The sequence below is a fragment of the Pogoniulus pusillus genome, chromosome Z (assembly GCF_015220805.1).
Source record: "Pogoniulus pusillus isolate bPogPus1 chromosome Z, bPogPus1.pri, whole genome shotgun sequence".
NCBI classification, from domain to species: domain Eukaryota; kingdom Metazoa; phylum Chordata; class Aves; order Piciformes; family Lybiidae; genus Pogoniulus; species Pogoniulus pusillus.
Window position 1 is genome coordinate 56,085,079 of NC_087309.1, and position 132,627 is coordinate 56,217,705.

At 42.0% G+C, this 132,627-nt stretch overlaps 2 protein-coding genes across 2 annotated transcripts; one reads left to right on the forward strand and one right to left on the reverse strand.

Moving 5' to 3' along the window:
• Positions 1-5,948: 5,948 nt before the first annotated feature.
• Positions 5,949-60,381, reverse strand: BRD10 (bromodomain containing 10). Its single transcript, XM_064176732.1, has 8 exons — positions 59,178-60,381; positions 57,136-57,336; positions 46,665-48,094; positions 40,594-40,670; positions 34,313-34,402; positions 23,950-24,065; positions 12,192-12,379; positions 5,949-10,406 (listed from the first exon to the last, which is right to left on the reverse strand). The coding sequence occupies exons 1-8, from the start codon at positions 59,690-59,692 to the stop codon at positions 6,787-6,789; spliced, it is 6,237 nt and encodes a 2,078-aa protein (XP_064032802.1). The 5' UTR covers positions 59,693-60,381; the 3' UTR covers positions 5,949-6,786.
• A 13,548-nt stretch (positions 60,382-73,929) lies between these two features.
• LOC135193121 (uncharacterized) lies at positions 73,930-94,422 on the forward strand. The gene is made up of 8 exons (XM_064176615.1): positions 73,930-74,092; positions 75,245-75,277; positions 75,417-75,494; positions 75,906-76,028; positions 78,863-78,910; positions 81,204-81,292; positions 84,856-84,948; positions 92,684-94,422. Exons 1-8 carry the CDS (start codon positions 73,930-73,932, stop codon positions 92,864-92,866), a joined length of 810 nt encoding a protein of 269 aa, XP_064032685.1. The 3' UTR covers positions 92,867-94,422.
• Positions 94,423-132,627: the final 38,205 nt, after the last annotated feature.

Here is a 132,627-nt window from a genome sequence, read left to right on the forward strand (position 1 = left end):
GTTGTGGCCAAAGTGCAGCACCCTGCACTTGGAGCTATTGAATGCCATCCCATTGGACTCTGCCCATCTGTCCAGGCGGTCAAGGTCCCGCTGCAGAGCCCTTCTGCCTTCCAACTCAGTCACATCTGCCCCCAGCTTGGTGTCATCTGCAAACTTGCTGATGACTGACTCCATGCCCTCATCCAGATCATCTATGAAGATGTTAAAGAGGATGGGGCCCAGCACTGATCCCTGAGGGACACCACTAGTGACTGGCCGCCAGCTGGATGTGGCACCATTCACCACCACTCTCTGGGTCCGGCCCTCCAGCCAGTTCCTAACCCAGTACAGAGTGTTGCCATCCAAGCCACGGGCTGACAGCTTAACCAGCAGTTTGCTGTGGGGGACAGTGTCAAAGGCCTTGCTGAAGTCCAGATAGACCACATCCACAGGCCTCCCCACAGCCACCAAGTGGGTCACCTGATCTTCCAGGTTGCTAGAACTCTAGCTGTAACAGAAAACAGAGAATTGTGGCACACATCAATTAGGCTATGTACTGTTGGCAGTTATTGCTTACTTTGCCTTTTTTGTTGTTGTTGTTCCTGTTTACTTTCAAGATCTTTACATGAGAGTCCTGATATCTCACAGCAGGAGGCAGCTGAAACTGTACAAAATTGGTATAAATGAAAAGTAGTTATGGAAGAAAACTATCTTCATAAAACAGTTACTAGCTGCTGTTAGTGAAGAGTTCAATTCTTTGTCATTAAATAAGCCAACACAAAACTCATAAAACAAAAGAAGATTTAAATACATGGTAGATATACTTGTTTAACATAAACACCATGTATGGTGATAAATCATAGAATCATAGAATCAACCAGGTTGGAAGAGACCTTCAAGAGCATCCAGTCCAACCTAGCACCCAGCCTTAGCCAGTCAACTAGACCATGGCACTAAGTGCCTCATCCAGTCTCTTCTTGAACACCTCCAGGGACGGTGACTCCACCACCTCCCTGGGCAGCCCATTCCAATGCCAATCACTCTCTCTGGCAAGAACTTCCTCCTAACATCCAGCCTATACTTACCCCGGCACAACTTGAGACTGTGTCCCCTTGTTCTATTGCTGGTTGTCTGGGAGGAGAGACCAACCCCCACCTGGCTACAACCTCCCTTCAGGTAGACAGCAGTGAGGTCCCCCCTGAGCCTCCTCTTCTCTATGTTTTTAGAATGGCAACAAAAATATTTATACAAATTACTAATATTAGATATGTGTTGGAAGGTAATGAATATCTGGAATTGCTGTGAAATGATAGGTACTTACATTTGGAAATTTGAAGAGGTACTTTAAACTAAAAAGCTGTCTTAAATGTGCAATTTCCTATATACATAGCTTTGAGAAAGAAACACTGTGGACTTGTTTTTTGACAGGAAGAAAATACACATCAAAGTACACAAAATGCCAGCTTATAGTGAGTAAGAGGCAGAGATGCAGAGCACAATGGCTGCCTCTGTTTCGGTATTTTTATGTCTAGTTTTCAGAACAGGTAAGCTAAAGCTTGAGGGTAATGATCTCTATCATCTCTGTACTCTGAAACTACTGCCCTGGAGCACCATCCCTTCAAAAAACCACGTGGTGCTGTAGCTGAATGGATCTGATATACACATTCATTGTGCAGAAAAAGAAATGATTTCTGTAAACATTTATTACTATTAAGCAATGAGTGCTTAGATTCAAAACCACTTGATCTCATGCATTCTTCAGTAGTATCAGCATTAAATATGCTACTAGGCATTTCAAAAGCTTGTGAGGAAGTTCAAGACTAAGCAGAAACATTATTTTCAGAACTATGTAAGGCCAAATTGTTGGAACTGCTCAGCAGCCAGAGATGGAACTATTGAAGTTTGAAAATTGCAGATACCTAAAGGATAGATAACCCCTCTGTTAACACAGGGTCACCAAGACTTAGATTTATAATTTCTCTGGTATAGTCATGTAAGTACAGGTAGGATATAAAAGTCAGAGATCTCCTGCTCCTTCTTTTTTAACCCTCTTTGCAATCAGACTGCAATCAGATGCCTTTTATTACAACTGTAATTCTCAACAAACACAATCTTTGTGCTTCAGTTTCTCCCAAAAAATAAGCAAATGAGTAAGTTCAAGGACAATTTGAGCCCTTGCTCAGGATGCTGATGAAGAGAGATGGCTGCTTATAGCTGGAAAAGATGCTCTGCTTACTGCTAGTCAGAATTCAATGGCTTCCATCAAAGTAGTAGAAATAGTCTTTTCAAAGTCGATCAGTGGAACAGTATCTTAGCAACATCTCTGTAGCCATTATGAAACTCTGATCTAGATACAATGAACAACCTGAAAACCAGGCCTTTCGTTAGTATAATGTATTTTGGTAAGATTGGTACCTGTGTTTGCATTCATGGTTATGCTCCTGCTAGATCATCTACTTCTTGCTGAGGTTACAAGCTCAGTGCAGCCTTAGGAGACAGCAGTGTATTGCCATTCTACCAAACTAAAATGGAGCACATTCTGACGAGTGCAATCTCTGCTGGGCTAAGAGCCACAGGGTATATGTCACAGAGCTACGATAAAGAAAGTGCTAAAGCCTGCCTGCAGGAAGCACTCGATTTCTTAGCATCTCACTATTTCAGTGTAACAGGATGGGTGTATGCAGCTGGTTGCCAGGACAATCCAGTGATGTTCACTTCAGCAGTCTCTTTTGACTTAATACCTGCTGCAGCAGAGCATGTAGACAGATTATCTTGGTCTCAAGAACTGTATTGTTATGAACCATATTGCTTGTAATTTTTCAGTTAAAGGAAGCATTACCAGCATATTTTGATTCATGTACATCTAATATCGGTTAAATGTGCATTACTTGTCCATGCAATTATTGGATATCAGAAGAGTACATCCTCTTGCCTTTAAAATCAAAATTAGTATCACTTATGTTAAAGAAAATGTTAACAAATTCCTTTACGCTTCAGAGAAGTAGCATTTATTCATTTGTACTTTTCTGTTGACTGCTTATTAACCTGTGCAATAAAACTGATGGCTACTGTGTGTTCACACCACTTAAGAAATATTTTATTGCCTATTAGACCTGAAAAGTGCTTCAAAGTTTCCAGTGTTGTCTATCAGCCTATGTGCACTAAACTTTACATACTGTAACAAGGTAAAATATCAGCAGTATAAAGTAAAAGAACTATCTACAGTTACTACCTGGACATTCCATATTTGCTTACAGATAAACAGAGCCCTTGTACACTTTTTCTGGAGCTGACCCTCTGCGTTCTACATCCTTTCACAGTCATCCAATTTTAATTTTACTTCCTTTCCCTGGAAAATCCTCAGCTTTGTTTTTAATAAAGCAAAAGAGCTATTATTTCTTTTGCTGCAAAAGATCTAGCTCTTCAAGATATTTTTGCCCACATAGATTCCACTCTTGGGCCAATGCAAAAGAGCCACATTTTGGGGGAGTAGGAGTGTTCCCAAGTGCCTTGTGCTCATATGAATTATGAAGGACAGACCCTTGTCCATCTCGTTCCCATCCACCTTGAGCTCTTACTAAAATTTCCTCACCAAAAGCTAACCAGAGACTTAATAGGCTCTGTTTTACCAGGGGGAAAAAGGGGAGAATGTAGAATTCACTCTGATGACACCGTTGACCATCTAAGCTACAAGCCACAGTTACTGCTTTCTCTAGTTCTCCTGAAAATGCTTGCCATGTGGTAGTGATAAACCATACTCTTGCTGAACTTGCAAAGGCCAAAACCTGAACAATGCAGCAGATGTGCCTTCACATTTCCAAACCATTTCAGTACAGCCTCAATTACATGTTTAAACCACATGCTTTTCTGCTCCTTCCTCAAGAGGTACACCACATGAGTTCACATCAGGACAAGAAAGCATAATGGCCTAATATAAATACTTGAGTCTTTCACTAGTTTTGTGAGATCTTTTCAACTCATGCTAGCTTCCATTTCTAGACAGGAAAAGCAGATAGCTCTGCTGCACATTACACAACAAAGCAGCCTTCCTTCATCCTGGTGCTTTTTTTGAGTTTACCTTAACTTTGAGTTCACCTTACAAGAATCAGCTGGATTCTTGTAGCTGCCTTTTTGTTTTCTATGAAAAAGGCTTAATTTTTCAGTTTCTATCAGTTTCTCCTTCCCCATTTATCTTGGCAGAAGTATCTGATTTGTGTTTCTGCATACACATACACCCCAAGTAAGCCTTTACTGATACTCAGGTGCAAAACAGCTGCCCCTTTTAGACACTGTTTAGTGCTAGATTTGCTGTCTGCAGTTATATGCAGGAAGAACTTTAGACTTGTCATCTAGGAATCGTGTTCAGAAGAATCTTGGGACTGCTTCAGAATTCAGGGTGAAACAACAACATTGTGTACTAAGTGTGAATATTCCCAGAACATCAATGTCTTGCAGAATTGTACTTGCAAGAATTAAAAGGTATCAGATGCCTACCTTGTAACAAATTACTCCTCTTTACCTCCAGAAAACCCCTGAAATGTTTTGGTGTCGACACAGGTTTAAGAAGCCTGTCTTTCTTACATGCATAATCCCCTGGATACACAGTCCACATGCTCTGCACCTCCTGGATTTTTGGCCTCACCCACGGGAAGGACAGTAACATTTCACAGTCAGTTACTCATTCAAAGCTTCTGGGTTTTAGCAGTGCTCATGCTCCGACCACTTCTTAATCTGGAGAAGCAATTGTATGCTTTTTTTTGCCTTTTTTTTTTTTTTTCCCTTCTTTGCTTCTCTGAATTACTGATCTTGATTCTCTGGCTACAAAGTCTATTCTTCCGTGTTGCAGACAAGTCCAGACGGAGTACACAAAGTTCTCCTGCAGTTAGTGTTGGAGGCTGTGTATATGTACTGGGCGAAATTAACTCTTACTTGTTCTACCTCTTCTTCCCACTAAGCACTCTCTATTGGACTTCTCTGTTCTCTATAGCAAGAAAAAATTCCTAGTTCAAGGTGCAGTTCATATAAGGTCTGACTGTTTGCATTCTGTGTGCCAACCTAAGAAAACCACTTTCAAATACAGGCTGCTTTTTACAAAAGGTTGTGGTTTTGCATCCATTTCTTAGGCCACAAAAGGAGGAAAATATTTTAGGACAGTCCTCCCCCACTTTATGTGTTTATCAGGTTCTTCTAAGATCACCTTGTGGAAAAGCACTCTACAGACAAGAACAAGTAGAATACTGAGCAGGAAAATCGCAACCTACTGTAGTTTTAGTATTGGCATGTTGCTACCATGAATTGGCAAGGGCTTTTTTTTTTTTTCTGTAAAAAAAATGTAAGCAATTCCTTCTGCCCAGTAGTTAAAATTTAATGTAAGAGTAAAATGCCTGCTTCTTATACTGTATAAATTGATTTCATTAAAATTACAGTTCTAAAATAATTATCTTCCATAGCTTGGCTAGAAAAGCGCATTTCTTCATATGTTAAATCTCAAAAGATACCAAAACCCTTCTCTACTTATATGAACACTGCAGCGGGCACCTGTGAACTCTGCAAAAATAACACAAGGTTTTTGACAGATCAAGAGCTAAGGCAACGAATACTGAATACATACCTATAAAAAGGGAAGCTTTATGTAGTGTGTGAATTGTTTCCACTCAAAGCACTCATAAGACCTCTTCTAATGCTGTGTAACAGTTTAGCACAACCCTTCCAGAACAACCAATGAAAAAAGGTGAAGTGAAAAATACATATTTAGAAAGCATGACTGGTGAAAAAAAAAACAGGTAATGTGTTATGGCTAGAGATTAAAGAATGACCTTTATATGGTTACCAGACAGTGGAAATGTATCTGAGGCTGTGAAAAAGAGTAATAAACTGTTCAACAGATCTAAGAGCTTTATGACAAAATGTGATAGCTCTGAACAGCAGTAATTGTAACTTGGACTGGTGTCTAGGAAACCATTTCCAGCCTTATCATATCATTATTAAGAATAGGTAAACTAAAGGTTCTCCCACCCAGTATCAGAAGGATCAACAATATGGTCTTCAACTTCTGTCACATCCTGTGAAATGTAAGCCACAAAGAAGAGCAGGAGAGATTAAATAATTTCATACTATCGTATTCCAAAAGCTGAAATGCATCTGCAGGAAGCAGTCATACATAGTCATATTCTGCCACGGTGTTAGAGAGTTTTAAACTATGCCAATGCAAAGCAGTACAGCAACTTAAGTTTATTATATGCAGATTCTTCTGCATTGCTGCTAAACAGTACACTGGTCCAAAGTTACTAAAATACTTAAAAAAAACTATACATGATGTAAAGAAAACATAAATAAGACAGCACAGTTCTTTGTACATACAGTTTAGTATAGATTGTTAGGAATTAATGAGTATGTACAGTTCTAAACCATAGACTGCATTTTTGCAATGCATAAATTTATTTTTTCTTACAGAAACAAATAAAAAATAAATCTGACAAATAAAAAAAGATATAGGTACTGTCATAAACACACTGGAAAACAGTCCATATTGTAAGATGGAACATATGCAAGAGACTGGATTTCTCCAAACTGTTCGGTGAACTTGTTGGTCATTTCTGACCTTTTTACTGTAAAATCCTCTGAATATTTTTGATAAATATTTTTTTCTTCCTCCTGAGCCCCACAGGTAAACAGGAAAGAAATGCAATTTTAAATGACTTACAGTGAGTCAACTATGTGAAACAAGGTAATAAATTATTCAATAGTAAAAGCTTCCCAAGTCGGAAGAATGCCCCAGAATTTCAAAGTGTTTCTTTTGCAGTAAATTCAGGATGCAGCTTCGTCAGTTTTATTCAGACAGGACGACTGAGAATCAGAGAATACAGTGGTAGGATTTCTGCTTGTGGACACAACAGGAGGCAGTGATGAAGACAGACAAGAAACTTTTGATGCTGGGGTATTTATGGCATTCAAAATAGCTCCCTCTGGACTGACCAACAGTTTTTTGATTGAAGTGTCTAAGTGAAATGCTGAAGTGTTGCTTGGTAAATTAGAGTTTGGAGGATGAACAGCAGAAACTACAGAACATGTAGCTACATTAACAGATTTTCTCATTGAAGACACAGATGGTGTTGCTGCAGACTGAGGAGTACAAAAGCTAGCTGGAGTACTAAATACATGAGGTGTTGCGTGTACAATGGGTAGAGCATCTGCAGACCCCAAAGAGTTCACAATCTTTGTAGAGCTTTTCAAAGGATGTTTTGGTATTTGCCAACTTAATGAACTACTTGGTGCTAGGATGACTTTAGAGGTTATTGGATTAACAACTGGTACACCTGGAACCCCTTGCCTATGGTTAACAGTTAGAGGAGGAATTTGTTTTGTATTGCTAGAGAGAAGAAGAACATGGCTGCCAGATCCAAGCCCTTGTGGTGGAACAACAAAACGAGTACCATTAATCATTATCTGAGTTCCAGGTGCCAAAGGCATACAGGTGTTAATGACTATTTTCTGCTGTATGCAAGGTTCATTCAATTGACCTCCTGCCTTGCTTGTTACAGTTGATGAAGCTTCAGACACCTGAATGGTAGAAACACAAGAATAAGCATGACTTTGCTTCTCTATACTGGGAAGTACCTGATAGCATTGTAGGGAATTAAAACTGGGAAAACTACTGCCTTTACCTTTGTTTGGTGATGGAGGGGACCACACACTCTGAGGTCTAGGAACACCTGCATTAGTTGGCATACCAGCTGAAATTCCTGATGACTGAAACTGAAGCAGTGTGGGCAACTGGCTTTTTGGTACTGGAGGAGCTGGTATTGCTGCCAACTGAGTAACAGTATGTAGCACTTTTTGAGGGGTGGCTACAGATGCAGGCAAGCTAATGACTGGAAGCTGCAAAGCAGGTGATAAATTCTGAGATGCTATTGGTTGTGTTGTTGAAATCAGCAGAGATGAAGCAAGATGTCCTGCTTTCACAGTTGATATACCTACAGTATTGCCAGTATTTGATGTAGAAAGTTGATTACCCAGAATTGGCCTTATTCTTGACAGATCATTTCCACCAATTAAGACAGTGGGCCATGTCCCAGAAGTCCCACTTGATGCCACTGAAACAGATTCTACACATGCATTTGTTGTTGCTACTGTAAAAGAATTTCCCTTTTTTGACGCAACACATACAGATTCATTAACTGATGCATCACTGAGACTTACAAAGCTTGGAACAGAAACCAAAGCTGTACTACTTGTCAAAGACAAAGCCAAGCCCATAGTCTTTTTGTCTTCTCCCTTAGAAATGGGAGAACACATTTTATTAACTGGTAGAGCTTGATGCGAATTGCCTTTGCCATTTACAATGGTTTGACCTATATTTAGTCCAATTTTCACATCTTTGACTTGAGCAACAGTTGGTGATGAATTTATTCTTACTGGTGCTGCTACTGTAGATGGGATAAGAACCAACTGTGGTTGCTCTGTGGCACTAACAGAAGTTTTGCTTAGGGAAGAAGGAGGGTTACATTTTAGTGGCTCTGCAACTAGACTGGTGGTTGATGGGCCATTGGCAATTTGTGCATTAATGAAAACCAACTTCTGAGCATTAAGACCACTAGATGATGGACAGGGTATAACACTGACTCCTGAAGCACCACAGGGTGATAAAATAGGAGGACCTGTAACTAATGTAAGTTTCTGAACCTGTGTACCACTCATTGTATTTCCATTTATTACTGAATGAGACTTGGATGGTATAACTGGACATGTTTTAATTTTACTATCACCTTGTTGCTGCAGAGAGTTATTTGGAGTTGTGACACTGCTATTTTGTTCAATGCTAGTCACACTAACAGGACTGTCTGAAGTTGTGGACATCAAACTGCTAGCTAATGAAATGGAGGACAAAGAAGCTGAGGACACACAGCAGGAGTTCTCCATTACTTGACCCAAAGTGACCCCAACAGCAGGCTGCTGTAAAGTGAAATTTGTATTTTTTCCTATTGTCTGGGTAAAATCAACCGGCAAGGCTGGAATGTTAACAGAAGAAGCTGTTGAGGAGGCAAATCCAGAAACAGATGATTGCTCAGTATTTGGGTGAGCAGATGTGCCTGTTGCTACAGATGGAAGAGCAGAGCATGATAATGCTGTGGATTTTGGCACAAGAAAGGCCTGAAGCTGAGGTGTGTATGTGAAAACTGAACTAGAAGGTAAACTACTAGGTGAAATCTGGTCTGAGTTTGTTCGCACTTTAACGATTCCTGTGTTTCCACCTCGTGTTGTGACCAAAATAGACTGTGACTCTCTGACACACACTGTCTTCAGCTCCTGCCTAGTTTCAAAAGAGTCAGTTTGCTGTGATGCAAGATTATGACAGGTAGAAGCAGTGTTTGTAGACCCAGTTAATGCTGTTGTTGATATCAAAGACTGGCTAGCTGTGGAAGGAGTAGGTGAAGTCAAAGATATGGGGAATGTGGCTGTTGAAAGTGTAGTCTTGATTTTGCTAGTTTCAGTTTGGCTCATCTTCACTGTTGATAAGGTACCTGCTGAAGTTACAGCAGGCACTTGATGTGTAGTGTTTGTGGGACCAGTCACTTGTGACAAGTGAGTAACATTCTTGTTAAAAATTTTACTAGGTGACTGACTGGTGGTATTTGCAGGGCCTGTTATCAAAACAGGTGTTAAAGAAACACAGGCATTAGGTGTTTCTGATAAAGTTGTACAGAGCAGCTCAGATGAATTTTCTTGTGTTGACTGAATGTCCTTGGACACAATTTTACCTTCTTTCTGTTGAATAAGAAAATTCTTAGGTAAAATAAGAACTTGTTTCACTATTTTTTCTCCAGTTTTAGGGTCAGTCACAGGCTGCACATGAATTTTCACAGAGTTGTTGTGAAGGTCTATTGGTACACAGTGGCCATTTGGCATTTTGTATACCATTTGTAAAGGAGTCTTAGAACTGTTCTGGCAGGGCAAAGCTGATTTCACAAATGATGACTCGAAAGGTGATAAAACTGGCTTTTCAGAAGAAGACACATTTATGCCAGGGAGAGGCAACAGTTGATCTGTTAAGGTCACTTTGTTCCCAGTATTTTTGGCAAGCAGGGCCTGGATGGGTTTAGTCCCTTTCAGAAAGTTTGATACTGATGTTGCAGGATCCATCAAGGAAAACGACTCAAGAGCCGACTCTTCACATTGTTTCACCTCAGTCAAACAATTATGTGGTTGCAGACTACTTTCTGAACTCAGGACTACAGCCTCATTAGTGCTCAGTTTAGCTTTCTTCCTTGGTGAGAGGTCACCAGTACTTTGATCCAAACAACTGCTTTGTTTGCACTGTCGTTTAACACATTTGGGCGGCGTCTTCTGTATTTCCTTAGATGTTGATTCTTTTTTCAGAATTCTGTTTCTTCCTGCAGGTAAATTCATCTCTACTAGTTTCATTTCATCTGCAATGATATTAAAACAACAACTAGTTTACATGTTTACAAATTATACCTCTATATAGCAACTTTATAGTGTCTGGCTAAAGGCAAAAGGATAGTTTGCAAATGTAGGGATATGTGGAAGAAGAATTTCTGCTTCTTTAAAGGCATCTGGTCAAAGAGCTCTCAAAGCAAAAAGGGGATTAATAAGGAAGGTAGGAAGCCATAAACAAGAATATACAGGCACAGAACCCGGGGTATGGTGAGGAAAACCATACCTGGTCATTCATGCTAATTGATGAAGGCATGTGAGAGCATGAGAATGTTTATTCCAGAAGGAAAAAAAAAAAAATTAAAGGGGTGGCAAAGCCAGAAACAAACATGAATGTAACAAAATAAACATGGAAACAAGGACAAGAAACAACCTCACCAATAAATGGGTTATGAAGAAGCTGCAAGTGCCCTTTTCAGAAAAGATCAGCCTGAACTTTTGAATTGATATGACTAAAGCAGAGGAGGCCCTGGACACTGGGCAAAAAGGGTGGGGGAACCAGCAGAGCTATGCAACATATCAAGAAGCAATGTGCAGAGAGAGAGGGAGCTTCAAAGACAGAGCAGGAGGTCAGACCCTGTGTGCCTGGTGCCAGCTGCAGGGTGATTACATCCTCTCCACGCCCACTGTGCACAGAGGCAGTGTGTGTGTATTCACCAGAAAACTTCAAGATGGAGTAGCTGGTGAGCTGAGTGACTTCGGGTTTGGGGTAGCATATCAGGCAGACTTGTGAGTGTGGAGTGCCTGTGGTACAAGGGTACAAGTGCCACATGTGTCAAACTGAGCATCAAGCTGGACCAGCCAGCAAACACGAGGCGCATGACGTGGATAAGAGGGCCCCACAAGCAAATAGTGGTGATGGGTGGATAGAGGGGCACTGAGGTTTTGGCAGCGTAGAGATGCAGTATGGGGGCCTCTGAGAGTAAAAGCCAGGAGCTGCCCTGTGCCAGACACAGCTGGTTCCAAACCAGATTCACTGCAGGTCATGGCTGATCCCGCCAGCCAAGCTGCCTGATGGAAAATGTTGCATGGAGAAGTGTGGCAGAACAAGGAAAAAAATGTAAGAGAAAAACCTGCAGACACCAAGGTCAGTGAAGGAGGAGGGGAAAGAGGTGCAACCCATGGAGACTATGGTGAAGCAGGCTGACTTCCTTCCATGGAAGACAACGCTGGAGCTTGTGCGTACATTGCAGTTTGTTGAGGAATGCACTCCACAGGAGGTGAGAGACTCCACACTGGAGAGGGTCAAAAGTGTGAGCAGGGACAAAGTTTCATGAACTGACTTCAACCCTCAATCCTTATCCCACTATGCTGCTTGACAGAGGAGGAGATAGAATAATTGGGAAAGAAGTTGAGGCTAACAAAAAAAGGTGTGGATGGGTCAGGGAAGAGAAAGTGGTTTAATTTTTGTCTTTGTTTCTCACCATCCTGCTCTATTTTTAATTTGCAATAAATCAAGTTAATTTTCCCCAAGTTAGTCTGTTTGCCTTTGATAGTAACTAACTGGTAAGACATCTCCTTATCTGTATACCGGCTCGTGAGCTTTCCCATCTTATTTTGTCTTGTCTGAAACTGGTATTAAACCGAATTTTCATCACAGTCTGCCTTCTTCCAGTCTACATCTCTCAGACAGACACCACAAGCTATTTCAATTTTATCACCATAGTAGTTAAGGTACAAAGTATGATGGAAACTCACATGAAAAAAATCAACCTCCTGAATCACATGCAAGCTATCAAATTCCAGCAAATGCTTACCATTGCCTTGAAGTTCATTACCATGAACTTCCACATGTTCCGCAGACTCTGAAGATTTACCACATGCTACTGTAAAAGAATCTTTGCCAGAATCAACTTCACTTTCATCATTGTTCCACAATTCTCTGGTAAATTTATCATGGTCTGGATGTCTTTTAAAGTCATCATAGTCCTTCTTCAATCTAGACCTTAAAAATAACAAAACTATCTTTACAAAAGAATAAAAAGTTTGCATATATTTTTAAATCTGTATTTGCTGCTACACAAAAGATTGGTGTAAAACTGTCTGTGACCTTCAGAAAAAATCAGGGTAGCTAGTTCTGTCTGCAAGTCTCTAAACCCCAGAAAGTGCAAAGTGACAGTAATGTCCCTTCCTGCTACAAAAGTGAATTCTATGTCATTAAGTCTTCTAGCTACAGGCAAAAAGACTGAGTTAAATATGACCATCACTGCTTCCATCTTCCATTTCCTATTTCATCTGACATAGTAACAAATGTACCTGTGTGGACTTGAGTATTAATTGAAACAAGTCTATCCTTGTCTTTGAAGGCAAACACAACTAGAGAATTAAGTACATCTTGTTTTTCTTAAATGCCTTGTGTTTTCTCCTCAGCCATGGGACCATAATGTAACTTTCTCCATTAAGAAAACTTTCTGGGCCATTAGAACAGCCGTCACTGTCATTTCCACAGGCTCACATTCCCATATGATGTAAACATGTAGCTACTTTACTTATTTGCACACCAGTCAGAAACACATCCCCTTACCTTAACACTTCTAAACTGCTATACATTTTCATTCTCTCTCCTTCTAGATGATTGTTTAGGATGAGATCTAGGGTACATTTTAGCATACAGAGAACTATAATATTCAATTTGTGGTAACTAACACAGTATCCAGAAGGATTAGTTTGCAATTAGCACCTTGTGTGGGATAGAATCCACACTGCAGTCTAGACGTAACCCTGATGACAGCAAGAATAAGATCTTAAATTTGCCTATAGTGCACTAAACCAACAGCTGTTTGCACTGAGTGCAGTAATGATCAGCTACTACCTAAGGGATGAAGAAGGGTCAAACATGATGTCACAGCTGGCAGGCCTCACCAGCCAGGACACACTCCACCACCCCGAATGATGCAGCAGGGCATGCCTATGGGTGGTAACTGGGTTTGGCCAAGAGCCTAGGTCAACATGAAAGTTCCTGGTGCTAGATCAGATCTGAGATTAAGCTGGGAAGTCAATTCTGTGGTTCAGATCAGGGTAAGGTTCAGTGATGGCTGTAGTTGCGCTGGAAACTGGCATTCCTACATCAGAGACTTAAGGCTGCAAAATAGCCTGAAATGTGGATCCTGAGAATAATGAGCAGGTGGATGGTGTGGATGGAGGCCTAGGCGAGGCTGATCATGGTCAGTAAGACCTAATAGTTTACTCATAGCTTTGACACTCTTACTGAGAGAAGACAACCTTGAAATCTGTACGAAGATGTAGCACGGACAGTACTTCAACTCCGTCAGCAGGATTTTTGAACCTGAAGTCTAGATGCAGAAGAACTATAGAAGAACACTAGGGAACCACTACTGCACTGAATGGGAATTTCCTTTCTTCTGTGGAATATCGTCTGCAGGGTCAGTGAACAAGTGTGATCAGTGGGCAAAAGTAATAATTCTCTTTAAACTTTACTGCCATTCAAATGCTACTAAACATACTCTGTCGTAATTTTTAAAAGATCAGAGGACCTTCTGGAAGGGGAAATGAAGGGATTTTGATAGAATCATAGAATTTTCAGGGCTGGAAGGGACCTCAAGGATAATCTAGTTCTAACCCCCCTGCCATGTGCAGGGACACCTCACACTAGATCAAGATGCTCAGAGACCTATCTAGCCTGGCCTTAAAGAACTCCAAGGATTGGACTTCCACCAACTCCCTGGGCAGCCTGTTCCCATGTTTCATGACCCTTATGGTGATGAACTTCTTCCTAAAATCCAATCTGAATCTACCAACTTCTATTTTTGCTCCATTCCCCCTAGTTCTATCACTAGCCAACAGCTGAAAAAGTCCCTCATCAGCTCTCCTGTAAGCCCCACTTCAGACACTGGAAGGCCACAATAAGGTCTCCTCAGAGCCTTCTCTTCTCTAGACTGAACAGCCTCAACTCTCTCAGCCTGTCTTCATAGGAGAGGTGCTCTAGCCCTCTGATCATCCTCATTGCCATTCTCTGCTTATTTTCCAGTATGTCCATATATTTCTTGTAATAGAGGTTCCAGAACTAGACACAGTACACCAGGTGGGGGTCTCACTAGAGTGGAGTAGAAGGCCATACCTCAACCTGCTGGCCATACTTCTCTTGATGCTTTCTGGGCTGCAAGTGTAAACTGGTGGCTCATGCTGAGCTTCTCATCCACCATCCCCCCCGGCCAGAACCCTCTCCCAAGGGCTGCTCTTAGGCTAGACACTGCCCATGTTGATGACAAAGATGCTGAACAAGACTAGTCCTAGTACTGATCCCTGAGGGACTCCACTTGTCAGTGGCCTCCACTGGGACACTGACAGCCATTCTTTGAGTCCGGCCATCAAGACAGTTTTTAATTCACTGAGTTGCCCATCTGTCAAGCCCATGTTTTACCAGTTTGGAGATCAGGATATCATACAGCACAGTGTCAAAGGCTTTGCTGAGGTCCAGGCAGATGACGGCAGCTGCCCTCCCCTTGTCTATTGATGTTGTGACCTTTTCATAGAAGGCCACCAGGTTTGTCAGGCATGACTTGCCCTCAGTGAAGCCATGTTGGTTATACCAAATCACCTCTTCCATTATTCTTCTGCCTCACCAGTGCCTCCAGGTCTGCTCCATGATTTTACCGGGCACAAAGGTGAGACTGACTGGCCTATAGATCCCTGGATCTTTCTTCTTTCCCTTTTTTGAAAACAGGGGTTATGCTTCCCCCCTTCCAGTCAGTGGGGACTTCACTGAACTGCCATGACTCTTGGAATATAATAGAGAGTGATTTAACAACTTCATCTGCCATTTTCCTCAGTATCCCCATAGGTGTAATCTGTTGGGCCCCAAATACTTGAACATTTTTATGTTTATCAGATGGTCATGGACCTGATTTTTGCTCACAATGGGCAGTTCTTTCTTCCAGCCCCTGCCATTGCCATTATCTTCCATGACTGGAGCTCTTGCCAGTGAAGTGGGGGTATAGGCAGCACAGAATGATCAAGTATTGAGGAAAACAACCTTGAGGAAGTTGGCAGAGAAAGTGCAAAGTTAGCTGTGCGAGAGGACTAAGAGGAATGGCCAGTCAAGTTTGCTCCTAGGCCATGTGAACAGCACATACTCAACCTACGCAACCTATCAGAATTATAGACGTTGTATGCTGAACAATTAGAGCTCTGTATAAGCATCGCTTTTGGCCTGCATTAAAGATCCGGCTTATGCATCATGTTGGTGTTGTGTGTCGTTCCAGTCCCTGCATGATCAAGGGCACCCCGGCATCTGGTGACTCCAACGTGATACCTGACATGGGAGAGTTGGACACAGTTTGGCTAGAGAAGGCAGGGGATCCCACCGGCCAGCGAGGAGGTAAGCTGGGCTGCTCGAGAGTGGCAGGAGTGGATCTGCAAAGATGAACAGCAGGATGGTGCTTGCTGCATCGGCAATAGAAAAGGCTGAAGACTTTGTTGCAGCTCACACAGAAGCAGGAGGTGCCTCTAAAGGAGAGGGACTTGCTGTGGAGTCAAAGGAGGGGATATTTAAAAGATTTAAGCCAATGGTTCAGTGACGAGGTCTGGGAAAAACTAGGAAATTACTTATGGGAGGTTGTAATCATCGGGAGCATGGAGGCAAGGGAATTTGCTCTGATCTGGCGGGCTGTAAAGCTGATGCTGGAGGATGAGAAAGGGGAGATCCACGCCCAGTGAAGAAGAAGCAGTGGTGAAAGCTTCTCCAAAATTTTTTGTCTCTATGAGAGGTGTATCTTGTGAGAGCCAGATGTTAAAAGCTCTGCTTTGCCAGGCAGAGGAGCGATCACCTAGGATGTAATGGGAAAGGCCCTGAAGGATGAAAGAAGCCAGGGCTCCAAAGAGGCTGTAAAATGTGGGACTAGAACTTGGCCAAGTTGGTGTAAAAGTAACAGGATGGAGACAAATTCCCTTTAAGGAGAGGAAAGGAATGGGGAAAGATATGGGAAGCCAGCGTTTTGAAGCAGGCATGGGAGATAATCTGATAAAGACCTTTCTGTTTAACAACCAGAGGCTTGTGTTAGCAGCTGCTGCTAAGCCGAATGCTATAAGAGCACTAAATACTCAAATTACCATCCCCTGAGGCGTCTATGTCTCAAATTCGCCTGCCTAGAGAGATTAACTTTTCAGGCTACGGAGAATGGAGGACTCGAGAGAACAGAAGGAGCGAATCTGCCAGGTTGTTCAGCATTACTGAGGCCGGTTGTAAACCAAGAGGGAGAAGCTGATTTGGCAGTGAGAGCTGTCCTGCTTCATCCATGGAGGAGACACCCACCACGGCTCCCCCTGCCCGCCAGCGTGGCGAGGCCCAGTCCCCCTCCCTTTTTTCTTGCAGTTTATCTTTTTGTGGAGAAGTGGTGTCTTCACTCTTAAAGTGGCAGTGTTACATTTGTGGTAGTATTTTCTGAACTAAAATCCTGACAATGTTTTCAGCTTTTGATTGTAATAGATCTGAGTTTAAAAGTTATTGGATAAGATGTTAAATAGAATATTAGATAATAGAACATTATTATTGGAGTAAGTCTGGAGTAATTTAACAGGGTAATTGTGCTAAGGCTTAAGTAATTAAAATAGAGTATGCTAAGTGGTAGCTGAACATGATCAATGGTTAATATAATGGAATGTTGTGGTAATAAGTTGTTTGTAAGTGTATAAGTTAATGATTCTCTTTTATGATGACTAATTTAAGGCCTTTTTCTGGATACCATGGTATTTTCAAAGAGCTCTATGTAATGTAACATCTTCTTGGATTTCTTTGTTTTTCCTCAGTAATGATTCAGTGGTTTAATTTTTCTTTTAGTTACTAGATTTCTAGCATTAGTACAGTTAAAGCGAAGAGTTTATCATAGGGATATTATAGAATATTTCTTTTTTAGGGTTTTACCTCTATAGGATAAGGATCATGTCAAAAAAGGAGAGGTAACAGGGGAGGTTATTCTTTCCCTGTACTCAGCACTGGTCAGGCCACAACGTGAGTACTGTGCCCAGTTCTGGGCTCCTCAATTCAAGAGAGATGTTGAGGTGCTGGAATGTGCCCAGAAAAAGGCGACAACGCTGGTGAGGGGCCTGGAACACAAACCCTGTGAGGAGAGACTGAGGGAGCTGGGGCTGTTTAGCCTGGAGGAGGCTCAGGAAGGACCTCATTGCTGTACACAACTACCTGAAGAGAGGCTGTAGCCAGGCAGGAGTTGGTCTCTTCTCCCAGGCAACCAGCAACAGAACAAGGGGACACAGTCTCAAGTTGTGCCGGGGTAGGTCTAGGATGGATGTTAGGAGGAAGTTCTTGACAGAGGGAGTGATTTCCCATTGGAATGGGCTGCCCAGGGAGGTGGTTGAGTCACCGTCCCTGGAGATGTTCAAGAAAAGAGTGGATGAGGCACTTAGTGCCATGGTCTAGTTGACTGGATAGGGCTGGGTGCTAGGTTGGACTGGATGATCTTGGAGGTCTCTTCCAACTTGGTTGATTGTATGATTCTTCTTATGATACACTGGCAAAGTTAATATGGCAAAGATTATCAGATTCAGTTTTCACATAAACATTGAGATTTCACTTGCAGCATGCCAGATTGGGCACTGTTTTTCTATAGCGCATACATAAAACAACATCACACTTCAAAAACATGGCTTGCGATGGGCCACTGCAACTACTGAAAGGTACCATCATACTTATGCAGTTGTATGCTCAGATATTATACTTAGCACCCGCTTATGCTAATTTAACAGCAGTGCATTAAAAAAAAAAAGGGGGGGGGAGGGAAGAGAGAGAAGGAAAATTTGAAAATTCTCTAGTTAATATCACGCAGGGAAATTCACCCTAGGAAAGGCCAATAGATTTGCTAGCCTAAGGAATTAATGTGTTTGTATCTGTGTCTGTTGCTTCCAGGTCTTGTTATGTTCAGTCTGCTTTTAGCAGTGAGCAGAAATCTTGCTCAGATGGCTGTGCAGATACGTGGCATGAAATTGAAATGTATACTGAGATACTGTATACATTTGTTGTTAACCTTATTGACAAGAAGCATACTTATCATTGTTGGCCTATAAGCACAAATGAACAAAGGGACGCGTACATGCATGAGGTGGTAGCTGCATTTAGTTGTGAACAAGCTTTGATCACACTTGATGAATTGGGTATTTTCACAAGCTTTTAGCAATTCTGTGTTATGAACAGGCAACTGCAAAATAGAGCTACCAGCTGACCTTTGTTATTAGGGTTAGACCCACTCATTGGCAAAAGACAAGAACAGCTGTCTTTGTTGTTAGCAATGTTTAAGGTGGTGTGTTTGTTATCTTTTGCAAGGGCCTTGCAATGAATGAGAAACAATGCCTTCATTTTAAAACAAAAAGGGGAAATGTGGGAATGCAATGTGAGAAGGAATAATAACAAGCAAAATGGAGAATGCTGACCTTGGTTCCCACAGCTGCGGAACACCTTATCTGGGTGGGGAAGGATAGGTAAGTGGATATCTTGTTAATGAGAAAAACAAGGTGTGGTGTATGTAAAAGACTGGGTTGCCCTTGCCTAGATTATGCTTAATGTGTAGGTGTGAGCTCTATATGGATGGAGTCTGAACAAACAGTGAAAGTCTTCAGTGGAGTTTGCATTGGGTTGTGTGCAGTTCATGTGGCATCGCTCTGATCATGCTGGTCTGTGTGAGCTTTGCTCATGTTCTCCCACTGCAGCTACAGGCAGGTGCTACACACATTTAAAAAGAAAGGGGGAGATGTTGGGGTGTGGGCAGAGATGAATGATCTGAAGTAACCAAACATAAGGGTAACATTAGGACATAGAGGAGGATGTGAGATAAGGGAGTACAGTATTGAGGAAAACAACCTTGAGGAAGTTGGCAGAGAAAGTGCAAAGGTAGTTGTGCGAGAGGACTAAGAGGGATGGCCAATCAAGTTTGCTTCTAGGGTGTGTGAACAACACATACTCAACCTACACAACCTATCAGAATTATACATGTTGTATGCTGAACAATTAGAGCTCTGTATAAGCATTGTTTTTAGCCTGCAATAAAGTTTCGGCTTATGCATCATTTTCGTGTTCCATGTCATTCTGGTCCCTGCATGATCAAGGAAACCCCAGCAAAGACTGAGGTAAAGAAGTCATTGAGAACCCCAGCCTTCTCCATGTCACTTGTCATCAGTTCACTTGTTTCTTTCCTGAGGGGGCCCACACCCTCCCTAATCTTCTTTTTTGCCAGTAATGTACCTATAGAAATTTTTGCTGTTCCACTTGATCTCCCTGGCTAAATTTAACTCTAAGTGAGTTTTAGCCTTTCTAACCAGGTCTCATGCTGCTTGGCCTGCTTCCTTATATACCCCCTATTCTAGCTGTCCTTTCTTCCACTCATTGTAGACTTTCTTTTTGTTGCTGGTAAGCTGGGCCCAGACAGCGGTGGTCAATGGAGTCAGATCCACCTGGAGGCAAATCACAAGTGGTGCTAAACAAGGTTCAGTATTGGGACCAGTCCTGTTCAATTTCTTCATCAGTGAGTTGGATGAGGGGATCAAATGCACTCTCAGTAAGCTTTCATATGACATAAAATTAGGTGGAAGTGGGGATCTGCTTGAATGTAGGGAGCCTGGATAGGTTGGACTAATAGGTTGAGGTCAACTGTATGAGCTTCAACAAGGCCAAGTGCCAGGTCCTGCACATGGACCACAACAACTCTACGCAATGCTACAAGCATGGGGAAGAATGGATAGGGAGCTGTGTGGTGGAAAAGGACCTGAGGGTACTGATTGGCAGGAGGATGAGTATGAGTCAGCAGTGTGCCCAGGTGGCCAAGCAGGCCAATGGCATCCCAGCCTCTATTAGAAGCAGTGTGACCAGCAAAGGTCTCTGTACTCTCTCTGTACTCAGCATTGGCAAGGCCACACCTTGAGTACTATGTTCAGTTTTGGGCACTACCTTACAGCAAGGACATCGGGGCACTGGAATGGGTACAGAGAAGGGCTGCTAAGCTGGTGAAAGGCCTGGAGAACAAGTCCTGTGAGAAGTGGCTGAGGGAACTGAGGCTGTTCAGTCTACAGAAAAGGAGGCTGAGGGGAGACCTTCTTGCTCTCTACAATTACCTGAAAGAAGGTTGTAGAGAGGTAAGCACTTGTCACTTCTCACAAGTAACTAATAACAGAGCAATAGGGAATGGCCTCAAGCTGTACCAGTGAAGGTTCAGACTGGACATTAGGAAAAATTTCACAGAAAGGGTTGTCAGGCACTGGAATGAGCTGCCCATGGAGGTGGTTCAATTACCATCCCTGGATGTGTTTAAAAGCCACATAAATCTGGTGCTTAGGGACACAGTGTAGTGACAGACTTGGTGAAGGGGACAAAATGAATGGACTTGATGATCTCAGAGGTCTTTTCTGGCCTGCACGATTCTACGAAATGTTATAGCTGACAGAGACACTCTACAGACACTGCAACCACACGTAGACTGGCGGTGGTGGTGCTGTTTATACTAGCATAAGCATTTCTATTCAGCTGTGTTTTGTGATTGGTACTTAGCAGCTGCATAATGAGTCAGACACAGACATTGATCTAGTCTCCTTCCACTCCTCTTTCCTCCTCCAAAACTTGTAGTTTCTTAGCTGGAGCTGTTCCCTAATACTATGTATCTGTCCAAGCAGTTCTGTCAGAGAAGTAAGCTAGCACTGATGAATAAGCTAGGATTGCAGCCTAAAATATACATCCTGAGAAATATGTTCACCTCAGAAATCATTATCCGCTCTAAGTGCATGTTTCTCTAGCCACCAGCACACATACATACAAGACCTCAGCCACCGAGTTTCAGGACACTTCTACATGCTTTACGTGACAGTGCTACTTCTGTATGCCATAGCCGTGTTTAACAAACACGAACTAACACCACACACCAAACCATTCCACAGCAGAATTTACAAGAAAATAATGGAAACCCCATATACGGAAAACTCAAAATCTTTATAATAGTATTACTATCTGCCACATTTCCACAAGGAATCTGAACTTCTACAGACCAGAAGAAATGAACAGCTAAGAAAAATGGACAGAAACTTGAACAGAAAAAGGCAAAACTTGTACTTTAGTCCATTTTTAAAGCAAAATGTTAAACATTATCCTAAATTTCAAAACAGGATTTCAAAACATGCATGATACTCATAAAATGAGCTACTAAGGAACCAACTCTTAGTAGTTCTGTTTGCCCTCTTCCATGCTATAATGTTGAGATTTTAAAAATACAGTACCTTTCACACTTTTCAGAAGTAGTTCTGCATCACATACAGTGTAAGTTGCTTCCTTCATACACAACTTTATTTAATTTGGCTGAGCTAAAGTTAATTCTCCTCAAAACATCTTTCTAGTGCTTTGTTTTGCAGTCCTGTAGCTGGGTGTTGAGAACACACCAGTGTTTTGGCTACTGCTAAACAAGCACCTTGGCTGTGCTTTTCCAACATCTCCCCACCTCAAGAGTACACTGAGGGGTCGGCAAGATGTTGAGAGGGGACATAGTCGAGCCAGCTGACCCAAATTTGTAAAAGGGGTATTCCAAGCCACATGACATCAGCTCAGGTGTAAGAACAAAATGAAAGAAGGAAATGTGGGGATATTTATCAATGGCCTGTCCTTCACAGCAGCCGTTACATGTAGAGCCCTGCTTCCCGAGACTGACCAGTGCATGATAGTGTCAAGTAGAGAATAACATCTCTCTTAGCTTTTGCTTTCTGTGTGGCCTTTTGCTTGTGCTTATTATTACAACGGAGGGTTGTGCTGCCATTCAGTGAGACTTAGCCTGGAGAGTTGGGCAGGGAGAAACTGAATGAAATTCAATATGGGCAAATGTAGAGTCTTGCACCTGGGAAAGAACAACCCCATGGATCAGTATAGGTTAGGGAACAACCCACTAGACAGCAGTGAAGGGCAAAAGGACCTGGCAGTCCTAGTGGATTGAAGGTAGACCATGAGCCAGCAATGCGCCCTTGTGGCCAAGAAGGCCAATGCCATTCTGGGGTGGATTAGAAGGCTGTGTTTAGTAGGTAGAGAGAGGTTCTCCTCCCCCTCTACTCTGCTCTGGTGAGGTTGCATTTGGAATATTGTGTCCAATATAGTTCTGGGCCACTCAGTTCAAGAAAGGCAGGAAATTGTTCGAGAGGGTCCAGTGCAGAGCCACAAAGATAATGAAGGGAGTGGAACATGTTCCTTATGAGGACAGACTAAGGGAACTGGTGCTCTTTACTTTACAGAAGAGGAAACTGAGGGGTGACCTCATTAATGTTCATATATATGTAAAGGGCAAGTGCCAAGAAGATGGAGCCAGGCTCTTCTCAGTGATGCCAAATAACAGGACAAGGGACAAATGGGTGGAAGCTGAGGCATAGGAAGTTTCATGTAAACACGAAGAATTATTTTTCACTGTGAGGGTGGCAGAACACTGGAACAGGCTGCCCAAGAAGGTTGTGGAGCCTCCCACTCTGGAGATATTCAAAACTGGCCTGGATGCATTCCTGTGTGATCTGGTATAGGCGATCCTGACCTGGCAGGGGGGTTGGACTAGATGATCTTTCAAAGTCCTTTCCAACATAAAACATTCTGTGAATATGTGATTTTTAAACTGATTCTAACTTGTTACTGTCTTTTGTTATATTTTCTTCTCTCCCTTGCCCATCTAAGAAATGGAGTGAAAGAGCAGCTTTGGCAGGCATTTGAGCCCCATCCAGAGGCAAACTGCCATAGCTGCACATTTAAGCAGCTGCCTAATTTTATGTCTGATTTGACACAAGAGTTCAAGCTTCTAATAATGAATTCTTTTTTAAACATCTGTGTGGCAAAATTGAGGTATGATTATGGAAACAGCTGTATGGATAACAGACAACAATGGAAACAAACTTCAAGACAGAACGATGACACCAAGTCAATATCCAGTCTCTTCAGGAATTATAATCTGGGTAGTCATTTTCAGATAATTTAAGACTTGTACTTCCTCTTAAAAGTTTAAAATCAGTCATCATTTCTTTGATATTTATGTGACACACCCCATCCCAGATGCATTTCAAATTCACAAATGTTACAAAGACCTCAAAGCAATGTTTTAAAAATAATTTTGTGGAACAATGAAATGGTGTGACAAACCACCCTAGGAAGTCGAGGGGTTGGACTAGATGATCTTTTGAGGTCTTTGCCAGTGCCTAACACTCCGTGAAGTTCAGGCCTAATCTTCTACATGTAAAGAGCTTCAGAACCCCTTAATCAAATAGGCACCAATATGTATCCTATCATGATTATGATACAACTATTGGTAGACATGCTTAAAGATTCTAGAACATTTTAGAGGGAAAATGTGTTAGTAGTTTAAAGTCAGCTTTAGAGACAGAAGTCTGGAACGGATTTCTTTCAAATAAAGCACTGCCAGTGCCTTGTTTCTCACCTTGAAGTGGTTCAGTTTAATTTGAGAAGCCAACTTATTTAGTTTTTAAAAGGTGAATTTGTTCTGTTTTTCATCCTACACACTACTGTTAAAAAATAGGGAAGCAAATCACCTGTTTCTTTGAAACGCTTTCATTAGCTTTGGTTCCCATGGTAACAGTTCATTAAGCAATCGTATCAGCGTACCATGCAATTCCTTTACAGCTTGCTTCCGGTGGTACAATCTTCCCTGAAAACAAAAATGACATTTATTTATCACGGCATTAGACCTGGCTCTTGTAATATAGTATCAGTGCAACAATAATCTTGGTGTACATGGAAAAATAACTAGAAGAATATATTAGTAAAGTTTCGTATTTACATCTACCCTTAACACAATACTTCTACTGTTTTTTACATAGAGATAACATCCTTCTTAAAAAAATCAATACTGCAACAATACTCACTTTTTACAGGTAAAACTTTAAACTGAAACAGACTTCTCTGAACAAACACTTGTGTGTTTAAAATTACTTTAATGGGTAATACAGGCTTTTGAATGAAATGAACCATGTATGCATACTTTGAGATATATTTTTAAAAGGAAAATTTTATAATATCATTTAATGTGATAGAATTTACATTGTTCTGAAACAGAATTTACTACTATTCCAGTGTTCATGGGAAAAAGACAACAGCTTTTGTAATACATTTTTGTGTTTTATTCAAAGTTCTAGATATATTTTTTAATGAAGAAAAGTTTTTCAAATTAGTCATTTATGAAATAACAGATCACAGTAGACACCAGTTTTCCAACATAAAAGTTTTTTATGGCTTTAACTTGTATCTGTAATTGAAAATTAATTTCTTTTCCAAACTGATATATGTAATTCTATGTTCATGTTTTAATAAATCTGAAAAGGCTGAATTAGGACAAAAGACACTAGGAAACGACAACTACATACATACAGCACAGCCACAGGAGCCATAATGGTGCAAAACATCTCTCGACACTCTTTGATTCCTCTTGTATTTCTTTCCAAAACTTTATTCTCTAGTTTATTCCATAAAAGACTGAATAAGGTAATATATATGTAACAGCTACAGAAAAAAAATATAGTATACCCCTGTTAATTCTGCCACTTACTAATTCTGTATATGTAAATGAAGATTTTTTCTCTTGACTTGTCAAAGAGAGTGTATAACAGTAAAAAGACTATGGTTCTGCAAGAAAAAGACACAAGACTTGGGAACTTATTTACTTCATATACAGCTCTGGATAGAGGTCATATCCTTCACAGCATCCTATGGCCCTGCACACCAAATGTAGGATAGGAAAAAACTGGTTAAAGCTTGAAACAGCTGCCTTTCAGCAGTCTACAATAACAGGTTTTCCATGAACTTTGGAATAACCTCTTTCTACACATTACAGCAGATCTCTCCAGTGTACAGAAGTCAGGTTGAGCACCTGATTGAAAACCAGGTTATCTTTACTTTACAGTTTACATCACAAAACTAATAGCTACACCTTCATCCCTCAATTAACAGTACAAGAGTAAAGATTTTAAGAACTAAATTATGCTACATTACCATACAATGGCTAGCACTAAGCATGCAGACAAGCCAGTAAACTGAATTCTAATTTCTTTCATTTGTGGCTCATCATATTTGCACACACGACACACTGCAGCATAAAATCTGCCACAGACACACTGTAACGAATTGCATTTGTGCATACTACTATAGCCTACTATAGCCTTGGCATCACTTCCTAATGTTAGTAGTCCAAAAAGTTAACTGTTAACACATGAAAGAACATTACGTGCACAGATTTAACTTTTTTTTGGTAAGACATACAAAACACTTCAGACAGTTTAAAGTGAATAATATTATTAGTGGATTAAAGTGGCCAAGAATACTATCAGGACACAGAAATGCTGTACACAGAAATGTACATGCATTTAATACATAAAAGCACAGGATATGCAAAAATGTAGTACTAGAAAAAATACAAAAAACTACTACAAAGCACTGAGAAATAATTTCTGAGAATGACTTATTTTTAAATAAGGCTCAGATCTTGTATGAAGAAGAAGAAAAAAAAAAAAGAGTATTTATGTACCAGATAAAGATCAACCAACCAGTAAAATCTGAACTGATACCACTATCACACACTGAATAACCAGACCTAAGTAGAGACTTAGTAAAAGCAGACTTCAAGGCTTTAATGCTTCTACTAACACACTGAAGAAGAACAAATACAAATCACTCTGCTCCTCGTTGGAAAAATTCACAGAAAAATGAATCAATGACCTGCTCCCTTATTTTTTTTTTTTAATAATATCATATTCTAGATATAGTATCTGGAAAACTCCACATTTGCTTAAAAGTATCTTTAATCTAAATATTACAGCAATGTATTTTCTTAAGGTAATTATTTCACTGTATCTAAATTACTAATTTTTCTCTCAGGGATTTAGGAATTGGCATGAACATATTAGTGGGAATATACATGAATTTAAACCAGGAGAAGAATCTTCTTCTCTCAGAAATAGGACACAAAAGAAATCTGGGCCAAAAAAGACTGGGGGGAAATGAAAAAATCATTATATTTTACATTATTCTTGCTCCTTTGGGTTTTTTTCCTGTGCAAACATTTAAGATTTCTGTGAATCCCAAGTGTTAGACAAAATACCTGCTATTATTCTTTACATATTAAAATACTAAAAATCAAGGGACATTTAAAAATGTCTATAACGTTAAGACATGACATTACAAAATCTAACATCATCTTTCCTATGCAGTTTCATTCTCTCGCAAAGTCTTGCATTTTTGACAGAAAAAAAGTTACTGATAAAGCTATGACTTAACTCCTGCTGACAGCATTATAAAGCTGCCTGCTAATTTCTACATACAGCAAATTTGCCTTGACAAATGTCTGTACTGCAAACTATTCTGAGTAATAACAAATTATACAATGCAGAAGAACATCTAGAAAGTGAAGCTTAGGAGATTCAGGAGGGACCTTAACATGGTGTATTTTCACCAGAAACATGGTATTGGGAAAGGTTGTGCAGAGAAGCTGTTGAATCAACATTGTCTCTTTCTTCTATTTGGAACTCTGCTAGTTGGGTCACACAATACTGACAAGAGTCGTGCTTCAAGGTGAGGAGATCTTCAAATGTCCCTTTTATACACCGACTGCAGGGGTCCTTATGTTGAAAGACAAAAGCTTCTGCCTATGACCTGATATGTTATGAGATTCACAAATAAATGGAATGAAACAATCTACTGGCATAGAAGGAACTGACCACAGAAGAGCAGCCATAAATGTTCCACTCAAAGCAATCAAAATATAGATGTCCAGGAAATTCCATGAGGAGTGGTTTAGTGGAAAGTCAGTATTGGTACAAAGGAATCGCAATTGCAGGCCTCTATTTCAGTCTTGTCAACAATGGGTCTGTAAAAAAGGAGTTCTGGATATGTTTATGCCTTCTGGTGTTTATGAAATCCAGCAGAATTCTATTAGTAGATATGAACTAAAATTATTCAACTATATCAACCCAAGACAGTACTTCAGAGGCAAACCCATTCTTCACCACTGAAAAGCTTGCTTGTAATAGATATTTTAAGAATAGATGTAACGTAATAACAGAACAAAAGAGAAAAAATACCTAGAGAGAAGTATAAAATGCAACTTTTCAGCTGTGTTAAGTTGCAATTTTTTAAAAAATCAAACACAACAAAAATACATTTTAGAAATATGATGAATGTTTCTATATGAACACAGAGACATTCAGCACTTTCTCAACAGAAAACTTACCTTTTAAAGTAAGGTTTCTGAAATCCAGAGCAGCTAGGAAATGCTGACTCCACTCTCCACAATGCCCCAACATATACTATTCTGGTGTACTCATGGTGGAACCCCAAAGCAGACTGGAGCCAGGATATGGATATATGGGGTAAGGACTGAACTTCATAAGTGAGTTTTTGTTTTGTTTTAAATAAACACACACACACAACCACAATATTATGCAGTTTTATAAAATTTTCTTTAATCTTTACTTTATATCACAGGGACATAAAATAAAGAAAATAAGAAATCTTATAAAACAATGCAATATTGTTGAAAAAGGGTGGTGGTGGAGGGAGAAAACTTACCTTACCCTTAATAGGCCTGCTCCATTCTGCAGCGGGGTTCTGTGGTTTGTGTGACATCACCAGTCTAGTGTTTTCTAGTGATGTCACAAAGAGAGGGAGTTGGTGAACTGCAGCTGCTTTGGACATCAGATACCTAAAAGAAAAATCAATACTTTTTCAATTCAAAATGGATTGATATCGAATGGGCCATTTCACATACTTACTTCAATGGCAGTTTCGACCGAATAAGAATGCACGATGAGATTATGTATTCATATCATACAAATTCATCTATAATTGAAAGTGGGTTTATTCTGAAAATGCTTAGAGTTGTCTAAGTTCCTGAAACTTAGTACCTTGTAATTTACCTTTAACAAAATCATTCAAGAGCTACCCAACGATGTTTTTTAAGGATGTAACTGAATATAACAGGAAGAATGACTTGTAGCAAGTGACATATTTAATCAGTTTTACCTTTGAGACCTTAACAGCAGTTAGTGAAAAGGCATCTCATACTAGCCTTAAAACATTGGTTGGTTGTTTTTCATAAAATCCCAGAGCTTGCAGGTCCATGACCAAGGTATTTGATCATATCAAGCTATATCCTAAAATGGTATCCTATGCTATTTATTAAACACTGCAAACAAGTGAAGCAAAATAGAAAAGGAATATATTTTTGCTGCCAAGTGTCTTCATCTCCTGATGTATTTCACTGCTATGAAATTATTTTTCATTAATTTAGTCCTATGTTCTAATTTTCTTTAGGCAAAACTGCTACATGATTATCATTGCATTCATTAATCAATATGTTTCTTGTAAAGATAGGGAAAAAATCACAAAAACACAGCAGAAAGTTTATCATCAGCATGATCTTGGAACCTAACTTGGAACAGTGAATGACTAGTACTGAACAGTCACACTTCTCATTAAATGAATTTCTAGGTATTAACTTACTCTTCTGTAACTCATTAAGGAAATATTTACAAACAAAATAAACAAACAGCTGTATATTTTAAGCTAATGTGGATTTAACTCCCTTTCATATAGCTGAATTTTGCATCTTCCTAACTCTGGGTATACAAGTATTTCTCTATTCTTCAGCTAAAGCCTGGAACACAAGCCCTGTGAGGAGAGGCTGAGGGAGCTGGGGTTGTTTAGCCTGCAGAAGAGGAGGCTCAGGGATGACCTTATTGCTGTCTACAACTATCTGAATGGAGGCTGTAGCCAGGTGGAGGTTGGTCTCTTCTCACAGGCAACCAACAAGGGGACACAGTATCACAGTATCACTAAGGTTGGAAGAGTCCTCATAGATCATCAAGTCCAACCCTTTACCACAGGGCTCAAGGCTAGACCATGGCACCAGTCTCAAGTTGTGCCAGGGGAGGCATAGGCTGGATGTTAGAAGGAATATGTGATAGCTATGCACTTAACCCATTAGACCTGCAGGAAATTATTCAAATCCTACAGTGCTACCAAAATAAAATCTTGCATTTCAGTAAACAAGGAATTTTTTTTCTCTCCAAGACATAATATAATATGCATTAACATAACCAGGACATATTCTAGAATTAACTGTCTTTTTCAAAAGTTAATTTTAGAATAGACATTCTTACTGCAAATTCAGCTCACAATATACTTCTAAAAAAGTCCAACTTTTTTGTATCCTAAGATTACCCTCAGTCATGTCAGTTTCACACTACACAATGGCAAGACAGGATGTAAAAAAAAAGGGGGGAAAAATCAAGTTCTGCTACCACAGAATCAATCAGGTTGGAAGAGCCTCCAATATCATCCAGCCCTATCCAATCAACTAGACCATGGCACTAAGTGCCTCATCCAGGTCAAGAAATGGCTGAAGGGCCAGGCCCAGAGGGTGGTGGTGAATGGTGTCACATCCAGTTGGCAGCTGTCACTAGTGGTGTCCCCCAAGGATCAGTGCTGGGCTCAGTCCTGTTCAACATCTTTATTGATGATCTGGAGCAGGGGACTGTGTCCAGCATCAATAAGTTTGCAGATGACACCAGGCTAGAAGCAGGTGTTGATCTGCTGGAGGGTAGGAGAGCCCTGCAGAGGGACCTGGACAGGCTGGATGGGTGGGCAGAGGCCAATGGGAGGAGATTTAACAAGGCCAAGTGCAGGGTTCTGCACTTTGGACACAACAACCCCAAGCAGTGCTACAGGCTGGGGGCAGAGTGACTGGAGAGCAGCCAGGAAGAAAGGGACCTGGGGGTACTGGTAGATAGCAGGCTGAAGATGAGGCAGCAGAGTGCCCAGGTGGCCAGAAGAGCCAATGGCATCCTGGCCTGCATCAGGAACAGTGTGTCCAGTAGGACAAGGGAGGTTACTCTTCCCTAGTACTCAACACTGATCAGGCCACACCTTGAACACTGTGTCCAGTTCTGGGCTCCTCAAGTCAAGAGAGATGTTGAGGTGCTGGAACGTGTCCAGAGAAGGGTGACAAAGCTGGTGAGAGACCTGGAACACAAACCTTATGAGGAGAGGCTGAGGGAGCTGGGGTTGTTTAGCCTGGAGGAGGCTCAGGGGTGACCTCATTGCTGTCTACAACTACCTGAAGGGACTTTGTAGCCAGGTGGGGGTTGGTCTCTTCTCCCAGGCAACCAGCAATAGAACAAGGGGACACAGTCTCAAGCTGTGCCAGGGAACATATAGGCTGGATGTTAGGAGGAAGTTCTTCACAGAGAGAGTGATTTCCCATTGGAATGGGCTGCCCACGGAGGTGGTGGAGTCACCATCCCTGGGGGTGTTCAAGAAAAGACTGGATGAGGCACTTAGTGCCATGGTCCAGTTGATTGGACAGTTCTGGGTGCTAGGTTGGACTGGATGCTCTTGGAGGTCTCTTCCAACCTGGCTGATTCTATGACTTCAGACTTATGTCTAGTGACTGCTTGAAACTTCTCTATGTCCATTGTAACTACAAAATAAACATAATTTGTACTAGAATCTAATTCTTGTTACTCTAGATTCTGTGAGATTTTTATATTAATTCCATTTTTACTCTACTTTCTAGTCATGCTGCTTTAAATTGAAACATACCACTTCACAAGTCCTAATGAACAGATCAAAGCTGGCTGGCATCCTAGCTGAGATATTCCTTGGAAAGTTATCCTCCATTCTTTCACTAGACAGTATATAGAACATTAGAATCAAATCCCTCAAGACCTCTTTCTGCACTCCCTGCTTTCTGATTTCCAGTCAAGTGCTCAAACAGTAAACTAACTTACTTTCTCTCCTCTCCCTCTTGAAATATAGTGGGTGTCAAGTAAAGTCCAGTAGCTGAAGGGATACTTTTTACAACACCTCTGTCTGTAGTATTATGTACCACTTAACCTGCCACAAAATGACACTTTTCCTGTCAAATGCAGTCCCATTTTCTTTTGCCCCTAGATGCTCTCTCCTGACCTTAAATATGCCTTTTTAATTGTGGCAGAACACAAGTACAGGTATTTGTGAAACTGCATGGTAAAGTGCACTAACTGACTGTGCAGCTGAACAAAGATTTTTCTATACCCTCTCTCATGGGGTGCCACAGAAAAGAAAAGCTGCCAAAAATACAGGGAGTAGTAAATATTTATCTGGCAGCAGATTTTGCTTATGTCAGTTAAAAGCATATGTGAAATCACAGCCTTGCTTCAGAATTGTGGCTAGAGTTCAAGAGTAAAGCAGTTCAGGATGAGGTAATACGGAGTTCACGTTCTGTATAAAATTAAAGAGCTGAAAGAAAACTTCATTTTCCTCTTTGAAAACTTAGGGCAAACTGGCACTGAGGCAAATATCATTGTTGAAAGTAACTCACTAGTAATCAAGCAGAAGTGAAATACTTCTACATGGAAAAGTATTACACATAGGTAATTCAAAAGGCAATGTAGGTATGCAAAAGAACAGAGCAAACTGCTTTAATCAACCAGACATGAGAATTCTTTTCAACAGATTTATTACTTCATTGTTGTAGAAAAAAACTGGTAGTAATGCCTACACTTATAACTACCCATAGCTTTCCATTATAAAACTCTTGTTTAACTTGCAAAACAAAACTTGTTTGGTCTAAAAATCCTTCATGTAATTTACTCTTTCAAGCTCCTGTTTTAGCAAGTGCCATATACAGGCAGTTCAACTACCTTCAAAAAAGGGCAGGAAAACAGTAAGTTTAAGCATGTTAAAGAAGTCTTAGAGCTCAGCTTTTTAATTACAGCCTATAGAACTTCCAAGTTCTGGAGAAGGAACTATTTTTAAGTACTCTAGAATGGTCCCTCAGAGCAAAAAAAAAAAAGGCAGTTAGGACTAAGAAAAACACTGTATTTGAAGTTTTAATTAGACAAGTTGTATTTCTACTATGTGTTAACACTTAAAATGAGCTATAAAGCCTGCCTCTAAGTAGCACGTGCTGACAACTATTACACTGGAATTGCCAAGGACAGGTTACTATGGCTTCACTTAGGTCATTACTGCAAACAAACAATCAAGGGAGTCACAATGAAGTAGCAAGAATGCCACCATCATCAGGTCAAAACAAAAAAGAAGTCTATGAACAGCACCAAAATAAATGGCATCATTAAACCAGTCTTTCATACTAGGTCAACTTTCCATCATTTAATTAGAACAATTTTTTACTTTAAATAGACTAGGCATTTCAGAAGAACTGACAAAATCTGTTCTAGATGCTTCTGAAAATTCCACTGCCATTTGTAACAGAGCTGAAGAATGAAAATCTGCACTTCCTCTGGTGACTTCCTTTGTAAAATCAAACCTCATTTTAAAAAATTAAGTTTTCTGACTATTCATTTAACATCTTTGCATTTTTATTTTTTAAGTGAACATGAACTTTGCCTGGCAATTATTCTTTTAAAATAAATATTCACTGTACTGTTTTCTTATCATCACTTCTTCAGCTATTAACCCTAGCCTTATTTCTCTGTATGAAATAATCTAACACAAGTGTTCAGAGACCCAGGATCATAATCTGCTAAATCTAAACAAGCATACACAAAGATTGTCCTTACCTGACAGCTTCTGAGTGCTGAAATGAGTCGTATCTTAACTCTCCTATACTTAACTGTTTGAGGTTTTTTAAGACTGTGAGACTAGAACTAAACATAGCATTCCTGCTGAAGTCATGTAACTTATTTACATAATGACATTATCAGGTTTCAGTTCAAAGAGCAATTATGACATCTTCAAGGGTAGACAAATGCTGAATAAGTCTTGTTGATATGGTTTTACTAGCAGACTAGTCTCAGCTATTCTAAGATCATTGATATGCTGATGTGTACTCCATTTTTTTCCCTTTTTCTTCCATTGTTGACATAGCCTTTATAATAACTTCTTGACAATCTTATAATAAAACTCATTTGCAATGTAGCAGCTAAAAATAATTTTAAGTTATGTCTGGTTTTATTCCTTTGGATATTTTAACAATTATTATGCTGTGTCTCCATCAAAAATTTCTCTTTCACATTTGCATTCATATTACCTCTCATCTACCATGTGTCTCCCTCATATCTCAATCATTTAAAGATAAACTGTTTCTGCATGAGACTGAAGATATTTGCAGACATCAGCAGCCTACATTTTAAGGTATACGAAAATCCACATTTTAGACAACTACTGCTTACAGAAATGCAAACAGAAGGTCTAATAAACAGAACTGAAATAAGAGTTGGTTATAGAGGATCGTTTAAAACGAGTACTATTCATGTACTTAAAACCATACACTATCTTGATGAGAACCACTACCTCCTACAAAACCCCAAGCAACCATGCCAGATTCTCTCATCAAAATTTTGATATTTTCAGCTGCACAGACTGAGTGATCCATTGTACATCTGTAAAATCTGTACCTCTATCTAGCATCAAAAGCCAGACAGCATGTTTTCCTGTGTAACCTATTTGAATAAAAATTAAACAAAACCAATTTAGTAACTTACTTGAAAACAAAAGGAGGCAGGAATCCTAATTAGTAATTTAAGAGTCAGTTTACACATGTGATCAGCAACGCATCGGCAGATATAAGAACTGTATCCTGTAATTGCTTGTTGGGTAAGAATTTGTACTCAGGAAGAATGGTCACACGTTTAATAAAAACTACCTACTCTTTCCAAGCTATCACCACTACTCACATTTTATTTTGGCAGTGAGAAGTGTTAACACAGTCACTGAAGTTACTTATCATAAAGCCATTGTGAACAGAGCATCATATATATGAAAAATTAAGTTTACATTCTCCAGATTATAAGGCTTCATGCATTACCAAACAGGCATCAAATCTTCAGTTGACAAGCCTCAGTAAACAACTGGCACTGTCTCATACCCAAAGAAGAGAAAGCTTTTAATGTCACATACCGATTTTTTTTTAATGTCCTCCAGATCTTTGAGTTCATTCTCAATCTTTGTGATTAATTCCCTGAGTTCATCAAGATTAGTGCAAATAAGCTAAAAAACAAACAAACAAAAATACTTGGTATCATGGAACTTGCAGAATGACAAGTAAAATCTAAAAAAGCATGTTATAACATAGTGTGGCCATTTGATTTTTATTCTTTACAGTATTTTTAAATATGAGAAAAAACAGGACTTTTTAAAAGGAAGAAAATCTAGTTAAAAAACACTTCACTCTTCAGACATGAACTGTGTCTTTGACTGTAAGCTTCCATTTTAAAATGTAGGTATTTTCTTAAAACTTCTGTGGAAGGCAGCTACCACATTTATCCCAAGCACAGTAATAAGTTGGAACAGGTTTGAGTACCAAACATCAACCTAGTGAATTGAAGCATGCTAACTTTGGACAATGCGGTGGTTACAACATGATGACACTTGCTACAACTTCTTCCTCAATATTTAATTTACATAGAGTATTCATGAAAGAGAAAATGTCAAATCTATCTGTTTTTAAAAAGTAATATATTCTTATTCCTGTCTTCAGAAAATAGCTTTCTACCTTTTTCCTCTGAGAATATGGATGCTGTTAGTTGGAAAAAACATCAAACAAAAGTAATATGTATAATCTGTAATCTGTATAATTGCATTTAGTGCAATTAAAGACTTAATGAACTGGAAATTTGTAAGGTGTTAGGTTCTTTCAGGTTTTCATCTGTTAAGACTCGCTTCTTCCTGAACATCATTAGGTGGAAAAGTTTTTATCGCTACTGAGTACATGTTGAAATAATTAAAAAAAAATCTAATCTGAACAACAACAACAAAAAACCCCAACAGCAACCAAAACAACAAAACAAAAAAAACCCATATTATTTTATTTCAATTTCACATTAAGTGTAAGTAGATTTGCAGCAAGTTCATCATAAAACTCCTTTCGTTTCCCCATTAAAACACAGAACTGACACCTTTAGCAAAATACATATTTCAGAATCCTGTAACTCATACATGCAATTCTTTTCATAGCATTTGCATACATCTGAGAGCATTGGGGAACTGGAATGAGTCAAACTGAAGTTCAGTGTTCATATTTATCAAGTTTAAACCAGCAAATTAATAAGGAAATTGGCACTGTTTTGCAGTAGATGATGTATGTAAAGTCAATTTGAAAAAAGGTTCTCTCTTCACTCACAAAATAGCATTACTTACTATGTGCAACTCCTACTAGATTCAACTTGTATATCTGTCCTGCACTTAATTTCCAAATACACATGATGGGAACTGAAAGCCAAATACTGGCTGTTCTCTTCCCAAATGATCTGCAAGACTTCTATTATACTGTATTATTATATAAAACTATCCAAGTTTGTCACATTAAGCCCTTGACAAAAGTCAATAAGGCATGGATAAAGCAATGATATTCCATTATTTGCCTATATACCTCACAATTCAGTTTTTGAATGTTACTACCACATTTTATTTTCTCCTATACAACACATTTAATTCAGTGGACTATGAATCAAAGATTAAGCAGAACTATGAAGCAAACACAGATAGTCTTTATTTGCTAGAAGTGGGTGACTTTCTGTCTAGGAACTCACTTCTAGAAATGGAAGAGTTTGTAAAGAGGAGCATGATTTCACTGTTCTTAGTTGAATGCTGTCCTCGGAATACCAAACTCTATCTTTGACTCTGCTATAAAAATTTCCTATATGTCTTTAGACAATTCATGCAGCTGAATTTCTCATATGTCTGGTCCTGTTTCTCAGGAGCCCACTTTGCAAACTCATTAGCATGCATCAGTCCAAATTATGCCATTGGGAAGAACAATGCCAAGATATAAAGTTTAGCTGCCTTGGGGCTGAAGATGACAGGGAAAACAAATCAATTCTTTTAAGTCCAAATTTTCATCAGAAGAGGTGTACATTTGATGCTAATATCTGTGTGTCAGCTACTCATTGGTAAAATAAGGAAGGCAACAGCAGCTCAGCATAGAGGATTCAATGTAAAAATGAGTTTAGTATTTCAAATACTCCAATACTTCATTGAAAGCCATTATGAAAAGGTTCAATATAATTTACTATTTCTTTATTCACAGTATGGAATCCAGATATTTCTCATAACGAGATGATGACATGTTTCAGTTTTCTGTGCTTAGTTTGCTAATTGTCTGAAAATTCCATTTTCTGCAAACAACACTGTCTTTCTGTGTTACGGTGTGTTTTAACAGCTAACATGACAGGGAAAAAAAAACCAAAAAGACCCTTACCAAAGTGTTAATGCTACAATCTATCTGCTGTCACATTCCAATAGCTCACCTATAGTGCTACATACTGCTCTTAAGAATGTGTCTTAAGATCATCTATAATGAGAAAAAGAATCTGAAAAGTGTTTCCTTCATGACTTAACAAAAGCAGTGAAAATACAATTAGTCTAGTCACTGTTCTCTAGAACACTACATGGTGGTTTACAGATTCATAATGTAAGTATTTCCACTAACGTCCAAGTCATGTAATTAAATACATGCTAACAACAACAACAACATATTCTCACATCAGGCATAGTGCTTACTAGATATGGGCTTAATTTTCACAGGCAATAAGCATCTTACTATTCCACCTATCTATGGTTGTTTTTTTAAAGACTGTTGTTATAATGACAAATACAAACCGAGTGTACTCCTCCAGATCACTGATGCTCTCTCCTAGACCCCTTAACTACAGCCAATTCTTTAGCACAATATGGCTGATGCTTAACTTCAGTTTATGTATAATGATCCTAAGCTCTACTTTGATTTCCTATGAACCTGATTTTCATTGCTGATAGACCCTAACTTATATAAATATGAAACTATTAAGAAAAGGTTAGATGGAAAAGCTAAAGTTAGCCTAGATCCTTAATATGTGCTGCTTTTTACCTTGTATAGTACATGTTCAAGAAAAGCATGGATGAGGTACTTAGTGCCATGGTCTAGTTGTTTGGATAGGGCTGGGTGATATATTGGACTGGATGATCTTGGAGGTCTCTTCCAGCCTTGTTCATTCTATGATTCTATGTAGGTCTACATAGCTACATCCATATATATGAGGGGAAAGGATGAAAGACAGAGACAAAGCACGTGTTACCAAAACTAAATGTACTTTGTAATGGGAAAAGAAACCCCCAAAAAACCACATTAGGGTCCTGTCTGTAGATCAATATAATTACTGTGATTTCTTTAAAACATTAAGGAGCAACAGCAAGGATAATACTGGAACACAGGATTTCTTTTTGAAGGAAGTAGTCAACAGTCAATTAACACATGATCTATCAAGCTGTAAACACATCAATAACTTTTGAAGCATTGAAAATAGGACATGGTTATTTTGTCTTTTTATTTGGTAAAGAGAATTTAATTTACAGCTACTTTAGTTTTGGTGGGTATTTTCTGTTTTGTTTGATTGGTTATACTGTGTTCGGTTTCTTTAAAACAATCTTCAGATAAGACATTAATACAAGGTCTGAAATCATACACAAGGCAGGAGTGATGTTCACTTTACTGTTTCGTCCATGATATTCAAGCTATGATAGCGAGTAGAGAAAAAAATCTGTGCAATATGTTTTGTGATTCTGTGCTTTGCTCAAAAAGTGGTTTAAATATGGTATTATAAATGTTGAGATTAAGAAGCAAAACTACCTCTGATTTTTTTCTCCCAATAGTTTATTTTAATGTATAATTTGGGTCAGCAGACATATTAAAATATTTGTTATTAATAATGTTATCATCTTTAATGCCAAGTTATGATTTTTAGGTAAAAGAGATACAATTCTGTACAAGATCTAATGAAAATAAAGTGCCTTATGGCCTTTTTTATTTAAGCATTCTTAGGCTACAGACACAAACTACATCTTACAACTTTTATTTACTTTCTTTCTGAAAAAATGATTTTTATATATGAATACCAATATTCTTATGGTTATGCCCTCCCTCGCATACTTCACAGGGTCTGTATACACTCAAGCTGTCTTAGAAAAGATTTTAAAGGTATACTTTCACCTTCAAACAGTTACTTAATTCCATCAAGACTGGCTATCTATGAATGTCAAGGACAGTATCTTGAAGCATACATTACTAGGCTTGTCCCAGGTTAGGGTGGAACCCTCCCCTGGTAGAGTAAACTCACTACAACATGGATTTTTGGAAAGTCAGGAAAAATGTAATTGTATTTCTTACAGTTTAAACTAAATACAACAGTATAAGGAGAACAAACTACTACAGAAAAATATAATAACCTTAAGGTTATTAAGGAAGATGGAGAAGGGGTCAAGTGACGGCAAAGCAGCACAAGCAGCAGCAGCCAAAACAGCAGTGAGGGATGACAGCATCAGGCACAGCAGAAGCAGCAAGGGGCAGGTACAAGCTGTGCTTCCAGACATCAAGCTCTTGATGCTCCAATGAAATTACATTAACTTATCCATTGTTGCCATTATACGGCCTATACCTAGAATGTTCACCTCCCCACTCAAAGCTTCCACTTCTAAGTTTCTCTGTTCTGAATTTTTTTTACATCTGAGCTAGAAATCTAGCTCAAATGGCCACAAGGCTCTACAAATCCCAGAAGTATTCCAAATACGAATGTTTTAATATTTTTGAATACTTCTATGGTCTTACCAGTCCTCCCTGTCCTCTTGAAAAAGGCATATTAAATTGTTTGAAGTTTCCTAGGAAGATTAAACTGCTCATACCAATTCACACATTCAAAGATTGCTATGTAATGCCTTGATGGGGGTTGGAAGGGACCCCCAAAGGTCATCTTGTTCAACCCCCCTGCAATAGAGACACCTCTGACTATATCAGACTGCACAGGGCACATCTCGAATGTCTCCAAGGGCCTCAACCACATCCCTTTGCAACCCATTGCAGTATTTTGTCACTCTCATTGTAAAGAACTTCTGCCTTACATCCAACCTAAATCAACACTGCTGCAGCTTAGAACCATTGCACTCGACCTGTCACCACAAGCCGTTCCAAACAGTCCTTCCCCAGCCTTCCTGTAGGTCCCCTTCAGATACCGAAATATAATCATAAAGGTCTCCATGAAGCCTTCTGCTCCCCAAGCTGAACAGACCAAATTCTTTCAGGCTACCTTCACCAGAGAAGTGCTCCAGCACTCTGATCATATTTGTGGCCCTTAGCTTCACCTAAAAATCATGTAAAGCCTAGCTTTGATTAAAAGAGCCAGAATGTTTTCTTATTACATTTCTCATTTTACATGGTAAATTTAATGATATGTAAAAGTACATTTTATATTGATTACATGTTGGGTTAAGTTTTAGATAGTCTGCTAAACAGACTACTTAAATACAGTACCTTATACTGTAAAGATTTCTAAACTAAGTGTGTGGCATGCAGGTATTTTTGAAGTTGCTAATAAACATTTTAGCCACTACAACTGGAATACAGACAAAAGTCATTGTACACTTAAATATCAATCTTTCCTCAATATTGACTGTTAGTAACCAATTTTCTCACCAGAAATTCTACTAAGTTCATCTGAAACACATCATCATTAGGGAATAAAAAGATACAGTGCAAAGATTTTACAAAGCAGTCATGATTTAGAATGGGTCTGTTGCTCAGAATAACACAGTTGCTTTGTGGGGAGAAGAAGAAAAAAAGGCATAGCCAAAGGAGAACTTTAATCCAAGCTAGCATAGACACACATATTTTGACTTAGAACTGAAGTACCTTAATATTTCTATAACAGTTCCACAAAACCACATTATCATAATTATTACTCTTTTCTTAGTGCTCTCTGGTCTAAAGGTCGCATGCAAGTAAGAGGTAACAGCTGTAAACAAGGTGAGCACACATGAAGCTACACATGTGTTGCACTTCCTTCAGTAAATCAAGATAGATTTCAGTTCAATGACCACAGTGCATACCTTGTACTTTTATACCATAAATTCTATCAACCTTAATAATTCTATGAACAACTCCTAGTTTTTACAGGTATTGTCCTGTAGCAGATTTATCCAGAGTCTCAAACTGTGAAACAGTGTGTAAGGTGCACATAGTAAAAAATGTTAAAACATTCTCTACGAAGAAAATGTGAATTTAAGTTTTAAAAAAACCCTATCAGATTAAACTTTTTGATTAGAAGAAGAAAATTAATCTTTGAATAGGATTTCCAAGGTCTCTATCAGAAACCAAAGGATTTTTTACAGATATTCAGACTTCAAGTGTTTAAAATAAAAACTGAAATAGTTACCTGAAATTCTGGTATAGTAGACTTTGTGACATTTTTCCTCTTCTCTGTGATTGCTTTTTTAGATACAGATTTTTTTCCTTAGAGTAAAAGAGAAAAGCTTCATAATGCTGTTTGTTGTATTTCGTTAGTAAAACCAAATTACATACAGACTTGAAAGTTAAGTTGTAACTAAGAGATGGCTGACAGCTAGTCATATAAACATATCGAATCAGAACTAGACTCTGCAAAAGCAAACACGAAACAAGTATCTGTATAGGGCAGTCCTTTCAGAGGGAAGGATATCAACCAACCAATTAAATACAAGAAAGAACAAACTCATGATAACACCCAAAGCATACCACCTAAAAACTTAAGTCATAACAGAAATACATCATTGTTCTAAGAGAAGTGAAAACCAGAACTTACACCACAAACATATGAAATACAGCATTTGCCTGTATGATTTGCTCTGACACTGTAAAATGAACCACACGTTAGGGTCTGGGACCTCTGTATCTTACAGTAAAAAAAAACCTCAAAGTACAGGTAATATTTAGAAAACCTTGACTTAACATTTTTAAGTCAATTAAATCAGATTACTGATGGGGTTTTTTTTGTATGTAGCAAAATCTAACATTTTAGAAGCAGCAAGCACTTTTCTATAATGCCTTCCTCATCCAACTGCATTACAGGAGAACATGGAAGTAACTAAAAACTTCCTTAAAGGTAAGTCAAGTGTTTTACTGGCTACAATGCCAGGGTTCACAAGTCTCACATACTACTCAAATCAAGCAGAAATGTCACCAAACTATATATGCAACATAATGAAGTTTTCTATATGATTATTTCTGGAAAAATGAAACAAGCTCACTTTTGACCTGCTCATTCAGACCAAAACCAACACTTCTAAAATTACCTATTTGCTCACATTTGGGAGTTCTAAACAGTAATTAATTTTTTTTTACCTTTTTTTTTTTAAAAAAAAAAGTCTTATCAAACATGAGGGATTGGAGTTTGTTGTCAAACAATCATTACAGATACCTTGTAATAACATAAATATCAAATCTATCTGTGCTTATATTAGTTAAAATATTAGCAGGAATTGCATTTATTTTTTTCCTAATAGATGCTTCCTTGTGTGTGCAAATGCATACATAACATATACACACACCTACTCACAGATACCTAGGTATTCTTATTTTCACTTGATTACACAGTCCTAATTTCAGTTTATTACACTGTTTCCTGAATATTTTAACTGAATCTGACAAAAAACACACTTAAGAGAGAGGGGCCTGAAGGATTTAGATTTGAAACTCCACATAAACTCAAACCACATAAAAATCAGTAAATTAACCAGTATTTGAAACTCTGCATAATAAATATATAACAAAATTCAAAGAGTCCTCATCTATCAAAACAGCCAACAAAAAAGATAGCAGTTCTTTTACGTACTTTATGAATCCAAATACAGTGAAAACCTAATTGCTACTTCTGAGAACAGTGCCGTTAATTTAAAGAAATAAAGCAGACATATAATATAAGCTTTCTTAACAAATAACTCAAATCCAAGTCTGGTCATATAGTGGCTCCTTGACATAGCCCTGTAAAACAATGTTATCTGGCAGGAACATGAAAGGACAAAAACAATGAGGCAGGTGGACTGCCTTGCTTCTTTACAAAAAGAAAGATCTGAATATGATTTAAATGAAAATCTTAATTTTATTCATATTAATATTTAATTAGTAGTAAATGTTTTCAGTCTATTTTCCATCAAATATTTTCTATAATATTTTAAGCATCAGGTTCTGTATGATGCATTGTATGTGAAAAATTAAAAGAGTTAACAGAAGTATGCTCTCTTCTTCTCCAGTATATCCTTCAAAAAGAGGGAAAACATATTAAGAATAAAGAAGCATTTCTTCCTTTGCAGCAGAACCTGAAAAGCATGCAGTTGGGAAGATAAAGGGTAACATATAGAACAATAATAATAAAACAAAAATTAACAGAGCATGACAATATTGACATAAGGATTATGACAGAGCATGCCTGCTAAAATGTATGTACCATAAGACAAATTCCATCTGCCATGAACTAAGAATATATATGCATACAGAGTAGCAACACAGCGTCTTTCTCACTTTGTCACTATACACACACCAAATGTCTTATGGTTCAGGCATATATCACATATCAAAACACAAGAAAACACTACAAATGGGATACACAATGAGTAAGAGTAAATATACACATCAAACTAACTTTGGCAAACTCATCTTCTACCTTAATAACATCCTTATGAAATACCAAATTGAAGTAGTATTTCTCACTTACCAAGTTGTGGTCTTTTTTTTTTTTTAATTATCTAGCAGCTTCTCAAGGAAAAAAAAATATGATAAAGGAACATTACTATTTAGTACTTCTCAGCCAATACAGCTGCACCTGTGATCAGTTTCCAAATTGACTTTAGAACCCAAGAATATTCCAATTCATTTAAACTTTAAGCAGAAAAATATTTGGATTAAAATAACCAAGGATTGTATTTCCACAGCAAAAATCTATTGAGATCTGCTAGTTTGGAATTCTCAGATCACGAGCTGACACATTCAGCAAAAACAACAGCAATGTTAAGGATGTCAGCCTCTATCAACTAACCAGTGGTTCCTGTCACATGCAACACAACTACATGAACATTTCAGCTATGCCGTCACAGGGCACTCACTCAGCTTCAAGTGCCAGGCTGAGGTGGGGACAGGCTCTGACTGGAGAGTAAAATCACTTAGAGGTTAAACAGACATTTGGCTGTGAGTGGCAACTTCTCAAACCACTCCATTAAGGCCTGCAAGAACTCCTTTGGCATTATCCAGGCAAAGGGACTATTTTAAATGTCTTATTTACTTCAGCAGATGAAGTAATGTTTCTGACAGCAGTCAGACACACTTTGAATCACAGTATGATGTACCTTTCAGAGCACACTCAATACATAAATGTATTTAGCTGCTGAGTGAAAGCAATAGAAATTAGAAAATACATCTAAGAAATCAGGAAAAAAATTCTAATAAGAGTTCATAAGCATTGTATCTTCAGGTTGCTTATTCCAAATCAACACATCCAGCTTGCTTCCCACTCCTCAATCCCTACACCTTTTACTAGTCATAACGTATAAATTACTTAAAAAGAGTTCTACACAGACAAAACAAAGTGATTTCAGTGCAAAAAAATCTCGGAGGGGCTGCAACACTAGTTAGGGGCATCGAAAAGACCCCACTAGGGAGATTAGATGCAACTGAAACACAAGCTATCTCAGGTTGATCTTGCTATCTGAGGGTGGAAAGGGGGGAATAAATTATAATCCAAATATTTTCTAGTCCTGTTTTTACAGAGCACTGTAACTAGACACAATAGAACTTCAGTGGTGTTTCTGAAGATACCAACACTGTGCACTGAGTACATCATTATGACTTGCAACTTATTGCAAGAAATGGAGATCACAAAACAGTGACACAGATAGGTCAGTATATGTAAGGTACTGGGCCAATGAAAAGCCATCCATGTACCATATGCAAGACAAAAAAGAAACAGGGAAGGAAAGTTATCTCTTGATGGTGGATTTATTACTAATTAATTTCCAATGTGTCTCTTAAAACCAAATTCAAAGTATTGTCTTTATTTACACATTTCATTAGCATATCAGAGTTTGCACTCATAGCACAGGATTTAGTCTGGGATCTACTCAAGACCTAAAATTCTTTGTCACTGCAGACTAAAAAATAGAAATAATAATAAAAAAAGATTTCTCACTGAGGGTGTGAAACTCTTGAAGATGGCAACCTACTTTAAACACTTTTGCAGAAAAAGAAAGGAAACTTGGTCCTCATTTTTTTCCCAATAGTTCTGTAAATTGCAGAGCCTTGATTTGGAGTTTGGGTTATTATTAGTTTTGTTGTTTAGTTGTAAGAATGAAAACAGCAATAAATATATTTGGAGAGCTAACAGTCACAGAAGTGAATACCTCACTTTTGCCAAATACTACATATATAAACTTCACCTTTAACCCTGAAAATTTATGTTTAAATGTAGGTATTTGGATTTTTTGGAAGGTGGAGTTGGAAATCTATATCTTAGGAAAGGTCTTTGGATAATCTGCACAAGTCATAGAATCACAGAAACATTCCAGTTGGAAAAGATCCTCAGGATCATGAAGTCCAATCATAATCCCTACTCTACAAAGTTCACCCTTAAACCATATCCTCAAGCACCACATTCAAACAACCTGTAAACACATCTAGGGTTGGTGACTCAACCACCTCCCTGGGCAGCCCTTTCTTAATGTTCAGTGTAAACCTACCCAGTTGCAGCTTGAGGCCATTCCCTCTTGTTCTATCACTATTTACCTGTGAGAAGAGTCCAGCAGCAGCCTTCCCACAACATCCTTTCAGGTAGCTGTAGACAGTCATAAGGTCTCCCTTCAGCCTCCTTTTCTTCAAACTAAATGGCCCCAGCTCCCTTAGTCACTCTTCCTAAGATTTATTCTCCAGGCCCTCCACCAGCTTCATTGCCCTCCTCTGGAGTTGTGCCAGCACAACCTCGACGCCCTTCTGGTAACGAGGCACTCAAAACTTAACACAATACTCAAGGTGTGCCCTCATTAGAGCCGAGTACAAGGAGACAATCACCTCCCTATTCCTGTCAGACACAGTATTTCTAATACAATTCACTTCCCTTGCCACTCAGGCACACTGCTTGGTCATACTGAGTTGTTTGTCTATTACAACCCACAAGGTCCCTTTCTGCCAGATAGCTTTCCAGCCACACTCACCCCAGGTCTGTGGCATTGCTTTGGCTTGTTGTGACCCAAGTGCAGCACCTGGCATTTGACCCCACTGAAGCTCATACCATTGACATTGGCCTATTGATCCAAACTATCAAAGTCATTCTGTAGAGCCTCCCTACTCTCGTGCAGATCAACAATGTCAATCCAACTTGGTGTCATCTGTAAACTTACTGATGACACACTGTAGGTCTTCATCAAGGTCATCAGAAGTTGTTCCAACACTGAGCCCTGGAAGACACCACTTTTGACCGGCCATCAGCTGGATTTAAATATTTGGGATCTAAATATTGTTTTCTTAGCTTTAAGTTCCACTCAACTTCTAGCTAAAATGCATCAGATCTCTGAATGCTCTTACCCTTTAGAACGCCTTTTGTTAAAGAGACTTTTGGTTTTGGCTCTTTGCTTTTCAACTGAAATCCAGCATCTACATGTCAATCTACAATGGAAATATGTTCTGTCACTTCAAAAAATGCAATGATTGAAGCAATCTGCTAAAATCTAGCATCAATAGCATCAATAGCTTAGTCTATGACTCAAAAAGAACAGAACAAGTGCTCCACATGATAGAAAACATACTGGAATTACTTGACAGTTTGAACTGACTTAAGGACTTTGTTAACTCTACTGTTTTAACATGGCTTTAAAGTTTTCCAGTGTACTAGCTGAAGTGAGGACTGTGTATCATCTGTCTGAATCACTTAACTAGATGCTGCTCACAGCAGATGGCAATTTTATTACATATATCTCAACTGCTGGACTAAGCAGAGATGTGATCAGGCCAGCAATCAAAGCAGTACTATTTGGTGACCTAACTCTGTGGTGTTCCAGTAGGAATAATTTAAAATTCCTGATCTTGTGTTATTACTCTGTGTTTCTTTGCAATTTGGATAACGTAATACCAAAAAGGGGAGAATAATTTCCACAACAACTATGACATAAGACAGAATAAAAAAACCTCAAGTTACACACTGATGCTAACCAGTTAGATTCGCTCTCCTAAATATTTTTGCAACAAACTCTTCCAATGAATTGCATTCCCTGAAGGCACATTCTGCAATTGAATCACAGTTTAATCAGCTGATAACTCTGTTTTGTGTGGGAAGCTTTCACAAGAAAATGAACATCAGAATAGTCTAATTGAGTAAGACTGTCCTGTTTCACAAAATAAAATGTAGTAGACAACAATTTAAATAAATAAACTAACAAAAAAAAAATCAGTATCCTCCCAACTTTTCTACAGGTAAAAACATCAACTTACCAGACTTGTGCTTTTTGTGATTTGCTTTCTTTTTAATTATAAGCAACTTGTTCTGAATTTCAGATTTGTAAGATTTGAATGGATGAAGATGAATCTCACGCTTTCTTTGCAAGTCATCAAGTTTTCTCTGTAAACTCTCATTTAGAATATCCTTCAACTTCTTTTTTTTCTTTTTCTTCTTTTTTGCCTGCAACTTACTTAGTTTCTTCTTAATCTGCAGTGAGTTCTCTAGCATTGTTTCATTAGCACTTTCATGGTAATTTATGTTTTGGTTGTCATTATGAGTGCCATTGACATGCATATGACAAGATTTCAGTGTGTGGTCCTTGAATGGACTAACCTCAGGCTTTACTATAGTTATTTCAAAACAATCTTGTCCGTTTTCCACAGCCCGTATTTCTCCTGAACTAGCATGACTGCCCATACCAACATCATCTCCTGAACTAATCAAACTCCTCACATTTTCCTTATAGGAACCAGTTTTAACGATGTCACAGACTCCTGAGGTCTTGATTTCACCATTAATTTCCTTTGTAGTGACTCTAAAGCTACCTAAATGTGCTTTCTTCTCTGGACAGGTAACAACAGAGTCCATAGTGTTTTCTACTTCTGTCTTGGAACGACGTAGCAGCTCTTCTCTACCATGAGAACCAATTTCTCCATTGCTTTTTTTTATGCATTCATGTTTTATTTTCTCCAACTTAATACGTGACACTTTTTTAACTCTGATGGGAGGAGATGGGAATTCAGGAGCCTGAAAAGGTTTTTGTTTGTAAATCCGAACATCCGCACCACAGAACTGTGGAAAATGAACATAAGCATTTTCCAAGTAGTCATAACCAAGAATTACTTCTCTGCATTCATGGATAGGTTGGCCTAGCACAGCATCCTGAACATCCTTTTGTGTTTCATACACAAAATCACAGAGACCTTTTAGCAGCCATACTTTTTGGTAGAAAGGTAGCTCATGGAATGGTCTTTCCTCCAAAGGATTAACTTCCCCAAGAACTTTGAAAAACTGCGGACACAATCCAAGCTTTTCTGCAGAGCTATTAGGATTGTCAGTCTGCCCTACAACAGTATACCAGTGTTGTACTTTCTGTCTTAGTGCTGCTTCCCAAGTTCTGTAAGAAAGCGTAGGCCTGCGATGTAACGTAGATCTGCGATGAGGAGGACTTAACAAAGAAGTCATTATTTTAGACAAAAAAGCATTACACTGAGGCATCAGAAGACAACGTTCCAATTCATAGAATACTATTTCAGGTAAATTTAAAATCTGCTGTGCTAAACAAAGAAAATGACCAATAGCTGGAATCTCCCACATTGTCTCCATTCTCGTAGGTGCTGCTTGAGCTAAAAGTGACTTTTCCCATTCTTCTATTTCTTTCTGACTAGCTTCTTCTGCTTCTTTTCTTTCTTGCTCTCTCAGCCTATTAAAAGAAAGTTCATGAAAATTGAGATACTTATCTTGAATAACAAAGAAAGCATGTTAAGTTTTAATTGAGTTTGTCTTAATTTGGATTACACAACGCATCAGTGTGACAAAATGGGAAATTATAGTATTTTTATTTCTATTACCACCAGTTTAAAGAAGGGGAAAAGGTAAGGGGGAAAAAGGGAGATATCAATAGTGGTGGTTTAATTTCTATTTTTTCAAAAATGTATTCCCTTCCCCAATCCCTTTTTGTCAGGATTAAGTATTTCCAACTATTCATAGCAAGATCTGTGAAAACAAATTCCAGGTAAGTTTTGCTTTCAGATGGTTACCCAGTCACTTGTGTTACTTACCTTGTAACTACCTTCCTCAGCAAGCAAGTATACATGCCTGTTTACTGCTTCATTCACAAACAAAAGTAATTTTCCCCACCACCCACAGGACTTACTAATTGGTTTGCAATGGTGGCCAAAAAGGAAACAAATATTAGGATGCATGAAGAATGTGATGGAAAATAATAACAGAAATAAAATGTCATTACATTAATAAATGGTTTGCCCTCACCTGAAAAACTGTATTCAGTTCTGGTCCCCCTATCTAAAAAAAGGATAGAGCAGAAATAGTGGGTATTCAGAGAAAGAGGTTATCAGTAATCAGAGGCCTGTAAAAACTTCTGAAAGATGTGGGACTCTACACAAAACACCAACAAGAGGAAACATGTCAGCAATATACAAAACTAGTATGATAGACTGGGCACTTATTTTTACTTTTATTAGTAAATTCATAATGCAATTTGAAGGCACAAGTGTCAGAGGAAGAAATGCTTCCACTTCAGATAATCACGGATAGCTTACCACCTAACTTACAAGAACATAGGTTATGTTAATTTAGTTCCAAAGTGAAAAATATGCATTAATCGAAAGAATATTAAGGGTTACTGGTAATAGCAGGGATTTTAGTTTGCAAAGGAAAACTAACACTTTTTTACCCTATGGAATGACCAAATTCAGAAAGATTTGATTAGGATATGGCTGTATTTAAAGCACTTTTTCTAGAGATCATCCAAAACTTCTCATATCTTTTTTCTCTAAAGGTTCTATAACTGATCACTGATAGAAATGGTCACTTGCACATATTACTAATGTGACCTGTTACTGGAATTTGCTTGCCTTTATTTTCTCATTGCTAACCTCCAACTATATTTCTTCACATACAAGTAGCAAATAAATGCCACGTATCCATTCAAAGCATCAATATTTTCCAAATTCAGACAAAGAAGTAACGGTATATCAAAAACTTTCCTTTTGATAACATGAAGCTAATGGTGGCTTCTAGCACAAAGAATGCATATTTGAAGCATTAATTGTTGACTAGATACCTCATTAATACAAGAAAATCAACAAACAGAGCTTAGCCCACATTTCAGCATCAATGCTGAACCTCAGATTTAAAATTTACATCCTCTGCTTATATAAAATGATGTAAGACTCCATGGAATGCTTTGTCTCACATAATTACATTCCAAGTGACTTGTTAACATAATTTGAACAGAACTTTTTAACCATATACATTCATCTTTGTTATTTATCAAATTCAGAAAGGCATATTTATGTGAAACAAAAAATTAAAATGTAAAACAAAATAGCTCAGTAAATTCTCAACTGCATTTGCCCAATGCAATATTAACTCAACCACATAATGAATGTGGTCTAATGACAAAGTCCCATTTGCCATTCTAGGGGAATAAACCAATACCTATGCAAAATGGTATAGGTAAAGTGAGTATTATTAAAATTTTGACTTCTGTTCTATCTCCATGTGTTAATCTTATACTAATAAAGATAACAAATAAATAACTTACAAACACTGTAAAGTAAGTACAGTAAGTAAAAAGTGTTCTCAAAAACAAATTTCAAAGCAAACCTGAATCTCACTCCCTCCTAACTGTAAAACATACTTCCAAATAACCTGTTGCCTTCAAAAGGTGTGAACTCTATTAAAATAGTCTGGAAATAAGCTTAAATATGAATAAAGAGCGAGACAGAGTACTCATAGAAGCAATCACATTTCAGTATCATTTAATAAAAACATATGTGATGTAAAAATATCATCCTTGCAAGCAGCTTAAACAACTAATAATTAAGGTAGAATTCTTAAAATAGATACAATATCCTAAAGTAATTTCTGGCTTGTACTTCATAAAATCACAATCATTAATGACTTTTTCAGAAAGGCGTATGTAGTGTAACTTGCAAAAAGTTTGACTTTTGACTTTTTTTTTTTAAGCTGTCATTTTATCACCGTATCTGTAGTCATTCCATTCACAGTAGATGCTCAAGAGAACAATCATAGTATCATACTTGTATCTTTGAGGTCTTATTACTAGCTGCCAACTTTTAGAGGGCACACCTTTTTCCTGGGATTTTTTTTTTTTGAGACAGAAAAGGAAGGATAAAGAAGGAAGAGGAAGTAAGATGAGGGAGCAGGAATGGAAGGGGGTGGGGTAGGAAGAGAGTGGGAAGAGGAAGAAATGTTTGATATTTAGGACAAATATTCCTAGACTGAGAAATTTTTTGGACAAACATATTCAGCTTTTATGCTGAGAGCAGTTGTAAAAGAAACCACAAACTGCTGTTTCATACTTCCATTTACATTTATGAGGAATATGTTTGCAGACCTACATTCTGTTTGCAATAACACAAAACTACTCTAAGGTTGAGCTGACATTTCCAGACTAACAAAGGACAAACATATTCCTGGAACATGCCTGCAGCAGCTGGTCTGAAGCTCCAGCATAAAAAAACATGGCACATACACTTAAAACTCTGCAAACATACTTCCCAAATAGACATAATAACCTAAACCAGAGTCCAGACATTTTCTGACATTTTTCCTGGAGGATTTTTCCTTTGACAGCAGTTATTCTCTCTTACTTGCAACAAGAGCTTCAATTTAGAGAGGAGTCAAATACTAGATTGTACTTTTTCACTCCCAGCTACCACTTCTAACTCAATTAAGTGCTGAGTAATTTCTTACAGGTAAAAGGAAAGGCATTGGAAGTCTGAAGCCAAGGTACAGAGAACAAGTTTGTTTCTCCAAACTTCCTTTAAATAAACAAGCTAGAAAGAAAACAACACACAAAACTGCAGTATTATGCATTATTCTAAATTAAATCAAGATTTAATAGTTAGAAGAACTTAAATTTGGAGATGTCCATGTGACAATTCCTCATCCACAATGTCTTGCACTTTATCATTAAATATTCTGTATTCTTCCACAGGACACAATTCACTCATGTTTTCATCATCATAAAACGCATAACTGACTATATAACAGTATAGTGACTGATTTGCAATTGAAATTGAATTCTTTCAATGTTTTAATGAACACGTCTGAAGCTTATCTCATGATCGTATTTTCAGAGGTGGTAAAGACACAGAGCTGCCTAGCAGAATTTTCAATAAAACAAAATCACACATAATGACAGAATGACAGCGGTTGGAAGGGGCCTCTGGAAAACAAGTCCAGCCTCTCTGCCAGAACAGATTCACCTAGAGCAGGTTGCACAGGAACATGTAAAGGTGACCTTCAAATGACTCCAGAGATGGAGGCTCCACCACCACTCACGGCAGTCTGTTCTAGTGCTCCACTACATGCTAAGTATTCCGTTCTGTTTAGATGGAACTTCCTATGTTCAAGTTTGTGCTCATAACCTCTTATCCTGTTGTGTAGCACCACTGAAAAAAAACGTCCTCCTGACACCCATTCTGTAAATATTCGTAAGCATCGGTAAGACTGCCCCTTAGTCTTCTCTCGGATAAAAAGTCCCAAGCCCCCCAGCCTTTATTCATAAGACAAACATTTTAGTACCCTAATCATCTTCATAGCCCTTTGCTGTACCCTCTCAAGCAGTTTCCTGCCCTTCTTTAACTGGGGAGCCCAAAATTGGACACAGTACTACAGATGAGGTTTCACTAGGGCAGAGTAGAGGGGCAGGAGAACATTTCTCACTCTGCTTGCCACACTCTTCTTGATGTATCCCTGTGGTGGAGGGGTTGAAGCCCCAAAACTGAGGCCTCTCTATGCCTCTACATGCCTGGACATGTTTTTCTGCCAGGGACCTATGGCAGTAAACAGGTTGTGTAACACACACATGCCCAGTTCGTGTACCCCTGGGGTCCGCCCAGGTAATCTCCTATTGGGAGGGTCCAGGCAAACATCTACTGCCTATTAAGGTAAGGGTTTGGCTTACTGCCAACCTGATTGGTCACTTAGATGGCCAAATGAGCCACGAATCTCGGCTCAGGGTCTATAAAGAGGAGTGCAAAGAAGTACCACATGTTCAGAGAGTTCAGAGGTTCAGACTGAGAGGTTCAAGCTCAGCTCTCTGATCCACATAGCAGTACAGACCTGCTTGCATGGCCTAGACACAGAGTCAGGCCCTTACTCTCTTGCAAACATTACTGACGCTCAGACCTCTTGCATTGATCTCAAGGCGCAGTTAAGCTGTCTGTGAACCCTTTGAGAAGCAGAGCGCATGCACACCTGCACACCATACATATATGGGGAGCTGAGAGCCCCCTGCCTGAGCCTAGAGCAGCCGTACATACTGGCTTGCTATCCTGCATTTATCTATGGAGCTCAACTCTCCCTGTAGCCCGGCAGACCCTGCTTGCCAGCTGTCCTGTAAGCCTGGAAAGATCCAGACTCAGCAGACCCTTCCAGACTGTGTGCTAACCTACAAACACAGCTTGCTAGCTGTACAGACGACCGTGTCAGAAGCTACATGGACAAATCCTTCTCCTGCACCTGGAAAACCTGCCAGCTGATCATCCCTGGACACACACAGCATCCAGAAGCAACAGCACCGAGGCAGAGACCACTTCACACTAGGAGAGAAGGTCAGAAAAATCCTGTTTACCCCAGAGACTGGGAACACTTATAATTCCCCTGCAGGCCGAGACAGATTCCAGCTTCACCAAGACCCGAATACTGGGCACACGCTGTGGCACAATCCCGGGAGGGTGATTAATAATGAATACTTAAGAGCAAGCTTTAATTCCTTTGTAAACTCAGTTACCTCTGTCTTAAGAGCAGACACAGTTTCAGCCCTTGCTGGGCAGACAGTATAGTTGTTAAGAGGCATTAAGCCCAAGGGAATCTTTCTCTGTCTATAGTTGTTGATAATTTGATATTTCCATTTAACAATCCAATGCCTGTAAATATATCCCTACTGTTTTTATAACTTTGCACAACGAACTTGATTACATAGTGGTTGGGGGTGGTACAAATTTGTAAATATTAATTTTAATAAATAATTTTATGAAAAATTAGTACTGCCTCAAATTAATTTCTCACCTTCCCCTAACAGAGGAGGAATAAAAGAAACCCCTCCATGACAATCCCTGAATACCAATGGCTTCCTTGACCACCCGGGCACATTCCTGGCTTACAGTCATCCTGCTGTCCATCAGCATTCCCAGGTATTTTTTTTCCAAGAGCTGTTGTCCAGCAGGTCAGTCCCCATCTTGTAGTGGTGCATGGTGCTATTCCTCTCTAGTTGCAGTACCCTATGCCTGCCCTTGTTGAACTATCTGTGCAACCTTCCAAATTGTTCATGTCTCACTGGATGGCAGCACAGCTTTCTGGTGTGTCAGCCACCTCTCTCAGTGTTGCATCATCAGCCAACTTGCTGAAGGTATACCCTATCCTTTCATCCAAGTCATTAATATACTGTACAGAACTGGACCCAGTACCCCTGGACTCTGTACCACTGACCATAATCCTCAGAGCTCTATCTTTCAGGCAATTTTCAATCCACTCCACTGTACACTCATCTAATGCACACTTTCTAATCTTGCTGGTCAGCATGCTGGCAGATGGTGTCAAAAGCCTTGCAGAAGTCAGGTCAGGAAACAGCAACTATAATTCCCTGCCTATCTAGTCAAGCCCTTGCAGAAGAGCTAACTAGTCAGACATGACTTCCCTTTGGTGAATCCGTACTGTCTACTTCTCACAACCTTTTCCTCCACATAATTTGAGGTGATGCCCAGAACAGGTTGTTCCATCACCCTTCCAGGGATAGAGGTGAGGTTGACTGGCTCATAGTTTCCTGGGTCTTCCTTCTTGCTCTTTTTGAAGACTGGAGTGATACTGGCTTTCCTCCAGTTCTCTAACACTTAATTCCCACTGAAATCAGCCAGATAATTCCTGTCATTCACTGGTGGTTTTAAAACTTCATTAAGAACCTACTTCTATGTTTTGGTAACTAAATATCAAAGAGAAGCATTTCCATTTATATAATAATTCCACAATTATTTATTGCTACCTAATATGTAGCACTTGGCCTTGTTAGATCTCCTCCCATTGGCCTCTGCCCACCTATCCAGCCTGTCCAGGTCCCTTTGCAGGGCTCTCCTACTTTCCAACAGATCAACACTGGCTCCTAGCTTGGTGTCATCTGCAAACTTACTGACGCAGGACTCAATCCCCTCATCCAGATCATCAATAAAGATATTGAACAGGACTCAGCCCAGCACTGACCCCTGGGGAACACCACTAGTGACTGGCTGCCAACTGGATGTGGCACCATTCACCACCACTCTCTGGGCTCTGCCATTCAGCCAGTCCCTGACCCAGCACAGAGTGAATCTGTCCAAGCCATGAGCTGCCAGCTTGGCTAGGAGCTTCTTGTGGTAGACTGTGTCAAAGGCTTTGCTGAAGTCCAGGTAGACTACATCCACAGCCTGCCCCACTTTCACCAGGTGGGTAACCTGATCATAAAAGGAGATTAGGTTGATCAGGCAGGACCTGCCCTTCCTAAACCCATGCTGGCTGGGCCTGATCCCTTGGCCATCCTGTAGGTGCTTTGTGATGGCACACAAGATGACCTGTTCCATGACCTTGACTGGCACTGAGGTCAGGCTGACAGGTCTGTAGATTTCTGGCTCCTCCTTTCAATCCTTCTTGTGGATGGGTATTCTGACAACTCATTTACAAGTCTGGTGAATGACAGGTGCTTCATATCCAAACACAACTAACTTGCCAGCACACCAGCCAAGTTATACTACTACACTACACACAATTTTGTGGGAACAGTGAGCCACAGAGAAAGGCAAAGTTCAGTACAGTAGAACTTAAAATCCTAATTAGTTTACCCATCACAGTCATTCATAATTATACTCTTGACACAGGATAACCTGTATTACAGAAACAGATTTGGGCACTCTTCTTTTACAACTATGGTGAAAGACTAAGTGAAGCAATAATTAATTAATGGTAATATAATTTGATTATATAATAGAATTAAAAACTATGCCAATGATACAATGCAATTATTATATATTTATATCTATATTAATATGTAATAAAATGCAAATTCATAAAAAACTATTTTAAAAATAATCAACAAAATAATTTCTATCCACCAAAGTAGCTCTTTAGTTTTATGAATACAGTTCATCCCATGAATTCTACTGGGAAACACTAAAATAAAGAGGAATTCTGCATTAACATTTTGTGGCCTGAAAAAAAAGATGCAGATAGCTGTTAGAATCACATGTTTTCACTTGAATTCTCCTTGTAGATTTAGTATAAGCTTTAAAGAGGTATACATGCAATTTTATTTCAGCAAACTTCATTTTTACTACAGAAAGTGTGAGTGAAGAGCCAAATTCAGTAATGAAAATGCACATGTGCCAATGGGCCAAGACTGTAACTCTAAGGAATACTGCAACTGCATTCCAATTAAAACTATTCAAGGAAGCACCTTGCATATAGGTTCAGAAGTATCTATTCTGTGTCAAGCTCAGTGTGTTTGACAAAAAGAAGCTGAATTATAACCTTCTCTGCCGAACAAAAAACAATATAGTCAACATAATATATACTTCAGCAATAATTCAAGGTAGTTTTTGGAAGATGTAATACATTTTTTAATCATGTCCTATCTTAGGGTCTTAAGTCACACTATTTACATAACCACTTCAAATGTTTGTATATGCTCGGAACACATTAATAATTTTATAGATATTTCAATATCCAAGCTTTTTTTATAAAATATCTCTATGCTTTTGGAGTATTTGTGTTTTGGTAAGCTGGGAAACAACTGGTATAGAGAGGTCTAAGTTACCTTGAAAATATTATGGATCCACTGGGAAATAAGAAAAGCCAAGAAACTACCTGAAGCATGATTATTTTGGGGAGATAATCTGAGCTATCCATCGACATTTTTATTGCTTCCTCATAAGTCACAGAGTTAAAAAAAATACAGCATAAAGAAGGAAGCTAGCTGTGATCTTTTTCTGTTATTATACAACATTCTGCAGAATTAATCACTGTAAAGAATGCTTTGCACAGGATCTGGAACTTTGGAGTATATCCAGAAACATGGATGTAACTGTTAACTACTACAGGTTTGCATGAACATGCTTAAAATGGATGTGTGAAACCAAAATTTTTATCTCATCAGTGAATATGTTCTACTCACTCTATTGTACAATTAAAATCCAAACAACAAGTTCTGAGGTCTAGAATACACATTTTAACACAAATAAATAGAATTTTAACAGAGAAACAATAACACTAGTGATATTCGGGATTTTTTCGCAAGGTATGAGGTGGATTAGAAGCAGATTTACCTATTTCTAGGGGAAAAAAAGTACTAGCTAACACTTAAGTCAGCAAAAGATTGAAATAAAGATTACCTGCAAAATGACTGAACTGGAAAAATCTCCAAAACTGTAAACTTCGAAAAAAAAATAGAAGTACTTTATTTCCTTAAGTTAATATTGTCTCAGCATCATGCTCCATGTTCAGAAATAGCCTCTCAAATATACAAGTGTACAAGCTCATAAGCTTAATTTTCCTGAGTGAAACATACCACAGTCAACACTTAGCACTGACTGGAATTAAATAATAATTTAAGACAAAGAGTACTACAACATTCATTTACCTAAAAAATCCTTGAGGAGTTTGCCCCTATAGAGAAATAGAACACATAATTACGTAAACCCAAAACAAAACAGTTTTTCCTATTACCTCTTTTCCTCTTTTGATCTCAGCTGTTCCTCTTGTCTAACAACCTGAACCATCACAGACTCAAACGTGCCTGTTGACAAGCCCAGAAAATTGCAAGGCATAGCACGACGTCTTGTTGAAATGCATGCTGCTCCTTTCTCGTCTTCCAACCCACAGCATCCTCTTGAAGTTACAGCTATAGATGTTTTCTCTCTTAAATGCCTAGGATTAAAAAGCAAGCCTGTTCACTATTATGATTTCACTGAAACAGCACTTCAATGCCTACACTATTGACAAGAAATAAAGTGTATTTACTCAGAAAAAAACCAGTTATTTTTCATCTGCTGGCTTTTTCCACTTTGAAAGTTCCTTTATTAAACTTTAAACTCAAACCAAATCAATTACTGTAATTTTTCACACCTATTAAGATTGGTGGGTATTTATCTCAAGTAACCACATATATACTATTCTGGGATTGTATGTGTTCTATTGCCTGTATCAGTCCACAAATATTTGGAAAGAAAATGCTTCCACAAGACCTGAGGAAAGAAATTACCATTTTCAGAAGACATCTGAATATTCAGAAAAAAATTCCAGCAAACTTGTTTGTATGGACTGGGGGTGTGTGCTCAACACAGTTCCATTTTATTAAAAATTAAAAGAGATGAAAAGCAAAACACTAAAAATTTGGTTGTAAAGTTATTTTTCATCTTAAACTGTTTCAAGCACGCTGGCAAAACTGGTATGAGAAATAGCAGTTGGTTACACAACCTCTGAAAACATTTGTAGGAAGATGGAAAAAGTTTCTGCTGGATGACAGAGTATATAAATTGATTTCACTATCTCATGGAGATGATAATAAAATGAATTGAGAATTCTCAGATTCTACATAAACCAAGAAATAGTTGTATTATGCAACAAAGCCTTCAACAAAAATGTTCCTCAGTTCACAGTTGAGATGTTAGTATACACAACATACAGAAATTAACTTGGCACAAATCTTCCACGAGGCATTTGGTTAGCTATTTATTTGCCAGGAGTAACAGGAATTCTGACTTTTTTTTTAATGAAGCAAACTACCAAGAACTGCATCTCATTAAGTTCAGCTCCTTCCCTTCTGCCTCAAAGTGTCCCAAAATTCCTGTTACTCAGTTTCAAGCACAGAATGGCTACAACACAGAAAGCATTAATTCTGGCTTATTTGGTTTAATTCTGCACCACGTTCCTCAAGTGTTCCTAGCAGGCCACACAAGCTTCTTCTTACCAGCTGAGGATAATGCTCTGTGTCACTCTTTGACAAAAAATGCTCTTGGTTTTTACATGCAAAATACTACATCACTCAGAAGATTGGTGGAGGATTCGCTGTAAGAAGCCACGATGGTTTTCTGAATATAATTAAACTAAGCTTATATCAAACTCATGACAAAGCATGTATTTCATCTGAGATTTAAATTCAGCTTTTAACTATGTAGCTTAACAACTTTCTATGCTTCTGCTATTTTGTCTGGTAAGTTCCTGTATTTAAATACACCACAATTTACATTTTGCCATTTAAAACTAGTATGAAGCTTTATCTTTTATGATTATTTTAAAATATGCCATTTTAAAACTGATACACTAGCTAAAGATTTTAAAGACATTAAAACTTTCACAATTTTAAAGAGCCTGATGCTCACACTGAATTTGAATAGCTTCACTTGCCATAGACAGCATAAAACAAAGAATGGAGCATTTGACATCTTGTCTGAAGAACTGTGCCTCCGTGCTTATAAAAGACTTCTTTCAGAAAGAAAATCTTAGCCAGGAAATGTTGGGCCCTATCTCACACTGGAATTTCCAAAGCATTTTGAATTCACATTTGGAAATACTTGCAGAGACATTTCCTCTCTGTGCAAATATTAAAAGTTCAGATGTTTTAGTGTGGTTTCTTTTTGTTTTTGTTGTTCTTGAGGATTTGTTTTATGGGTTGTGTTGTTGGGTTTAACACACGCAAATAATGCACAACCTTCTGTTCTACTTTATGTAAACAACATCTAGCAGGGCCCCTAATTTTCCACACCTACCGGGACAGCAGCGCCAGCTTCTGTTCCAGCATCATCTCCAGCTTCTGGGCCTGTTTGGAAAGCCAGTGATCCACACCGTGCAACCGGTAACATGTCTCCAGCATCAGCCGGAAGTCACTCACGAAATCTGCTATCCCTGCGTACTGGCCCGTGGAAAATTTCTCTTCCATCTTCAACAGCCACATTCCAGCTGGCAACTGCTGAAAGGAGTGACTGCCGTTACAACTCGACAGGGAGCCACCTCCTTCTTCCCCGGGGTATGCCTGATCTGCGGAGGGCTTTAAAAACGGTGCTGTCAGAGGTCGGTACTTCTCCAAGAGAAACTCGCTCAAGATGCGGTATCCCTGCTGTAGCTCAGGATTCAGGCTATGCTTCCAGGAGCAACCGCCGCTATTCCCTTCCCCATTCTCTCCTTCTTTGTCCATCTCCTCCTCACAGAACCGAAGGCGGCCAGACGAGGACCGATCTGCCGAAAGGTCTCCACTGGCGGCGGCCGCGGGCTCTGCAGAGTCCATGTCTCCTTCCCCCCTTCTCCTTCACGAAGAGCGTCTCGCCGGCTCCAGGAGAGGTGCCAGCGACGGGCTGACCCTTCAGCACCCGCTAAGGGCCTCCGCGGTCGCGCTCTCCCTCTCCCAGCCGGATAATGAACATGAGGCTCATCTAGGTACGGAGACACGATTCAAGCCGCCGCCGCTTCAGCCCGGGACGGCCTCAGCCCCGCCCCCAACCGCGAAGGGCGGGCGGTGGCTGCCGAGGTGGAGCCAGCAGCCGGCCGCCGCGCCAGCCCGCCTCTTCCCGGCTCTAGTCCTCCCTACGGCTCCGGCTGCCGCGCCCTGGCCTGCGTAGGGCCCCGCCTGCTCAGACGCCGCGCCCTCAGAGGCTGCCGGTGCGGCTCATCCCTCTTTCCTTATCATACCCCAGCTGACTTCATCCCCTCGCTCCACTCCCCGCCTCCGCCCCCTCTCCGTGACAGGGTGTCCCTGCTCCGCTCGCCCGCAGCCCGGTTCTAACGAGTGTGAGCGGTCAGGCGGGGGGCGAATGCTGGCGTTCGCGGCGAGCGCTTCCCTCCTCGCCTCACGGCGCGGCAGCCCCGGCGCGCGGCAGCGCCCGTTAACGGCCGGCGCGCGCGGGAGGAAGGGCAGGAGGACAGCAGAGGCCCAGCGGCCGCGCGGGAGGGCACGCGGCACACGGCCCAGTGCGCATGCGCCCGGGGTGGCGCGCTGGCAGCGGGGCGCCAGGTGAGGCTACGTCATCACAGCGCGCCAGGTGCGGAGCGGCGCTTCTCAGCCTGAGGGCGTTCCCCGCCTCTAGCGGCGGGCCGCGGTGCGCAGGCGTAGAGGAGAGCCGTGTCGGTGTAGGGCGATTCGCGTCACGCAGCAGGCGTGGGGAGGATGCACTGTCGTGAGGCTGGGTGAATGCCCATGGTCTTTCATACTGTTTTGGTTCGCCGCGTTTATCGTCGCTGCTGCGTAGTAACACCCAGCAGCCTGGCCAAAATGAACCTCCACCCCTGTGCAATGGACACCCAAATTGCGGTTTTCCCGAAGGGCGAAGCTGCCGTTAAAGACACTCATCCATTAGCCTTATGAAGTTTGCGAAAGCTCTTGCTGAAGTACTTCCTCGGGGAGTTAAATGTTCTGTGAGCGAAGCTGCGAGTAGTTACACTGAGGTATACCCAGTGGTGCAGCGGCAGGCCCTTCAGATTTGCCCTTAAGCACCCTGCAGTCCTCTTCACATCTGCAACGACATAGTGAGACAAGTGCCTGGGCTCAAAGAAACTCTACAGTAGTGGTATTAAGCACCAGGCACACAGCGACTTGTGTGACTTTCGTGACTTTTTGTTTGGAAAAGAGAAGACTTGGAGGCTATTTGATAGATGTTTTAAAAGTATCTGAAGGCTGAACAGGAGGGGGGGATGGGACAGGCTCTTCTCACTTGCTCCCTGTGATAGGACAAGGAGCAGTGGGTGTGAGTTGCAGCAAAAGTGGTTCCACCTCAACGCAAGGAGGAACTTCTTTACTGTAAGGGTCACAGAGCACTGGAACAGGCTCCCCAGACTGGCTGTGGAGTCTTCTTCTCTGGAGACTTTCAAGGCCTGTCTGTATGTGTTCCTCTGATATCTGTGTTAGATAGTATTGTCCTGCTCTGGCAGAGAGGTTGGACTCGATCTCCTTGGGTTCCTTCCAACCCCCAACATCTTTTGATGCTAGGATCCCGTGTGCACAGGTTAGAGTGCTCCAACATACATGACTAAAGCTTAGGGGACTCTGCTAGGAGGACAACAGAGTACGGGGGAAGGAAGAGAGGCAAGATCAAGTTCTCTCTGATCAAGCCTCTACTTCCTTTGTTTCTATAGGGGTGTTCTCATCCGTTCTGCAAGGTAAGTTTGCAGAGATTGCTCATGAGAACCTGCTCATGACACCATATGAACGGCAATTAATTAGACTTTGTGATACTAAAAAAAGGTCGGACCACCCTTCCATGCTTTAGCATTCTAAGGAAACCAAGAAATTTCTGTCCCCTTCATCCTTGTTTGGTCACATCCAGATATCATGAATGCTTCTGTCAAGCTGTTTTTGCAGAAGAGGCCGTGTTTTCTTCTGCAGGTCATGCCTACAGGACAGAAATATGGGCTCCACGAGGTTAGCAAAACCCCTCTGTATCCTGATTTTCCTGTGCTAGTCTACAAAGCCCTGGTGTAGCTTATGCACAAGTGCTGATCCCTGAAGTCTTGTTATCTCTCTGGAACATTTACTCATACTACAGTGTGCTGGTTTTACTCCAGACACAATGTGGAATTTATCTCAAAGGAGTAAAATAACAAGACTCACATAAAATTGGAAATTATATAGAAGTAATGTGTGGGAATGCAGAATGCACAAAAGCTGTGGGGTGCAGGTGCAGGACTGCTGTGGGATTGGAGCAAAGAGAAGTGACAACAGGCAGATCGTTGTAATAATAGACCTTGGTTCTCACATGCAGCTTATCTCAGAAGGGGTAGATAACGGACCTCACTAACGAGAACAACGAGGCGTGGACTTAGGCATACGTGGTGGGTCGTCCCTGACTACTTATGCTAATGTGTAGGCGTGTGCTCTACTGGCTGAGTGTATAAATTCGGGAGGGGAGGGGAGGGGAGCTAAACAAGACTATCAGTAGTCTAGCTGTTTCAATTGGATCAAATGTGTATCATTGGAGGAGACAGGGGATGACAAATCCTGTTCATCTTGCTTGAATATGGTGGTGCTGCAGCTTGTGTTAGTGCTCTGCCCTGTATGATTTGCCGTGTCTCTTTGCTCCTGGATAACCATCGGCACACTGGCACTTAACATTATACAAAGCAACACAATGTTGTGATAGCTGAAAATGTGGGAAATGTCCTCCAAAGGGCTTCTTTCTCCCTGAAATAGAACTGCACAAAGTCTAGAAATGGCAACAGTAAAGTTAATTTGATATGTTTCAGCTAACCAGTTACCATCTCCCCAGCTGCTTACAATCTTTCAGTGTACAGGTGCTGTGCTAATTTAATGCAGTCTTTTCCCTTTAACGCAGAAACCCAGAGCCAAAAAGCAAACAGAGCAGGAAACCTCTCATGTTACAACCTGAACTTCAAACACGTAACACTTTGCTCCAGCCAGCACTTCCATTTTGAAGCTGGCATGATGACAATAGATTAAGCTTAACTCATTACATTCTCAATATTTATTCTATACCATCTTGTGTCATGCTCAGCAGCAACTAACATCAAACAACGTACATCATACATCACTCACTGCCCATTCTCAATCAAAATGAGAATCATAGAATCATAGAATCAACCAGGTTGGAAGAGACCTCCAAGATCGTCCAGTCCACCCTGTCCCCCAGCCCGAGACAGTTATCCAGACCATGGCACTAAATGCCTCATCCAGGCTTTGCTTGAAGACCTCCAAGGACAGTGCCTCCACCACCTCCCTAGGCAGCCCATTCCAAGGGCAAATCACTCTCTTTGGGAAGAACTTCCTCCTAACATCCAGCCTGTACTTCCCCTGGCACAACTTGAGACTGTGTCCCCTTGTGCTGTTGCTGGTTGTCTGGGAGAAGAGACTGACTTCCACCTGGGTACAGCCTCCTTTCAGGTAGTTGTAGACAGCAATGAGGTCACTCCTGAGCCTCCTCCAGGCTAAACAACCCCAGCTCCCTCAGCCTCTCCTTATTTGGTTTGTGTTCCAGGCTCCTCACCAGCTTTGTTGCCCTTCTCTGGACACCTTCCAGCACCTCAACATCTCTCTTGAATTGAGGAGCCCAGCACTGGACACAGCACTCAAGGTGTGGCCTGACCAGTGCTGAGTACAGGGAAAGAATAACCTCCCTGGTCCTGCTGGCCACATTGTTCCTGATGCAGGCCAGGATGCCATTGGCTCACTTGGCCACCTGGGCACACTGCTGGCTCATCTTCAGCCTACTATCTATCAGTACCCCCAGGTCCCTTTCTTCCTGGCTGCTCTCCAGCCACTCAGTCCCCAGCCTCTAGCGCTGCTTGGGGTTGTTGTGGCCATAGTGCAGAACCCTGCACTTGGCCTTGTTAAATCTCATCCCCAGCAGTACAAAGAAAACTCACTGCAAATGCCCTGGGGCTCCACCCTGCTCTAGGACAGCCTGGATCAGTCCATGATCAGTCTAGATGGTGGAGCTATGTTTCTATCTCTGTGGCAGTCAATTCCAGTGACTTCTTCCACCCCTCCAAGAGAAGGCAAACTGGCCTGCATTCCGGTGCCTAACCTCCAACAAATCCAGGTGTAGGAATCCCCCTCTGTCGAACCAGAAACACAGATACGTTCCACCCCTCGTAGTCTGATGGCAACAGATTACACTGAGTGCCTGTATCTACTAAAGCCTCTTCCTGGGTTCAACTTACCAAGCCATCAGATCCACATTTGGTCTTTTCCTCCATCTCATTGGATGGAGGGCCCTTCTAATTCTGATTGGAATCACTTGCAAACATGCTTTGATAATCCCTTCAGAAGGCTCAGAAGCAGTATCAGCTTGTCTGCTCTTTTGGCAATATACTATCTATGTATTTTCTGAGTCTTGCCACATGAGTGCACCATTGAATAAAAAACATAGCCAGCTGCTGTTCTAAGTTAGAAGTAGCACTCCATTTTGGTATACCCAGGACATAACTGCTGGAGCAAAAGCAAACAAACTTTAGAAATACATAGCAGTGATAAAATGGAGTTATATCTTACCACATTCAATATGAATAATAGGAGTTATGGTCCACATAACAGTAAAAAAATACTGCTCAAATTAAACAGAACTGGTAAATGTAACACTTCAATGAGGCTTATTCTACTTTTTCTCCCTATATTGTATATTTTTTTTTCTAAAATGTCGTTATATAGATATATATATTCTTTTTTAGCCATAAAAAATAATTACAAATGTGGATTTACATCATCATCTCTAAGACAGAAAGTTACACTGCATGAGCTCCTCTGCCTTCATGTTGTCACAAAAATGGCAAGAAATTTTGCAGTTACTATGTTATCCACAGTGTCTGAGGAAATGTTAAGCAGATAAAGTTATACCATGAGGGAGAAATCTGATACACGCTTGGGGAAGATAACTATCCAAACAGAGTTCACAAAGGACAGGATGATCTTGTAAAGGAATGGAGACAACTATCAGACATGACCAGTGCCCTTTTCCTCTGACCTTATTATTGGATGAGGAAAATTCAGCAGGTCATAGAGGTCAAAATCAGGGATCTAAAGTTACTTCTGGCTGGCCGTCTATAGCAAACCATAAACAATGTAAATGTTTAGTGTCTTCCTGAAACTTGATTTGAGTATTATCATGAAGTTTATATAGTGTGCCCTAACCTGATGTATTACATATATTTTCACACTTAAATCAGTGCTGTTCAACTATAGCAGAACAGCTAGTGGCTACACATATTTTAAGTACCATGAACTAGCAGGCAAACCCCAAAAGTTATAACTTCCTGACTTACTTGTGGTCTTTATCGGTATTTAACAACAGACTATATGTACACTCAGAGATTTATAATAATTCTCAGAAAGTGTGTAAAATATTTGACACAACCTCTTAAATCCAAAGGTCTTCTAGCATTTTTGTGACGGAATATATCACCATTTGACCACTCTCATAGAGCCATTTAGGCCTGCAGAATTGTAATGTGCATGTTAAGACACTGGAAAGCTGTATCCTAGCAGGTCAGAAACTGCCTGTTTTAGAGTGCAAGATGAAAAAAAAAATTATGATCTCTGTGGCAGAAATACAGAAGCAGTGCTCAGGAAGAAAAGCAGGATTTTATGTTTCTTCCTGTGAAACTCTAGGCTTTCTAAACCCTGAAATTATGTTATCTGTTTGCTTCTGTAGTAAGTAAAGCAGTAAAGGGGCATGATAAACTATTTCCAGCTTCAAGTTTATGTTATGCTCCACATATCAGAAAAAAAAATCTGTGTAACACATATCCACTCAGTGTATCTTCTCCTTGCAGTGTCACGGTGACTGATCAACTTTCTATTAATTAATTCTGCTTCCTTTAGTTTCTGCATTAAACCTAGAGGTCCAAAATCCAATTTTCTGCTACTGTTGACCCCCACAATGACATACAAGGCAGCCCACATTAAGGAACTTTGGAGTCTTCCATGAGGTAACCGAATTAGCACTGCCAGCAGAAACAGTTGAGCTGTATGTCACATGGTCCTTTTGCTTACATAATGGCAAATAAAAATAATACCAAAATTCAGAAGACACTACCAAAGTACTTTTCTTTTTAGAGTCTGCCACATTTTTATTAGCTGCACAAAATTTCTTGGTGTGTCAAGAAAATAATCTTTGAAATATTCCAGATGAGTTGTTATTTTTCATCTTTTCATGTATCGCACCAATGCTACTTTTATCTTTCTCCCATTCAGGACCTCAGTACTACTTCTTATTGCTAAAACTGTCCTCCTTGCTGACTGGATGTACAAGCTGTCAGAAAACAGAGCACCCTTGAATTTTACACCTATGGGGCATTTCCCTAACTGTAACCTGTTGTGCACTCAGTGTTCTGTGTGGTGAGAAGCATGTTTCAGAGACGCTGCTAAACCCCTAAAGTAAACATAGAGATAATATAACAGGAGTAAGAATGAAAGGAACAAGCCATGCTCTGTTTTTTAATGGACTGGTCACAATATGCCACAGTGTCCTGACTGCTTTGTGAACAGAACTCAAAAAAGTACTTAAGAGATGTAAATTATACAATAAATATCTTCGCTTGGGATTTTGCAGAGTCCGTGCCTCAATTGTCACAGTTCTGTATGTAGCAAGTAGTGCTGAAAACCAAAACTTTGCACTAAATAACTTTCAGCTGCATTTTACAATGTGTTGCAATGCATAAAAAAATTAATTATGTTCCCATGACTAGATATTGGACTTAAATTAAAATGGCATGCTATGATTCAAAATTCTGTTGTGATTCAAGTCTGTTATTTTTCAGAAGTAGAGAAAGAGTAAAGCAGTTTAACAAACTCATATTTTTTTTTGTTTCTGAGGTTTTTTTGTTGTTGTTCCAGATTGCCTTTGAAGTCCACTGCATGTGGTAATTACTTTTTATTAGATTGCTAAACCAGGCTTCTCCTGAAAAGCAGTGTAATAGAACTTGTCATCTATCTTTATGTTGTTTTTAAAGTTTTAAATTGTATATTTGTTCCCATTTCTATATTTTGTAACTCACTGGTGAGTTTTCTCTATAACACAGCACTGAAATTGCTATTCCTATGTATGTCTTTTGCATGCCACATAAACAGGATGTGAAATAAGATAAAGTTGACTGTTAGATGCTCATGGTAAAATATCAGAATATTTTAAAAGTGCTACAATTTCCAAGAAAAAAAGAAATGTCAGTTTGTTTCAGTAAGCTACTAAATATACTCAGATTGATGTCTTCATGCCTTTGGTGGAGAAAGACCTGCATGTGAAGAAGAGGAACTTCTCATACACATGAGAAGTATATGGTCTGCTATGATGAAAATGTAGTCTGTATTCCCTTATAGTTTTAGACTAGAAACTAGAGCAAGGATTTTTGACCTGACATCTCAAAAAATCTGAACATCCTGACATTCACATCTGTTTTGATGTTTCCAGGTAGCTTTCACTGAAAATGTGTTAGATAGACTTCATTTAAAACATTACTATTTGTGATCAGACTTTCACTAGTGTAAATCTGGCAATAAAATGGAGTTAGAATTGGATGTGGTTTGTTTCTGATCTGGTTTTTTTTTCTTTCAGTTGACTATGTTTCAGGTTTGTTCCAGCTTGAGAGACCTTTTTTTAAGTTATTTCTGCAAATTGTTTACAAATTAACTGGCTGATAAAATGTGGTTACTGGTGTTTACTGTGTGCTCAATATTATTCATGTAAGAGCATGTAGTACCAGGAAATACTTTTCTCCTTATTGCTGCAAATATTGACTTTTTGCTTATGAATATCCATTTACCTAAAAAACCCTAACAAACTAGTTATAAGCATTTTTCCTTGTTAATTTCCATGCCAGTAGTTGTACCAAAACTAATTTTATTTTATTTTTGTTGACATTTTTATCAATATGGCTGTTTTCTGTAGACTATTGGCTTTAGAGATAATTTACTGTGAGATGATAATCTGAATTAGAAGAAAGTTTTGAAGATATGTCCAGTGATGTGCAGGACCTAGCACTGTATCGGTAGGGATGCTGTTACTAGCAGGTCTGCAGCTGATGAGATACATTGACTCTAATGGTGAAAATAGGAAAAATTAAAAAATAAAAACGAACCAGAAAGAAGAGTGAGAGACAGAGTACGAGAAGTGGAAAGGGAGATGTAGGCACCAATGAGAGAAAGACGTTGAGAGAAGGGAGGGGGAGACAGAAAGAGAATGAAAATTGCTCCCGAATGGCCAGTAGGGAAGAGAAGTGTTCACAACTTCCCATATAAGTGTCCCTCCGCCAGTTCCCTTTCCCCTGCAGCAGGTAGTCCCTCCTCCTAGTCCTTTTCCCAAAACAGCTTGATATCTGAGATAATTCAATGTTGGTTGTTCCTGCTTTTGATGCTATTATTACTGATGGGAACACATGCTGGCCAGTGAAATTGCTGAACAGCTGTTTTATTGCTGAGTTTTCTGCAAATGCTCTACTATAACAGTAACAAAACCAATAAACTGAAACTCCCATTTATTGTTGAACACCACTGATCTGGATCTAGCAAGACTTCAGATCCAGACATGCTCAAGGACCTAGTCAATTTTAGTCCAAACAACAATAATATCTAAAATAAACTGTGAAGGCTAAGATGGAAGCTTGACTGCAATGTATCACAGTATCATCAGGGTTGGAAGAGACCTCACAGATCATCAAGTCCAACCCTTTACCACAGAGCTCAAGGCCAGACCATGGCACCAAGTGCCACGTCCAACCTTGCCTTGAACAGCCCCAGGGACGACGACTCCACTGCCTCCCCGGGCAGCCCATTCCAGTGTCCAATGACTCTCTCAGTGAAGAACTTTCTCCTCACCTCAAGCCAAAATCTCCCCTGGCGCAGCCTGAGGCTGTGTCCTCTTGTTCTGGTGCTGGCCACCTGAGAGAAGAGGGCAACCTCCTCCTGGCCACAACCACCCCTCAGGTAGTTGTAGACAGCAATAAGGTCACCCCTGAGCCTCCTCTTCTCCAGGCTAAGCAATCCCAGCTCCCTCAGCCTCTCCTCGTAGGGCTGTGCTCAAGGCCTCTCACCAGCCTCGTCGCCCTTCTCTGGACACACTCAAGCATCTCAATGTCCCTCCTAAACTGGGGGGCCCAGAACTGAACACAGTACTCAAGGTGTGGTCTAACCAGTGCAGAGTACGGGGGCAGAATGACCTCCCTGCTCCTGCTGACCACACCATTGCTGATGCAGGCCAGGATGCCACTGGCTCTCTTGGCCACCTGGGCACACTGCTGCCTCATGTTCAGGTGGGTATCAATCAGCAATGTGAATGCATTCTCAGAATTTACATGACTTAATCTACCCAGATTACATCAATTACAATTAGTTTAAGATTGCTTCTTTTTGTGGCTGCTGCTGACATATGTATATGTTATTACTTAACTATCCTACAGTAGTGTTGATGTAATGTATTATAAGGTTCATACAGTTGGTCATTTAAAATTAAAAAATCATACTGTGCTGTGGCTTTAGTGTCCACAAAGACTTCATTTAAACCTGCAGTGTTGTGTTACAACCTAGGAACAGACACAGCCTGTAAGGATGGCTCATGTGATATGCAGTCTGCACCTTTCAACCTGGATCCATCTCCTTCTTACCAAAAAACACAGATGCTGCAAGCGTTGGACCTTGACCCACTCTGAACAAGTGTGCTAAAAGAATGTACTTCTGCTGCATCATATGTTTTTCATTGCATTTGTCCTGTGCTGAAATTTAGAATTCTTCTTGTATTTTTCAGTCTTCTAGCCAGAGACTTCCAAAATTCAAAATTGCTTTGTCATTAAATATATCCTTTAACAAAGTCTTTCTACTGTTCTGGTAAAATGTCGGTGTCCAGTAAGGGCTAATGAACTAAAGAAGTCTTTTCCTAAACATGACATAAGTAAATTACACAACTTCCTTGACACAGTGTGCAAATTCTAGATAAACACTGTAGGTTTTTAATTTTAAGCTCTAGAAAAAAGAAAAAGTTGTCACTGTTTTCAGAGGAGGTTCATATTTCAGTGAGTTAAGTAGGAGTGTGATTCACTGCTCTGAAAATGTGCGTCAAGAGGAAGGACCAATAGGTGAGTGAAAGGTTAACAGTGTACTTAGGCAGATAGATAAAGCCAAGTGAACATGCCAAATGTGATGATAAAAGAGCTAGTTCTTATGTGATTAAAAATATTATCAGAGCTTTATGGGCAAAGAAATGCAGTACATTAGCTTTAAACGAGTCCATTCATGTCACAAGAAGTCCAACTACTGCTATTGCTGCAACACCTGCAAAGTCCACTTAACAGCTGGGTAAATGTTTAAGGAAATAACTTGTTTCAAGCTTCCTGCAGCCCAGATTACATTCCTCCTTTTAATATCTTTGTATAAACCCAGCATCTGCCCTCAAATCAGGCTTGGAAGGAATAACAGACACCCAGAAACATAACAATATTGTATTCGGAATATCAAAATAATTTTTATGAGTATATTCAGGCAATACACAGAAATACTGGCTACAGTTTTCCATGCAGTTCCACAGAGGACAGCTTCTGTAACGTCATAGAGAAAAAGCTGTTTAAAAGTTTGTTCTTACTATTTCCAGCATTCCTGGGATTCCAGCAGCAGGTAGAGCCATGAGGCTGTTGATGTAAACGAATAAAGGCAGAGATCTAAAAGATTAGGTACAAACTTTCTTATATTCAGGGGTTTGGCTTCCTGCCATATGTTCAGGCAATAAATTGGCTGTTACAAAGCTGCTTCTACCATTCCGCTGAGTAGCAGTATCCCATCAGAGACAACAACAGGCGAAAAAAAAAAGGTAAGCGAGAGTGGAAGGTTGCAGCAAGTTTTTAAATAGGCTTTGTTTAAAGATTATTTTATCGGACTACTTGTGTGGATTCTGATGAATAGTGATTTTTTTTTTTTTTAGTTCACTTTGAAGTTTTCTTCTGAAATCTCTTCCTTAGTCTAGTTTATGTTTATTTTAATATATTTCTGTACAGATTTCATAAAGTCTGACTGAAAGGCATGATAACTTTATTATTTATTAGCGGTAAGATGCCAGAAGTTCTTTTTAATCTACTGTTAAATTGAAACAAACTTGAAGAAGTTACTTATGTTCTTTGGATGCACGACTTTCATCTGCAACCTGATACATGCAAACCCATTCTGATTCTCTTCAGAAATGTAGTTTTAGAGATACCTTACTATGAGAGTACCAATATAGCATGAGATAATATTTGGGTCATGCCATCACGTGAATGAAAAAAAAAATAAATTCTGATTTCATGCAATGAATTTGATTTAATTTTATGGTCATGTGTGTCTGAAGGTTAAATGGAAAAGGGAATGATGGCTAAGGACAAATTAGATTGTTAATGGGGCAAGAGAAGCTATATGAGAAATACTTTGCTTCTGTTATATAAATTAATTGATATGGTCTATGCAGTGGGAGAAAATTCAAAAATCCCTGTGCTCTTAGGGTGATGTTGCTGCCACTGGCCACAGATGTGCTCAAATAGATCAGATTCCAGCAGTTTAAATAGCTATTAATCAAGTTTTTGGCTTCCTTTAGCTTAGATGAAAAACAAAACACAAAACAGACCCAAGTTTCCAAAACAAAGAGTGGCTGATTAGATCTGCAGCCAACAAGTGTATCCAGCTCTTCTAGCTGCCTTCAAGCAGCATATACTTAACAGAAAAGAGAAGAGAACTTAACAAATGGAAGTGAAAGACATTAAAATAAAGAAATAAATATAGGAAGAGGCACGCAGCATGAGTTATAATTAAGTGGGAGTCATTCGCAGCTATGTAAGAATACGGTGTGAGAGGAAAGGCGTACTGAAAAGAGAGCATTTATATGCATCAGTCTTAAGGGACATGTGAAAGAATTCAAAGTATGAAAGCTTTTGTTGTTCCTTTCAGGGAGCTTAGTGTGTTCTGGAGAAGGTCTGTCACAAGTTTTTTAAGTGCAGACCTTCAGATCTTCCAGATTGCTTGCCTGTATTTCTCAATAGAAAGTTTACTAAGAATTTATACACTTGCAGAGTACACTTCTGAATTTTTTTTTTTTTTTAATCTGGCCTTCCCTATTCAGGAATTCTTCAGAGTTTTGGCTTGTAATCATCCTCCTTTTGTACAGCAGTACGTGTAAATAATGCAGATGCAATGAATCTAAATGGCTTCCTTGGTATCACGTTAATTCTGAAAAAGAAATAATTTCATTAAGGATTTAGGTCTAACTCAACATACATTTGCATTGGCAGCTGCTGTATATGGAAGGCAGATCAGGAGAAGATGATTCCCTGACTGCTTAACTTGGCACGTTTTCAGTAAGAATGTTCTGTAAGATATTAAATGCCCGATTTTGAGCATCCTGTATCTAAAAAAGTCTTGACATTTTGTTGATGATGAGCACCTAGCACAGTAACTTCTCTGAAAATTCACAAGCTGGCATTACTGCCCACATTTGCCATCTGAGTCAGTTAAATGTTCGAAGAGGTCAGGTCCCACTTCGGACTTCATGAAAAAAAAAGAATCAAAAGGATTTGTCTTTTGTTTAGCATGCTCAGAGATAACACAATTTCAGCAAGATGAGGCAGACTCAGCATTTACTTTGTAACTCCAAATACAAGTTACGGGACATTTGAGAAATCAGAGGTCTTTCCTAAGAAGAATAAATTAATTCTTTCTAATAAATGTTTCACTTTTCAATGACCTAACTGAAAGCTTAAATGAAGGAGCTAAAGAGCATGAAAAAGAGCCTTATTTAGGCTTCATAGACTAGTAACAAGAATTGCCAAGGATAGAAGTATTTAATTTCTACCAGTTTGCTTAAATATTTCATAAGATATTCTGCATCAGTGAACAGAACTAAATCAGAAAACAGAATTCCCTTGCACTGGCTTGATGAACAAATCACTAGAGTAGTGTGGGAGCCAAGATTTCTCTGGCCTAACTGGTATTTTGTTATTCTGTGCAGAGCTGCACAAAATCTTCACATAGTTCATTTGCCAGAGTACCAGACAAAATTCGTTTATTTCTTGCCATGATCAGTCAGCATAAAATTAACAGTTGAATTCAAGAGAGTGTTTAGACTTGAGAATTTCAGTTTCTCTTTCTTCAAACCAAAGTAAGGCCCTTAGTTTTTCTGAAATGCAGTGATTTAAGCTGCTTTCACAGGACATATCACTGGCTGCATGGATGGTGTCTCAGAGTTAATGCAGTTCCCATTCTTAGACACCAGCCTCTTTTTAGGATATCTAGACTAGGTAATGCTTAAATTATTCTATTCATCTTGTCTTCAAAGCCTGAAAATGTTATCTTTTAAAAATTTAGTCACAAATAAGTTCAGAGTATGTTGAAGTGAAATGAGTTGTAAAAGAAACAATCATTTGAAAATGTGAATGGTTGCTAATGGTAAAAGATTGTTCATTTGTTTGTTTGTTTGTTTGTTTTGTCACTTGTGATATTCATTAGTAGTTCTATTATACTCAAATTTCCAAACTCTGGCCCTTATTCCCCGAGGTAATGTTTCCTGAACCTTGATTTGAGATGGCAATATGGCTGCATTTATTTGCTGAAAGTCAGATTGTGTTAAAGCTAGCATTATTTTTAATCACTTATGAATATTTGGCAAATCACTTAAGAGTGCAATCGAAATTACCTAAAAGAAAACTAAAAATTCAATCCACCTAACAGAGTACAGCTAGCTGACTGAGAAGCCTAAATAAATTAAACTGAAGCCACATATGATGCTCGTATTTTATCTAAGTTGAAGTCTTATAAAATATGTTCCTTCTCCACAATTGTACCCATGATAAACTGCATTTTAGTGAAAATGCATATGGATAACTGACTTAACCATCACTGGAGACAGATAATTTTTGCCTTGTAAGACAACAGGCTTGGGTCATGCAAACAGTCAAGAATTTATTGAGTTTATCTTGCTTCCTTTTACTGTAATTCATAAAAAATACACTCTCTGCAAACTTGTTTCTCAAATGAAATATAAAATATTATGACAAATTCTAGCTTGAACTTTTGGAATGGAGAAGAGAGGCAACAGAGGTTATAAGAACTTCACAAGCACTTCCACAATGCTGCTCCGCTCAGGCCGCATTAAGGTGTATGAAGTGTCTCACCGTGGAAGGTGGGCTGTTAGAAAACAACCCCCGCGAGGAACTGTGAGAACGGCATCTCGAAAGCCAGGTAACTGTTTTCTCAGTGGCAGGTGTGTTCATGATCTTCAACGGATGAACCCAGTTCTAGGCAGAACCCAAGCAAATTAAGTGTGTGGAACAGCTTTTCTGTAGTAAGGTAAAAAACAAAAACACCTGTAAGAATGAGAATATGAACAATCGGTACATAAGTATTCCTCATAGATGTATTTTACAGCACTAGCTTCAGACCAGTAATTCCTAAAGTACACCTATACCTCCTTGGAAAAGAGTAAATAACATAGTAGGCCTGCCCACCATTTTGTTTTGGGCACCTTCCTAGCTCTTGTAATTCTACCTTTAACTATTCTACACTGTAACGATTACAGTAAAATTTTAAAGGTTTGCTACTGATTATTGTAGTTGTTGTCCTTTTGGTTTTTAGAACAACCCATTTTTAATTAAAAAGCCTACGAGCCTTAGTGGTTAGGCCCTTGAAGGAAGGCTTTTGCCTAAGCATGGACAAACTACGCATATGACAAAAGGTCCAGCACAAGACCTGTCAGACCTTCTGCTTCTGGAGGCTGTGACTCAGGCTGTGAGGATGTGCATCTTTTGTCTCTTGTTGACTGTGTGCCAGAAGTTTTGCTCAGCCTGAACAGGGTGGAAGGAAAGCTTCTGGGAAACAACTCTAGTGTCTGTTTCAGAGGCAGAACCTCAATGTAAAATGACTAACAAAGTATTTGGTGGAGTCAAGCATTCCCAGAAAGTTGTGTCCTTGCAAGTGCATTCTGAGTGTTGTGTTATTTGCGTAATTGTTTTGGCAAAGAAAGGACTGTGTATCTTACAGCGTACTCTGTAAGCCTGTGTAATCTCAGAGATGTCTTAACCGAGTCTGAAAGTAGCAAACCTATTCCAGTAAAACAATGTTCAGTGTAACATAATCAAAATTGTGCCTTACAGTGTTATTCTACAGGTGTCTGACACACAGGTTAGCCAGACCTACATCCTTCCAACATCCACAATAGTACAGTTTTGTTTATTAGTGATAGGAAACAATTTCCCTTCTGAAAGCTTTAAGCTGCAAAGACATAGTGTTTTGGGGTTTTTTTTTTTCCAACAAATGATGTTAGATTCCCCACACAGATGTTGCTGCATTAGCTAGCCACACACATTCTAATCTAAAACTCTTGTCTGTGCACAGGTCCAATTTTCAAAGTGCAAAATCAGGAATTAGGTAAGTACTTACGTATAAAATGTGGGAAACAAGTCAAGAAGCAGTGTGCTATGAGATGCCGTCCCTGCTTCACCACTTCTCCTCTTCAGAATGAAAACTTAAACCTTGGTGTTTCTCAACATCTCTTCCTGTTATGCAGGGTTCTGCACACAGTCATGCTCTGGCACTCACTCCCTTCAGAGAGCTCTCCCCCGCTTTAAGACTGCTCATTTGCCAGGTACCTGCTAAGTTAGACCTTCTGTCCTGTGTTTGAATTCTTTGTTTCCCCATATGGCTCTTTCAACAGAGCTGTCTGCAAGTTGCCTGCAGTTCTCCTTACGCTATCCTTCAGGCTTTTGGGTTGGAAGTTTTTTTTCCAAGTTCAAGTGTATGCCTCTTCTTGTTACTGAGATACTCTTCCAAGAAAAGAAATTTTTGTTTTCCTTGACACTACCATCAGGCCCCAAACCCACCTTCTTATGCCCACAGTGTAATTTCTATTACATCTTGGTTATTCTTCTCATAATTCAAATATACCTAGATTATCAAGCAAAGATAGCTACAAAAATACACTGGATTGTTTTATTGTGGAATTTTTTTTTTTTTTTTCATCTATTAGTAAAATTAACTACAACTCACTTTTGAATAGAATTTAGTCTGCGAGAAACACTGAAATGCTATATACTGACTGAAGATTCAAAAACAGTGCATTTTGACATAGATGAAGATGGTCATCATGAAATATCAACAAGGGATTCACAGTCTCATGAAGGTAGTGCTCTTTTCATACAAAAATCTACCAATAATATATGTGATATTATAGGACATTTTAAAATGCACGGTTACGTGTACTGCGTTTAGTTTTGGGTCCCTCACTACAAGAAATGTGTTGAGGTCCTGGAGCATGTCCAAAGAAGGGCAACGAAGATGTTGAGGCATCTAGAGCACAAGACTTGTGAAGAGTGGGAACTGGCTGGGTTTTTTTACTCTGGAGATAAGGATGCTCAGGGGAGAGCTTCTCATTCTTTGTGGCTACCTGAAAGGAGGTTGTAGTGAGGAGGTCAGTCTTGTCTCCCAGGTAGCAAGCAATTGAACAAGAGGAAACAGCCTCAAGTTGTGCCAGGGAGGTTTAAGTTGGACATTAGGAAAAATTTCTTCACTGTAAGGGTTGTCAAGTATTGCAGCAGGTGTGTAGATGCAACGCTTAGAGACATGGTTTTGTAGTAGGCTTGACAGTGTTAGGTTTACGATTAAGACTTGATCTTAAAGCTGTTTTCTGACCTAAATGATTTCATGATTCCATGTTTTCCACAGACATAACATTATATTGCATTGTATGAATATAAAAAAATTTTATTCCAGTTGACAGTAGGTACATAATGTACTTAAATAATGATAAAATTATTTTGTACTGTGATGGTTTGGGTGTTACTCACCCCCTCACTCTTATGAAATCACCCAGACTAGGCTCAGCTGAGGTGGAAGTTAAGGAATAAAGCTGTATTTACAGCTTAGCACAATATACAAGTAGGCATTTACAATATATCACAAATATATACAGCTATACACAGAAATATCAAGTTAAAAGTAATACAGAAACACAACATCCCTCTCAGAAATCAGAGTCCCCAGGAGGGGCTCCCAACCACCCTTCCACCTTCTTTCCACCCCACTACTTTATCCCAGAGTATGCCTTACGGTCAAGGTGAGGTTGGAGGATCAGCAAGGGGGGGTTAGAAAGCAGAAGTATTTGTTACACAGAAGCAGCCCAGGGACAAATCACAGACACTGACAGAGACCCACATTTACTGTGTCTTATCTATGTTTTTCGTCCCTGTTTTTATACATCTCAGCAAGCCTATGAGTGAAGTAGGCATCACCATTGTTTCCTTTTCACAGCCCATAATATAATTTCTCGTTAAAACATTCCAATTTGCCTCAAACTGGCACATGTACACTCCCATTTAATTTAATGGGAAATCTAGATGCTTAGCTGTTAAGAGAATTAAAGCAAAGATAATCCTCAAGGGCAAGGCGAAAAGAAAGAAAAATAGAGTACATTTTGCAATTTGAGAGATGATTTTATTTTTCAAGAAACTTATTTTATCCCAAATAGGGGGTCTCTGACACAACTAACATCACAGAAGTATTTGTTAGAGGGTATTCTTTTGGTAGAGAAGAGACAAATAAGAAGTGCAATCACCTTAAAATTATACATATTCCAGAAATGTGAAGGTTGGGAGAAAAGCTCACAAGCAATATTTCTAACTGAAATATGGGGGGAAAAGCTGAAGTCTGTAGGATAGCTATCAACTTCCTGAAACTTAATTTCTTATATAAGCCCAGGTTTTACAGGAATGAGAAGTTAGTTATGGATGCTTTAGATAAAGACTTAGAAAAGCTTGTTTGATACATAGATATATAGAGGTATAGATATACAGAGATACAGGTTATATATATATATTATATAAACTAAATGTTCTTTTTAGTCTATTGAATTGTCAATAATGACAGCTGCACTGGTAAGGTATTTAAGCATGGTTTATGTAATTTCTAGTGTCTTCTACTTGATAATAGAGTAACTCATACAATTAGCATGGATAATTTATAAACAGAACCAAAACCTGCACAGGTATACAGTGGAAGTAGACTGCAGATAGATTCATAGTGGGGCAGTCCTGATACAGAAGATACTGATGTTCATGGAAGAAAACAGAGAAAATAAAAAAAGGAAATGCTATGTGATGTTCTTGACATGTAAATGGAACCAGCACAAACATATATTCATGATGATACAGTTAAGATAACATCATATCAGGAACCTGCAGTAGCTTGATGTTTGTGACTCTGGCCTGAAGTGAGTGATGCCTTCCTCAGAGAGCTGGCTGTGTGATTCAGGCTGATGTTAGAAAACATCGATAGGCAACCAGCAATAGAACAAGGGGACACAGTCTCAAGTTGTGCCAGGGAAAGTATAGGCTGGATGTTAGGAGGAAGTTCTTGACAGAGAGAGTGATTGGCATTGGAATGGGCTGCCCAGGGAGGTGGTGGAGGCACCGTCCCTGGGGGTCTTCAAGCAAAGCCTGGATGAGGCACTTAGTGCCATGGTCTAGTTGACTGGCTAGGGCTGGGTGCTAGGTTGGACTGGATGACCTTGGAGGTCTCTTCCAACCTGGTTGATTCTATGATTCTATGAAAAGCCAGAAACCCTGTTCTGTTATGAGGGTCTATCTGCTGCCAAAGACTTTGAGGTTTCTTTTTTAAAACCTTTTTTGCCTTACATCTCATTACTGACCTCTATTTTCTCAGATTTTTTTTTTTTTTGGCTAAAGATAATTAATCAGTCAATACATGTATTAGACACAGAGCTCAGACTTTGGTGTTCACGAGTCTAACTGTGGTTTCTTCCAGGGTGAGATGAATTCAGAGACCTGCAGGAAATTAAGTCTGATGACTGTTGCTATTGCACATTGTTTTTCAAATTATTTTTTAATATGGTTCTTTACATTGTTTGTGCTGGTTTTGAATTTGAAGAATGTAATATCTAACTCTGCATATTCTGTTTTAGATATTGCATGGTTTCTAACTCTGCATATTCTGTTTTAGATATTGCATGGTTAAGTGTGTTCACAAGGAATGAACCGGCAGTTACTGGTAAGACTCCCATGGGAATAAAAAAAATTGCTCTCTTTTTTAGGGTCTGGTTTCAAAGAGATATTTCAGAGTAGGAAAAGAAATTATCAATGTTCTCTACATAGACTCGACATTAGAAGTAATATATTATACCATATTTTCACTTAGATCAGGTTACTGGACAGTTCAGAAAATGAGTATGCCTTTCTGTGTTCCCTAAGAAAAATCTTCAAAGTCCCAAAATTTGCCTTAATAATTTACAAGTAATGGCTTGGACTGAAGACAAAGAATAGAACATACACAGGCTAGAAGATAACTATGGGTTTTTTAAATGAAAAACACGTGTGCTCTATTGCTGGCTAGCAAAGACTTGCTCTAAAAGGAGAGGCGAAACAAAGGGAAATGGATGTGAAGAAAAAGGTGACACATTTTTCAACTGTTGTATTTTAAATATAAGAAATTATTGAGTAATTTAAATAAATATCAGCTTCAAGTGTTCTAGTAGAGGAGAAATATATTCCAATTTCAGCAATAAAGGGCTCCTGTAATAAACGAGGGCAAATGCCCATCTGGTCCAGGACTGCACCTTGAACAATGGCTAAATTAGAGTTTCTAGGTAACAGTTTAAAATACTGATACCCTCCTAAATCCCAGTGCTTGTATTTCAGGGACACCTCAGTCAGGAAGTGGTTTCTTGCATTTAGTTAATTTCAAAGTGCATGAATATGTAAAATTGCTGCTTAGGCTCTGGTAAGGTTTGAGTAACCAGAGTGGCTAGGTAATTCACCCAAAGGCTGTCAGAGAGTGGAAGTATCATCTATGAAATTATGGAAAAGTTCCTTACTTTCCTTGCCATTCACTATCCCCTTGATAGACCACTTGCCAGATTTTTGAGAGGTGATAGGGAAAGTTAGACTCCTTTGGATTTGCTCACACTAAACAATGTAGAAGCAAGTTGCAATATACAGATGGAGAAAGTCAAGGGTAGTTAGGATGTAACTCATTGACCTATGTCCCTTGTCAACTAGCTGGACTCCTGCATCCTACTCTTTTGACACTCTTGCCTCTAGGTCAGAATCCTTGTGACTTGGATATGAAATCTCTCTTGGCTGCTGGTGTGCCTCTTACATGCTACAGCTGGACAACTGTGGCTGAGACAATCTAAACTGATGTCACAAAAAGTAACAAGAGGGCTGAATTTTAGACTTTCTACATTTTACTACATTTAACTTAATACACATGCAAACTGAATAAAATACATTAGGGTGAGGTGTGCCTCCATTTTTAACAAGGACTTGTATGCTATTTTCATGCTGTAGCTGTCTCAGACAAAATTGCTTTGGAAGACATCTGAAAAAAAGTATTGAGTTAGGGTAAGTTAGGACAACTAAAATCAGGGATGGGTTTGGAGCAGCTAAAACTAAAATCAGTTGGGTGAGATGAGTATGTTGTGCTGATTCCAAATATCCTTCAAAGGCCAAACAATACCTTTGATAATGTGAAAAAATAAATTTCCTGACCTTGGGAAAGCTTGTATTCAGTTGGTACAATGATGAACAAACAGATCAACTGCTGTTCTCTTTTATATCTTTAGTGACACAAGTGGTATTATTTGATGTAAACCTGCAAGGTAGTCAGACAGCTATAGCATCCCTGGATAGTTATTAGTGTCATCGACATTGCTAGGTGATGCTGTTGTATGTCCTATCAGTTGCAATGCAATACCTAAATTTGTTTATTTTTTGCTGAGGCCTTGAGGTACCAAAAGGCAGTGAATACCAGTTTGTTAGGCTAAGGAATAGCATGTATTATTGATATACTGCTATTTCCTGCAGCTGAGGAAGCAGTGTTGTCTCAAAATTTTGAGACTATAACCAGTGCACCCACAGCTAAGATTATAGAAAGATTTTGAACTAGAAATCCTGCAGAAAATTTAAAAAAAAAAAAATTGAAAAAAAATCTTAAATCCTCCATTTCTGTAGTGATGTGTACATAGCCAGGTATGTTACATAACCTTGAATATTACTTGTATGTGTTAATTACTAATATATATGCCTTCATAGAATGTATGTTAATGTAAAAATTACATTCTATGTATTAACTGAAAATATAGAGAAAAATATATGGCAAATTTATACTGTCATAAGGCCACAGACTTTATAAATAGTTCACAGAAAAGAATGTTTTTTTTGTTTCTGGTTCTAAGCCAATGTAAAGTGAATCTGAATGTTACTTCTTTACAAAATATTTTCTGCTGTGCTGTATTTTAAAAAGTGAAACACATTTTATTACAGTATTCTCCTCTCTTAAACAGAGTCTAATAATTTGGTGATCCTCACACAGAGATCTAAGCTTAATGAATTTGTCCTCTTGTGCAAGGGTAAGAAGCACCTTTCTCTGAAGGTAAGAAGTTTATTTCATTTGTAACCTGTGGGTGCTCTTTCTTACTACAGGACAATTTCCCCTGCAGACCATTTAAAGTTAATTATCCTTTGCTTGCCAACTTCCACATTTACCAGCTTCTAGATAGCTCCCTCTGTTCTGCCTGGGGAAACATATAAAGTAGTTTATGGTAAAGATGATTGGGTTAGGTAGTTGGCTGCTCTTCAACTACCACTGGTGTTGGGTTCATAGAATCATAGAATCATAGAATCAACCAGGTTGGAAGAGACCTCCAAGGTCATCCAGTCCAACCTAGCACCCAGCCCTAGCCAGTCAACTAGACCATGGCACTAAGTGCCTCATCCAGGCTTTGCTTGAAGACCCCCAGGGACGGTGCCTCCACCACCTCCCTGGGCAGCCCATTCCAATGGGCTAGTCTCTGTGGAGAAAGAGGAGGCATAACCAGAAAGAGAAGGAGAGGAATCATAGAATCAACCAGGTTGGAAGAGACCTCCAAGATCATCCAGGCCAACCTAGCACCCAGCCCTATCCAATCAACTAGACCATGGCACTAAGTGCCTCATCCAGGCTTTTCTTGAACACCTCCAGGGATGGTGCCTCCACCACTTCCCTGGGCAGCCCATTCCAATGGCAAATCACTCTCTCTGTGAAGAACTTCCTCCTAACATCCAGCCTAGACCTCCCTCAGCACAGCTTGAGTCTATGTCCCTTTGTTCTGTTGCTGTTTGCCTGGGAGAAGAGACCAACCCCCACCTGGCTACAACCTCCCTTCAGGTAGTTGTAGACAGCAATGAGGTCACCCCTGAGCCTCCTCTTCTCCAGGCTAAACAACCCCAGCTCCCTCAGCCTCTCCTCACAGGGTTTGTGTTCCAGGCCCCTCACCAGCTTTGTTGCCCTTCTCTGGACACATTCCAGCATCTCAATATCTCTCTTGAATTGAGGGGCCCAGAACTGGACACAGCACTCAAGGTGTGGCCTGACCAGTGCTGAGTACAGGGGAAGAATAACCTCCCTTGTCCTACTGGCCACACTCTTCCTGATGCAGGCCAGGGTGGCATTGGCTCTCTTGGCCACCTGGGCACACTGCTGCCTCATCTTCAGCCTACTATCCACCGGTCCCCCCAGGTCCCTTTCTGTCTGGCTGCTCTCCAGCCACTCTTGTCCCCAGCCAGTAGCACTGCTTGGGGTTGTTGTGGCCAAAGTGCAGAACCCTGCACTTGGCCTTGTTAAATCTCATCCCACTGGCCTCTGCCCACCCATCTATCCTGTCAAGGTCCCTCTGCAGGGCTCTCCTACCCTCCAACAGATCAACACCTGCTCCTAGCTTGGTGTCATCTGCAAACTTACTGATGCTGGATTGATGTTGAACAGGACTGGGCCCAGCACTGACCCCTGAGAAACACCACTAGTGACAGCTGCCAACTGGATGTGGCACCATTCACCAACACTCTCTGGGCTCTGCCATCCAGCCAGTCCCTGACCCAGCATAGAGTGAATCTGTCCAAGCCATGAGCTGCCAGCTTGGCTAGGAGCTTCTTGTGGTAGACTGTGTCAAAGGCTTTGCTGAAGTCCAGGTAGACTACATCCACAGCCTGCCCCACATTCACCAGGCAGGAAACCTGATCATAAAAGGAGATCAGGTTGGTCAGGCAGGACCTGCCCTTCCTAAACCCATGCTGGCTGGGCCTGATCCCTTGGCCATCCTGTAGGTGCTTTGTGATGGCACTCAAGATGACCTGTTCCATCACCTTGCCTGGCACTGAGGTCAGGCTGACAGCTCTGTAGATTTCTGGCTCCTCCTTTCGACCCTTCTTGTGGATGGGTATCACATTGGCAGCTTCCAGTCTCTGGGGACCTCTCCAGTGAGCCAGGACTGTTGATAAATGATGGAGAGTGGCTTGGCCAGCTCAGCTGCCAGCTCTCTCAGCACCCTAGGATGGATCCCATCTGGTCCCCTGGACTTGTGAAGAAACAAGAATTCTGCTTTGGAAAGAGATGTGTTACAGAATGGAATTATTTTTCTGTGTTCAACCCAGATTACAGCATAAAGAATGTGATGAAAGTAGAACTGAACACAGTATCCTGTTTTAAACACTGACCATCTGTTGTAAGAGTATTCTTCTTTTCTCCAATCTTGTGAGGACTTACTTATGGTAGAAAGAGGATTACAAATCTGAGGATTACAAATTTGATTAAAGTCTGAGTCAGAATGTGTAGGAATTTAACCTCTCAAACAGGGCAAAGGTCTAAGGCACTCTGTTTACACAGGTTATGCCATGATAAGCAATGGACCTTCATGTAACGCTGGTCATGTATGTTGGCATAAATCACCAAGTGAATGCTTCCTGAAATTAAATCTTTGCTGTTTCTAATTTGGTTTTAATTCACAGATTAATTTCCATTAAATCTATTTCCTAAAATCAGCTGGGAAAATGTATGGTGCAGGATACACTGATTACGTTTATCCTTTATTTCCCCCTGGGATTTTCCATTGTGCCCTTGAAAGAGCAACTGTTTTAAAATATTTTTTTTTTTCTGGTTCAAAGATTACCTTTTCACAAATTAGTTGTTTGAAAGTTGTCCCACCAAACCATGGGAGGAACTGAGTGATAAACGCTAATGGAGCCAAATCATCTATTTTAAATTATGAGGTTATATCTGATTTCTTGACATGATTAAAAGCAGTTCATATCTGAAGATGAGATAAGATGTGCTCGCTGCCTCTCAAATAAGTAAAAAAACTTGGAAAGATTATGGATAATTTCTTTTTCCAGCAGAATACAAATAATTTTCTTAACTTCAACAGGAATTCATGCAGAACATGAAAGAGCTTCTTATCACACACACACACACACAGAGAGTATCATCAGGGTTGGAAGAGACCTCACAGATCATCAAGTCCAACCCTTTACCACAGAGCTCAAGGCTAGACCATGGCATCAAGTGCCACATCCAATCCTGCCTTGAACAGCCCCAGGGACAGCGACTCCACCACCTCCCCGGGCAGCCCATTCCAGTGTCCAATGACTCTCTCAGTGAAGAACTTTCTCCTCACCTCAAGCCTAAATTTCCCCTGGTGCAGCCTGAGGCTGTGTCCTCTCGTTCTGGCGCTGGCCACCTGAGAGAAGAGAGCAACCTCCTCCTGGCCACAACCACCCCTCAGGTAGTTGTAGACAGCAATAAGGTCACCCCTGAGCCTCCTCTTCTCCAGGCTAAACAATCCCAGCTCCCTCAGCCTCTCCATAAAGTTTTGACATCCTGTTATATGACATGGTTAGTTCTTGGCTGCATTGCAAAACAGAATCCAGGCACTGAACAATATGAAGGACCATCTTTTGTATTTGCTTTCAACCCAATTAGTTTAACATGGCAAATGGTAAAACAGTACATGGAAGCATTCCGAGAATGTACCAGTTTGCTAACCTTGCGTAATTTGAACCTAAGCATTAAAGGAATTTATTTTTTTTTAATACACAGTTTTCTTTAGAATTAGTGCCACATTTGTGAAATAGAATAACAAAATATGCATACAAAATTAGCAGTCTAAATGGTTGTCAACACAGGTTTTAAAAGCATCCTGTTCAGAGACAGATGGTCCCTCAGCGGAAAGATGCAACAGGAAAGCCTGCAACCATGAAGATCCTGACTTCAAACAGGTATATAATGATGACAAAATGAACAAAAATATGTGTGAGAGAGAGAGTGCATGCAAGCATCTTAAACTCTATCATTTTGTGGTTGCTGCACCCAAGGCTGCCCTTGAATTTCATATTGCCTGCCAGCCTGTTCTTGTTGGTGAGCATAAGGTTCATCACAGCACCTTTTGTTGTGAATTCCTTTACCGCCTGGAGGAGGAAATTGTCATACATTCATTTTGGGAACCTATTCGATTGCTAGTGTCCTGCTGTGTTGTTCTTCAACAGATAATCCAGGTGGTTGAAATGTCCCATGGGGACCAGGGCTTGTGGACACAAAGCTGCTCCAATCTGTTTATAGACTGCCTCATCTGCTTAGTCTTCTTGGTTAGGTGGCCTGTAGCAGACCCCCACTATCATATCACTTTTTCTTGCCTTCCCTTTAATCCTCACCCATAACTCTGTCATCAATTCTGTGCCCAGGTGGAGCTCCACAGACTCTTTGATGTGGCAGAGGACCTTCTCCCCTGCCTGTCTTTCTAAAAATCTCACACTCATCTGACTCCACACTGTAATCATGTGAGCCTTGCTACCATGTCTTAGTAATGCTGATGATATTATAGACCTGCAGGCGTGCACACAGCTGTAGCTTTTCTTGCTCATTCCTCATGCTCTGTGCATTAGTGTAAAGGCATTTAAGCTGGAGCTTCAGTGAAGCCAGTTTACCAAAACTGGAGTACCCTTATCCTGCTCTTTGAACACTCTTCCCAGACAGTGGTCCAACTCCAGGTCTACCCTTATCCTGCTCTTTGGACACTCTTCCCAGACAGTGGTCCAACTCCAGGTCCAGGGCATCTATTAGTGTCATTGGGTTTGTTGGGGGGACGACGACTGAGCACTCTTTTCCCCAGCAGCTTTTTCTATGGAGCTGTTCATAACAAAAGAATGCCTTCATGACTGCAAGTTTTGGGAAGCAGTTGGAAAGAAGAGCTGTAAGACTTGCCTGTAGAGACCTGTTCTTCACTCCATGTTTCTAAACACATAATCAGGATAATTATTCTGACAACCCATTCATTACCTAACAAGAAAAACAGTGATCTATTTATCATGGCTTCTTGCTGATACCTTCAAGAAGAAGAGAGAAAAAAAGTTAATCGCTTATATGAGGAGAAATCTGCAGCCTATAGTTGAATCACATCTAGCTAGGCCAAGAAGCAAAAATCTTCAGTCAAGCCTGAACCATAAGATTATTTGTAAACTGTCTAGAATGAGTTCTCTGATAAGGAGATAATTTATGGTGTGATGAATACAGTTGCCATTGTCCTTAGGATGAAAAAATGTGACTGAGATGGAGAAATACTTCTCATGGCCAATGACAAAACTATGTGGTGCTGCAGTGTGATATTTCTGCTAGATATAGCAGAAGGTCTTAAAAGACAGGCATTTTGGCTTTCTTATTGGAAGACTGCCAGTAGAATTACCAGAAACATGAGAATCTGTGGAGCCTGCTGTTCCACCAGCAGGAAGAGTTGTATATAGTGCTGTAAATTTCCATTTCTGTAACCAGGGATTGAGGAGAGACACTTCACAATATTTATTAAAACATCTTTTATTAATTAGGCTGTTAGTATCACAGTAAAATAACAATATTATCTAACACAAAATAATAGTTTATAATAACATCTTATTCTAACAGAGAGTTGAGTCAGGAAGGTTAAGATGGAACACAGGCAATATTTATTGCAATGTTATTCTGGTAAGAGTGGAAAACTGTTTGCATTGGACATGCAGTGACTGCCTCATGCCATCACCCATCTGGAGCAGCAGTTGAGAGGCCAACCCCAGCAGTTTGTTCAGGAGAGGCTTACATTCACTTAGGACTGTAATTATTTTAACTCTGTAATAGAGTATGCATATAATAATTAATAATGTCATACAAGCAAATGCAGTTAACCACACAACCGTATGAATTAACAGATACAGAACAGTACTTCCCTTCATCTCCACCACCAATAAGGTTTTCACAGCTATCTCCCCACAGCATGTTGACAATGATGGAATGTTTCCTACCACTTGTGTATAATTCTCCTGATAGCAAATACAATACAGTCTCTTTTTCACACAAGTAACTTTGTCACTTGTAGCTCACTGTCTTGGTTTAACCCCAGCCAGCAATGAAGCAGCACACAGCTGCTTGCTCAGTCCCCAACCAGTGGAACAGGTGAGAGAAACAAACGAAGAAACAAAACAAACAAGCCAAACTCCCATAACACACACACACACACAAAACAAAACAAACCAAACAACAATCAAACAAAACAAAACAAAACAAACCCAACAACAAACCAAAACAACAAAAGTAAAACTTTTGGTTTGGTATAAAGACAGTTTAACAGGCCAGAAAATGGAGGGAAACTACCACTACTACTACTGCTGATGCTGGTGGTGCTACTACTACTGGCATATACAAAACAAGTGGTGCACAATCCAGTTGTTTACCGATGCTGGCTGATGTCCGAACAATCTCTGAGCTGTAGTGTCTCCAGGGTAACTCCCACCACCCTGTTTATATACTGGGTATGACATCATATGGTATGAAATAACTCTTTGGCTTATCCTTGCTGTGTCTCCTCCCAGCTTGTGCAGTCTCAGCCTCTGGTGGCAAGGCAGCAGGAGAAGCTGAAATTTTGTTAACTTCGTATGACCACTGCTCAGCAGTAACTAAAACATCAGTGTGTTATCAATGCTACTGTCATCCTAAATCCAAACCACAGCAGTGTATAAGCTAATAGGAAGTTAACTTTATTCCGGTGAAACTGGGACACTCATACACAGGAAATGTTAGACCCAGTCATTTCTAGAAAAAACAAAAACAAAACCAATATATGATGTTGAAATGAGTTTTATTTAGCATTCATTGTTGGCATTAATAGCTTGATATGACCTCACGTTCTCAACTAGACTATTACTGTTTCATGCCCTCCTTGTCGTCTTGCAGCCATTTCATAAAAGATTGGCAGTTTCCTTAAATGTCTGAACTGAAATTATGCAGCTACTCAATCAATCCCACCCTTGACAGTGGGACAGGAGAAAGAACAGCAAGAGAGAAGCTGAGAAAACTTAGGATCCAAGACAAAGACAATATAATGTCTAAAGCTTAGAGAAAACCTCAAGTGATACAGAAATACTTATTCATCTCCTCCCATAAGCATATCAACCTTGGAAGACAAAAACTCAAATCCCTACCATCTTCATCCTCTGTGCCAGTCTTTATGGCTCACTGTGACATTATATGGCATGGAGTATCCCTTTGACCAGTCTGGGATAGCTGTCCTTGCTGTGTGCTCTAGTCTTTTGCCCATCTTTGGGCTACTTGCTGGGACAAAGTGGGATAAAGATGTCTTGACGCTGTGCATGCTCTGCTCAGCAATAGCCAAAACACTGGTGTGTCATCAACCCTGTTTCAGTTGCAAACCCAAATATAATTGCTTTGTAATACTTTCCAAGGTCCATAGGCTCCTTGATGATGCTGAGGTGACAGCTCAGTTTTACTAGTTTACTTATCATCATTGTACAGCTCATGCAGGTTTTGATCGTGTGCTGATTTGTCTCCTCTGAGACAAAATCCAGATTATGGTGTGTCCTGTATATCTTTGCATGTAGCCTATCATGGCAATGTGACATAATTTGTTCTGTTTCAGAGTTCTCATATCCTTTCCTTTAAAAGCTTCTTGTTTTAGAGGGTAGCTGTTTAATTTAGGTTGGGGATACACTTGTTGTGCATTATACAAACTGACTTTAAATAATTCTGAGTCTTATTTATTTCAAAACTTGGATACTATTCTCTCACATTTTCTCTGTGGCTCCCATCAGTAACATTCCACAAGACAATATTGTCTTTAACCTGTGAAGACAAAATTCTAAGGTGACCATATGATATCATAGGCATATTGTGAATGCTCTATGCAACACAAGTAAAAGTATGTATTTTGCCACTGTGTGAAACCTGACCTGCAAATTCATTCTTCATTTAAATACCATGGGAAAGAAAGTTGGATCTGTAACTAAAAACCAGCTGTTGTTTTTTCTCTTTAAACTTCCACATAATCTCTCAGGCACGCCTGCTGCCATGGGAGCTGTCCTCAAGGCAAACTGTCTGGCAATAGGGCTATATTGCATTCAGCTTTTTCTCATCAGCCTTCTTAGAAGACTAATAGAAAGTTATCTATCATGACTTCTTGAAAACACCCTTTTCTCCAATGGCCTGCTGCAACGCTCAGTACTAGTAGTGTTAGGATACACTTCTATTCTTAGCACTTTTTTCTTCTCCCAGTTACACAATATAATAGAAACACAGAATGGGTAAGGTTGGAAGGGACCACAAGGATCATCCAGTTCCAATGCCCTGCCATAGGCAGGGACACCTGCTAGAACAGGTTGCTCAAGGCCTCATCCAACCTGGCCTTGAACACTTCCAGGGAGGGAGCATCAACAGCCTCCCTGGGCAACATGTTCCAGTGTCTCACCACCCTCACTGTAAAGGACTTCTTCCCGACATCTAGTTTAAATCTCCCCTCTTCAAGTTTAAACCCATTACGACTTGTCCTGTCATTACAAGACCCTGTAAATAATCTCTCCCCATCCATCCTGTAGGTCTCTTTCAGATACTGGAAGGCCACTATAAGGTCTCCTCGAAGCCTTGCCTTCTCCAGACTGAAGAGCCCCAAGTCTTGTAGTCTGTCCTCATAGCAGAGGTGCTGCAGCCCTCTGATCATCTTTGTGGTCTTCCTCTGGACTCGATCTAACAGTTCCCATCTCCTTCTTGCGTTGGGGGCTCCAGAACTGCACACAGTACTCCAGGTGGGGTCTGAGAGGAGAGCAGAGTAAAGGGGAAGAATCCCCTCCCTTGCCCTGTTGGCCATGCTTCTCTTGATGAAGCCTAGCACACAGTTGCTGTCTAGGCTGCACATGCACACTGCTGGCTTGTGCTGAGCTTTTCATCAACCCAGACCCCCAGGTCCTTTTCCTCAGGGCTGCTCTCCAGCCATTTGCCACTGAGCCTGGATCTGTGCTTGGGATTGCGCCGACCCAGGTGCAGGACCTGACACTTGGCCTTCTTGAATGTCATGAAGTTGGCCTGGGCCCACCTCTCCAGCCTGTCCAGGTCTCTCTGGATGGCATCCCTACCCTCTAGCAAGTCAACTGGGCCACACAGCTTGGTGTCATCTGCAGACTTGCTGAGAGTGTACTCGATTCCTCTGTCCATATCACTGGCAAAGATGTTAAACAGCAGTGGTCCCTGCACTGACCCCTGAGGGATGCCACTTGTCACTGGTCTCCAGGCGGACATTGTGTCATTGATCACCACTTTCTGTGTGTGACCATCAAGCCAACTCTGTTTCCAGCAGTGCTCTACCCATCAAGTCAGTGTTTTTCTGGTTTGGTGACCAGGATGTCATGTGGAACACAGTCAAATGCTTCACTCAGGTCCAGGTAGATGTCAGTTGCCCTTCCATTGTTCGCTGTTGCTGTGGCTTAGAATCACAGAACCAACCAGGTTGGAAGAGACCTCCAAGATCATCCAGTCCAACCTAGCACCCAGCCCTATCCAGTCAACTAGACCATGGCACTAAGTGCCTCATCCAGGCTTTGCTTGAACATTTCCAGGGACGGTGCCTCCACCACCTCCCTGGGCAGCCCATTCCAATGCCAATCACTCTCTCTGGCAAGAACTTCCTCCTAACATCCAGCCTATACCTACCTCGGCACAACTTGAGACTGTGTCCCCTTGTTCTGTTGCTGTTTGTCTGTGAGAAGAGACCAACCCCCACCTGGGTACAGCCTCCTTTCAGGTAGTTGTAGACAGCAATGAGGTCCCCCCTGAGCCTCCTCTTCTCCAGGCTAAACAACCCCAGCTCCCTCAGCCTCTCCTCATTCGGTTTGTGCTCCAGGCCTCTCACCAGCTTTGTTGCCCTTCTCTGGACACATTCCAGTATCTCAATATCTCTCTTGAATTGAGTGGCCCAGAACTGGACACAGTACTCAAGGTGTGGCCTGACCAGTGCTGAGTACAAAAGGTTTTGTTTTGTTTTGTTTTGTTTTGTTTGGGATGGGGTTTTTTGGTTGGTTTGGTTTGGTTTGGTCTGTTTGTTTTCCCTTGCAGTTGAAGTTGCCAAATATTCTTACTCCATTTCTATGTCCTTGTTACCACTTTGAGTCCCTACAATGTTATTTCTTTCCTAAAGACAACTTGTCTTCAACTTCCTTAATAGCATTTTTTAAAGCAGAACTTTTGGACTGAAGTTGCAGGTACTCTGCCATTACACTGGTTTGATCAAGACAGAATATTTTAACTTTAACCACTTCCCATTATAGTTTTCCTGATAGCTGAGGTGTACCCTCAAATTTCTTTCATGTACTCCACAATAACCGCAGGACACTTTCCTTCTGTCCCCTGTTGTTATGTGGGATGAAAGGACATGTTCTTCCTTCCACAAACGGTGATTATTTGCAATGCAGAAATCTCCAGCATAGCTGGTCTTTGTAATATCATCTTGATTTTTACCAAGCCTTTGTTTTCATTTTAGAGGTCCCCTTAAGCATTGTGCACAACAACTAGCCTCATTTATAGACCTGTCTTGTGGGTAGAATGAGAGTGTTCAAACAGATCACTCAAAAGGGCAGATGAAATAATTTGATTACATTTGTTTACCATCTTCTCCAAAAGATGCCATGAATTCCTTTCCTCCTGAAAAGAGGTTGAGGTGGGAGAATCTTTTGTTAAATAAGCTTTTACTATTAGCAGCAGCAAACTATTCAGTCTTTACAGTTATTCCCCCACTCAGTGTGCACACTTAGGAGCAGGGGCTTGTACCCACATGTCAGGGGTTTCAGCCAGCTCTGTACAGTCACACATTGGGTCCTCTGTTTCAGCAAGGGTGCTTGTATATACTGCCCTGTAGTCTTTGTTGAACATGGTGTGGGTTACATCATCTGCCATGGGTCCCAGTGTGTGCTGGAGGCCTTGGGGGGGTTCAGCAGCAACTTGGCACCATTGGTTACCAACTTTTCCAGATTTACCAGGGCTGCTACTCTCCAGGACTTATGGTTTCAGAGACTACATATGAGCATACATTCTTCTCTCTATGGACTTATGTTCTCCACTACCACTCTGAGATGCCCAGAGGGCCCAACCATATCCACACACAGTGAGGGGCTGTTTTTGCAGTAGCCATTCCTGCAAAGATGGATCTTTGAAGAAGCCTTTTGGAAATTGGACACACAGAGAAAACCATAGGTAAAAGGACAGTTGTTTAAAAGTAATTGGTGCTGTGGCTTTCTAATTTTACTCCAAAACAGACAAGAAAAAATGCGGATTGAAATTGCTAGGTGCAGCTGACAAGGTAGGTGTGTAGTATGAGAATAACTAGATGAAACACTGAACTTATCCCAGTAACAGTAACTCTAGAGAAAAACTGTGCTTGTCCTTTTGTGAAGCAAATGAATGCAGCTATGAGTCTGAAAATACTCAGTCATTTGAAGGACACAAGTATTATTTTATTCATAGTTACCACAGAATCTGTCCCACAACGATTAGGTGTTGCCAAAGATTCATCTAGAAGTTGGTAAATCTGTCACTAGAGAAATAATTCTAAGTTTAGCAAGCAGGCAACATAAACGAATTTTTGTCAAGTGAAACTCTGTAGAAAGGCTTTTAAAAATAACATGTTCTTTATGTTGTGTGCTTTTTTTGTAGCTGAGTGAAGACAGCCACTTTTTTTTCATCATGCACTACCTAGGAGATTCAGTGCAGTTCCAGTGCTATGAAGATACAAGTTACTACCTGTGTGTGAATGATGACTCACTTGATATTCGCAAGGTGGAAAGCAAGGAACCCAACCAGGACAAAAATTTTTACTTCAAGGTGTCCTATATATAGGAAAAGTAATTTGCCTGCCTTTCAGTGGCCTAAGTTTCCATGCAACTCCTATTTCAAGCTAACACAAGAGAAGGAAGGTTGAGGTCAACTTATTTCCATTTTGACTTAATTTTTACTTTTTCTGCAATTCCTTTAGTCACCATTTAGCATAAGTAACTTCCTTTTGTGTCTGTGCTTTCAATAGGAAAAGAGAAAGGTTAAGTTCAAAAAATACACTAACTGACAAGTCTTTTGTGCCTTTCCTGCACAATTATGTTTTTAAGGAGCTGAATTCTGTACTGGAAAAAGTAGATGGGGGATATTTCAAAGACAGGGAAAAAAAAAAAGAAAGTGTGTATGGGGATGAAATAGTATGTACAGTTAGTTCTTCATGTGGTAAATGCTTTACTTTTGTTAAAAATATCTCTTGTAAGCTCACCTAAACTTGAGAGGGAAACATTTAGAAGTTATTAAATGCATGTGTTCATGTCCTGATTGACTGACTGACTCTGGGGGAGCAGTGGAAAAAGTATTTCAGGTCTAACTGAAAACAGAGAGGCTGAAGGTTAGGCATCTTTCTACCCCTGTAGCTTCAAGTCCACCCATGTACTCCATTACACAGTTCCAGCATCTGTCTAGCATGGCAGCTCTCTAAGAAAATGTACATGGGCCATCATACACACAATCTGGAAGCAAAGGGAGGTAGCAAAGTGAATTGATGGGACACAACAGATGCCTGTGAACACTAGCAGAAATTTGTTCAGACTTTGGCTTCCATCTCTGAATCACAGAGAGAAACACAATTATGTCCATCTGCAAAGCAGAGTAGAGAACAGCACCTGAAAAATCATTAAATGTTCATGATGACTGAGTTAAATAAATGTTAGGTGCTCATGGGGGTACACTGTAGGAGCAGAGTACCTGCTTTCTAGCAGCAAGGTCTCTCAGTGTGAAGTGGAAGATGCTGATAGTTAAACATAGGCCTGCAAGGCACAAAACATTTGAAATACAAGAGGAGACAAAACAAAAGCTTACACAGGATCACTGGGTATTAAAGATCTGGTTCTCCACTGCTGTGTGTAAGATCTTACTATGACTTTGTGCAAATTTTCTTTCATGCAAATCATTTGGGAATGTGTGTGTGTAAGTGATAGACATCAGACACTAATGCCAAGGGGTTGTTGCTTAGTTGCAGAGGAACAGCTTACAAGTTGCATAACACTTGCAGGAATTGTTCTGTGCAAATTCCCCAAGTCTGTGAAACCCTAGGAGATTTTGTGGTTTTTTTTCTCCCTACTAGCAGTGTGGAGTTTCACTGCTGAGCTGTTTGTATTCTTTAAATAATTAAAATAATTATCTTGCTTCCACAGCTGCTTCCTGAATAGTACTTACAACTTGAGGATCTCTTAAGAGTTTAGTGAAGTCAATGGGAAGAAAAAGCCCCAAATGCTAAGTGTTGACTTCAGCACACATTACTCTAGAATTAATTTTGTTTTAATGGTATTGTGTTGCATAAGAAATAAATTCAATTAAGCATCAGGTGCAATAATTTCACTAAATGATACACTAACACTTCATTTGTCATGTGTTTATTATTTATAATGTGATCACCATACTAAATGACAGATAGTAAGGTGATGATGATGACCCATCAAAAAGCTTGCACAAAGTATATAAATTAAATCAGAATTGCAAAAAAGCAACCACCTCAGTGAATTTGTATTAAATTACGGTTTTATGCAGAATTTTGTCCTTTTTACAATCTACTTTAAAAATAAGATTTTTTTTTTTTAAAACAGTTTAAGAGACAGAGCATGTAAGGAAAGCAACAGTGGTAATTTTCTTGAAGATGTGAGATATAAGATGGTAATGTCATTTGGCAATTTTTCCTCAGAAAACAGTAAATTCAGCCAGCTTTGTAACTACGAATGTGCATAGGAAAACATGTTAAAAAATTCTGGATAAAAATCCTTCCTAGATTCATATTTTGCTAAAAAAAACACCTTCTCAGACTGAAAATTTCAAATCACAGGATCACAGGATGTTAGGGCTTGGAAGGGACCCAAGGAGACCATCAAGTCCAACCTCCCTGCCAGAGCAGGACAATACTATCTAACACAGATCACAGAGGAACACATTCAGACAGGCCTTGAAAGCCTCCAGAGAAGGAGACTCCATAACCTTTCTGGGAAGCCTGTTCCAGGGCTCTGTGACGCATACAGTAAATAAGTTCCCTGTTGTGTTGAGACAGAACCTCTTTTGCTGCAACTTACACCCATTGCTCCTTGTCCTATCCCAGGGAGCAAGTGAGCAGAGCCTGTCCCCCCCTTCCTGGCCAGCCCTCAGATACTTATAAACATTTATGAAATCCCCTCTCAGTCTTCTCTTCTGCAGACAAAAATCTCTCAGCCTCTCCTCATAAGCCATGCCCTCCAGTCCCCTAATCATCCTCCTAGCACTCCGATGGACCTTCTCCAGCAGATCTCCGTCCCTCTTAAACTGGGGAGCCCAAAACTGAACACAGTACTCAAGATGAGGTCTCACCAGGGCAGAGTAGAGGGAGAGGAGAACCTCCCTTGATCTGCTGGACACACTCTTCCTAATACACCCAGGATCCCATTGGCCTTCTTGGCCACAAGAGCACATTGCAGTGCCATGGCTGACTTGTTATCCACCAGGACCCCCAGGTCCCTTTCCACAGGACTGCTTTCCAGCAGATCACCTCCCAGGGTGATCACCAGCCTGGGCAGTCTGATCCAATGCTTGGTAAAGATTTCTATGAAGACTTTTTTTTCCAATGAGGTCTCTCCTCAGCCTCCTCTTTTGAAGACCAAACAACCACAGTTCCCTCAATCCATTCTTCAGAAGACTTTTGTCCGCAGCCCTTCACCAGCTTAAGTACTCTTCTCGGGACACACTACAGCACCTCATTGTCCTTGAGGGGCTGTAAACTGAACCCAGAAGATGGAGTACTATGATCCTTGTGTAGGTTTTGCTCCTCTCCTCATACCTAACAAAATAAACTCTGAAAGTGAATGGAGAGATAAATATTTTCTTAGCTGAATCAAAGAGTCTGCCCATAAAAAGTACCTCAGTTTCGGCACTATAATTTAAATCACTGATTATTAATAAGTGCCTTATGAAGCCTGTGAACAGTCCTTCAGAAGTCATCATGCTTTGCAGGACAAGAAGCAGAGTAAGATAACATCAAAATGCTTATCTTTTTCCATGTGTACACACATGCCTGCTTTAGCCATTTAAAACAAAGGAACAAAGCATCCTAAGCCTAGAACTCCTACTTCTAACTCAATTCTACATGGCTTTTCCAAACACAAAGACTTCAGAGGGGCCACGGATAACATGTATCACACATCCCAAGTATGCCTAAAGTTGGAATGCACCTCTAAAGACCATCTAGTCCAACCACCCTGCTAAGGCCACAGCAGGTGGCACAGGATCAGAATGTCCAGGCAGGCTTAGAATCCCTCCAGGGAAGGAAATTCCACAACCACTCTAGGCAGCCTGCTCAAGGGCTCCACCATCTGTCACAGTGAAAAAGTTTCTCCTGCTATTCACTTGGAGCTGACCACCAACTGTGGAGTCCCCATCCCTGGAGAGATCAGAAAGCCATTGAGAAGTGTTGCTGAGGGATATTGTTTAGTGGCAACTGGGCAGTTCTGGGTCAAGAGTTGGACTTAAGGGTCTAATCAGACCAAAGGGATTTGCTGACTCCTCCACAGTCCCAAAAAATTCCCTGGCTCCATGAATCTATGCCTTTATGATAGGGCCTGTCTCACAAGGGCATGGGGCAGGTGGCCCCAGGCAATCCCTATATTAGCTGCTGGCCTAGCCCAGCCAAACAGATGAGGGGATGATGGCGCAGCCACCACGGCAGCTCCCAACACATGGCTTCTGGGGCCTTCTGGCCCCCCACACCCTTCTGACTTTGGAGGTCCCACAAACCTTCTACCCCCAAGGTAGGAACCAATGCCAACCCTGGCAGTCTGGGAATGCCCTTGGAAGCAAGAGCAGAGCTGACCCCAGTCACGGCTCCTGTATCTCTTTCAGGTACAGCCAACCTGTACCCGCTGCTCAGGCAGGTACAGCTCTTCCCTGCAGCCTGGGCATTCCCGCAGTGGCTGGCACCACAGGTCCCACCAGCAGGTATGGCATCCACCTTTGGCACCTTCAGCATCCCCAGCATCCCCCAGCACCGGCACTTTCCACACAAGTGGCAGCAAGCCCAGTCCAGCATCCCTGCCCTCGACTGGCTGCTGCTGCGTGCCCAGGAACCAATGCCCAGGGAGTTTCCCAAATACCCCAGGCCATCTTTGCAGCTTCACCTTCCAGCAGCACTGCTCCTGCTCACTGTGCAACCCCTGCCCCTGCCAGAGCAGCTCAACCCACAGGGAGCACCTTGGCCATCTACTCCTCATGTGCCTGCACAGAGCCAGGGGACATCAGCCATCAGGACTGGGTCTCCTCACTCAATATGGCTCACTCTTCCCTACGCAGGTCTGCAGATGGCTCCACAGGGCTGCCTCTTCCACCCCCACTGCTTCCAGATGCAGTGGGGAACTGCCCTGCTTCATCCCCCAGCCACCATCCGGCCCCCACTGGACACCTCCACGTTTAGCCAGGATGCTGCTTCTGTGCCAGGTGCTGCTCAGGAGAGCCCTAAGGGCAGCTCATCTGTGTCCCTCACCAAACAAGTCCTTGAGAAGGTGGAAGAGGATATGGACGATGAGCTGAAGCCCAACTTGGAGGACAAGATACTCAACAAGGAACTCCAGTGCATTACCTTCCTCTTGGGCCTGAAGGAGGAGCAGTCTGCAGAGACACAGGTCTCTGCCATGGCCACCTCGGAGGGAACAGCCTTGGGCAGTTACAGCAGCCCAAGCTCTGATGTCCTCCCCAGCTACTCGGATTCTCTCCAAGAACAAGAGGTGGAGGTCTCTGAAGAAGAGGGGCTTGAAGTGCAAGTGAACATCACTGAAGAGGCTCTGAGGTGCAAGGAGTTCTAGGGATACAAGGATGATCTCAGCAGCAGCAGCTCCACACAGTTCTACGACATCATGGAGCCACCAGAGGTTTTGGGCGATGTGGGGCTGGACCTGGAACCATCTCAGCCAGCAGTGGAGGAGAAGAAGGGCAGGAAACGGGGGCAGAGCTCCTCACCAGGGCCCCCCAGCAAGCACAGGGCTCTGGCAGCCAGCATGGGGCTGGAGGAGAGCTTTTAGACTCTCAGGAACTGTGCTGGGACATTTCCTCTTGGGGTTTGTTATGCTGGACTCCTCCACGCTCACACCATCTACACGCCCTGCAGAGCCCCCATCCTGCCTCCAGTGACCTCCATTCTGCATCCAGCGGCCACCACCAGCACTCTGGGCCGTGGAGACGCTCCTGTGCTGGGTGCTGCCACGGTGGGGGCCTGTGGACTTGGAGTCTCCCTGGGTCTGCCCAGAAATACAAGGTCCTGCCACTGGAGCCCAAAAGGCAGCGTAGGGATGTGGGAAGGAACTTGCCAGCATGCCAGCCTGTGGTGGCACAGAAGAGAGGCAAGAAGTGGAGACAGCCACTGACCAGGGCTGCCCAGCAAGAGCATGGCTGTGGGGAGCAGCGGGGGTGGGGGGCAAACAGACATAGAGGAACGGGAGAGAGAGAGAGATCGAGATAATTCGGTAGAAATATTTAGATAGAGGTACTTTGGTTTGTGTGTGACCTGTTGTTGTTTCCATTAAATGCTGTTTCTGCAGCACCACTCCGTGTCTGTGCGGGAGGGTTAGGAAGCTTGGGGTCACCACCATACGACTCCCCAGGGGCAGCAGAGCTCCCCTGAGACCCGAGGGCACCAAGCGCCACGGGGCTGAGCAGCACCATCCACTGGGGCAGGCAATGGAGGGGTGAGGGCGCTCCCCTGTCGCCTTCCCCAGGGGGGACAGGCCTGTGGCAGGGCAGCCAGGGGAGATGGCTCCCTGCAGGACTCACGGACACGGCCTCACGATCAAAGCCCTGCGGAGCCCCTGGGACAAGAACACAGCCTGGGGAGCCGGCGACACACGCACACCCCCCAGCGCAAGGGCTTCTCGGCTTGCAGCCTGAACACCGCAGAGTGTGCTTCAGCGGAGATAAGGCTGGCTCCAAAGCCCTGCCCAGCACGCAGGCAATCCCGCCCGGCCGCGGCGCCCACGGCGGACAGCTCCTCAGCCGGCTGCAGCCGCAGGAGAAGCAGCAATCGAAGGGAAAGAGCAACGGCTACGAAGGGAGCCGCAGGCCAGGCAGGGACCCTCCCGCCCTGCCCTGCCTTACCCTGCCCTGCCTTACCCTGTCCTGCCTTACCCTGCCCTGCCTTACCCTGTCCTGCCCTGCCCTGCCCTGCCCTGCCGTGCCCTGCCCTGCCCTGCCCTGCCCGCCCGCACCTTGGGCAGCTCCAACGTCAGCAAAGCGGAGGAAGAGTCAGGAGCAAGTCCCTGCGATGGACGCTACGTGACCGGGAGCTGCAGCTCCCTCCGGGCCGTTTCCCCAGCGCAGCTTCACCGAGACAAGCCCGTAAGGAAAGCAGCAGTGGTAATTTTGTTGGAGATTTGAGATATAAGACAGTAATGTCATTTGGGAGTTTTTCCTCAGAAAACAGAGTAAATTCAGCCAGCTTTGTAGCTATGAATGTGCATAGGAAAACATGTTAAAAATTTCTGGATAAACATCCTTCCTAGATTCTTATTTTGCTCATAAAAACCTCTCAGACTGAAAATTTCAAATTACTATTAAGAATCTGAGGAGTTGCAGAGAGGTTTTTACTTTACAAAGCTGTCAAAGTTTGAGGGGTCCCAAGGGACAGACCTGCACGTCCCAGGATGTTGCAATAGGTTTAGGAAGGGCAGGTCCTGCCTCACCAACCTGATCTCCTTTTATGATCAGGTTACCCACCTGGTGAATGTGGGGCAGGCTGTGGATGTAGTCTACCTGGACTTCAGCAAAGCCTTTGACACTGTCTGCCACAAGAAGCTCCTGGCCAAGCTGGCAGCTCATGGTTTGGACAGATTTACTCTCTGCAGGGGCAAGAACTGGCTGGATGGCAGAGCCCAGAGAGTGGTGGTGAATGGTGCCACATCCAGTTGGCAGCTGTCACTAGTGGTGTTCCCCAAGGATCAGTGCTGGGCCCAGTCCTGTTCAATATCTTTATTGATGATCTGGATGAGGGGATTGAGTCCAGCATCAGTAAGTTTGCAGATGACACCAAGCTAGGAGCAGGTGTTGATCTGTGGGAGGGTAGGAGAGCCCTGCAGAGGGACCTGGACAGGCTGGATGGGTGGGCAGAGGCCAATGGGATGAGATTTAACAAGGCCAAGTGCAGGGTTCTGCACTTTGGCCACAACAACCCCAAGCAGTGCTACAGGCTGGGAACTGAGTGGCTGCAGAGCAGCCAGGAGGAAAGGGACCTGGGGGTACTGGTAGATAGTAGGCTGAAGATGAGGCAGCAGTGTGCCCAGGTGGCCAGATGAGCCAATGGCATCCTGGCCTGCATCAGGAAGAGTGTGGCCAGTAGGACAAGGGAGGTTATTCTTCCCCTGTACTCAGCACTGGTCAGGCCACACCTTGAGTACTGTGTCCAGTTCTGGGCTCCTCAATTCAAGAAAGATGTTGAGGTGCTGGAACATGTCCAGAGAAGGGCAACAAAGCTGGTGAGGGGCCTGGAGCACAAATCCTATGAGGAGAGGCTGAGGGAGCTGGGCCTGTTTAGCCTGGAGAAGAGGAGGCTCAGGGATGATCTTATTCCTGCCTACAACTACCTGAAAGGACATTGTAGCCAGGTGGGGGGTGGCCTCTTTTGCCAGGCAACCAGCAATAGAACAAGGGGACACAGTCTCAAGTTGTGCCAGGGTAGGTATAGGCTGGATGTTAGGAAGAAGTTCTTCACAGAGAGAGTGATTGGCATTGGAATGGGCTGCCCAGGGAGGTGGTGGAGGCACCGTCCCTGGAGGTGTTCAAGAAAAGACTGGATGAGGCACTTGGTGCCATGGTCTAGTTGACTGGATAGGGCTGGGGGATAGGTTGGACTGGATGATCTTGGAGGTCTCTTCCAACCTGGTTGATTCTATGATTCTATGACAGCAGAAAGATGTATAAGGAGAACCAGGGTTCATTTGGAAAAGAAAAGTAATTGTATGAACGTCAGGTATATTTAAAAACTTCTGTACGTTTACTTGACTCCTTCTGGTACAGCAATAATAATCTTCTCACTATTCAAATGACCTGAGGAAATCACATTGTATTTAGAGCTGTGAGGATCTCTGCCTCCCAAGGTAATAAAAGCAAGGAAAAACAAGGACAATTTAATAATAATTTTTTAAAAAATCAGAATGTATGTTTGGTATTCTAAAGATTTCAAAACCTAAAAGGTCTAATAAACCTAGTTGAAAGTGTTATTATTCCACAAGTTCTGCAGGTTATTACCAGAGTAATTAATTGTTGTTATAAATAGATTTTTCTGTCATAGACATTGAAGTTGTGGCTGACAGGCCTGATATCTTCTGTAACATTAAGGCTGCCGTGTTAGGCACTACACCAGCAAAATTGACACTTGCACTGCTTTCTGATGAAAATATTTACAAATTTCCAGGGTTTGACAAACTGCTGGTGTAGCAGGCCTTGAGCCTAACTGATGTGGTTTGCAGATGATGATAGGAAAAAATAAAATCTTGTTTAACATATCTTTGTTGGTATTTTGTTGGTAAAGGGATTCTAAGGTGTTTTACAGAGGCTGAATAAGAGAAGTACTTGGGAAAGTGGGTAAGAAAGTCTAGAAAAATGATTTATATTAGAGAGAAAAATATAGAAGTGAAGAGATGAGAACAGAAAGACATAGTATGGAAAGCAGAAAGGTATAAAAGGGAAAAAATAGCTAAAAGGTATAAAATGGAGAGGAATAAAGAAAAAGTTTGAACATTAAGCGCAGAAAGAACATTGTGATTCTATGTGCATTCCTTCCTCCCTACAGAAAACTAACAAATAGAAGAGTTAACTACACAGACCCTGGGTAAAAAATTGTAGTTCTCACATAGCTGAGCAGAGGATAATGTGTTGAAATATCTGTATCTTTCCCAAAACCCTTTTATCATAGTATCAATAATTTTCCAAATGACTGTGAACTGTTTAAAGTAAATCTCTGTTTGAACAAATTCTTTTACTCCTATCCTCACCTCTGGCTCCAGATTATTCTACAGTTTTATAGGGAGCTGCAAATAAAACAGACTAACTGAAATGGTGTACTGGGGTATTTTCATAAGATACCAGGTCATTATGGTAGTTACTGTTATTGTGAATTATAGCATTAATACTATTATTAATTATTATTTATTACTACAAAAGTTATTTTTCCTGACTTATTTACAGGGTCTTTTATGCTCAGTTATGCAAATAGATTACAGTGCATTGGGCAGTACCAAACAATTCCAAACAATTAGCAAAACTGGCAAAATACAAACAGTAGGCTCTTGGATGTTCTTGTGGTGCAATATGCTTCTTGTCTCTAGGGTGACTCAAGAGGCTCCTCTCTGCTAAGGCAGAAGACACAATTACAGTTACAGAGCAAACAGAACCAAAGAGAAGTGCTTTAATACTACGAAGAGGCATTCTAGAATATTCACTCACAAATTAGTATCTCCAGATCACAAGGGCTGCATTGTAGCCTAAGGCAGTACCCAAAACACTTGGAGGGGTGCTGTCAGTGGTTGGAAGCTTTTAGAGACTTCCCAGGACTCTGGCAGGGTGCTGGGATTTCCACAGTCCTGTGATCTGGTCTTGATCCCTCTCAGGCAGACAGTGATTGTCCAATCACTGCCTTGGCTCTGGACTCCTCACAGAGGTTCACAGGTGTGCAGGCAAGCACAATGTCCTGTGGCTTGGCAGTAACCTGCCTTCTCATCATGCAGGCTGTGGTGAGGTCTCTGTGAGCAGGTTGTTCCAGTTGGGCCCATAAGCATGCCCAGTTCTGGAGAACAGAATCAAGTCATCACTTTTTGGGAGTAAGAATGAGGACACTGTACACTGGTTGGAAGTTTAGACAGAAACTCTATTTAGAAGAGCACATATATATATATAAGGCAATCAGGTAGAATAAGCATAAAACCCTAACACCCAAACCATCACAAGCAGCAAAGCTGGTTTGAAGCAACAAAGCTTCCTGGTCCCCAGGGCAACAAGGTAAGGCTTTTCTGGGCAGAGCAAGACAACATGGTGAGGCATGGCAGGTGGTTTACAACTTTGCTTATATTGACCAATTGCCTGAATCTTGATTGGGCAATGGAGATTAGCCAATCAGAATGGCACTTTGCCAAAACTAACCATATTAGGTGAAGCCAGAGGCTTGCTTTACCCAAATTGCGGAAAAACACGCATGAGGTAAGCACAAGCCAAATGTATGTACCTTTTTTACCACAGGATATAAACAGGAGCAAAACAAGTTTAGACAAGCCCTTGTCCTTAGATTCAGTGACTCCAGGCCTTTTGTCCCTTTTCCAGCATTGCTCCCCACTCCGGAAGGAGGAGGGGGAGGGAGCAATCATGCCTAGACAAACTAGGACACGTATTAGGGATATTTTTGCTTTCCGCAATGCAGGTATGTGCTCACACACAAGAGAAATTAAATCTGTGGCATTATCTCCTCAGCAGAAGCTATGCTAACTTGTTAGGTGGAGTACTGATTTTCTTTTTCCCTGTATGAAAAGAAATGCAGAAAGGAAAATAGAAGAATGAAATATACTGATCTGTGTATGTGAGGTACTTAAGTTTTGTCTATTCAGAAAGTTTTACGTTCTTCATTATTTGCTGCAGATTGACAACAGAATTTGCAGTTTCCATTTCAACTTTTTTTTTAATAGCTTATGAAGACAAAGTAGTTAATTAGTAGTTAATTATGAGTTTGCTTTGTTTTCCATCTGAATTTCTATAGAAAAAGTTATTTAGAAATAGGACATACGTAATTCAAAGTATAGTTTTAGAAGATGCGTATATTATGACCTTTGCTGCCTACTTTACTGGGACCTCCATATTTTCTGCTGATATATATTTAATATTTTCTTCATAAATATGTAATTAGCTTGAAAAAGGTCATACTAAAAACTAGACTGTTAATCATACTAGTACTATCCACTACCATATGTTGATGCTAACATTATAAACAAATCTGTGTTTACAAATTCAAGCAGTCTTTGCTCATAGTTAAACTTCAACCACAATGCCTTAAAACTCTTTTGTGGGTTTGACTCAAGAGTAAAGAAACAAATATTTCAGTAAATAACATTGAGGTGCCTTTGCTGTAACTTCCCCCCTTTCCCCCCCAAAAAAATGTACTATTGAGATGGTAACAAATAGCTATGCTTTTGAAGATTATCTCATAAAGGATGCAGAGATGTTTAAATGTCCAGACTATGTTCATTCTTCTGAATTATCTATCATTTAAATGAACCTAATATAAATAGAGGTAAATGCTCAATGTTGTTGAAATTGGAGTTTACAAAGTATAATCTGAGTGTAGCACAAGCCTCAGTTTCTGCAGTAGAGGACAAGAAGAATTTTGAGATTTCTTCCTGGCAGTTAGATGTATCTCAAGATAGCCATGAATTAGATGGAAAAGTGATTAGGTGTGTGCATCATAAAGGCTAAGTAGCATGTTCAATTTCACCCTGCTTTGAGCAGCATTTCTGACTACGTGATTTCTGGCGGTCTCTCCTAGCTTCATTTACTCTATGATAATTGCTGATTATTTTATTCTGTAAGAGTAATTTATGCCAGGAAAAAAGTGCTTCTGAGAGGATCATCAAGAACATGGAAAAAGGATAAAAATGCTCTGGGTGAGAATAAAACATTTGTTTGTATGAAGGACACCAAGCTAAATCTTCCAAGGTGAACTCTAAGTAATATTTTTGTAGGTAGACTGTATTACTGTAAGAGTTCTTCAGTGTCTTCTTAATTCCATGCCCAGTGTTCCAGTGTTGCATTAGCTACATTTTTAGAGGTCACTCTAAAATTTAATTCTGACAACAGCAGCTGTACTATCTGTTCTAAACCCATACATTTAGCTGCATAACTCATTGTGTTCATATACCTTCCCAAGGTATTATTGGATACATATCATGCTCCAAATGTACTGATTGGGTGGAAATCCACTGTGATTTTTCCTGACTTATTCCACATATTACAACTGTAAATAAGAATCATAAAATCATAGAATCAACCAGGTTAGAAGCGTTCTCTGAGATCATCCAGTCCAACCTGTCATCCAGCCCTGTCCAACCAACTAGATCACGGCACTAAGTGCCTCATCCATGACTGAAGCTGTGGTGTTGTAAACACTGACAAGACCTCCATTCATATTGCCTGTACTAACACTTCAGAATCCCATGGTACTTTACAAGTCAACATTTTGTAAAATACTAAGAAGAAATAAAAGTGAATATAGATTTTATTGTGCAGATTTTAAGCAAAGCAAGCTAGAGATGAAAAAAGACTTAGCCAAGACCAGGCAGCAGCAAATGCCAAGGCTAGAATCCTAACTCCTGCTTCACAGTCCTACACACATTCCTCCTGGATTGTACTAGCACAGAATACATCTGACATTCGCATGCTAAATACCATCATTCTAACAGACTTCTGCATAACTACTGGAGTATGAACACTTTAGAGTATGAACTTCAAAACAAAGCAAAATGAAGTGTCTGGCAAAGACATCATACAGAACTGACTTTGACATTTTAGTATTGAATTGCCTTTTTCAAAACTAAATTGAAAGTAATTTGTTATGTTGTTTTTGGTTTGGGTTTTTTTTTTTTAATTATTATCCTATGACAGGAAGATAGAAAAAAGATGGTAACTTGACTGTTGTTTGGAACATAGTTTTAACAGATTAAACTATCTACACTATTTTGCTGTACATGTACTATATAAATCTCAATAAATTTAACAGTTTTCAATTGTGAACTCAGACTTGCCAGCATTGCGTTGCAAAATTTCATAAAGGATTCTAATTATCAGAAATTGCTTTGAAATGGAAACATTATCTGCTTTGACTGTAATTCTGAAATACATTATATATATAACTATATATATATATGTATATATATATGTAAGCACTCTGACACCAGAGAAATGGCAGGTTTAAGAGAAGATTCAAACAGGCTTTTTAGAAAGCAACATAAATTTGTTCTGATTATATTCTGTTTTGCCAAACTCTATTGCAGCAGACCTCCTTTCATATGCAGAGAGGAAAATACTTTATGGTAAATGTTTATAAGGCTCTTACACTAAGAAAGATTTTGATCAATTTATTTGTGTTAACTTGACTAAGAGACAAAATGGCTCTTTCTGGAATTTGCGTTAGATTTTTAATTACTTTTTCAATTAGAATCATAGAATCAAGCATGTTGGAAGAGACCTCCAAGATCATCCAGTCCAACCTATCCCCCAGCCCTAGCCAGTCAACTAGACCATGGCACTAAGTGCCTCATCCAGGCTTTTCTTGAACACCTCCAGGGACGGTGCCTCCACCACCTCCCTGGGCAGCCCATTCCAATGGGCAATCACTCCCTCTGTGAAGAACTTCCTCCTAACATCCAGCCTATACCTACCCTGGCACAACTTGAGACTGTGTCCCCTTAGTAAAAATCATTTTGAGAAAGGAATGGCAAATTTTCTCTGTGACACTAAGCAAAAAGGGTCAACCTTTCTGCAAAGAGAGGAGAGCTGACCTTAGCTAAAAGCAGTCAAGCACTCAGTGAGGGGAAGGAATTTCAGACAGGATTTAAAGAAGTTCTCTTGGTGGTTACAGCCTGCTGATGTGTTCAAGGCCCTGCCATAAACTTCCTTACAGAGACACAAAATAATATTTTGTTTATTATAAAACAATTAGCCTATTAAGCCAAAACATTATTTAATATGCTTTGTCTATGCACATTTCTATTTATTTTTTCTTTAATGTTAACCATAAAATTTAACTTACATATATTTGTTTTAAGTATGTTACAGTCTATTTTTCAACCAGTGTCAAAGATCAGGAAAAATGACCTAACATATTTATCTTTCTTCCTCATTACTCAAAACACATTTAAGGCTTTGGTAGCTTTGAACTGACAGTTTAGAAATAGAAACAGATCACATCTTCATCATAAGCCATCTGCAAACATTAGTGGCAGAATATTTAGCTTCACATTGAAGTATTACCTTGAGTTTGACTCCTGCAGTTTTCGTGGCAGCACAGGGTCCAATATTTTTACGGGCAGACAGACAATATGACAATGCCCTCTTTGTTTTTTCAGTTCTCTGACCAATTTTTGAAAGCTCTACTTTAATGTGAAACCTAGTAATATGACTTGAAGTTGCCTTTGAAATTGAATTTTCATAGGGTAATTTACCATGGATTGTTGAAAGTTATGAATTAACTATGTCATGGTTTTGGAAATGGAAAAGATCAGCTGAGGCATAAAGTCTGGTTGTGAAACTAAGGGAATAGTAGATATTTACTTACTCTTCATTTTACATTGAAGGACTTTAATTCCTTATGATTCCTCCTGAATCACAAAAAGCATTAAAATCCACAGTAGGTATGCTCTACAGAAAACAACAGGTAGGACACAGAAATATACTATAACCCATGTCCTTTCTTGCCTATAATCCCATTCTGTTACTCGTTATATTCTCATATCATGTTTTTAAATAGAAATCAAAACAAGCTGTGCTTGAGTAACATCTCAGTGAGGTCCCAGCTGTGACTATGGACTCTTGACCACTAAAGGAATGCAATGCACACATTTGAGGTTTTTCACAACTCCAATAAGAATAACAATAAGGATGAAACAGGCAGTGGAAGCAATTCTCCCTCTCCTAGCGCATGTGGGATTTTCAAGCCAGTTCTGTAGTATCAGTGATAAGGAGCAAAACAACTGCTGTTTATCTAATAAACTGCTGATAAGGGAATCCAGACATATTAGTGTAATTCCATTGTTAAACCACGATTTACACCTTAGCACAGTGCACTGGCAAACAAAGGGATTATTTGCTGTACTCTGGAGGTACCAATTTGTAAATGGCTAACATTAAAATAACGTTTTTAAGTAAATCTATTGTGTGCATTAATTAACTGGTGATGAAGGAAGAAGGCATTCCGATGAAGGTATTTTTTGGGGTGAAGACAGAGATGCAGCAGTGTGAGCTGAGATGTAACAGTGGCACTTCTGATGCCTATTAGCCAGCCTCTGCCCCCCTGGAGGCTACAGTACTACCCTTTCCTGTGATTATGCCTCCCACTTTGTTGCTGGACTGCTTCTGTCTATGTTCAGAACAGAGAAAACAAAGATATTACCAAGGTGAGCTGTGGTAAAGATGTGGTGGTAATGAATTCCATCATTACTAATGGAAGAACTGCCCTTGAGTCTTCTACATTCCAGTGCTGAACAGTAAAAATCAGCTATATTTAAAGGTGCTGTGTACAACTTGTTACAGGTGAGGTGAGACTTTATTGGGCCCCTCAATTCAAGAAAGATGTTGAGGTGCTGGAACATGTCCAGAGAAGGGCAACGAAGCTGGTGAGGGGCCTGGAACACAAATCCTATGAAGAGAGGTTGAGGGAACTGGGCCTGTTTAGCCTGGAGAAGAGGAGGCTCAGGGGTGATCTTATTACTGTCTACAACTACCTGAAGGGGCATTGTAGCCAGGTGGGGGTTGGCCTCTTCTCCCAGGTAACCAGCAATAAAACAAGGGGACACAGTCTCAAGTTGTGCCAGGGTAGGTATAGGCTGGATATTAGGAAGAAGTTCTTCACAGAGAGAGTGATTTCCCATTGGAATGGGCTGCCCAGGGAGGTGGTGGAGGCACCGTCCCTGGGGGTCTTCAAGAAAAGCCTGGATGAGGCACTCAGTGCCATGGTCTAGTTGATTGGTTAGGGCTGGGTGCTAGGTTGGACTCGATGATCTTGGAGGTCTCTTCCAACCTGGTTGATTCTATGATTCTATGAATTAATATATTATTTTTATATTAATCTCACCACACAACTTCATTTTTAACAGGTTCTTCACATAGTTGTGGAAAGTATTACACAGAAGGAAAACATGCAACCTAGAACACTAAAGAAATAACTAGCAACAAGACAACAAGCATTAATTAAACTGTTTTGTAAAGAGGTTCTTGTGTTTGATAATACCAGAACTGGACACAGTACTCAAGGTGTGGCCTGACCAGTGCTGAGTACAGGGGAAGAATAACCTCCCTTGTCCTACTGGCTACACTGTTCCTGATGCAGGCCAGGATGCCATTGGCTCTCTTGGCCACCTGGGCACACTGCTGCCTCATCTTCAGCTACTATCTACCAGTACCCCCAGGTCCCTTTCCTCCTGGCTGCTTTGCAGCCACTCAGTCCCCAGCCTGTAGCACTGCTTGGGGTTGTTGTGGCCAAAGTGCAGTACCCTGCACTTGGCCTTGTTAAATCTCATCCCATTGGCCTCTGCCCACCCATCCAGCCTGTCCAGGTCCCTCTGCAGGGCCCTCCTACCTTCCAACAGATCAACACCTGCTCCCAGCTTGGTGTCATCTGCAAACTTACTGCTGCAGGATTCAATTCCCTCGTCCAGATCATCAATAAAGATATTGAACAGGACTGGGCCCAGCACTGACCCCTGAGGAACACCACTAGTGACAGCTGCCAACTGGATGTGGCACCATTCACCACCACTCTCTGGGCTCTGCCATCCAGCCAGTTCTTGACCCAGCACAGAATGAATCTGTCCAAGCCATGAGCTGCCAGCTTGGCTAAGAGCTTCTTGTGGCAGACAGTGTCAAAGGCTTTGCTGAAGTCCAGGTAGACTACATCCACAGCCTGCCCCACATTCACCAGGCAGGAAATTTGATCTTAAAAGGAGATCAGGTTGATCAGGCAGGACCTGCCCTTCCTAAGCCCATGCTGGCTGGGCCTGATCCCTTGGCCATCCTGTAGGTGCTTTGTGATGGCACCCAAGATTACCTGTTCCATGACCTTGCCTGGCACTGAGGTCAGGCTGACAGCTCTGTAGTTTTCTGGCTCCTCCTTTCGACCTTTCTTGTGGATGGGTACCACATTGGCCAGCTTCCAGCCTTTGTGGACCTCTCCAGTGAGCCAAGACTGTTGGTAAATGATGGAGAGTGGCTTGGCCAGCTCAGCTGCCAGCTCTCTCAGCACCCTGGGATGGATCCCATCCTGTCCCACAGACTTGTGAGGATCCAAGTGTCTCAACAGGTCCCTTACTTCTTCCTCATGGATTACAGGGGGACTATACTGGGCCCTGACTCCATCCACCACTTCAGGAGTCCAGCTGTCCTGGAGACAACCTGTCCCACTAGTGAAGATTGAGGCAAAGAAGGTGTTAAGCACCTCTGCCTTTTTCTCATCCTTTGTCACTATATTCCCCTCTCTATCTAACAAGGACTGGAGGTTGTCCTTGGCCCTTCTCTTGTCAATATGTTTATAGAAACAGTTTTTGTTGTCCTTAACAGCTGTGACCAGCCTAAGCTCCAAATGGGCTTTTGCCTCTCTAATTATTTTTCTACAAGACCTAGCAACATCCTTGAACTCTTCCTCAGATACCTCCCCTCTTTTCCAAAGACAATACACTCTTTTTTATCTTTAATTCCTTCAGCAGCTCCCTGCTGCCTCCCTTGTTGGGTTGTCTTCTGGTGCAGTGGCACAGCTGCTCCTGTGCCTTCAGGAGTTCTTTCTTGAAGTAGGTCCAATCTTCCTGGACCCCTTTGTTTTTAAGGGCTATTTCCCAAGGAACTTTCTGAATTAGTTCCTTAAATAGGCTGAAGTCTGCCCTTCGGAATTCCAGTGTGGAGGTTCTGTTGATGCCCCTCCTGGTTTCTCCATGTATTGAAAACTCTATAATTTCATGGTCACTGGACCCCAGGCAGCCTCCAACCACCACATCCCCTACCAGCCCCTCTCTATTTGTGAGCAGCAGGTCAAGCAGGGCTGCCCCCCTGGTAGGCTCTCATAACAGTTGGGATAAGAAGTTGTCTTCCACACACTCTAGAAACCTTCTAGAGTGCCTCTTCTCTGCAGTGTTTAAGTCCCAGCTGATGTCTGGTAGTTTAAAGTTGCCCACCAGAACAAGGGCAGGTGATCTTGAGGCAGCCTCCAGTTGTTTAAAGAGTAATAAATCAACCTCTTCTTCCTGTTTGGGTGGTCTGTAACAGACTCCAATCAGGATATCAGTCTTGTTGGCTTTCCCTTTAATTCTCACCCATAAAGACTCAACTTGATCATCCTTGATTTCCACCCCCATGACATCCAGAGCATTCCTAATATACAGAGCCACTCCTCCATCTCTTCTCCCTTGCCTGTCTCTCCTGAAGAGTCTGTAGCCATTGATTACAGCACTCCTGTTGTGTGAGTCATCCCACCACGTTTCTGTGATGGCAACAATATCATAGTTTTCCTCCAGCACCAAAGCTTCCAGCTTCTCTTGTTTGTGACCCATACTTTGTGCATTAGTGTACATGCAGGCAGGCACCATGTCTTGCAAATGTGCAGACAGACATAATGTTGCACTGATGGCTAAGTGAGCCTATTGCGTGAAAGCACTTAATGCTTATTCCTGGTAAACTGAAGCTGACCTGTTTCCAGGTGTACAAGCCCAGGGCATCAGGGCTTGTTATTACGCAGCAGACAGAGCATGGCAGAGAGCGTTTATGCAATGGCAGAGAGCACAGCAGAGCACGTTGCATTTACCTGCTCATCTCATTCATCAATTCAGACTGAGACTAAAGGCTCTTTCACCACAGATCTTACCCAATCAGAATGGCAGTTTGCCAAACATGACCCTACTAGGTGAGCTAGGGCTTGTTTTTACCCTTTTAGGGGAGAACACAAACAAGTGTATAAACACGTATGGGTACCCTGTTCGCAACGTGAAAGAGATGTAATGGCACCAGGCCTTTGTTTTCCTTCCCCTTCTTGTTTCCCCCATCAGCAGAAGAGATGGGGAACAGGGGACATGTCCGGACAAATCAGGACATGTTTTAGGCAAATTCTGGCTTTCCACAACACAGCTGTACTGCCAAATGCAATTTTTATGATACCATCAGTTTCCTTGGGCTTGAATGCTTCAGCTTGAGTTAGAACACCAGTGCTTTTCACACTAAAGTAGGCCAAGCCAGCAACCACACTTTTGAAAAAGGGGTGCACAACAGCAATGCACAAGTGCCTGAGATAATTAGAAAAGAAACATATCACACATCTAGTCCAATCCCCCTGCCAGAGCAAGGTCACCTATACCAAATCACACAGGAATGCATCCAGACAGGTTTTGAATGCCTCTAGAGAAGGAGACTCCACAACCTCCTGGTTCCATCCTCCTGACACTTGTCCTTCACGTATTTACAAACATTAATGAGGTCACATCTCGGTCTCCTCCCAAATAAATAGACTCAGCTCACTCAGTCACTCTTAATAAGGAAGATGTTCCACTCCCTTAACCATTTTTGTGTCTCTGTGCTGGATTATTTGAAGCAGTTTGCTGTCCTTCTTGAACTGAGGGGCCCAGAACTGAATACCATATTTGAGGCACAGCTGCACCAAGGCAGAGTAGAGGGGGGACCACAGCCCTTCTAATACCGCCTGGAATGACAGTGGTCTTCTTGGCCACAAGAGCACATTGCTGGCTCGTGGTCAGCCTTTTGTCCCCAAGGGCACCCAGGTTCCTTTCCTCTACACTGCTCTCCAACAGATCACTCCCCAGCCTATGGATATACATGAAGTTTTCTTTTTCCATGTGCAAGACTCTACACTTGCCCTTGTGTTTCATCAAATTTCGCCCCACCAAACTCTTCAACTTGTCCAAATCTCACTGACTGGCAGCACAGCCCTCAGTTGTGTCAGCCACTCCTCCTAGTTTGGTGTCATCAGCAAACTTGCTGACAGTGCACTCTGTGCCCTCCTCCAGGTCCTTGATGAAGATATTGAATAGTACTGGTCCCAGTAATGACCCCTCAGGGACTCCACTAGATGCAGGCCTCCAACTAAACTCCATCCCATTGACCGCAACTCTCTGACTTCTTTCCTTTAACCAGTTCTCAATCCACCTCACTACCTGATCATCCAGACCACACTGCCTCAGATTAGCTGCAAGGATGATGTGGGAGACAGTGTCAAATGCTTTACTGAAATCAAGATAAACCACTCCACTGCTCTGCCATCACCTATCCACCTGGTTATGTCCTCATAAAAGGCTATCAAATTGGTCAAAGTTGACTTCCCTTTGGTAAAACCATGCTGACTGTGCCCAATGACTTTCTTATCCTTTATGTGCCTAGAGACAGTGCCAAGGATAAATTTCTCCATCATCTTTCCAGGGAAGGCCATGAGGCTGAACAGTCAATAGTTACCCCTGTTTTCCTCCAGTCTTCAGGCACCTTTCCTGTTTCTGTGATTTACCGAAGATGACAGAGTGTGCCCTAGCAATGACTTCCACCATCTCCCTCAGCATCCATGGGTGACTCCCTTTAGGACCCATGGATTTCTAGATGTCCAGATTGCTTAACTAATCCCTGACCCAGTCCTCATCAACCAAGGCAAACTCCTTCTTTATCTTGACTTGCTCTTAGGCCTGAGGGGTCTGAGGCTCCTGAGGACAATCTCCAGCAACACACAGGCAGAGACAAAGAAGGCACCTGCCTCAGTCAGCAGTGGGCCCAGATTGCCTCTAGTGTTAAGTTTTGTCTGTGATGTATGTAGATAAGCCTTTTCTGTTGTCCTTCATGTTTCTTGCCTGGTTTAATTCCAAGGAGGCTTTAGCTTTCCTAGTTGCCTCCCTGAATGCTCTGACAACAGTCTTATACTCCCTCCAGGTGGCCAGCCCCTTTTTTCACAATTTGTAGTTTCTCTTCTACTTGAGTTTGCCTACTGGTTCCCTGTTTGACCATGAAGGTCTCCTGGCTCCCTTTCTTGACTTTCTCCTTCTTGATCCTGAGCTTGGAAGAAGTGGTCCTTGAATATTAACCAACTCTCTTGGGCCTCTTTACCTTCTAGTTCCCTGCCCCATGGGATTTCCCCTAGGGATTGCTTGAAAAGGCCAAAGTTTGCCCTGCTGAAGCCCAAGGTTGTGATCTTCCTTGGTATTCTGTACCACAGAAGATCCTGAACTCCACCATCTCATGGTTGCTGCAGCCAAGGCTGCCCTCAACTGTCACTGCTTCAACCAGATCCTCCTTGTTAGTTAGATCCAGCAGCAATTCTCTCCTAGCTGGCTCATCCACCATTTGCATCTAGAAGTTATCACTAATGCAATGGAGGAACCTCCTGGACTGCAGCTGGCTGAGAAGGCCTTCCAGCAAATATCTGGGTAAAGTCCCCCATGAGAACCAGAAGCTGTGATTGAGAGGCTGCTGTCAGCTGCCTGTAGAAGACCTCATCAACTTCCTCTTCCTAATTGGGTGGCCTGCAATAAACACGCACAACAGTATCATCCATGCTGGCCTGCCCCTCAGTCAATACTCACCCACAAAATTTGAACTCTCCTCTCATCTACCCCTGGACAGAACTCAGTATGCTCTAGTTGGTCCCTTGCATAAAGAGCAACTCCACCACCTCACTCTGTTGACCTGTCTTTCCCAAAAAGAACACAGCCATCCATGACCACACTCCAGTCATGTGAACTGTCCCTCCACATCTCTGGAATTGCCACTGGATCATAATCCCTTGACTGCACATGGATTTCTAACTCCTCCTGTTTATTCCCCATGCTGTGTGCATTGGTGTACAGGCATTGCAGTGTTGTGAAGGGGGTTTGTCTGGGTTTTGGGGGGAAGAAATATGAAGCTGAATTTAAAAGGGTTTAAATAATTTAATATTATATACACAAGGAATTCCCCCACACACCCCCAAAATTATCTACAGTTACCCCACACAAGTTCTTTGTATGCGGTTGTGAAATTATATTACATAATGTCTATTTACAGCAAAAATCAGAAATTTAGTAGAGGTTTAGAAAGATTTAGACAGAGAGTTCTGTGGCATAAATAAAGGTGCCACAGGTAAAGTTACTGAAAGTCTATGCTGGTTTAAATCGAGGTTGCTCAGTTACTCACTGGCTGGAGTCAGTCTCGGTGATCCCAAACACGTGCGGCATAGCCACATTGTTAACCCTCGTGGGTTTGAATAGTTCAGCTCAGGGATTGTTGGGGTGTGCTGTCTGAGGATTCCACGGGCACGATCAAGCTGGGAACGACGGGCTGGGGTGGCAGCTGGCCAGGAGCACCTTAGTCGAATTTTCCCTGGGCTGGTGCAAAGTGCCGTGGGCTGGAATGTAGTGGCAATGGTCCCGAAAAGCGGCAAAGCGGCTAGGAGTGGCACATGGAGGAGGGGAGAGGAGAGAGGTGGCAGGAACACTGAATTGTCCCTTTTATGAGGCATGACCCTGAGATTGGTGGTCCTTGGCCACCGTTCTGACCAATAAGGGTCTGGCAGCAGGACAAAACATACCAAATAAGGTGAAGTCCATGGGTCTGGTAGCCCCAAATATGGAGGGGCTCAGGCAGATCCCACCCTAGGCACATGAGCTTACATAACGTGTTTACTTCAACCTTGCAAGCAGGCCAGGCCAGACTTGAAGGCACCAGTTCTATTGTGCTCCTTTGTCCCCCTTGTTTTTCCCCAGGTTTGGGCAGGGTAACACCTTTCGGGGGACAACATGTCCGGGCATGAATAGGTTTGTAAGCACGGTCATTTGGGGCCTGTGCGACCCTCTACCACATGCAGGGACTAAGGTGAGCACACAGATCACAACCTAGTGGGGTGGGAGGCCTTCTGGTCTTCATTAATATTAGAATACTGACCTCCCCCTGGTGCAAACCCAGCTACAATCACATCCTACTACAAATCTAGTTTAAAGCTCTATGAATGACCTGTGCTAATTCTTGTCATAGGACACTTTCCCCCTTGCAAGATAAACCTTTCCCATCTGTTATCATCAAGCCTGGTGATTATAAAACCACTCATGATCAAAGAACTCAAAGCTCTGCTTAGACAATCAGTCACAGAGACAGGTGGTAAGACCTTTGGTATAGGTTGCCTATTGTCCACATCCCTGTTAGATTGGCTGGCTTCCAGAAGGACCTCTGTGAGAAGCTAGACCTTATTTCTCTCTTGTTCATGTAAATCAACATAGATAAAAATCGATGTTGCTGCCTTTCCTGGACCTCAGCAGCCAGGTGCCTGGCCTGAATTCTCAGGGCTGTAAATCAAAAGAGATACAGATTGGCTTTGCTGCCTTCTGCAGACCTCAGCCATCGAGGTGCCTGGCTTGAATGTCCAGTGTATGTATGAAGACACACCAGCTACCCAGGAGAGAAAGGATGGTGTAAAGGGCTCCTGGAATATGCAATAGACTTGCTGCCTGGCCTGGTTAACCCCAGGATGTGTACTTAGTGTATGGACAGGTAAGCAGAGCAAGAAAGAGGCAAAGGCCCTCCCCGGTGTCACCAGACCCTTGCAAATGTTTGAGAGTACACAGGAACATTCCCTGGGCACTGCAATGGAGGGGTAACTAATGAATGCAAGATTTTATTTTTCCAAAACTGATAGTTTATTATTTTGATATTCAGAACTCTTACTGCCTCTGACCACTAATTTTAATAATAATCTCTTCCTCTCATGGCCATGGAAACATACAGATAATAACATAGGATCTAGAAATAACTTGCAAAAATATATAAACATTAATTGAACTGGAAGAGAAGGTTCCTGAAGTCAATATATACTGCTTGCCCACTAGATGGGCTCAAGGACCCCCTTCCTGCTTATGGCAGAAGGCAATGGTGAATTACAAGAGGCTTTAAGTATTTAGTCATGTCTTGGGTTCACTTGCAAGTTCCCAGAGACTCTAATAAATTTAATAGACCCAATGACAATTTATAGAATTTATAGAGTGCCCTCCCCTCTTCCCCCTCCTTTCCCAGAGATAGGGAATTAGATATATATAGAGAGAGAGGTAAGCACACCCAAATAAATCAATCTCACCCGATTTGGAAGCTAAAAGGAAAAGTTTAACAATAACTTAGAAAGAAGGTATTGGAGGTAGGGAAGTTTACAAAGGATAGGGAAGGGGAAAACAGCAAAATACAAAAAGGGATGGATACAACCCGAGCAATGTGATGGTGTCTCTGCCTCGTGGCTGCCACGTGGTGTGCTGGTATGCAGTGTGTGTGTGTGTGTCGAGAGGGAGTGAAGGAAAGAGAGCGAGCAGCAGGAAGCTCCTCTCTTTTATACCACAGGAAGTGGGGGGGAGTGGGCTAACCATCACCTGGAGTGTGGCCCACCCCTGGGGAGGGGCCAAGACCCCTAGGGTCAGGTTCAGGGTTACTCCCCCGGAGTGTTAACCCTATACATTCCACCCCTTGGTTAGTCCACTTCCAGCTTCCTACGAACAGTCTTCTTCTCCAAAGATGGGAAAAAGTGTCCATGGGTTAAGAGTTCTTGAAGTCCTTCTTGGTCCCCGGCTGTATCTCAAGGCGATGTGCTTCTCTGGTCCGGTGCAGGTTGGTGAGGTGTGAGCAGGACAGGAACGGAAGAAAAGTCAGTGAAACAGGAACAGTTCTTGTTGGAACTCAGGAAAGAGTCTTTTCCCTCTGTGAAGAAAACATCAGTAACAGTCTCTTGGTGTCTGGCATCAGGGGAACAGGTGTAGATGAGATGGCTGTAGACATCCTCTGGGGGGAAATCAGGAACAGTCTCTCACTGCAGGGCATCAGTGACGAATCAGGTGCAGGGTTCTGGTTGGACGCCTCATTGTGATGCGATGCTGTAGGACTCTGGATAGCTTCTGGTGTGATGTAGGTTCTGTTGGATGCCGTGTAGTGGTGAGGGTATAACTACAAAAACAACTTGTAACCCCTTATGAACTATGATACAAGTATTACACAACTATGATACAACTATAATACAACTATTATACAAGATAACCTGAAATATCTGGAACACATGGAATCAACTCTGAGATTTCAAACCTTTTCAGCTAAAGAGAGGTTTCTCTGAGGGACACACTCAATAACACCAGTTTCCAGCATTACCCAGTATGTGTGACCAGGACCCTCTGCAGATACCACCCCTTTGATAGGTTTTCCCCCACCAGAGGCAGGAGCAACCCACACAGTCTTTCCCAGTAGATTCCTTTCACAGACTACAGGAACTCCATCTCCCTCAACTATGGGCAGTAGGGCAGACTGAGCAGGACCAGCTCTGTTAACTGATCCCCTGCTATTCACCAGCCAAGTGGCTTCTGCAAGGTGCTTCTCCCAGTTTCTGAGAGTTCCACCTCCCATAGCCTTCAGGGTGGTTTTCAGCAGGCCATTGTGATGCTCAATCTTTCCTGCAGCCTGTGGGTAGTATGGGATGTGGTAAACCCATTCTATCCCATGCTCTTTTGCCCAGTTGCTTACAAGGTGGTTCTTGAAATGGGTCCCATTGTCTGACTCAGTTCTCTCTGGGGTACTATGTCTCCACAGGATGTGGCTCTGCAGGCCCAGAATGGTGTTAGGGGCAGTAGCATGAGGTACTGGGTAGGTTTCCAGCCACCCCGTGCTTCCCTCCACCATGGTTAACACATACTGCTTGGCACTGCGAGACCGAGGCAGAGTGATGTAATCGATCTGCCAGGCCTCCCCATACCTGTACTTTGACCACCGCCCCCCATACCACAAAGGCTTCATGCGCTTAGCTTGCTTTATGGTGGCACAGATGTCACATTCATGGATAACCTGAGTTATGGCCTCCATGGATATGTCCACGGATCTGTCTCGGGCCCATTGGTATGTGGCATCTCTTCCTTGGTGGCCAGAAGAGTCATGTGCCCACCGAGCTAAGAACAGTTCACCTTTGTGTTTCCAGTCCAGGTCAATCTGGCAGATGTGGGCAGCCAGGTCAGCTTGGTGGTTATGCTGCTGTTCTTCAGTGGCTCTGCTCTTTGGGATGTGAGCACTGATGTGTCGGATTTTAACTGGTAGTTTGTCCAGGCGTGCAGAAATGTCTTGCCAGAGATCAGCAGCCCAAATAGGCTTCCCTTTTCTCTGCCAATCATTTCTCTTCCACTCCTTCAGCCACCCCCATAAGGCATTTGCTACCATCCATGAGTCGGTGTAGATGTATAGCATTGGCCACTGCTCTCATTCTGCAATGTCTGTCCAGGGCCAGCTGGATGGCTTTCACCTCAGCATACTGGCTGGATTCGCCTTCTCCGTCCCTTGCCTCTGCAACCCTGCGTGTGGGGTTCCAGACGGCAGCCTTCCATCTGCGCTTGCTGCCTACCAGGTGGCAGGATCCATCTGTGAAGAGAGCATATGCCTTTTCCTCCTCAGGGAGGTCACTGTATGGGGGGGCTTCCTCGGCACGGGTCACTGCCTTCTCTTCTGCTGGCTTTCCAAAGTCAGTGCCCTCTGGCCAGTTGGTGATGACCTCCACAATGCCTGGATGCTCGAGAGTCCGCATCCTAGCCCTCTGAGTTATCAGAGCCATCCTCTTACTCCAGGTGGCATCTGTGGCATGGGGCGGAGTTGAGCCCTTCCCTTTAAATATCCAAGTCAGGACTGGAAGCCTTGGAGCTAAAAGGAGTGGTGACTCCGTCCCAATCACCTCAGAGGCAGCTCTGACTCCCTCATAGGCAGCTAGGATTTCTTTCTCTGTGGGGGTATAATTGGTCTCTGAGCCTTTGTACGCCTTGCTCCAGCACCCAAGTGGGTGGCCTCGTGGGTTCATCAGGAGCTTTCTGCCATAGGCTCCAGCTAGGACCATTCTCACCGGCTGCTGGGTAGAGAATGTTCTTAATCTCTGGGCCAGTTCGAACTGGTCCCAAGGCCATGGCATGGACCACCTCTCGTTTGATCTGGTCAAATGCCACCTGCTGCTCAAGTCCCCACCCAAAGTTATTCCTCTTTCTTGTAACGCCAAAGAGGGGTTTCACAATTTGACTGTACCCAGGAATGTGCATCTTCCAAAAGCCCACAAACCCCAGGAAGGATTGTGTCTCCTTCTGGTTAGTGGGTTCAACCATAGTGGCCACTTTATTCACCACATCCATAGGGATGTGGCATCGGCCATCCTGCCATCGAACTCCCAGGAACTGGATCTCTCTGGCAGGCCCTTTCACTTTGCTTCTCTTAATGGCAAAACCAGCATCCAACAGGATATTAATGATCTTCTCACCCTTCTCAAAGACCTCCTCTGCTGTCTCACCCCATACAATGATGTCATCGATGTACTGCAGATGTCCCGGAGCTCCACCCTTCTCCAGTACAGTCTGGATGATGCTATGGCCGATTGTAGGGCTGTGCTTCCACCCTTGAGGCAGTCTGTTCCAGTGGTAGTGGACTCCTCTCCAGGTGAAGGCAAACTGTGGCCTACATTCTTCTGCAATGGGGATGGAGAAGAAGGCATTAGCAATGTCAGTTGTAGCATACCATTTGGCCTCCTTCGTTTCCAGTTCATACTGCAGCTCCAACATATCAGGCACGGCTGCGCTGATTGGAGGAGTCACTTCGTTCAGGCCTCTGAAGTCCACAGTCAGTCTCCATTCCCCATTCTCCTTCGGGCTGTTGAAGGGTGAGTGGCTCTTGCTGATGACAAGCTGCTGCTCCAGGCGGCGAATCAGCTGCTGTATGGGTAGCAGGGAGTCTCTGTTGGTGCGGTATTGCCTGCGATGAACTACACGAGAAGCAATAGGTAACTTTACATCTTCCACCTTGTGGATACCAATCACGGAAGGGTCATCTGACAAGTCAGGTATGATAGACAGCTGCTCTTTGTCTGCAGTCTCTACAGCTGCTATGCCAAATGCCCACTTGTTCCCCTTGGGATCTTTAAAGTACCCTTCTCAGAGAAAGTCAATCCCCAGGATGCAAGGTGCATCAGGGCCAGTTACTATGGTGTGCTTCTCCCACACATTCCTGGTGAGGCTTATCTCAGCCTGCAGCACAGTCAACTCCTGAGACCCCCCTGTGACTCCTGCAATTGTAACAGTTTCTGTCCCCCTGTGGCTGGAGGGGATCAGAGTGCATTGGGCACCAGTGTCTACCAACGCTCTGTACTTCTCGGCTTCAGAAGTTCCAGGCCATTTCACAAACACATCCCAATATACTCTGTTATCCCTGGCCTCCGCCTGGCTGGAGACAGGGCACCTCTAATTCTGAGCAGTGTGACTGCATGAGGCACATGGACCTGAGTTACTGGCCTCACCACCCCTTGAGCGAGAGGGCTGCCTGGGGGACACTGGGGCAACCCCTCTTCTGGAGGAGTTATTCCCTGTGTTTGTCCCCTGCAGTTCCCTTACCCTGGCCGATAGAGCTGAGGTGGGCTGGCCATGCCATCTGTCCATGTTTTCCCCATGTTCACACAGTGTTCTCCAGAGTGAACCCCTGTGTGTACCCTGTCTGCTCTGGGCTGGTCTCCTGCGAGGAGGAGGAGGACGGCGACGTGTGTTCCTGACAGCTGAGACTTGCACCCATTCTGAAGGTGAAGAGCAGTCGTCCTCTGCCTTCTGCAGTTCAGAGAAAGAGGCTTTCAGATCGTTCACCTCTTGGGTGAGGGTCTCTACAGTGGCAATTAAGGTTTTCCTCGACAAACTGTCTTCAAACTGTCTTAGGTCATTCACAAACTCCTTGATTGTGAGAAGGTTGTTGGGGTCTCTGCCCAGCAGCAGTGCTCCCAGTGTAGGGGCATATGTGGAAGCGGCACACTGGGTCAGTTTCTTTAAGAGGGTTGGCTTCATGCAGACATCATCAGGGTCTGAGGGCATCTGCCCAGCTCCATAGATTATCTCCTGTACAGCCATTTGCCTCAGGTATGAGATACCCTGTTCCATATCTGTCCATTTAAGGGGATGGAAAATCATGTCATCCTTGGTGGGATATCTGTATCTCACAGCTATGAGAAGCCTGGCCCAAAGTGAGTGGGTACCATCGAGCCTCCCCAGCTCTTTGTCTACCCCCCCATCCCTCGACAAGGATCCCAGCTGCTTTGCCTCCCTCTGATCTAGGTCCACGGTTTCTGCTCCTGCATCCCAACATTTCAAAAGCCAGGCTAAAAGGGACTGTCTGTTTGCCTTTGCATACTCCTGCCTTGTGTGCCTGATTTCCTTTCTGGGCGTGGAGCTGATAAAGATAACTCCACTACCAGGTCCATTTCCAGCTGGTTGCTGTTGCTGGGGGGTGCTGGTTCCCGATGATTAAAGATTAAAAAGAGAGTGTATCACCTTTGGAGAAGAGAGGAGGTGTCCCAGGAGAAGTTCAAGGAAGTTGTTAGGTCTTGTAGAGGAAAAATTAGAGAGGCAAAAGCCCACTTGATGCTCAGGCTGGCCACAGCTGTGAAGGAAAATAAAAAGTGTTTCTTTAAATATATGAATGGTAAGAGAAGGGCCAAGGACAACCTCCAGTCCTTACTAGATAGAGAGGGGAACATAGTGACAAAGGATGAGGAAAAGGCAGAGGTGCTTAACACCTTCTTTGCCTCAATCTTCAATAGTGGCACAGGTTGTCTCCAGGACAGCTGGACTCCTGAAGTGGTGGATGGAGTCAGGGACCAGTATAGTCCCCCTCTAATCCATGAGGAAGCAGTAAGGGACCTGCTGCATCATTTGGATCCTCACAAGTCCATGGGACCGGATGGGATCCATCCTAGGGTGCTGAGAGAGCTGGCAGATAAGCTGGCCAAGCCACTCTCCATCATTTATCAGCAGTCCTGGCTCACTGGAGAGGTCCCTGAAGACTGGAAGCTGGCCAATGTGATACCCATTCACAAGAAGGGTCTTAAGGAGGAGCCAGAAAACTACAGACCTGTGAGCCTGACCTCAGTGCCAGGTAAGGTCATGGAACAGGTAATCTTGGGTGCCATCACAAAGCACCTACAGGATAGCCAAGGGATCAGGCCCAGCCAGCATGGGTTTAGGAAGGGCAGGTCCTGCCTCACCAACCTGATCTCCTTTTATGATCAGGTTACCTGCCTGGTGAATGTGGGGAAGGCTGTGGATGTAGTCTACTTGGACTTCAGCAAAGCCTTTGACACTGTCTGCCACAAGAAGCTCCTAGCCAAGCTGGCAGCTCATGGTTTGGACAGATTCACTCTGTGCTGGATCAAGAACTGGCTGGATGGCAGAGCTCAGAGAGTGTTGGTGAATGGTGCCACATCCTGTTGGCAGCCAGTCACTAGTGGTGTTCCCCAAGGATCAGTGCTGGGCCCAGTCCTGTTCAATATCTTTATTGATGATCTGGACGAGGGCATTGAGTCCAGCATCAGTAAGTTTGCAGATGACACCAAGCTGGGAGCAGGTGTTGATCTGTTGGAAGGTAGGAGAGCCCTGCAGAGGGACCTGGACAGGCTGGATGGGTGGGCAGAGGCCAATGGGATGAGATTTAACAAGGCCAAGTGCAGGGTTCTGCACTTTGGCCACAACAACCCCAAGCAGCGCTATAGACTGGGAACTGAGTGGCTGGAAAGCAGCCAGGAGGAAAGGGACCTGGGGGTACTGATAGATAGTAAGCTGAAGATGAGGCAGCAGTGTGCCCAGGTGGCCAAGAGAGCCAATGGCATCCTGGCCTGCATCAGGAAGAGTGTGGCCAGTAGGACAAGGGAGGTTATTCTTCCCCTGTACTCAGCACTGGTCAGGCCACACCTTGAGTCCTGTGTCCAGTTCTGGGCTCCTCCATTCAAGAAAGATGTTGAGGTGCTGGAACATGTCCAGAGAAGGGCAACAAAGCTGGTGAGGGGCCTGGAACACAAATCCTATGAGGAGAGGTTGAGGGAGCTGGGCCTGTTTAGCCTGGAGAAGAGGAGGCTCAGGGGTGATCTTATTACTGTCTACAACTACCTGAAGGGGCATGGTAGCCAGGTGGGGGGTGGCCTCTTCTCCCAGGCAACCAGCAATAGAACAAGGGGACACAGTCTCAAGTTGTGCTGGGGGAGGTATAGGCTGGATGTTAGGAAGAAATTCTCCACAGAGAGAGTGATTTCCCATTGGAATGGGCTGCCCAGGGAGGTGGTGGAGGCACCGTCCCTGGGGGTCTTCAAGAAAAGACTGGATGAGGCACTTAGTGCCATGGTCTAGTTGATTGGATAGGGCTGGGTGCTAGGTTGGACTGGATGATCTTGGAGGTCTCTTCCAACCTGGTTGATTCTATGATTCTATGATTCTATGATGAGGTCCCTTGCCCTGGATCTGTGTCTGAGGCAGGGTTCGGGTGTGATCTGACTTGCCACGTGGTGATGGGGGCGAGGTGGACAGGGCTGGGCTGTGGGGGCAGGTTCCGGGGGGCTGCCCTGGGCGGGACCAGGGGCGGAGTTTGGGGCGGAGCCGCGCTAGGGGTGGTGCCTGTGCTTGGGGCTGCCAGATCCGTCAGACCGGTCTGAGCTGTCGCCCACCCCCTGCAGCTGCAGCCAGGGCAGTAAGAGCCACCCCTCCCCCTAAGCATCCTATTGGCGGCGCCCACACGAGGTCTCCACGTGTTCCAGCTCGGAGCTACAATGTAAATTCCCAAAAGCACATTTAAACACAGTGAAACAGTTATCCAGTGCCATTTCTCCCCCAAAATATCTGGGGCTTCTGTGCTCCAATGCATATACTCAGATTGATTCCATGTTCCAGAAACATTTCTAAACACAGTGAGATTGCTAACAGAATTCAGGAAATAGGCATAGACTCGGACAGGCAAATGCTTAGAATATTCCCAGAGCATATCAATGACAATCCAGAAGACATGGTAGCTTATAAACTTTAACAGCCAGCCCCAAAACAGCCATGCAAAAGCGTGAATGATTAAGACTCTCAGAATATCCATTTTTTAACTTCCAAATCTTCTCTGAAAGAATTCTTTCTACCTAGCCCCACGTTGAGACGCCAAATAAATTGTTTTGGGTTCAAATGCAAGTTCCCAGAGACTCTAATAAATTTAATAGACCCAATGACAATTTATAGAATTTATAGAGTGCCCTCCCCTCTTCCCCCTCCTTTCCCAGAGATAGGGAATTAGATATATATAGAGAGAGGTAAGCACACCCAAATAAATCTCACTCGATTTGGAAGCTAAAAGGAAAAGTTTAACAATAACTTAGAAAGAAGGTATTGGAGGTAGGGGAGTTTACAAAGGATAGGGAAGGGGAGAACAGCAAAATACAAAAAGGGATGGATACAACCCAAGCAATGTGATGGTGTCTCTGCCTTGTGGCTGCCACGTGGTGTGCTGGTATGCAGTGTGTGTGTGTGTGTCAAGAGGGAGTGAAGGAAAGAGAGTGAGCAGCAGGAAGCTCCTCTCTTTTATACCACAGGAAGTGGGGGGAGTGGGCTAACCATCACCTGGAGTGTGGCCCACTCCTGGGGAGGAGCCAAGACCCCTAGGGTCAGGTTCAGGGTTACTCCCCCGGAGTTTTAACCCTATACAAGTCACAAAATATTACCTCCCGACTCACAGGGCTAGCTACAGCTTCAGACAGTACCCAAATGCTGTCAGGGAATTCCGTTACTTGTCAACTGCTGAGACTTCTGATTCTTCCCAGGTTTCATGGAGTGCTGGGAAAGGAGGCAGACAATCTCTGACCTTCTCTTTGCTCCTCTGGACGATCTGTGTATCCAGGATTCCCGTCTTGGCAGGAGACTTTCAGGTGTAGGCAGGATGTCTTGCCATGTGCAGTCTTAGCATGATGTCATGCTGGCTATGCAGGCTGATTGTGTGGAGGCATTTAGAGCCCATTCCTGGTAAACTCGAGTCAGACAGTTTCCAGGCAAACTCAGAGCATCAGAGTTTGTCACTTTGTGGCAGAGCTAGCTCATAGCTTAGCATAATGCTGCAGAAGGCAGTGGTAGAATCACTGCCATAAACAAAGAGCAATAGCAGCAGCAGACAACAGCAGGCATGAACACAATGGCAAAGCACATTGCATTTACCTGCGTATATATTTTTGTCAGTGTGGTCTGAGACTAATGGGCTTTTGGATACAGAATAGCCAATCAGAATGGCAGTTATCCAAACTTGACCATATTAGGTGAAGCCATAGGCTTTACCCAACTTTGGGAAAAACATAGGCCTTGCTCAAGGCAGGCACAAGTTAAGTGTGTGTGCTTTGTTCACCACAGGATGTAAACAAGTCTGGGCAGGCCAGAGCCCTTACACTCAATGGCTCCAGGTTCCTTGTCATCTTTTCCTGCAGTTGCTTCTCCCCAAAACAGCGGGAGGGAAAGCAGAAAAAACATGCCTGGGCAAGCCAGGACATGTATAAGCCTATTTTTGGGCTACCAGACCTATCACAGCAGGCAACTGCACCTGGATACCTATTTAAAATTGGGACTAAAAAACTGTATAAAAAGACCTGAGCAGTGCCTGCTTAAGAAGAACTCCTAAAGAACTCCTGAGGAACTCCACGGAAAAATATCCCTGGGCCACACACATGCTGAGAAGGACTTGAATGCTGGAAACCTTGTCTCTCTCATGAGCTTGCTTCCATTCACCTCTTGCACTTGGGCTTCTGTCTTCCACATGACAGGGGCAGGATACAGGAGCCGCTGGACCCTGGGCACTATCTGCCAGGTGCTGCCATTTCTGTTGCAGAGGGCAAAGCCTGACTTCAGTCTATCTCACTCTCACACTCCCCTATAGTTCTCAGCCTTTCTGCCTCCTTTTTTCAGATCATTCATCTGCTCACAGTGAACACAGGTGTGGTCACTGCACTCTCCCATTACAAGTGAAAGGCTTTAGTGCTCCCTTCAGTCAGAGACCTGGACACATTGCTGTTCATGTGGTTCCGCTGTCTGGGTCACCACTTTTCTTCTGTTAACAGCTTTTCCACAGGTTGCAGCCATAGCTGCTCCTGCGCATCCAACACGTCCCGCAAACTGCTGCCGGAGGACCCAGGTGACTTACCGCCCTCTCGCGTTTCTCCTCGCATCTGTGATCCCTGCGCTCCTGGAGGAACCCGCTGAGGTTGCAGCTCCACCAGAGGAAGTGGCAGGCTCGGTAGGGGAGTTGCTCAGCTTGCCACATGTATTCAGACTTCGGGACAAAATGACTCCGTCCGCTGAGCACTGCAGCTCTGCCAGACTGCCGCGGGGGCTGCTCCAGATGTGCATCTTGAAGGCTGATCTCCAGCAGTTTCTGGGCCAGATTAACCAGTACAGGGTGGCAAGGCTGAGGAGCTGGCACTAAGAAAACAGTGTCTCTAAGGGTTTTCATTTGGAATCTGTTAGTGTTGGCAGAGGCAGACTCTAAAGAGGCTTTAGGACTCCTTTGAATTATGGTTTCTCACATCTCCTAGTAACTACTCTGCGTCCTGAACACTTGCCAGTTCAGCTACACAATGAAGACTGTATTTTAGTCCTCATCTCTTTGAATAGGCCTTTAACATAACAACTTACTTAAAACATGACAGTGCAGTACTAAAGCTTCCTATGTGGCAGAAGGTGGTCAGAGGCAGATGCCAAACTTGAAAGCAATTTAAACTAATTTTAATAAATTTGAATTAAATCAACTTATCTTGAAAATGTGTCCCTTACTGGAATATGACTCCATGAGCATAAAATTTAGCCTCAGAAATAACATGCCTCTTTCTCAGAGTGCAGTGTGGAAATGCTTTGTATTCTGCAGTAACTGGTAAGTTCAGAAAATGAGTGAATCAAATGCAGCTTGGTGCTGCCCCATAAAGAATGTCTAGAGAAGATGATAACCAATCTGAGACCCTAGAGGAAAATGTAAGTCCCTTTTTGCTTTAGATGCTGAAAGAGATCATAAGAAGGTTTCTTTTATGTGCTTACCTAGCAGTTTTGTTTCTATAATGGAGCTGCTTCATACAGTAGCTATTTAATCTTTTAGCATACTGATATATGACTGACAGCCTAAAGATATATTCTGTAACAGAGCAGTCATTTTCATTTGAGTATTTGTTTTATTAGCTCCATCAAGAAAAATCATTACATGTTCTGAAATTACCATTTTAAAAGAACTTACTATACTTTAAAGTCAAACTTCTTCACTCCCAGGCCTTTACAAACAGATGCAAGGATACGTTTTTGATTACTTCCTCTCATTTATGCTGGAAATCAATACAGAATATCTATTTGTTGATCTTTCCTCCCCAACATACAAAACAGCCCAGCATTGGCAAGAAACTCTACTCTTCCAGCCAGTATTACCCCCTGCTCCCCCCCCCCCCCCCCCCCCCCCCCCAAAAACAAACACAAGAAAAAAAAGAAGCAAGGTCAAGGAATACAATTATCATGAGAAAAGCACCAATTCTATCTGATTTGAGTTAGCAGGACATGTATACAGTGTACACTGGATCAAGGGCAAGAAGAGCCTCCACTCCTTACTGGACCAGGAGGGGAACACTATAACTGATGATGAAGAAAAGGCTGAGGTCCTGAATGCCTTCTTTGCCTCAGTTTTCAACAGCAAGGAGGGAGGAGGAGGCAAGTGGCCTCTTGAATTGGGGGATGGGGTCGGGGAGAAGTGTGTTGCCCTGGAAATTCATGAAGAATTAGTTCAGGACCTGCTGAGCCACCTGGACACCCACAAGTCCATGGGACCAGATGGGATCCATCCCAGGGTGCTGAGAGAGCTGGCAGCTGAGCTGGCCAAGCTGCTCTCCATCATTTTCCAGCAGTCCTGGCTCACCGGAGAGGTCCCAGGAGACTGGAAAATGGCCAATGTGGTCCCCATCCACAAGAAGGGTCAGATGGAGGAACCTGGGAACTACAGACCTGTCAGCCTGACCTCAGTGCCAGGGAAACTGATGGAGCAGGTTCTCTTGGGGGTGACAAGAGTGTACCTGAGGGATGGCAAAGGGCTCAGGTCCAGCCAGCATGGGTTTAGGAAGGGCAGATCCTGCCTCTCCAACCTGATCTCCTTCTATGATCAGGTGACCCGCTTGGTGGATGTGGGGAGGCCTGTGGATGTGGTCTATCTGGACTTCAGCAAGGCCTTTGACACTGTCCCCCACAGCAAACTGCTGGCTAAGCTGTCAGCCCATGGCTTGGATGGCAACACTCTGTGCTGGGTTAGGAACTGGCTGGAGGGCCAGATCCAGAGAGTGGTGGTGAATGGTGCCACATCCAGCTGGCAGCCAGTCACTAGTGGTGTCCCTCAGGGATCAGTGCTGGGCCCCATCCTCTTTAACATCTTCATAGATGATCTGGATGAGGGCATGGAGTCAGTCATCAGCAAGTTTGCAGATGACACTAAGCTGGGGGCAGATGTGGCTGGGTTGGAGGGCAGAAGGGCTCTGCAGCGGGACCTTGACCGCCTGGACAGATGGGCAGAGTCCAATGGGATGGAGTTCAATAGCTCCAAGTGCAGGGTGCTGCACTTTGGCCACAACAACCCCATGCAGAGATACAGGCTGGGGTTGGAGTGGCTGGAGAGCAGCCAGACAGGGAGGGATCTGGGGGTGCTGATTGATACCCGCCTGAACATGAGCCAGCAGTGTGCCCAGGTGGCCAAGAGAGCCAGTGGCATCCTGGCCTGCATCAGCAATGGTGTGGTCAGCAGGAGCAGGGAGGTCATTCTGCCCCTGGACTCTGCACTGGTTAGACCACACCTTGAGTACTGTGTTCAGTTCTGGGCCCCCCAGTTTAGGAGGGACATTGAGATGCTTGAGTGTGTCCAGAGAAGGGCGACGAGGCTGGTGAGAAGCCTTGAGCACAGCCCTACGAGGAGAGGCTGAGGGAGCTGGGATTGTTTAGCCTGGAGAAGAGGAGGCTCAGGGGTGACCTTATTGCTGTCTACAACTACCTGAGGGGTGGTTGTGGCCAGGAGGAGGCTGCTCTCTTCTCTCAGGTGGCCAGCACCAGAACGAGAGGACACAGCCTCAGGCTGTGCCAAGGGAGATTTAGGCTTGAGGTGAGGAGAAAGTTCTTCACTGAGAGAGTCATTGGACACTGGAATGGGCTGCCTGGGGAGGTGGTGGAGTCGCCGTCCCTGGGGCTGTTCAAGGCAGGATTGGACGTGGCACTTGGTGCCATGGTCTAGCCTTGAGCTCTGTGGTAAAGGGTTGGACTTGATGATCTGTGAGGTCTCTTCCAACCCTGATGATACTGTGATACTGTGAAGTTGGGAAGCCTGGCATCTCACAGCAGCATGAATTGTTTAGCCATCATTAAATTATCCAATTGTTTCTCTTAACTAAGTGCATATTATTTATCCTTATGTTTGCTTTCATAAGTAGTTATTTCCTAGAAAATGTATTTTTAAACAGCCTAAATGTGATTTTACTGCACTGAGAGAAAGAAATATTAAAATAAAATGACATTGTTTTATTCAAAATATATAACTGGACTTCCTGTGAGGTTAAGTATATAAAACATGGTCACTTTGCATCACATTTCAAGACATTCAGGACTTAACATAAAGTTAGATAACTACGAGAGTCTGTCCCTGGTGCAGAGGACCCTGATAATTGATTTTCTGCCTCAATTTGTTTAAACGACAGAATTCAGTGCATTGTGCACCTTTGAACTGACACATTCACAACTCTTTATAAATGCAATCCATGCTTGCTGCAACAGCTATTGTTTATAAAAATCACAGAATCATAGAATCAACCAGGTTGGAAGAGACCTCCAAGATCATCCAGTCCAATCTATCCCCCAGTCCTATCCAGTCAACTAGACCATGGCACTAAGTGCCTCATCCAGGCTTTGCTTGAAGACCTCCAGGGACAGTGCCTCCACCACTTCCCTGGGCAGCCCATTCCAATGCCAATCACTCTCTCTGGCAAGAACTTCCTCCTAACATCCAGCCTAGACCTACCCCGGCACAACTTGAGACTGTGTCCCCTTGTTCTATTGCTGGTTGCCTGGGAGAAGAGGCCAACCCCCACCTGCCTACCACCTCCCTTCAGGTAGTTGTAGACAGCAATGAGGTCACCCCTGAGCCTCGTCTTCTCCAGGCTAAACAGCCCTAGCTCCCTCAGCCTCTCCTCATAGGGTTTGTGTTCCAGGCCTCTCACCAGCCTTGTTGTCCTTCTCTGGACATGTTCCAGCACCTCAACATCTCTCTTGAATTGAGGGACCCAGAACTGGACACAGGACTCAAGGTGTGGCCTGACCAGTGCTGAGTACAGGGGAAGAATAACCTCCCTTGTCCTACTGGCCACACTCTTCCTGATGCAGGCCAGGATGCCATTGGCTCTCTTGGCCACCTGGGCACACTGCTGGCTCATCTTCAGCCTACTATCTATAAATACCCCCAGGTCCCTTTCCTCCTGGCTGCTTTCCAGCCACTCTGTCCCCAGCCTGTAGAACTGCTTGGGATTGTTGTGGCCAAAGTGCAGAATCCTGCACCTGGCCTTGTTCAATCTCTCCCCATTGGCCTCCCACCCATCCAGCCTGTCTAGGTCCCTCTGCAGGGCCCTCCTACCTTCCAACAGATCAATACCTGCTCCCAGCTTGGTGTCATCTGCAAACTTACTGATGCAGGACTCAATCCCCTCGTCCAGATCATCAATAAAGATATTGAACAGGACTGGGCCCAGCACTAATCCCTGGGGAACACCACTAGTGACAGCTGCCAACTGGATGTGGCACCATTCACCACCACTCTCTGGGCTCTGCCCTCCAGCCAGTTCTTGACCCATATCAGAGTGAATCCGTCTAAGCCATGAGCTGCCAGCTTGGCTAGGAGCTTCTTGTGGCAGACAGTGTCAAATGCTTTGCTGAAGTTCAGGTATTGTTCTTCCTGAGCAATGAGATCAGCCTACATACTGTGGTTTTCTTACAGATAGGCAATTTCCAGTTCGGACTTGTGGATATCAGCTAATCACCTGAGCTAGATATGGTCTTGAAAATAACAGGGACAAACTGCATTTAAGAACAGTATCTGCTCAGTTGTCTTCTACCAGCCAACCACCTCCAAACTACACAGCAGCTAAAAGCTGAAAGACAAGGAATTTTTAATTGCTTCAATTTATCAATAAAAACAAATGATTAATATTAGCACAAATATAAAAACAATTTCATCATGCATTTTTTACTCACCTCTGGAAAACAAAATAACTGCATTTGAATACAAGAGAAGCAAACACATGTTCCTAAACTAGAGGAGTGCTCCCAAAGAATTGACTGTAACATAAGTCCGGGCACAGCTTTCAGCCAGCAGAGAAAAAGACAAATTGCAGCCAGATTTTTAATTTGTCTAATAGGCAAATTTGCATAGGCATGTATGATAAAATCCACAGGAGCAAACTGCTGACCAAACTGATGCAAGGCTTTGCAATGCTGTATAAGCCAGAGATGTGCCTCACGTAACAACAGCATCAAGAAATGGTAGCCTCAAGTGCTGTATACATAGTTCTCAACTTTGTGTATGCATTTGTCTTAGAGCCATACAAGGTATATGGACTTCCAGACTGTGTAATAAAATAAATAAACAAACACATTTAAATGAGTGCTTAAAACATTCTTGACATTCCATTTTTTTATGGCAAAAAGATGGTGAATTAACAAGTATTATGCCTACCTTTTATGGACATGATAGTGACATATTTTTTTAATTGTGGAACTACATAAATTATTTGACATCGTATTCTTGCTAAATTTGGAGTTCTTTCACATACTTTCCTAGACTACACATAAGGATTACCAGGATTTTCCAAAATCAGCTTTTACTAAAAAGTTAATTTAAAAAGAGATAAATTATTTGATACTGCCTAAGAAAAAATAGTGAAAGACCATCTTGCTTTGTAAATTACACTTACTGTTACACTAGGTGAGCTTCGATGAGAGATTGCTTTTTATGGCAGT

Bases quoted from the DNA above. Each gene is read 5' to 3' on its own strand.
- BRD10 (XM_064176732.1), bottom strand. From the start codon at position 59,692: ATGGACTCTGCAGAGCCCGCGGCCGCCGCCAGTGGAGACCTTTCGGCA. The intron at 40,671-46,664 runs GTAAGTTGATGT...TTTTACTCTAAG, and splicing joins TCACAAAAAGCACAAGTCTG to GAAAAAAATCTGTATCTAAA. The intron at 24,066-34,312 runs GTATGTGACATT...TTTTGTTTTCAG, and splicing joins AGGACATTAAAAAAAAATCG to GGAAGATTGTACCACCGGAA.
- LOC135193121 (XM_064176615.1), top strand. From the start codon at position 73,930: ATGGAGAAGAGAGGCAACAGAGGTTATAAGAACTTCACAAGCACTTCC. The intron at 74,093-75,244 runs GTAACTGTTTTC...GTCTGTGCACAG, and splicing joins AACGGCATCTCGAAAGCCAG to GTCCAATTTTCAAAGTGCAA. The intron at 81,293-84,855 runs GTAAGAAGTTTA...TTGTCAACACAG, and splicing joins AGAAGCACCTTTCTCTGAAG to GTTTTAAAAGCATCCTGTTC.